Source organism: Anabrus simplex, chromosome 1 (genome assembly GCF_040414725.1).
Source record: "Anabrus simplex isolate iqAnaSimp1 chromosome 1, ASM4041472v1, whole genome shotgun sequence".
Classification (NCBI taxonomy): Eukaryota; Metazoa; Arthropoda; class Insecta; order Orthoptera; family Tettigoniidae; genus Anabrus; species Anabrus simplex.
Window position 1 is genome coordinate 648000487 of NC_090265.1, and position 144179 is coordinate 648144665.

At 39.8% G+C, this 144179-nt stretch overlaps 1 protein-coding gene across 1 annotated transcript; it reads right to left on the bottom strand.

Moving 5' to 3' along the window:
- Positions 1-3241: 3241 nt before the first annotated feature.
- Positions 3242-117392, bottom strand: LOC136871672 (uncharacterized). Its single transcript, XM_067145171.2, has 8 exons — positions 117303-117392; positions 43592-43708; positions 32578-32739; positions 26014-26022; positions 25532-25631; positions 19701-19825; positions 10187-10436; positions 3242-3457 (listed from the first exon to the last, which is right to left on the bottom strand). Exons 1-7 carry the CDS (start codon positions 117376-117378, stop codon positions 10189-10191), a joined length of 837 nt encoding a protein of 278 aa, XP_067001272.1. The 5' UTR covers positions 117379-117392; the 3' UTR covers positions 3242-3457; positions 10187-10188.
- Between the last annotated feature and the right edge of the window lie 26787 nt (positions 117393-144179).

The following is a 144179-nucleotide window of genomic DNA, read 5'->3' on the forward strand; positions in this document are numbered from 1 at the left end:
CATTGTACGTGAGCATTTTGCTGCACCTGGGTTTTATAAGATTTGTCAGTTACAAAAAATGAATGTTTGTCAATCTTCTTCTTCTTTTCCTACCACTTTTCCCACACCTGTGGGGTCACCGATGCGAACTGCGTTGCACATGTGGATTTGGCCCTGTTTTATGGCTGGATGCCCTTCCTGATGCCAACCCTATATGGAGGGATGTAATCACTATTACGTGTTTCTATGGTGGTTGGTAGCTTGGTATGTTGTCTGAAAATGAAGAGGAGAGTGTTGGGACGAATGCAAACACCCAGTCCAAGAGCCAGAAGAATTAATTAGAAGCAATTCAAATTCCTGGCCTGGCCGAGAATCGAAGCCGGGACCCTCTGAACCATTCAGCCAACGAATCGGACAATGAATGTTTGTTAATATCTTAATCATAAAATGTTTAAGCTGGAACTTACCAGTATTTTGTTCCATTTGTGCTAAATTAAGAATTGCCCTTACCAGGCTTGCTCTTTGGTTTTTTCCCATTCTATTGGAATTGGCACTTGATGTGGACTTGGCCCAGTTTTATGGCTGGATGCCTCTCCTGATGCCAGCTCCATGTGGAGGAATATAATTATTTCCTATTGCCTGTTTCTGTGGTGTGTACATGATGAAATATATTAAGATGACCACAGATACCCAGTCACCAAGCTAGAGGAAATAACCATAAGTAGTTAAAATTTCTGGCCCACCTGGGAATCAAATCCAGGACACTCTGAACTGAAGACCATTATGCCAACCATTCAGCCAAGGAATACGTAAAATAGTAATATAAATTATGCATTTGACCAATACGTTAAAGCAGGAAGATAGTTACATGATGAGGTAGGCAAATGCTCGAATGTCCACTCAACTGAAACAAGTAGCACAGCATTACGAAGACAAACAACCTTTATCTTTGAGAAAAATCCTTTTTGGCGGGTAGATGACAACACTACAAAAGTCAGGTAGAGGGAGAGACAAATTTTTTACTTTTTATCATTTCCATGAAAATGCGATTCCAAATTCATTGTGAGCAAAATTCTCATATAGCGACCAATGGCAAGTTAAGATGATCAAAGCATCATTTCACAACTTTTCTGGAGGTCCATGAAGTCCATGTTGTTGACAGCCTATTTCAACTACAAATAATCAAAACTATTTTCTGTTTTCCAATATTATCATAACCAGCAGGAGAAAAACAGTGAACAAGAAAAGTGTTGTAATATGTTTCATGTTGCAATTTGACATTGTAGCTCTCTTTCAAATACCTCATATAAATATGGCAACTGTAGTTTTAAGTTCTCAGCCATTAAATCATATAATCATCTTCCAAGAGATTTAAAATCAATTTCCAATCTGTCAGCTTCCAAGACTAAATTAAAGAAAGTAGTAGACTAATTTTGTGAGAAGAGTTTGTATAATTGTAACGTAAAGGAAATATTGGAATTTTTAGATTAAAGATCATTATAATATATTTAACATATTTGCAGCCAATTTATATGTATATATTATATAATTTGTACATGCTTACCAAATTGTACTGTACAATTCCTGTATATGAGCCTTTGGCTTGTTAGAAATAATTAATTAATAAAAAATAAAATAATTAGTGAAAATTAATTACATTTATTTCACAACAACTGAAACTTTGGTATGTTATCAAACATAATTCTTTCACTTCTGAAATAAATATTAATGTTAGCAATATTGTTCCAATATTTTTTAAAGCGACGCAAAATTATTTGTCACCAAAAATCCCAGTCCTCTTATCACACTGACACTTCCTTTCTATGAGGGCTGTTCACTGCAGACAGAGACTGATTTATCAAAGGTTAAGCAAAACCTTTTAAGGATACACAACATTTATCAACGAGCTTAAATAGCTTTCCAGGATATTAGACCCAGTAGACATTTTAAAAGTGTCAACATCTGAGCTAAACTCTATTCATTTATGCTCTCATGAATAAAGATAATGCGAGATTTAATGTTCAGTAGACCATTAGCAGGAATCTGGACTAATTGGGACTGGAGGTAGTTTGGATTATTAATCTACACCTTTGAACAAATATTTGACACAACTGCACTGTAAATAATAAAAGTGAGCAGGTATTATGTACCTTATTGAAAATAATAACTTCATTTCTGCACCTGTTCTGATTTCCTACAGTATTTTCAATATAAAATTCAAACTGCTGCCCTTGATTTTTATGTCAGTTATGACTATCTTCCCAATATCTTAAACAGTAACTAAGGATGACCCATTGTCTCCCTTTGAAAATCTTTCTAATATCTCAAACTTTGGTTCAATAGTTAACATCTTACATTTCCTCCTCAGGGATAAATAAGATGCCATAATTGTACAAGCTTTATAAAAACACTGCATAAACATTCACTATATGTACTGTATATAGCAGGGCCTCTCAAACGCCCAAAATCTCACGTGTGCAAACAGCGGCGCAGAATTCCTGTGCACAATGCATCGGCCCCGCTCGGCTCAGCTTGGACCAACGCTTCGTCTCTGGGCTACTCGGCTAAGCTCGGCTCAACTCGGCTTGAATTTGGAGCACTACGGAGCAAGTGAGGAAGAGGGAGACAGGGGAAGCGAGCGAGACAGTGCTATTGCTCCAAATCGAGACGTGGGGTCTGCACTCTTGTCAACCAAGCGAAGTCGTCTTTTGCACTGTGCACCAAGCGCATGCACCCTGAGAGGCCCTGGTATATAGTATCAACATCTTGTAAAGTCATTTTCTTTAACCAGTGGCTCTGTTCGATTCAAAGACAATGTTTGTTGCACTGTCAAGCTGATATGAGTACACAAATATTCCTGCAGTTAACAGTGCAAGCAATTAAACTTACATGGACATTCACTGTGTATTTTAAAGACCTCCAAAATTACCATATTCCATCATCAGAAGGAAAAAAGAAAAATCCCTGTTCGGATAATTGACTCTCCTCTGTACATACCTTGAAGAACATGTAACCTTTTCTTAAAGAAAATATATATGTTTATATTTTCATTTAGCATGGTAGATACTTGGCTTAAATCTACAATTTCAGTAACATCAATTGTAACTTGGCATATTTTGACATTTTGTTTCATTATTGTTCACATTACTTTTTGATTTACCTGATAGTAAATCCAATCAATTCTCGATTGAAGCTTATAGGATGCTGAGATTCCAATAGTTTGAAACTTAACAACACTGTAGCCTCCATGTATTGCATCTCGTGCAGTTGGTTAGTAGAAATCCGTTAACATCATAAAGGAGCATTTGTGACGTGCACAGTGTTGCTTACTGAGTAGCGACTCATCAGTTGTAAGTATGTAAGCAATGTCCTCCTTGAGGAATGATACTTTCAGCACCAATTTTCCACCACATGAAACTCCGGGTGCAACTCAAGTTATACTTGTAACACTGATGCATTTCAGATTGTGTCCTGTTCCCTGTAAAAAACAAAACCAAAAAGAACATGTCCTGTGAATATGAACTTTCTATCTCTAGTCTTACAAGGTGTTCTGTTTTTTATGAACATGAGTGTAAATGCATATTTTCCCATTTTTTACTGTGGACGTCATATTTTGGTCATTTTAATTTTTTAAGGTCATATTTTGCACAAAAAAGTACTGTATTTTGAATGTGATATCTGATATACAAACCCTGTTTCCTTATCTCCTAATTTTTGCCTATGATTTCTGTAAATATTAAAAAATGTACCTAGGGGAAATACACACAAAACACAGCCAACTGATTCATGCAGCGCCACAGCTAGTAGTGGAGACTCATGGAGCAGCGTGAAGAAGTGTGATTAGTATCTGATGGCACTAAACCTCAGCTGTACACTAAACAAGTTCATGTGCTGGAGCATGCCCAAGAGGGAAGGAACGCTCACTTCGCTAGTTGCCACCAAAGTGTTCTCATCGGTTCCTGGTGACTAAATTAGGGTGACAAGGTTTCATTTTTCTCCCAATAGCTCAGCAGTATTTACACCATCCACTACTTTCCTGCCCATACTTTGCCCTCCAAGTTACAGGCTTTGTGCAGGTTTGTGTCATCAGATAGTAATCTCACTTCTAGCATGAGCTGTGAGGAAGGAAAGCCAAGGTCATAGACAATGAGGTATGGATCCATTTATTGTCTTACTTTATTTATTTTTTACAATTTGTTTTACATCGCACAGATACAGATAGGTCTTATGGAGACGATGGGATAGGAGAGGCCTAGAAGTAGGAAGGAAGCGGTCGTGGCCTTAATTAAGGTACAGCCCTAGCATTAGCCTGGTGTGAAAATAGGAAACCATGGAAAACCATCTTTAGGGCAGCCGACAATGGGGTTCAAACCCACTATCTCCTGGATGCAAGTTTACAGCTGCACGCCTCTAACTGCACAGCCAACTTGCCCGGTCGTACTTTCTTAGTGTGTAGTCAGATACTAAATGACTTCTTATTGTATGATCACATCATACTTCTATTTAATTGTAATACATACCGTATGTAATTGTTCCCTTGAATAATTTTTTATTGTATAATACTGAATCAAAATCGTTATTGCAGTTAAGTTTATAAACTGTCAACTGTTACTATTCAGAGAGCGTGCCCCATACTCAGGGATGGAATAATTGTCCCGGTCAGTTCAGTAAAATTCCTATATAAAACCCTGGATATTTTATATTTAACCATTAACATTAGGTGTGTAATATAATACAGTATCAAAATAAATTAAAACTCCCACCATCAAGTGGTCACTTTCCTGCCCATCTTGAAGTATTAATTCTCATATTGTACAACAGATGGCAGTAATACCACTGTCATATCTGCTTAGAATACCACTCCGATTCTGTAAATGATGGAATATTTTTGTTGATGTATTAATCTCAAAGAGGATATACCGTAACAGGTTAATCTTACATACAGTTTTGAAACCACAACACTGACCAATGGAGATAATTCCAAACTCCAGGCAGCTGAAATGAAATTCCTATGCACTATGATCCAGAAAACCAGGAAAGACAAGATTAGGAATGAGAAAATTAGAGAAGAAGTAGGAATAGATGATTATCTCCTCAGTAAGATTCAGATATCATGACTGAAGTGGTTTGGTCACATGAAGGGGATGCCAGTTAACCGAACTGCAAGGTAGGAATTTGACAGAAAAGTAGGAGGAGGACGACCCATGGGAAGACCACGAAGGAAATTTATAGATTTAATTAAGAACGATGTACTGCTGAGAGGTCATGATTGGGACAAGTTGGTGGAGGAGGAATGGTACAAGGACAGAATGAGATGGAGGAGGCTCATATACCACACCCAGGAAACTGGAGATGGTTTAGGATGATGGTGATGATGATGATGATGATGATGTTAGCTTGAAGGTAGACTTAGCAGATCTATAAAAAACAAAATTTGTCAAATTTATGAATGTATGTAATTTTATAATGATACCGTAAGTTACTTGATGAAATTTAGTGAGTGTTTCTCAAAGCTGGGTCCTTCTAAAGGTACCACCTTATTGGGAAGTAGATTGTACTTTTAAGTGGCTACATGGAAAGGTGAGCTCAATGGAGGGCAGTTTGATCAAGTTTGATTACTGTATTATAGTGTCTTAAGTTTTGCATTCCGAGATACTGATTTTTTATTGTACCTGTTCCAAGTGATCCTATAAGCTTTCTGTAACTTGGAAATTCTTTCTTTATTTGCTTCGCAGTTTAAACCAGAGGGCTGAAAAATTTCTCCCAAATATCTGAATTGGTTCACCTGAAAGATTTTGCCGAATTTAGTTATCATAGGTTGTCCATCTAAATATCGTGAAGCTCCTTCCAGGTATTGAGTTTTCTCATACAAGATGTGAAGTCCCGTTTTGATGGCAATTTCATGTAATTTTTCAATGGAATAAATCGCTTCTTGCCTATTATTGGAAAGGATTGCTACGTCGTCCGCAAAGGCCAGACAGTGCAAGTGAATTCTATCTTAAAGCAGTCTGCCAAGGGTTATTCCTTTACTTTCCCAGGTCCTGATTACTTTCTCAAGTACAAGATTGAACAGTAACGGAGATAATCCGTCTCCTTGACGGACCACGATGTTAATGGTATAAGGATCAGATATTTCGCCTAGGAATTTAACTTTTGAACTAGTGCCAGTTAATGTTTGTCTGGTTAATGCTCTTGTTCTTTTATCCACTTGAAATTCTTCTAGAGTATTGGAAAGTATTTGACGGTCTATAGTCATTTGCTTTTTTGAAATCTACAAAAGTAATGACAGTTTGTCTGGTTTTGCATATTTGTAGGATAGTTTTAAGATGAAGGATTTGTTCTGTACAAGATCTTCCTTTTCGGAAACCTGCCTGGTATTCACCAATTAGATGGTCTGTTTGTTTCTCAAGTCCAGTGAACAGGGCTTTGGAAAAAATTTTGTAAGCAACTCGTATCAAGCTAATTCCTTTATAATTATTGATGTTGGTTTTATCCCCTTTCTAGTGTAGTGGATGGATTAACGCACATTTCCAAGCTTCAGAGATTTCTTCAGTGATCCAGATGTTTTCCAGAATCTAATGGATTTTGCGGGCTACGCTCTTGCCTCCTATCTTCAGCATTTCAGCAATTATGCCATCTTTCCCTGGGGCTTTGTTATTTTTGAGACCATGGATTATTTCTTCGACTTCTTCCAATGTTGGGGGTTCTGAATCTTGATTAGATGAAGGTGTTTCAAAGGTGAGTTGTTCTTTAGGGGATTGACAGTTTAAAAGACCCTTGAAATACACTGCTAGAAGTTTGCAGTTTTTCTTGATTATTCATTTCTAATGTTCCATTCGGGCATTTGAAGCAAAGACCAGGTGCCTGATAATTTGATAATTCTTCTCGGAAAGTTTTGTAGAAGTTACCTGTATTATTTTTTGTAAAATCTTGTTCAATTTCTGCCAATCTATAATGATCATATTTGCATTTCTTAGACCTGATGATTTTTTATGTTGGTTTTTGTATTTTGGTGAATTCCCGCCAGGTTAGTTCGTTTTTATGAGAATTCTATTTCTGCCAGGCTTTAATTATAAAGTTTATGGCTTTGTTTCAGGTTTCATTCCACCACCTATGTTTGTGTTTCCTGAGTGGTGTGCTAACATTTTGAGAAGCCTTCAAAAGTATGTCTTTGAGTTCTACCCAATTCGAAGGATTGTGAGTAGGGATAATTTCAATGAATGTACTGGTGTTCTGTTTAAGAAATTCCGGATCAACGTGCAGGGTTTTTGTAGTTCTTGGTTTGGACCTGTTTGGTTGAAATTTTACCTTAATTAAGGATAGATAGTAAGGGCTGCCTGGCCGAGGCGGTAAAGGCGTGCTCGGTTCTCCTGGAAGGACGTGGGTTTGAATCCCCATCAGGAAGTCATAAATTTAAGAAACGAGATTTCCACTTCTGGAGGTGCATATGGCCTTGAGGTTCACTCAGCCTACATAAAAAATGAGTACCAGGTTAATTCCTGGGGGCAAAGGCGGCTGGGCGTAGAGCTAACCACTCTACCTCATCACGTGCCGAGGTTAACAATGGTGGAAGCCTTTACCTTCCACTCCTCCAAGGGCCTTAATGGCCTGTACAGAGGTGACTTTGCTTTTTAAGGATAGATAGTGGTCAGAGTCAACGATTCCTTTTTTAACTTTAACATTCATAATTTTTTTTTAATTGTTCTTGGAAAAAGCCACATGATCTATTTGAAATTCTTCCAAGTGAAAATTTGGGGTTCTCCAGGTTTTTTTCCTTGTGTGGAAGTGCTGAGAAATGTGTTGACATTAATTTGAGATCAAAAATTTTGCAAAAGTCAGTTAATCTTTCTTCATTTTTACTAGTCCTATTGTGCACTGGATATAGTCCTAGAATGGTCCTGAATTTCTTTTCTCTACCAATTTGGGCATTAAAATCTTCCAATAGAATTTTTATGTGATGTTTTGGAATTGTGGCTGTAGTTTCTTCAACTCCCAGAAGTCTGCCATCATTTGTGGATCTTTTCGATTGTAGTTATTGGTGGGAGCATGCGCATTAATCAGTGTATAAGCTTTGTTTCCTTATTTAATGGATAATGTTTCTTCTTACAGCGAATCCAGTGCCAAATTGTAATGGCTTCTTATAAAGGAAGATTGCTGGCTTGCCTTTGTAAATTCTATAATTTCCTGAGTCAAAATGATTTTCATCCGTATATCTGGTTTCCTGAAGTGCTAAAATTTGGATGTTTAAGTTATCTAACTTGTCTGTTAATTGCTTTAACTTCCCAGTTTTCTGAAGTGTGTTGATGTTTAGTCTGCCAATGAAAGTCTTACGTTTTGAGCGAAAATATTTGGGAAGCTCCGATACATTCCCGCATGATGTTCGTGGTCCCCCAGAATACAATGACTGAGAAAAACTAGTATGTCTACTAGTGCCTGGGGTAGGTGCATCGTTGAAAAATGACATCATGCTAATAGGTTGAAAGTATTGGGGAGATTGATTGTGATCAACCTTAATGTTACAACTAAGTTAGTGAGCCTTAGAGGTTGCCTCAAGATGTTCTCTGGCTGTCATTTTACGGCATTGAGCCAACCCTCCTCCTTTCACCGGACTTGGGACCGGCACAGCAACTACTGAGCTACCCAATCCACTCAGTAGGTACTGCAGGCGGGATTACTATTATTATTTACTTTTTTGCTTTAAATACAGCTTTGTCGATAATCTGCCAGTTTTTGTCACGTACAGTTCCATCCTAGTTTTGTTGAAGAGAATTTTGGAAACTCTGTTTTAGTATCACCATATGTGGTGCTCATTTTCTGCGGCATCTAAGTTTCTATGATCTGTGTGTAAAAGCAAAATCATCTGCATACAGACCATGAAGGCCCTTGGAGGGATGGAAGGTAAAGGCTTCCATTATCTGTAACCTTAGCACTTGGTGGGGTAGAGTGGTTACCTCTGTACCCAGTCATCCTTGCCCCTAGGAATTAACGTGATATTCATTTTTGGTGTAGGCTGCATGAACCTCAGGGCTATGTGCACCTCCAGAAGTGGATATCTTGTTTCTTAAATTTTTTTGTTTCCTGATGGGGATAACCCAAATATTATATGTAAGTGGTCTGCCCATTCAATACATACATAATTTATTACATCTAGTACATTTAAAATAAATTATTAGCAAACTTTGTTAAAGTTGTAAGTCATATAGTCAATAAAAACTGGTTGAATTGTTCATTAAACTCTTGATGATAAAGTTCGTGGGAATTAACAGTTTTATTCATAAAATCATAATGATCATTGTTTTGAATAAAAACCTTTGATTTAAAATAATTCTTGATAAAAGATCCTTGAGATCTTTGATAGACATTCCTTAATTTGTATTCAAGATTGATCGCTACAGGATTTCAAGTCGACATGGGGCCGAAGCAGTAAAGTTATTTGTAGAACTGAATAATGTTCTGTTTCCTTCTTACTGGCCCCGATGTGTGGTAAAGGACTCACTTCTGCTGAGGTAAGTGTCTAGATAGACAAATAACTTTACTGCTTCAGCCCCATGTTGACTTGAAATCCTGAAGCGTTCAATCTTAAATACAAATTAAGGAATGTCTATCAAAGATCTCAAGGATCTTTTATCAAGAATTATTTTAAATCAAAGGTTTTTATTCACAACAACGATCATTACGATTTTATGAATACAATTGTTAAATCCCACGAACTTTATCATCAAAAGTTTAATGAACAATTCATCCAGTTTTTATTGACTATATGACTTGCAGTTTTAATAATGTTTGCTAATAATTTATTTTAAATGTCCTTGCATATAAAAGTGTTTTTACTTTGTCTTTTCAACTTAATAATGTAATTTTTGTATTCTGATATATTATTGTAATTTATTCTAGCTGATGATGTCCCTTAGGGGACAAAACATGTACTAGATGTAATAAATTATGTATGTATTGAATAGGCGGACCACTTAAATATAATATTTGAGTTATTCTTGAATATTCACTACTTGGTTTTATAGTCAGTATGGGTTTTTATCTAAAATGAAGCTGTTAAAGCTTATTATATGTAATCCTGATAGGGAATTGAACCCACTTACTCTGTGTGCAGTTAATATACATTTTCTATAAAGCTTTATTAACTACCATATTAATTCATTTCCTGTTTGATTTACTAGCTAAACAGTGATATAACTGATTTTTCTCTCACCTTCAGTTATTGGTGTTGGCACTTGATGTGGTAGGAGGGCTGTCAGGCGGGAGCACTACGGTGAGTGGGTAGCTGCTAAGGATCACCTTGTGCTTCAGCGACTCTTCGTATGATGGCGGTGAAGTAGAGGTCGCCAGAGAACCTGTGGGCAGGAACAACCCCATGCACGGCGTGGGATGTAGTGGAAATGACGAGCTAGGAGACAGCACAGGTGAAGACCGAGGTTCCACACCATTCAGTGAACTGAATACTGTATAAAGTAAAAAGAGTACATTATTTTTAGTCAAGTAGAAAGAGAATTAGGGACAATGCTTTAAAGACAAAGAAAAAGCAGATCAAAAGGCAGTAGCAATCGTCATAGGTCTTACTGTTTGTTGAGTTCTCAGCCCAAAGGGTGGTTGGATCCCCAACACCTCTACCATCATCTGCCATTGATAGCCTAGGCATCATTGAGAGGTATACGGGGAAAATGAGGAGTGGGATAGTTTCCTGATGCTTTCATCACTAAGCCAGGAGGAGAGACGTACGTCTGCCAAACCCACTGACCTTATGAGCAACACTCCACACCATTTGAAACAGGGACTGGCTGCATAAGGAATGACATTACTAACATCTCTCATACCTCAGTCACATTCATGTTGTCAAAGCCAGTGATGGGAATGAGACAGTTCTTGAAAGTAACAATTCTAGCCCATACCAGAAGACAAAGTGCTCTGTAAACAATATGTCTTGTCAGAAATGGAAAATGAGCTTAGCATACAGTGTAAGCAAATATATTTCACTTCTTTGCTAGTGGTTTCAGGTTTCACTAACAGGAAACAGCCATAGCCTTAATTCAGCAATATCTCTGACATTTGCCTTGTGTGAAAATGGGAAACTATTTTCAGGAATACCAATGGTGGCATTTAAACCCATCTTCTCCTGAATGCAAGATTACAGCTACATGACCCATACTCAGTAGGGTAGCCAGGACTGGCCGATGTGGTGGGGAGGTTATATTTAAAAAATGATGGTAGAACACAATGAGGGTGCTTGTGCTTGTATGTAGTGTGAGCATACGTACCGAGAACGCTGATACATGTGAATTATGTTATTCAGATTGCAGTACACTACAAAATTTTACATTAAAATACAGAACAAGAACAATATTATCAAGGTCAACAGTTTTACAGTGAATGGTTTGTTCAGTTTACAATCAAAAATCCAACTTTTGAGCTTGTTAGAAGATAGATTCAACAGATCTGTGGGTTCTGCAATTATTTAGTTTATTGTCAATTTCCATTTCTTTTTGTAAAAATTCCATGGTAGGGTGGTTCTAACTCCCAGTAACTGCCCCCCCCCCCGGCTATGCCGCTGCCGATACAACAATTCAATTGTCTATATATTATTAATAGGGGCTGCCTGGCCGAGGCGGTAAAGGCATGCTCGGTTCGTCCGGAAGGACGTGGGTTCGAATCCCCGTCAGGAAGTCGTAAAATTTAAGAAACAAGATTTCCATTTCCGGAGGTGCATATGGCCCTGAGGTTCACTCAGCTTACACCAAAAATGAGTACCAGGTTAATTGCTGGAGGCAAAGGTGGCTGGGCGTAGACCTAACCACTCTACCCCATCACGTGCCGAGGTTAACAATGGTGGAAGCCTTTATCTTCCACTCCTCCAAGGGGCTTCATGGCCTGTACAGAGCTGACTTCGCTTTTATATATCATTAATAGAAAAGAATGAACTTGTAATAAATCCACACAGAGCAAAACAAACGACAGTGAAATGTCATGTAATTTCGTTGGCACAGTAATGTGTTCAAAATACAAGGTGTCCGGGTTAAAGGTAAAATAATATAAAATGTAATAACTTGAGAAATAATGGAGATATTTATTGGCTGTTTGTTTCTACAACTAGGGTGTTAGCTTGTGGCGGCAGTGGTACCACATGCACATGCGCGTAACTGCATTGTTCACGAGAAGCATGCCAGTAACCATGTGGACTCCACAGCAGAGGGTGTTCTGTGTGCTTTCGCTCGCAGAGATAAAATCCGTTACACTAGTACAACGTAGATTTCGGCATGAGTATGGATGATGTTCCCACTTATGTAACAATCATGAAATGGGACAGGCGCCTTCGAGAATCTGGGACCTTGCTGTCATGTCGGGCCGCCACACCAAGCACGCAGTTTCAGAGGCTAGTGTTGATTTAATCCGTGAGTCCTTCGAGTGGAGCCGTCGTCAGTCAATTCGACAAGCAAGTAGGCAGTTACAGTTACCTCGATCGACAGTACACAATGTCGTCCACGAAACGTTGTGCCTGCGGGCGTACAAACTACAGCTTCATCAGAAAATCAAACCTCAGGACAGGCCGCTATGGAAGGCATTCGCGGAGACAATTTTGGCAAAAATTGATGGAAACGAGGCATTCCTTGATTCGGTCTGTTTCTCGGATGGGGCTACATTCCATATTTCCAGCACAGCAAACAAGCACAATTGCCGCATATGGGGATCTGAACCCCCCCACGTAGTGATACGGTTGGAACGGGACTCTGAAAGTGAATGCGTGATGTGGATTGTTGAAGGACAGGAATATTGGCCCATTCTTCTTCGTGGAGCCTACAGTTAATGGAACACGTTATCTAGACATGTTGGAGCAGTATGTTGTGCCACAACTTCCTCGTGATGTAATTTTTCAGCAAGATGGTGCACCATGCCATTATGCGGAAGTTGTGAGGGATTTGTTGAATCGTGAGTTCCCAGATCGCTGGATTGGGAGAGGTAGTCCATCGATTGCTTGGCCCCATATAAGCCCCGACATTACACCACTTACTTTTTTCATGTGGGGGTTTGTCAAGAATCAAGTGTACCAGATACCAGTTCGTGATCTACCAGATCTGCGTCATCGCATTCGTGCAGCTATCGCAAATGTTACACCTACAATGCTGCAGAACACTTGGAGAGAAGTGGAATACCAATTAGATGTCTGTTGCACCACTAAATGGTGCACATATCAAGGTTTATTAGGTATGTAAATAAACATTTTGAGTTACCCTACTTGTAGAAATAAACCACAAGTAAATATCTCCACTACTTCTCAAGTTATTAAATTTTATATTATTATACCTTTAACCCAGACACCTTCTATGTACCATCACGTGCGACTCGTTGTTCATTACATTTCTGAAGGTTATTGAAAATATTGATGATGTTATCCTCTCACGTAATTCAGGAATATTTGTAGGTGGACCATCTGTCTTGAAAACTGATCCTTTCAACATGCCCCATATGTAGGCATCTAAGACCATGATATTTAGGGAGCAGGAAGGGTACAGGAATGGAGTTTCACGAGAAATTGGGTGGTGTTCAAAGTATCGTTGCAGAAGGGTAAGCGACTCCCCTACGGTGTGGGCAATAGCTTCATCTTTCTGCATCTATTGTTGGTGGAGGGATAAATTTCTAGCACGACAAAAATCTCGCATATCCTGCATGAATGGGGTAATAATGAGGTCTCCATAGATTACCTGGTCCACTGTTTTTGGATTCTATACAGCATCCTCAACAAAATAAGGGCCCAATATTTCATGACCGGACATGGCACACCAAATCATAACCCTGTGTAGCAGTTTCTGTATAACGACATCAAGTCGTATAAAACATTAAAAATGTAGTTGTTTGGCAGTTGATTTAGCCATCTGATAACCGTATGTTGCAGAAGAAATCTGGATCTTCATACGTCATGGACAGTACTCGGCTGCTGTATTGTAATTGGGCTTGCTCATCCCTTTCTGTTAGACACTGAGAAACTTGAATGCAGTATACAAGTCCACACAGCTGTTTAAACATCCACTGAACAGACCATGTTTCAGTGATGTACATTGTGGACTGCACTTTAGAGACAGTAACACCTGCTGGAGAAGTTGTCCATGATTCTCAATTGTCGTGATGGTTCTTGGGCATCTTGCTCCCTTTCACTGACATAAGACTGATCCTATATGAAGAAACTTGTCAGCAACAGGTAATGTTGTTCTGTTATTTGATGCCTCCTTATTAAATCGCTCCTCATACTGTTCTTTAATGTGAAGCAAACTCAGCCCGTTGTGATGCCCCACTCCATACGACTGAAAAGAATGTTCCACTATAAACACCTTCTCCTCTGTTCTGAGAACCACAACGCAACACTGAATTCACTTCTTCTTATTATTATTCTTCTTCAAGTGCCATCCATATCCGGTCCCCCAGATGTTGGTGATCACCCTGGAGAATGCAATCCTTTCTTTAGCTACTTTACAAAATAAAATATTTATAAAATCCTCCTATCAATACAAGTCAAGTCATCTCTTAGATGAAAAGTCTATACATGTTTCAGCCTAATCTCAAGGCCATCTTCAGTAGTAAAACAATGATTACATAATATACAAACAAATTAAAAATCGTAATGATGTGAAGTGACAGTGATCATGATTAGTGAGTTAAAAACACATTGAGGTACAAAATCCTCTCGTCTAATAGATCTTGCTGACTGTTAAATAAAAACACTATGCTGAGGAGTGTAGTGAGACCGTCAATACTACGAATAAAACGTGTATAACATCTGTAATGAGAAAAAAGGAATATATGAGTGGATGAAGAACAAGTTAAAAATGATGTACAAAAAGAAAACTCATATGACTTACTTGTAACTAAAACTTGTCGTCTCGAATGGAGATGACCTTGTCGGTCTCAAGTCACATTGACAACTAAGCGATTTAATCATTATCATTATGTTGGCTGAATCTGAATTAGCGGTTAATAGGTTACCTACAGATGTTCAAAATGAGGTTAGATATGAAGTTAAGCGAAAGTTACTTTCATCTTTCGATCAGAAACATACTGGTTCTGGCAAACCCAATAAAGAACAAGTCACCAACATACGCAATCTCAAAAAGAAAATTAAAGATAACGATTTAATAGTAACTAAAGCAGATAAAGGTAATGCTACTGTAGTTATGGAGAAAAGTGACTACGTAAATAAAGCACAATTTTTCTTTCCTACAATAACTTTAACGCAGTAAAAAAAGATCCTACTAATAGAATACAAAGAGAGCTGAAAGCTTTTATTAAGAACTTTTATTTTTGTTTAATGACATAGAAAAATCAAAATTGATCATAATGAATCCCAAGTTACCTACGGCGAAAGCGTTACCGAAGATTCACAAGGCGGATGTCCCCATAAGGCCCGTTATTAACTTCAGAAGTAGTTCGACGTACAAAATATCCCAATTTATTCACAATTTTCTTAAAACACATTATTCCTTTCAAGCTAACACGTCAGTTAAAAATTCCCTGGAATTCTGCAATAGAATAAAAAATCTCACGTTACCGAAACATTACACCCTTCACTCCTTTGACATAGTAAATATGTACGCCAATGTACCCGTCAATAAAACCATCGAAATAGTAAAAAACAATCTTTCCAAATTCAGTAAATTGACTATGGAAGAGATAGAAGAGTTTATTCAGATCCTCAAGTTTACATTAATAATGGCTTCTTTACTTTTAATAACATCATATACCAACAGAAGGGGCTTCCTATGGGGTCACCGGCCTTGGGAATCCTCGCTGATATTTACGTAGATTTCCTCGAATACACTCACATTATAGGTAAAATTAATGGGATCAAACATTGGACTTGGTATGTGGATGATACTTTTATTATCCTGGATTCTCACATTACTGACAGCAACACCGTTCTTGAATTACTTAATAACCTGGATCCACACATAAAGTTTACGATAGAATCCGAGAACAACAATTCCCTTAATTATCTCGATTTAACTATTACTCGCAATTGGAATAAAACCATTTCTTTTAATATTTACAGGAAGCCCACTCACACAATAAACACAATCCACCAAACTTCTCTACACCCAGGGACACAGAAGAAGACAGCTTACAATAGTATGATTTTCAGAGCTCTTAATGTTCCTTTATCCCGTAAGAATTTTAGAAAGGAAATCAACACCATTTATGCAATAGCCGAAGGTAATGGTTTCAGTAAAGCTTTCGTGAATAAAATTCTCAATAAATTTAGAAATAAACCCAAGACCACCTTAGAAAAACAATCTTCCCATAAAGAGAAGTTCACCACATTTACCTTTAATAATAATAATAATAATAATAATAATAATATATATCCTATTTCAAACATCTGTAAAAAACACAAGTTAAAAGTAGCTTTCAAGACCGTTCACACCAATACAAAAATGTTTTTTAATTCTCATACTGTCAACAGCAAAAAATTTTCTAACTCTGGAATATACAAATTAAAATGCCAATCATGTCCTTCAACGTATATTGGACAAACAGGCCGCAGTTTCAATGTAGGATACTCCGAACATCTTAATGCCCTAAAGTATAATCGCTACTCAGCCATGAGCGAACATTGTAGAGAGAAAAATCATAAATACACAACAATTGATCAAGATTTAAAGATCCTGCATTACGAACAGAAAGGTCCCTTACTTAATATACTAGAGAATATATATATAGATATCAACCAATATAACAATCCCGTCTATAACTTAAATGAAATCAACGAAAAGAAAAATATATTATTGGAAACCTTTGTCCCGCTCATCTGCGAACAGTTCATTAATAAAAAAGAGTTTCACTACCGACATTCTAGAACAAGACCCGCCCTTCCATCAACACCCTCCTTCCGCGAATCACAACGTCCCTCCCTCCCTGCCCCTCCCCCTCCATTACCCCACCCAACCACATCGACACAGATACACAGTAAGCCACACACAGGCTTAGTTGTCAATGTGACTTGAGACCGACAAGGTCATCTCCATTCGAGACGACAAGTTTTAGTTACAATTAAGTCATATGAGTTTTCTTTTCGTACATCATTTTTAACTTGTTCTTCATCCACTCATATATTCCTTTTTTCTCATTACAGATGTTATACACGTTTTATTCGTAGTATTGACGGTCTCACTACACTCCTCAGCATAGTGTTTTTATTTAACAGTCAGCAAGATCTATTAGACGAGAGGATTTTGTACCTCAATGTGTTTTTAACTCACTAATCATGATCACTGTCACTTCACATCATTACGATTTTTAATTTGTTTGTATATTATGTAATCATTGTTTTACTACTGAAGATGGCCTTGAGATTAGGCTGAAACATGTATAGACTTTGCTTCATCTAACAGATGACTTGACTTGTATTGATAGGAGGATTTTATAAATATTTTATTTTGTAAAGTGATAACCGTCAATACGGAATGAGATTCATAACTTTCTTTAGCTAACTTGAAGAGTTGTTCAGTGTTGTTGATGCAAGTCCAGTCTGATGTTTTGGAGCCATAACTTCAGTGGTCTACCAGCTCCTCTCTTGCCTTCTGTCTTTCCTTGTAATATGAGGTGTAGAAGCCCGTACTTTCTACCTCATAGAACATGGCCTAAATAAGCTGTTTTCTCTGGCTTCAATGATGTTTACCACCTCACGCTATGCTCTAGCTTTCCTTAACACTTCATTATTGGTTACAAAATCTGTCCAGGCTATTTTGAGTATTCTCCTATGCAACCACCTTTCAAAGGCCTCTAATCTGTTCATGGAAGAAGCTTTGACACTCCAGGTTTCTACGCTATAAAGCAGTGTTGACCAGACGTAACATATCTAAGATAACATTCTATAAGAATTTAATTGTAGAAAGTCTACCTGTTCAATACAAGTTTGCCATTTGATAAATGGTCTAAAAAGCTACATAGGACATGTTTCTTCTCCTTGAATAAATTTTACAGATTTCATTAACTTCAATCCGTTCCAGAAGCATGACAAACAGATAACATTTGACAGCTTTCATAATTTTAAAATATTCCTCCAGCGAACCAATAGTTGTGGTAAATACAGTTGGACGCACACCTGTTACAACTAGATTCATCCAAGATTAAAGCTATGAACATTTTAAACATAGATTTTTATTGCATTTGTTGAATGTATTTTATCTCAAGTTTCTTATGTACCACTGTTTTTGTATATGTCTTTCATCTTTGTGTTATTTTAGCTGATGATGGCCTCTAGGCTAGGTTGAAACATGTCCTGTGTAGCCTTTTAGACAGACTATTTTTCAAATGGCAAACTTGTATTGAAGAGGGTGGACTTTATACAATTAAATTCTTTTATAATTTTATCTTAGATATTTAAAGTCCATACAGAATGAAGTTCATTACTTGTAACAGACATAACATCTCAACAGCTTTTTCCTGAGTTTGAGGTTTACATCATCATCATCACAAAATGACCTAAAGATTATTTTGAAAAGGAAAGAAACAACATATTACAAGTCAAAAGTGCTAATAAAGTAGCCTTCTAGAAATGTTGTTTTGTTTGTTTGTTTGTTTGTTTGTTTATTTGTTTGTTTGTTTGTTTGTTTGTTTGTTTGTTTGTTTGTTTGTTTGTTTGTTTGTTTGTTTGTTTGTTTGTTTGTTTGTTTGTTTGTTTGTTTGTTTGTTTGGTGCAGTTAGGGCTCATGGCCCTCTCTTACACTTAACCACACCATAGAGTACATAGTTACATAGTTTGAAAATTAATAAGACTGGATACTGTGCCTAGAATCTACCTAAATTAACAGAATAAAGTAGTATTGTAATAGTTATTTTTTCTAGTTATTATATCTAGAATTTCAAATGTTTTCTGATGCAGTAGAAATATGGTTGTTAACCAAAGTTCAGCAAAAGGTATCACAATTTATAATGGGTGTTTTTAGACTGGGATATAATGTAAAAAGAATTACACAGAGGTAGAGATGGGAAGAAAGACAAAAATACTAAACTTAAAAAGGTACAGCTTGTGGATTTATACAAGACAGTTAATGAAAAGAAAGGATGATTTGAAACAAACATGTAGAGGACAAGGATATCATTCAGAAGAACAGACTAATTGGGATACAAAATATCCTTTCATTATGCGAGGGCTAAGAGAATGGACTAATTTACCAGCAGAAGTCTTAAATGTAATAAGCTGAAGGAGAAGAGGAAGCAAAACAAGTATGATTCTTGTAACTCTGAGGTACCACTACCAGAACCTTCTTGACTTTCAAGATGTTGACTGAAACATAACCACCTTCTGTTTCTTCTTCGGATTGGCTCAAATCTATCAAGAAGAGATTATCTTGGCAATCAAGCCACAGAAATTGAGCCTAAGTATGACTGTCAATTGGAGTGCTCTTTGTATAAAGGGTTAGTGTTAATTTCTGTCTTCATTTATTATAATTTTTAACTACAGAGCTAACTGTATTCTCTGATCCTCAGTACCTGTTAATTTGCTAAGACTAAGCTTCCTCTTATCCATCAAAACCTTTTAAACAACTAATTTACAGGCATCATCCTATTCCATATACTGTCCTTGAATACTGATACCACATAGTTTTTAAATGGCTTTCCTCCAGATAAAAGCAAGATCAAGAATGCAGACAACTATTCCAAGTCTTACTGGTACAGTTCCATCTAGGTTCCTCTTACAAGTAGCCTGAAGTTAGATTTACCTCTGTATGATGCCACCCATGTAGCCTGTTGTGGATGTGAATCCCATGTGGACTGAGGTGGATGAGACTCTTCCACCTCACGAGGCAGATCTGGTCGCCGCCTCCTTCGTCTCCATAACTTTCCACTGAAATAATTTTTTTGTGTGTCCTGAATAATGTATCAAACTGCAGGATATGAAAGAGAGGCAACTGTCAAAAAAAAAAAAAAAAAAAAAAAAAAAAGAGGGGCAAGGTTACAGCTTGCACCTATTACTTTTTAATGAGAAACAGAACTGACTATGCATATTTAAAAAATATTAAAAAAAAGGAAATGGAAATCAGGAAAGGGAATTGCTGGTAAGGAGAGGAAATCAAAACTTTAAGATGACGAGCAGGCACAAGCTGCTATTGTTTAAATTCTTATGAAACTAGAAAGAATTCCATGCATGTAAATGTGTGAATAAACATTAGTCATACTTAAATCCAAAGAAATATCATATTGTCATATTTGTTCGATTCCCCCCCCCCGCCTAATGTTTTAGATCTGGGCTAATTCCCATTGAAATTTGTGTTTTACAAACTTAATTTGCCTCAAACTATTTAGATTCCTCTTCCTTGCTACTTCAAGTTTTAATTTTTCACTACTACTCTGTGTTAGCGCTCAAGTCTGGGCGATGATCTTATTAAAAGAAAGCACCCTGTATGTACTGACATCTCGAACTACGATGCTCCGCCTATTAACCAATTAGAGCTCTCCTCGGAAAGAATGCTTCCTTGTTGATTCTTGTTCAGCACGAGTGCGGCATTCTTGTGTTGTGAGTGGTTGAAGATGGACGCGTGCTCCATGTATCTCATGTACGAGAAGATTTCGCCCAGTGTGATGGACTACGGCTGAAGTAAACTGTGAGAGGACTCCTTCTCTCATGCCCTCAATACGTTTTTGGAGAGTTCTTCATCTTGGGAGCGTCGCAGGGTGTATATTTTTGAAATTTCACTTATATTTCTTCATCATGAGTTGTAAGTAGTAAAATGGCACTATCGCGTCATCTCCAATTATGGATTTCCTTCCGCTTCTTCGTGTATTGGAGTTTCTTTTAGTATGGAACTATTTTAAAAATTAACTGGAATATTTGTGTGTGTGGGACTCTAAATAGCATTGTACGTTCTCAACTCAGCTAAAAATCTTTATAAATATAATTAAACAAGAACATAATTCGGGTTCGTTGTAATTGAGGTGTTCATGTCTTTGAGCATGTACTGTAGTGCACTTATACTTGGAGTGAAGCTAAATTATTAAATTATTTTCTAATTACATTAAACATTTGTAAAATTATGTAATACTTTGTTTTGAAATGCTATCAAACCACCCCATGAGGTAAGGGTTGAACCTTATGGGTTCTGACCAAGAGGAAGGAAATTTTATTTAGTTTACTCTGTTCTTATTTTGATTTTCTGGGATCCTCCTTGTTTCTTTTGCATTGAATTATGCTTTTCTCCTTGTTGTTCGGGCTTGGTTTCCGTGGTTACCTTGTTTACGCTTGGATACATGGCCTTCATTGCTATGACGACGGGTAATAATTGATGGTTTAAAAAGAAAACAGAAGAGGGGATGATGATATTTTCTGATGATCTCTGAGTTTACTAACTCGTGTGGCATGTCTATTTAATTGTATTATTTCCCCTTGCTTTAATGTAATGTTGAAACTGTATTTGAGATATTTAATTTAATTTTCCATTTATTTGCTACCTGTATGAAGAGTCGTTCTAATTACTCTATCTGAACTGTGGAAAATTCTTCCTGTTGGATAGAACTCCGTGGTTAAAGTTGCATATTTTAAAGTATCATTATAAACAAATAATTATCTCAAATATCCTACTTCCTCTAGTATACTGAGGCCTCCTAGATTTTATTTAACGTTATGATTGGTCGACCATGTTTGGTAATTTAATATTAATAATAATTTAATATTAATATTAATATTAATTTAATATTAATATTTAATAATTTTATCTTAATTTATTTTTGGTCTATGATTTCACTTTCTTGCGTTGATGTTTTGCCTGTTTTTAATTTTCAATTTAATTTCTTTTGAAATAAATCACATTTATTTTCCTTTAATAAAAATACAGGTTGGTTTTCTTTTAAAAGGTAGTATCTTGATACCAGGTATTTTTAATACTTTCCACGGTTTTCTAAGACACCCTTCATCATTACAGGTAAGTCCTCTTCTTGTTCTTGTTAATGATGTTTTGTGGGTGTATGATTACGCTTCCTGTTTGTGTTATTTTAACTAGCTCATTGGTGTTCCAGCTAGTTATTTCTTATTCTCCTTGTTTATTTACTGCTGTGATCGTAGTTTGTTTTGGGTTGATCTACGTTACGGGACACTGTACATCACTTTTATGATGGCAGACTGACAGAAGCAAACATACACACGTTATCTTAAGAATTCTTCTTCTTCTCCTCCTCCTTTCATCATCCTTATCCACGGAGCTCATGAGTTGGGCAGGGGATCACTGACCTCCACCCACTCCCTTTTTTAAAATCTGCTTTACGTCGCACCGACACAGGTAGGTCTTATGGCGGCAACGATGGGATAGGAAAGGCCTAGGAGTGGAAAGGAATCAGCTGTGGCCTTAATTAAGGTATAGCCCCAGCATTTACGTGGTATGAAAATGGGAAACCACGGAAAACCATCTTCAGGGCTGCCGAAAGTGGGGTTCAAATCCACGATCTTCTGAATACAAGCACACAGCTGTGCGCCCCTAACCGCACGGCCATCTCTCCCGGTCATCCACTTCTTGCACCATTCTAGAGATGTAAGGGATGCGCATCGCTTTTAGAGTACTACTTGCTCTTTGTTCCGATGCATGCTGATATTTCATGTAGGCTCTTATAACAGTGGGTTCACTAGATCCAAAGGCATTCTATACCTGTCACATGTCATCGAGGCTGCCCCTGATCTGGAGAGCAGACTCTGCCTGTTGAATTTCATAGCTATTTCCTCCACTGGGGGACTAGCGCTCAATGAAGGGAGCTCTTCCTCCTAATCATAAGCACTGGAACCTGTGTCTACTCCCAGAAAAACACACACACTTCAGTTTCTTATGGTTAAAAACTCAGAACCATTTAACTCGGAGGGGTGATTTTGAACAGTAACAACATATTTACTTTCCTAGGTTGGTAGCCACATACTTTAGGTATATTGTTGTTCAAATAACAGGCTGCATGTGCCATGGTGTGTATCAGTTGTCGCGAACCTGATGTGCTGTTAGTAGTGATTGACATGTAAGTGAGAAAACTTGTAACGTTTTTGTAGTGTGCAAACTTTCCATTTTAAAGACTAAAGTATGTGAAATTCTTATTTGTAAATTGACTTACTTAACCTGTTAGAGTAGTTTTCAGTGTGTCATTGAGTCTGCTGCTGCTGGTGATGGTACTTGTTATACTGTTTAACCTTTCTTGAAATAGTGGGTGTGCAAGGGCATAATTTGACATGCTGCACAATTACAAATGGGTGCTTGGTATTCAGTCAAAAGGTAATTATGATAAGAAACAAAAAACTTGAGTTTGCCATTAGAGATACAGGGTCAGAGAAATAATTACATAGGAAATATTCATCAAATTAAGTCAACTCTAGAAAATAAGGTATATAGCAAACACCCTAAGAAATTTGGCAGACAGGTTTTGTCTACAGAAAAATAGGAAAATCTAGTGCATGGCATCCAATGAGCTGTACACAGGGGGGGGCTTTCCTTTTACATTGTGGGATATCAGGTACCTTATTAAAGGATACTTGTGGGAGAAATGAAAGATTTACCAAAAATCTCTTAGGTTTACATTGATCACTGTTATTTCTCAAAAGGCATTCTGAAACTCTTGGTCAGACTCAGTGAAAAACAGAAAGAGGTGTCACACCCAAGTGAGTAAAACAACTGCAATGAAATAAACAAATTTTTCATCCTATTATTGAAAATCTTCCACCATCCAACATTGCACTGTCTTATTAATTAGTATTACAGAGCTTCATTGCTTTATATTGTTTTCATTATTATTTTATATGTTCATAATATTCTTTTTTATTGATTATATTTTTACAAACATGCCTGAATTCATCCTGCGAAAGAAAAGAATTGGACATCTATTGAAAAACATAAGTATCTGAAGTCACTCCAATGTATGGGGTGAAAACGAACAGTGTTTATATGTTTTTATAAATTTTATTTTACTATTTGTTATAAAATACTATGCAATATTATGGAACTTAAATATATATCCATGGTACGCCAAAAAGGGAAAAAAATCTTGTTTTAGGTATATATATTACATTAGATATCTTCGTACAATATTTTCAGGCTGCCACAAGGACAAAGAGTATTACGGTATAACCAATCAATATTATATCACAAAAGTTTCTTCTGTTTTTGTTTTTTTAAGTTAAATGGAAACAAGGTAACTTCAAGGTGGTTGTTAAGGTTGTTATGCAGCAACATTAAAAATTCGTCAGAATTGTTTGACTTCACCCTATGATATGTTCAATGACACAGAAGAAAAGTAAAATAAAGTCCTTTGTAGACTTTTGCAAGACTTATGACAGTGTCGAGAGGGAGAATATATGGAAGATCATGATTGAGTTTGGCATTCCCACCAAGATGGTATGCATGGCCAAAATCTGCATGGAAGACTTATCCAGCAGAATGAAGAGAGACTACAACTTGTCACACCCCTTCAAGTACAGAACTGGTGTCCAACAAGATTTTCAATCTAGTCCTAGAGAAGGTAGTCAGATGTGCTTTACTGAACAAAAGTGGACTAAAACTCAATGGAGTGCACAAAATCATTCATTATGCAGACAGTTTAAATGTTATTTAAGACAAGGCTGAATACGTGGAGTAGATCACTTTGCTGATTGACAAGAATACAAAGAAAGTTGGAGACTGGATATAAACACTAAGGAGACCAAGTACCTCAAAGTTAATGAAGAAGTTGACTCTGGGATTGACAGCGTTAGAGTTGGTGACAGAATCTTTGATAAGGTTTCAGTCTTGACATACCTGGGTGCCATACTGTATCAGCAAAATCATGCCAAGGAAGATGTCCAGAGTCACATTAGATCTGCAGAAGCTACATACGTGTCTTTGTTTCAGTCGCGTGTTCTCTCTAATATCACAAAGGTTTGCCTCTACAACACTGTTATCCCTCCACTGTAGTCCCTCACAAAACATGACTGACATCGCCCTTCAGCTTTTTAAGATAAAATACTGCGGCAAATCTGAGTTTATTGGAGGAATCTGGAGACACCAAAGTAATACAGACATTGCACATTAAAGAAAACCAAATATCAGCTAAGTCATCAGGGGGAGACAAGTCCAGTGGATTAGACATATCAAGTGCATGTCAGATAAGATAGAACGGTTAAGAGGATCTGGAAGGGAAGCCTGATGGAGAAATAGCCTCTGGGGAGACCTCTGGGATGTTGTAGACATCAACTGATGGAAGACCTGACAGCTGGATGATTAATGGGAAATTGGTGCTTACTTGCACAAGATTGTAGCAGCTGGTGAGGTGTTGTGAATTCAGCCCAAAGTTACCCTGACTGATAGCACCAGGATAAGAAGAATTGTATCAGTGACTAAAATAGTAGATCTTTAAACTATCAATTTGTCAACTGTTTGTTTCATTTTAATTGAAAATTTTGGAACTCATGCAGTGAAATATTAAGTCACCGTTATCGACTATTATAGGCTTGCTTTAATGCCTTTCGTATTGAAGTATATTTTATTATGTACACAAATAAACCAAGAAGAGCAATAATTCAGAAGGGCAATTTTTATGGAGATACAGTACTCACCAATTACAGAAGAGCTTTATCCCGAGGTACACCATGGCTCCAATAGTCATCACAATGATGCCAGGGATGATGAGGTCCCGTACTGGATCAAATTTGTTGGCTATTATTCAAAAAAATAATTCCAAAATGACATGTATTATAGCTTATAACCTTGTAAGAGATCAATGCATTTAAAAAACGAAGAAGAAGAAGAAGAAGAAGAAGAAGAAGAAGAAGAAGAAAGTCTGAATGAGGGAGTCGTGGTTTCTTGCAGAGTGTCAGGTCATTAATCTACAGTTATTTTGACATATATTTTTATTTATTTATGTTATTGTATATATACACTAGTGTCCAAAAGTTAAGCATAAGTTACGCGTAAGCAGGGCAACAGGAAATAGACCGCAAATCGCACGACATATGCACCTACCAACCTTAAGTGTTCGCTCTGTATAGGAAAGGAGTGTTACCTGCTCTGACCAGCGCCGTAACCGCAAGGTAAACACAACCAGTGTCTGCGCCCCATATTCGCGCAGTCCTGTTTGCCCTGTTATAGTGTGCGGAATGTAGTCTCGTGGTGAACGTGACAACATAATGGCACAATGACGCCATTTGGACCCCGTTTTTCAGGGTAGAATACTCGGCCGCCTGGAGGCAGGCCATACACAGACTGAAGTCGCTGTATCCTTGAATGTGCCACGAAGTGTCATTTCTAGGCTTTGGAGACAATTTCGAGACACAGGAGATGTTAGTCGTAGGCCAGTACCAGGTCGACCAAGGGTAACCACCCCAGAGCAGGACCGATATCTGGCCTTAACCGCCCGACGACATCGGAGTGCACCTGCAAGACAATTGTTGGCGGAGCTTGCAGCCGTCTCAGGGGTTGCCGTTTCCCGGCAAACTGTGTACCGGAGGCTCAGAACAACAGGGCTGTTTGTCCGACGTCCAGCGGTGTGCGTCCCGCTCATTCCAGCACAGAAGCTATTTAAATCAGCTAAGGTCTGAATAATTAATCATTTAGGTAAAAGTACCTTGGTTTCATTCATGATATAATCCTAATAGTAAAATAAATAAGAATGTACTAATAATTGACCATGATATGATGTTTGAGCAACCTATAATAATAATTGGAAGAAGTAGGGCAATTTCTACATCAAAGATGAGAAAGATTACAGCGACTAAAGAAAATCGTAAAGAGAAGGGGAGGCGTGCTGAACTTTTGGGATCAAACCCACACTCAAAAAAAAAAAAAAATACACCTGCTAAAATTATAGATCCAGAGATAGGGGCTTCTCCTAAAAAATTATACAAAATAATAAACACACCCCTGCTGTAACCAATGTTGATGAGTGAACCAAAGCTGATATGGGTGTTGGAGCAGCCATGGCTGCTGGTATTCACCCATATAATGAAAATGAAAACCTACAACCTGTTTTCCAGTCATTGACCGGTTCAGGGATGTAATGAATGAAACATATATATATAGCCTGTTATTACAATGGGGTCGCCACTCCCAAGGTGATTTATTATTAATGAGTGATAAATGCTATGAAATGATAATGGAGAGTGTTGCTGGAATGAAAGACGACAGGGAAAACCGAAGTACCCGGAGAAAAACCTGTCCCTCCTCCGCTTTGTCCAGCACAAATCTCACATGGAATCACAGGGATTTGAACCACGGTATCCAGCGGTGAGAGGCCGACGCGCTGCCATCTGAGCCTCGGAGGCTCTTCACCCATATAATATGAAAGATAATCACAAAGGTAGCTCTAATGCAAGTGTTAATACTAAATGTCTAGAGCTTGTAAAAATATAAGGGAATAATACTGTGGAGCTGTTAATATCGAAACTGGACCATGAATGAATGAATGGAGGCATGTGCTCTTCACAGATGAATCCCGCTTCAGTTTGCAGAACGATTCCTGTCGCACATTAATCTGGAGAGAACCCGGTAGCCGATACAACCACAGGAACATTGTGGAACGGGACCAGTATGGTGGTGGTGGCGTCATGGTGTAGGGCGGCATCATGTTGATGGCTGCATGGATCCGCACATCTTGATGGTTGGTCCGAGGAACACTGTTAACACTCGAAGATACAGGGATGAGGTACTGAGACCAATGTTTGACTCTTCAGAGGTGCGGTTGGTCCATACTTCCTCTTAATGGACGATAATGCCCGACTGCACTGCGCTGCTCTGGTGGATGAATTTCTGGCTGGGGAAGACATTCATCGCATGGACTGGCCAGCGAGGTTTGCGGATCTGAATCCTGTAGAACATACCTGGGATGCATTGGGGAGGCGAATTGCATCCCGTCGGCCTCCACCAAGGACCCTCCAAGACCTTCACATTGCCCTTTTGGAAGAATGGGATTGACTGCCACAAGAGCTCTTGGACCATCTGATAGAGAGCATGCCATGTCGCTGCGATGCATGTGTGGTTGTTAAGGGTAACCATACACCCTATTAACAGCATATTTTGTTGTGGAAGTCATAGCCAAGTTTTGTTAGTTGTTGTCAAAGGTGTACCTTAGCTGTCAGAACCTGACACTGTTTTTTCTGGACAAGTTGTGTGACATATGGTGTGTGATTCAGCTTCCGTTCGTTAGCAATCTGTCTGACATTCCTATCAGGTGGTATGGCCTCATTTAGTGATTTATGCTTAACTTTTGGACTCTAGTGTATATACAGAGTGTACCAAAACTCGACGGCAAACCTTTAGGAATGGATTCCTCACATTGAGAGAAGAAAGAAAGGTTATGACAACATGGGTCTGGAAACATATACTTACAGATTTATTCAAACTTTGTGACACAAATTAATGATAGTAATAATTTACATGTCCTGTATGCTGCAAAAAAATTTGAGACACTGGTTACAATTGTTACATAAGTAATCATATTGTGAATGAATCTGATGTGTGTCTTAAAATACTTTAGCTCTCACACATGATATCTGATCATCTTTCAGCTCAGCCATTTCTAATAACACGTCTGTGATTAGTGATTGTGGTTTGCAGTCTGCTTACGTAAGTAAGTAAGGAAGTGAAGTTAAGTAGCCGTATGTGATTTGGTGCATGGTGTCCGTTTTTGTGGTTAACAGTAATTGTGGTTTGCAGGCCGCACCGAAGTGCTCAGGTACACAAACACAGAGCTTGTGAGCATGCATTACATGTATGGTTTGGCAGATGGTAATGCATTGAAGACACGTCGCTTGTGTCAGGAACGATACCCAAGGCGCAGACTGCTGGTCCAAAAGACATTTGAAGGAATCCATCACCACCTCTGTGAGCATGGGAGTTTCACACGTCACCAGGCGGTCAATCAGTACAACAGTCAAGGAGGAGGAAGCTGTACTCAACGCTGTGCAGAGGAATAGGCCGCACATGACGATCTGGAGACTGCTATGAGAAAACCTGTTGTATCCATATCATCTGCAGCGTGTACAAGCCTTGTCTCCTGCAGGTTATCCTGCAAGAGTATCGTTCTGCCGGTGGTTCCTACAACAATGCAGCGTGACACCTAACTTCGCAGCTTCTGTGTTGTTCACAGATGAAGCAACATTCACAAGAGATGAAATACAGAATTTCCGTAATCAATCCATGTAGAGTGATACGAATCTTCATGCAATCATCCAATCTTCTCATCAACAGAGGTTCGCCATTAATATCTGGGCAGGCATTGTAGGCGATTCCTTGTTTGGACCCTACGTTCTTCCAAATAGGCTTAGTGGACAGAACTACACAAATTTCTTGCATACTGCATTGCCTGATTACTTAGGAGACGTGCCACTTACATCCCGTCGTCAAATGTTTTTCATGCATAATGGTGCTCCCACACATTTCAGTCTGCCTGCCCGCAGGTACCTGAATACCCATTTTCCTGAGCGCTGGATAGATAGAGGAGGACCGATTGCTTGGAAACCACGCTCTACTGACTTGAACCCCCTGGACTTTTACCTGTGGGGACACGTTAAATCTGTTGTGTATGCGACTCCTGTTCCTGATGAAGCAACTTGATGTGAGCACATTGTGACAACCTGTCAGGCAGTACGCACTACACCAGGCATTTTTGATCATGTGTGTAACTCCATGCAACGATGAACGGAAGCTTGCATTCAAGCTGAAGGTCGTCACTTTGAACATTTCATCTGATACATGCTCAAAGTGTTTCAGCTGCCATTAGAGAAGTACGGTGTAAATGTACAAAAGTTTGAATAAATCTGTAAGTATATGTTTCTGGACCCATGTTGTCATAACCTTTTTTTCTTCTCTATGTGAGGAATCCATTCCTAAAATTTTACTGTCGAGTTTTGGTACATCCTGTATATATAGATTACTTTCCAATTTATGGGTTTCCGAACGTGACAGAGTATACCATACCCATTGTTGGTGGGCCTAGAGTTGGTGATGTCGCTGCCTGTTGCTTGTACCTTTTCACTGACATGTAAATTTTAAGCAGTAACCTTTACACTGAGTTTCCCAGAACCATTAGAGAACCAAAGAAAATGCATGTGACCTCTTTTTGTAGAAAACAGAATTTTAAAAAACACGTACACATTGGCCCATTATTTTGGTTTTTAGCAGATAAAATTTGTGCAAGTTCAGTAAATAGCTGCATGCTAATGACCACAATTTAGAAAAGGTTGATTAATTATTGAAAAATTAGAATAGGCCTGTATTTGAACTGAATATCTTAGGTATAAACCAAACCAAACCCCATGGTGCAACAGCCCCGAACAGCCATGGCCTACCAAGTGACTGCTGCTCAGCCTGAAGGCCTGCTGATTACGAGGTGTCATGTGGTCAGCACGACGGATCCTCTCGGCTGTTATTCTTCGTTTTCTAGGCCTTGGCCGCTATCTCACCGTCAGATAGCTCCTCAATTGTAATCATGTAGGCTGAGTGGACCTCAAACCAGCCCTCAGATGCAGGTAAAAATCCTTGACCTGGCCGGGAATCGAACTCGGGGCCTCCGGGTAAGAGGCAGGCACCCTACCCCTACATCGTGGGGCTGGCATATCTTAGGTATAACCTTACCTAATTTCAGCTTTTGATTCAGTAATTTAGGCATGATTGATAAAAAATGAAGAGACATCTGATTTAAGATTACTATTACATGAGATGAAAATCACCTTATTGGTGCGTATCGACTGTAGTTCACAATTATTGAGAAAAAACTTGGTTTATCCACGTATTCAATACTATATAAATTCAATCAATGAGGTTAATACAAGTTACATCAACATTGCAGACATGTTTAAACCCTTTTGGGTCATCATCAGTACATTACAATAAGACAATAAAATTATGAACAATTTGATTAAGATAAAAAAAATCTCCTTTGGAGAATTATGGTGTTCAGTATCTATGGTTGAGATATTAAAACATTACGGTAGATGAATTAGTAATATTTTTAATTGAGAACATTCTTCATTATAGAAGTTCTTGAGAGTTCTGTTACTAAAATACATGGTTTGTTAAAATCAGTCATTGACCTATGTTGTTAAAACTGTGAACGGAATAGTGTGTTAGGTATTGTTTAAGTCTTTCGATATATATTCTCAAATTCTAATAATGGGAGTTAATGTTCCTTGTTTGGATGTTGATCCTAATCAATGAGCTAGAATAACATAGAGAGGCGGAATCATTGCTTGGTTAATGCTAATTGAACAAACGTCCACCGTGTTTTCAGTGGTCACATAAGCAAGGGGTCGTAGCTGTCGAATGACAAAAAATATTGAAAATATGCATTATAGAATCACTGGTGCAAAATTAGAGACAGTTAGCCAAAAGTTTAGAACATCAATTATCATAGAGTCCGAATAGCACCACTTCATCCACGTTGCAGCGCGAGCCAACATTACAGTCAGCTGATTGTAGTGTAGTTCGTATAAGGAGAATCGTCATACAGTGACATACGAACAGGTCACTTAATAAGAAGGCAAGCACTGCCCTGCTTGGCTGTTATGGTTAAGCGTAAATTACAATAGAAACCGTGGACATAAATGAGTATTTATAAAGGAAGTCTGTAAGACAAAAAAGACCGACAGGTTACAACCTCATTATGAACATATTTTTAAATGTATTGCATCCCCACGAGTAGCACTATAATTGTTTAATGTATTTATTTATTTATTTATTTATTTATTTATTTATTTATTTATTTATTTATTTATTTATTTATTTATTTATTTACTGGGTGAGTTGGCCGTGCAATTAGGGCTGCGCAACTGTGAGCTTGCATCCAGGAGATAGTGGGTTTGAACCCCACTGTTGGTAGCCCTGAAGATGGTTTTCTGTGGTTTCCCATTTTTGCACCAGGCAAATGCTGGGACTGTACTTTAATTAAGGCCACGGCCGCTTCCTTCCCACTCCTAGGCCTTTCCATACCATTATCACCATAAGACTTAATCTATGTCGGTGTGAGGTTAAACAAATTATTATTTTTAAAATATTTATTCATTTATTTATTTTTGCTATTTTTTAATGTCGCATGAACTCATTAAGGGTTTTTGGTGACGGAAGGTTGGGAAGTGGCTAGTGCTGCCAAAAATTGCCAGATAGAACTGTGTTACAAGATGTAATATCTGCATATGTACAGGGAGGATTGATTTGTGTAAGTTCTGCTTCTATTTAAGCTTTTACCCATAAATTGTTGCTATCCATGTTTCTACAAACTAGTGTGCTAACCGAGGCCAACAGTGCTAACACTTTGATGAAGGTCACGTGCTGTCACTGCTACAACACCACAGAACTGGCCAAAAATGATTTCCGCATATAAACCAACTCTATGCAGGCCATGAAGTCCCCAGGAGGAGTAGAAGGTAAAGGTTTCCCTTATTTGAACCTCAACACTAAGTAGTACAAAGTTAGGTCTATGCCTGACTGCCTTTGCCCTTTAACCTGGTGTATGCTGAGTGAAGGTCCATGTGTCTCTCAGGAAGCCAGATGTCTTTGATTCTTGATGGAGAATTGAATCTATATCCTTCCAGATAAAAAGAGAATGCTTTTACTGCCTCACTTAGACAGGTTGTTTAAATCAAAGCCTGAATATCAGTATCCTACTTACCATAGAAAGTATCTTCCAGCAAGTAACACTTCCTTGTAGCTTCATCCCAAACAAGCCCTCTCTGACAGCGGCATGTTCTTGAGTCTGTTCTTGAGCATATCAGATTCTCATCTACACGGGAACAATCTTCATCCACTCGACACTTCTCTCCATACTGGCTTCCTAGAAAAGGTTGTATTCAAGATTAAGCTTATTTAAATTAGTAATTTGAATACATTGTACAGGGTTCTTCAAAGTCATTAATTTTATTTTTAATGGCCACACACTAGAAGTGTGCACCTCTGAGTGGTGAGGGATGATTTAACATCACATAAATGTAATAAAGTTGCCTTATACAGTAAACCTGTTTGTAAACTACCTTAGCAATCTGAACTAAGTGCACGATGAAAAATTGAGTGACCTGGGCAGTCACCTGCTAAGCATCACAATGAAACAAAGAAGTCTTTGTATACTCTAGCATGGTGCTCTATTCTTGAACTATTGCTACCACTAAGTGAAACTCTGGAACTGATAAGGTATATTTAAGTATATTTAAAGATAACTGTCTATGAAGATATGGGGATTGTCTTTGTTCTTTTGTGTTTATATGTTTGTCCTTGTCTCGTGTTTCTGTTCCTGGCGCTTCCCGCATTGACCTGTCTTTGTATGTGTTCATTTTTGTTCTGTGTATGACTTGATTTGTCTCTCTTTCTTTTCTGCTACAAACAACAGCTAGAGTCTACAGAGCCCACATAAAGTCTTGAGCAACTTCGGCAACCAAAGCCACATATAACATTAAAACAATCACGGAGTCACTGGGAACCGCTATGATATTATTTGATGCGAAAACAGCTTCCATCGCCACATACGGGCTGGAAATCATCTGGGAGAAGTTGACTATGGCGGACTTGAGGACACTCAAAGCAGTCAAGTCACGTTTTCTGAAAGCTACCCTGGGGATATCGAAATAAGCAAAATCTTGACTAGCATATGAACTTGCCTAGGAGACCTTCTTCATCAAGGACCTCTGGATGAAGAGACGCCTGGGAGAAACTAATGCAAGACAGAGTGAAGAAAAGAAACGAAATCTGGTTCGACTTTTATACAGTACAATGGAGGCCATGATGAATAGGACATGGAAAAACACTAACCAAGACCTGCGACACTTTGTTAACTCAATGGTGGTACGTGGATACCAGCTGTGTAATACCGAGTACTTCCATGACCCAGACGAATCCTGCGTATGTAAACAATGCAGCCAATACCATGTACTCACTTGTACAAATCGGAGATCTTCTATTGTGAACTTTGTAAAAGTGAGTGATGTCAGTAATTCTAGTTTGTTCTCAACTTTATGCACAATTTGTGTACTGTATCTTCAAATAAAAACTTGGGATCCTTTTATCCTTCTGTATTTGTTCTGTATTCCTCATCTTTTACCACCTGTATTCATATTTATCTTATGTCTCTTCCCTTTTACTGCCTTTATCTAGCTCTCTTCTTATCCTACACTTCCCACATCAAGACTGAAGATCTTTGAAGATGGTCGCTCAATAAGTGTTCATACTGGCCCTTCTGACAAAGCTGGAGAGCAGAAATGAACTTGTTGGGGCCTGAGAAGAGATGGATGTAAAAGAAGTGGAATTGTTGAGGAGAGAGCCTCTCTCTTTCAAGATGGCAGTGTACCAGGTGTATGCATGTCTTTTCCAGTTTCACTAAGAGATGGCACCAACGAACAGTATGCAGCATATGAATTTGATTCATACGTCAGTTTGTTCATCTGACATTAACGTATCAACACACACAAGTTGAGTCTGTCAAACACTAGCATCTGTGTTGTATCGCTCAATGGTCATATCAACGTTTGTGCCTGAAAAAGAACATTTGCGGCACGCATTGCTTTTCTTATTTAATCAGAAGAAAAAGGCTGTGGAAAGTCATCCTTTGGTGGTAGAAACATATGATGAATACGCTCCATGGATTAGAACATGTGAGACATGGTTTCGACAATTTAAACGTGGTGATTTCAATGTGAAAGACAGTACGCGCTCTGGTAGAGCACAAAAGTGAGAAGACGAGCAATTGCAGACAACACTGTTAATGCACAACGCTGTTGCCAACAAGTAATTAATTTAAATCACGCATTGACTGAAAGACAACCGGAATGGGCCAGAAGACATGACAAAGTAATTTTGTTACTCGTCAGTGTGCTGTCTCACCCAGCAAAACCAGTGATAGACACCTTGAAATTGCTTGCTTGGATGGGAGATCCTTCCGCACCCTCCGTACTGCCCTGACCTGGCGTCATCTGACTATCACCTCTTCGCATCAGTGGGGTACGCGCTCGTAGAACAGCACTTTGGCGATTTCGAGGAAGTTGGAAAATGGCTCAAAGAATGGTTTGCCGCAAAAGATAAGGAGTTTTTCTGGCGTGGTATGCATAACTTACCTGAAAGGTGGGCAAAGTGTATAGAAGCTGATGGCCAATATTTTGAATCATTGAATATCAATTTCCCTTGAAAATTACGTGTCACAAACTTACGCATACACCTGGTATGAAAATCTGGTGGTTGTCTTTGTCCTTTTATGTTAATCTCCTCTTTCTGTTGCATCTTCTGCCGCACTGACCTGTCATTGTATTAATCTTATTACATGCTCCTTTTCATCTCCCTGTACCGAGCTCGATAGCTGCAGTCGCTTAAGTGCGGCCAGTATCCAGTAATCGGGAGATAGTGGGTTCGAGCCCCACTGTCGGCAGCCCTGAAGATGGTTTTCCGTGGTTTCCCATTTTCACACCAGGCAAATGCCGGGGCTGTACCTTAATTAAGGCCACGGCCGCTTCCTTCCACTTCCTAGGCCTTTCCTATCCCATCGTCGCAATAAGACCTATCTGTGTCGGTGCGACGTACAGCAAATAGCAATATAATCATCTCCCTGTCTTTCTATATACATACCATAGAAAAGGTTGCATCATAGCTTAGCTTATTTAAATTAGTCATTTGAATGCATTGTACAGGTCTTTCAGAGTCATTTCATTTTATTTATAAAGGCTGAAAAATTTAAGTCTGCATCACATCAGTGGTGGGAGATAAATCCATATGACAGAAAATTTAAAAATGATAATGCCTCATAAATTTATCTTTGTAAACTATCTTAGCAAGCTGCATTATACCGGAACAAAAATCAAGTATCTGGTAAAATAATACCATATTGATGATTACATGTACCTGTACAGTTATTCATACTAAGAAAACAAGACCACAAGGAAAGCTTTTTGCACACTTTTCGTTTTCCTTGCACAGTATGACAAGAAAGCTACAGCATTAATAGCAAAATCTAGCATCATTATATAACATTTTATGAGTTTTCTTTCATAACGGTGTGTTACCCACTACTCCTGCATTGCATAATCCAAAACACAGTAATTCAAATTCATTGCATATTATCTCATAATTTATCCTTCATGATTTAAAATTAGGAAAGAAATTTTGATGAATATACAAGAGAACATTGTTTATTGGGCTCAAACAGGATCAGATTCTATGTGGATGACTGCATTTACAACATAAATAACACAGTTTATATACATCGTATATACTTTTACAACACTATTAACAGTACAAAGCAGTATTTAAATTTGACAGGAAATGTACACTGTAAATTGGATGCCAACTAGAACACTGTACATCATCATCATCATCATCATCATCATCATCATCATCATTATTATTATTATTATTTTTCCGGGGTTATCTGTGGAATGCAGAGGTGAAAGACGGTGCCGGGGTGAATGGGTCTAACTACCAAATCAAAGTTAATATAAAACTTTAACAAGGTTATATTTTTCTGAATTTTAACCAGCAAGAATAACAAAACTTTAACAACATATCACTAGGTGATACAACAACGGTATAGCAATTTAGAACCAATACTTATATGGATCCAAGATTACAACTTTTAAACACTCTTGGGGCTGTGAGCCCTAATTTTACAATTCAGAGCTCCTAGTTCGATTGTAACCAAGCAACAGTTTGTTCAAAAGGGCAGAAAACCCCTAATACATGCAGCACTTCCTCCCGATTACCATATCAGGCCTCCCAGAGGCACTTTTACCACACAAGAAAAGAGCTGACATGCTCTCAGTTTTTCAAGCCTCTTCAATGCAATAGCAGACTTTACAATTGCTTGCCATCAAGGCACAACTTACAAACATGAAACGGGGGTATCTCGTACCCAACCTACTGGGCCTTAGCAGAAAAAGAACAGGTTAAGTAAATGGCCCGAAAAACCAAAAGGAATGGAGGCAAGTATTTGCACTCCTACACATGCATTCTTAAAACCTAAAAGGCACTAGGCCGATGAAACAGGGGCTATTCCCAACCTATGGAGGTGACCCATATAAGAAGGAAATTTAAACATTACGGAAGAGAAAAATTCAGTTACCAAAACGTAGTCACCTCGAACCAAAATGAAGGGGAGCTCGAGAGGGTAAATCACTCTCTATTCCCGAATTACAGTTACAAATTTAATTAAGTTTTTACATAAGCCGGCAGAAAATTACATATTTAGGAAATTGGTTACATATTAAAGTTTCGGGCCTTTCCCGCGGGTTAAACTGCTGAGCTAGCAAGAAATAGGAAGTTAACCGGCCATTACCTTACAGAAGACCTGCTGCCTGATGAAAGAGGCGCTTCCCGCCTCATGCTTTACGTCCACACACTTAGATGTTAATCGAGTGGCCAAGAGATGTGAAAATCAGCAGTTTATAAACCCTCGGGGAAGGTTCGAGACCTTTCATGAATAATTAAGCCACACCCTCTCAATTTTATTGGATACCTTACAGTTACACACCAAATCGAAGAAGAAGCCGGTGATTGGCTGAAAATTAATTACAGAAATTCTAGGTTGGCTAAATTCGAAACTGGCGGAAAGAAAGATAAATATTGCCAACCCACAAATGAATGAACAAAATTTAGTAAAGAACAAACTTATGAATACATAATTTCTTCAAATAAGGTTCCTTCGCTTCGCACCAGGGTGCATGATCATAGTTTTTCGGCAGTGACATCTATGAGAGAATGTCCAAACTTCTTGATAAATAGTAAACAAAACAAGTCGAAATTCACACAGTGACATCTTCAGAGGAAGGGTTTAAGTAGGTCCAGTTTAAGTTCAGTGTTTCTCCAGTAGACGAGTTCCAATTGGCGCAAAATTTAAACGTGCGGTGTAGAGGTGTACCTCCTGGTACAATTATTATTAAATGAAAAGCGCACAGTGTGCAAAAACAATTTTTGTACAGATGGTCAACTATTCTAATGCCATTCTTATTATTGAGGTTGTCCTCATTTTGCAGTTTTGTGCATGGTATCTTTCACAATGATCGTTGCACAGATTACATATACAGTCTTCATTCGGCTGGTGGAAGTTTTTGGTTTGGCAGAATCTGTGGTGAAATCCATGAGTGGCGTAACGTGTGATTACGTGCCGTAGCTCGTAATTTGCTTGCTTCCACTCTTCCGTCATTATGGCGTCCGTGGAGTAGAAGTTACACCAAATAGCATTTCTTTTCTCGTTTAAAGTTTGGCGTGCATTCTTGTAGGGCTTGGTGTTTGGTAGACAAAACTGTGTTTTGATATTGTCAATGAAGTAGTCCTCTTTGGTTAGAACATATGTTAACCTTGAAGGGGCTGACTTCCCAATGCCTAGAATTCTCTTGAGATATCGGGCCTTGACTTTTTCTGTTGTCATCAGGTTGCTGAGTGTGAGTTTTTCCCAGGTGATGCTAATCCCATAGGTTGCTATTGGTGATATGGCTGTCCTGAACAGTAGCATTGCTGTACCCAATGATATTTGTTGAGGTTGTTGAATGTTGTAGATGGCTTTTATTGCTGCGGCTGCTCTTTCTTTGACGTGGATATTGTAGGATGTTAGAGTAGTTTGGAGGGTGACTCCAAGGTACTTGAATTTCGGCACTACTTCTAGAGGTTTGTTGTGCATGGTTATTGTATTTTTAGGTGCATGTTTTCCTCCTTTTTTAAAGGTCAGTTGTTTAGTTTTGTTGTGGTTTATTTGCAAACCATTTCTTTCTGCCCATGATGTACATTATTTCAACTAATAAAGAAGTCTGCAAGTTTTTTTTTTTTTTTTGTACCCTTTCAAATTGGTCTTCTAAGTATATTAACACATTTTTTAGCATAGTAGTCACTTAGTTGTGACTGAAACATTCATTTTTTGTCTCTATACCTGCACCATCATCAGAAAATAATTTCAGAATATTTAATTGTGATTCAGAATAATGGTCTTGGAATAACTTTTGTTTTGTCAGTGAAATTCCCTATTGCTTAAGAGATAACAACAACAACAACAACAACAACAACAACAACAACAACAACAACAACAACAACAACAACAGTAATAATAATAATAATAATAATAATAATAATAATAATAATAATAATAATAATAATAATAATAATAATAATAATAATAGAGCCTCCGTGGCTCGGACGGCAGCGCGTCGGCCTCTCACCGCTGGATACCGTGGTTCAAATCCCGGTCACTCCATGTGAGATTTGTGCTGGACAAAGCGGAGGCGGGACAGGTTTTTCTCCGGGTACTCCGGTTTTCCCTGTCATCTTTCATTCCAGCAACACTCTCCATTATCATTTCATAGCATTTATCACTCATTAATAAAAATCACCTTGGGAGTGGCGACCCCATTGTAATAACAGCTTATATATGTTTCGTTCATTACATCCCTGACCCAGTCAATGACTGGAAAACAGGTTGTAGGTTTTCATTTTCAATAATAATAATGATGATAATAATAATAATAATAATACCGGGCAAGTTGGCCGTGCGCGTAGAGGCGCGCGGCTGTGAGCTTGCATCCGGGAGATAGTAGGTTCGAATCCCACTATCGGCAGCCCTGAAGATGGTTTTATGTGGTTTCCCATTTTCACACCAGGCAAATGCTGGGGCTGTACCTTAATTAAGGCAACGGCCGCTTCCTTCCAACTCCTAGGCCTTTCCTATCCCATCATTGCCATAAGACCTATCTGTGTCTGTAAGACGCAAAGCCCCTAGCAAATAATAACAATAATAATAATAATAATAATAATAATAATAATAATAATAATAATAATAATAATAATAATAATAATAATAATAATAATAATTGTATGGCCTCAGTTAGCATGTGCCAGCATTTTAATTTGATGCCATCTGGCTGCTTGCTCTTCAGTTTTGACATTCTGTTTTGCTCTAGGCTTAGTAGATGGCAGAGTGGGTATCTTTTTTTTTTTTTTTTGCTAGGGGCTTTACGTCGCACCGACACAGTTAGGTCTTATGGCGACGATGGGATAGGAAAAGCCTAGGAGTTGTAAGGAAGCGGCCGTGGCCTTAAATAAGGTATAGCCCCAGCATTTGCCTGGTGTGAAAATGGGAAACCACGGAAAACCATCTTCAGGGCTGCCGATAGTGGGATTCGAACCTACTATCTCCCGGATGCAAGCTCACGGCCGCGCGCCTCTACGCGTACGGCCAACTCGCCCGGTGAGTGGGTATCTATGGCTTAGTTTAAACTAATTTTATCAGGTGAACACCAAATGTGTCACCAGAGATCTTTTACATGCCGACATTGTATGGCATGGAGTGTCGCATGACTATTTTTCACCCTTCAAACATCCGACTACATCTGCTGGTTTTGAACCTGCTATCTTGGGATCTGTAGGCTGACACTTTACCACTGATCCACAGAGGGAGTTTATTTAAGAGATCATTCAGATTTTAAACACAGCAGACCAGTTGCAGTCTATAGAAGAAATGCAAGCTCCAGATGTTGCAAATGGTAAAATAAACATTGCCAAATATGTTTAGGCATATATGAATTTGTTGCAATGGAGGTAAGCAAAGTTAGATGTATGCCACATATGCCTTTCAGATTCAGACTGATGAAGAAAATGCAAGTGCTGGAAATCTGTGTCTACCATTAAGTCCTACAAATATCTTGGACGGAGCATTAGATCAACGATTTGATTCTTGAGGGACAGGTTCTTGAATTAGATCAATCAACCCTTTCTGATAATATGGACACATTTCAAGATGAATGGGAGCTATAGAGAAGCTGGTAATAGAAGGCAAGGTGACAGGAAGAAGACTCCGCTGACCCACCAGATGGGTCAATGAGGATGCTTGTTGAAAAGTCATTGTACAAAGCTTTGCAGTGACTCAGGACTGGAGAGTAAGGCAAGAACTCAGCAACTATTCCTGATATGTCACAACAACCTGTCAAGGGCATGAAGACAGAGAGAAGGAGAAAGGAGTGATTAATAATAATGGAATTTAATGCAGCCAATGGCCAAGAAATAAATACAATATCATACATTGCTCATTCACTACAAAATGAGGTCAACGACTTTGTTCTTTCCGTACACTCTCGAAGATGGTACCAATCGCATTGTTTCTTGCACAATTTGCAAATACAGTCATTAGTAGGGTCGTGATGTCTTGTCTTGTCGCATATTTTATGATGGAATCCATGGACAGCGAAGCGCATCATGATATGTCGCAGGTCGTAATTTGGACGTTGCCAATCTCGAGTAATCATAGCATCCGTGGTGTAAAACGTGCTCCATATTTCTTTCTTCTTGTCATGTAGTTCCTTTAACACACTCTGATACACAGGTGTAGAATGTAATAGCATCTTTTCTAGATCCTCTGTAAAGAACCTTTCTCTCACCAGCTCATATACCAACCGTATATTGCCTTGATCTTTTCCAGTTCCAGAAGATTGTTCTTAGAAAGATGGTCCCATGTAATCCGTAACTCACAATAGGCGAGATCTTCACTCTGAATCCACTGAGAGGTTCCTTATGTGTAAGATGTCATGCATTGCTATTATCGCAGTTGTGACTTTGTCCTTGATGTGAAGTGTGAATGTGGTTCCTGTAGACTGTAGCGTCATTCCGAGGAGTGATTAATACTTTCTATGAGCCCTTAACATTCCTGTTATTCTAATGAGACTCTCTGAACATCCAGGGTGACAGAATTCCTGGAAGATGAACATACAGTGCAGAGATCTTAATAAATTCCAACACAAAGAAGTTTAGATTAAAATACAAAGGTTTCCTTTTAAGCAGATTCTGGCTTGTACAAAATAATTAGTACAAAAATTATAATATTTTATATACTTTTTGATTAGTTCACGTCAGACAGGTCTCCATTTTCTTTCTTTCTTTCTTTCTTTCTTTCTTTCTTTCTTTCTTTCTTCCTTCCTTCCTTCGATTTTGGCCATCTAAGGACCACGGAAAGTAACCCTGTCCATTCATCTTAATCCTTCTTTTCTTGACTATCAGTAGTTCTTCATCCTTTCACTTTGCTTTTTCCTCTCTTGTGTCCAGATGTTAATAATAATACTTTATTAACGGAAATACCATTTTACATAACAGTAGAGAAATATAGACAAGACACAGTAAAAAGAAAGTTCAATGGAGTATAAGTAGAAAAATATGTACAGATATATACACAGGTTATATTACAAGCAAGCACAGGAAAGTAATAGTCAATTCTGGAGATTATGTAAGTGAGTTCTAAATTTTGACAATGAGCAGTTAAATATATCAATATCCACTTTGTTTAGAGATCTTGACATTCGTTCAATTGGCCCATTGAATGCATAGTTAGTTCTATGCCAATTTGTAGATAATGTATTCTTGAACCTTGTGCGTCTGTCTGGTACATGTACGTTAATTTTTGCAAGGAGTTGTGGACAATTCACCAAGGAATGAAGCAATTTAAAAATGAAGAGTGTATCCAATAATTCACGGCGTTGTGACAGGCTATGCAGATTTAAGGACTGTTGTAGGGATGTATAATCAACGTTATCATATGAGAATCCCGCTCTAAAAGAATATAGACGAAGAAATTTATGGTGTACTGAATCTAATCTATGGATAGAGGTCTGATGAGAAGGGTTCCAAACAGGTGTACAGTATTCTAGTGTTGTTATTACCTTTCCTCTTTTTCTTCTCCTGGAAACCCTGGAAGTTTTGTATCAATCTTCTGAAAGTTGTTCTGTCTTGTATTATATCGTCTGTTATTCCAATCTCTATCATATCTTTTTTTACTCCTTGGATCCACTGGCTGCCATTCTTGCTCTTGTAAACATTGTTAAACACTTGTTTTGACAATCTACTGTTATTCATCTCATTATGTGACCAAAAAATTTAATTCTCCTCTTTCTGATCGTATCTAACAGCCTTTCATTTTCTTCATCCTTGTATAGATCTTTATTTCTCCTATGTCCTAACTCTCCTTCCTTTATTATCAATGGTCTCCAAATTTTCCTCAATATTTTCCTTTCTTTTTTCTCTCTCTCTTCTATTTCACCCATCTCCATTTTATTGAAATTCTTCTTGAACAAATTTAACTGATGAACATATCAAAGTCCACCTCTGTGGTGTAGTGGTTAGTGTGATTAGTTGCCACCCTGGCTATGCCATGAAATTTGAAACGTGGTACAATCAGCTTCGGAAGGTCAACTGTGTAGAGGGTGTTCGATTCCCACCTCAGCCATCCTCAAAGTGATTTTCTGTGGTTTCCCCACTTTTCCTCCAGGCAAATGCTGGGATGGCCACAGCTGCTTCCTTCCCTCTTCCTTGCCTATCTCTTCCAATCTTCCCATCCCCCCCACAAGGCCCCTGTTTAATATAGCAGGTGAAGCCGCCTGGATGAGGTACTGATCCTCTCCCCTGTTGTAATCCTGAGCCAAAGTCTCACACTCCACGACACTGCCCTTGAGGCAGTAGAGGTGGGATCCCTCAGTGAGTCTGAGGGAAAAGCCAACCCTGGACAGTAAATGGATTAAGAAAGAAAGAACATATTAAATTAATTTTTAACATCAGAACATGATAGATGTAGATTTTTCAGGCTCAGTGGTTGAAATATGCATTAAACTATACTGTATATATTTTTATGGGTGTATTTGTGAATTTTTGACATGAATTTAAAACATGTGATGGTTATGCTCACTCACCTGTTCTGCATGGAAATAATCCATTGTCACCACCTGGATCACAAACACAGCGTTCATTCTTGCATGTGTAACCAGGAAGATTGACGCAAGCCATGGAATCTTCACAGAATATCACTCCTGTAACAACATACCATTCTTGTGAGCAGGATGCAGTGTGCATAATCTCATGGAATAGATAAAGGTGAATACAAAATGCTGTCTTCAAAGACAAGGCATAATAGACTACATCAAAACATGCAGAATAAGATAAGAACTAATACTATATCTTGCAATTTTCCTGCATTTCCAATGGGGTAAGAATTATTTCCATGGGTTATGCCTCTGTTATGTATATAATATCTGAAGCCATCTGTTTTTAGTTTTGACTTAGTTATTTGAATGGGGAAAATTACAAGGTGCAGAAATAAGATAGGAACTTATAATTTTCCCCATTCAAATAGGTAAGTTTTATTTCCATGAATTACGCTCCTGGTATACCAACTATAACACCCCTGTGACCTTGTTGAACATATCACACTTTCTAATTCTGTAACGATTGTGAAAAACCGGGTAACTGGCAATGCACTTCCTAACCATTATTTTCCTTAAGACTGGTCACGCCTCTCAGCCACGTACGGATATACAGTCCATCAGAACAATTGTCGTGTTCATTTTCATATGCTGATGTGTACAGGAAAATGAACCTTACACACCTTGTAGCATAGGCCTACTACAGAAATGTATGCATGATTCCCTCCTACAGTATAATGCATGTAAGGTTCATTTTCATGTACACATAGACATAGGAATATGAACACAGGGACAATTGTTCTGATGGACTGCTTATGCATACGTGGCTGAGAGGCGTCCCCAGTTTTAAGGAACATAATGTTTAGGAAGTACATTGTCAGTTACCCGGTTTTTCACAATCGTTGCAGAATTACTCTTACATCATGCTGGTGTTTGAAGTGTGATGCATGACCCACCCGTTGTTGGCGTTCCATGCATGACAGATTTTTTTTTTTTAAATTCTTTGATTTTTTTATAGCTAAGTCAAAACTAAAAAGAGATGGCTTCAGATGTTATGTGCATTGGTTGGCTAGTTAACTATGCATGAGAAAGTTAGTGTGCTAGCAGCTGTAGTCCAGGTGTTCCTTAGTGAAGGGAATAAAGAGCCTCTTTACCTTCCTCTATAAAGTAATTTTTAAAAAATTGCTAATAATATACTCCAGCTTATATTTCCATTTGTAAGCTCATCCCCATTCTTTCTGGCTGGGCTGAGTAACTCAGACGGTTGAGGCGCTGGCCTTCTGACCCCAACTTGACAGGTTTGATCCTGGCTCAGTCTGGTGGTATTTGAAGGTACTCAAATACGTCAGCCTCATGTTGGTAGATTTACTGGCACGTAAAAGACCTCCTGCGGAACTAAATCCCAGTACCTCAGCATCTCCGAAAACCGTAAAAGTAGTTAGTGGGATGTAACAACAAATAACATTATTATTAACCATTCTTTCTCTACTTGATGACAACACCTCTGAAGTCACTGCTAGACACATGTTTGGCTTTTTGGGTAGAAAGAAACAGAGCTGTTATTTGTTTCCTTGTCCTCTTTCACTCTCACTCTATACCCGGACTCACCTGGATTGTGCATGGAAAGGGACAACCTAGTCTCTAGAAGCATCTGACCCTTATAATGATTTTAATAGTTTGTTGCTGTCGCAACCATGACATCATATTCCCTCAAGTACCTCGTCCTTGATAGATCATGGTAATCTATCGAACAGACAATATTTGCAAGCCATACGTCATTCCCTTCCCTAAAGGCCTGGTAAAATTCTAAGCTATAATTACAACATGCTGCACTTAATTTGTACACAATATGCAATAGGATCAATGATAGGAAGAGTATAAGAAAAAATTAATTGGGCTGAATTACACTTAATTGAGAAATTATTTTTTCAACAAGTAATCACTAAAATTACAATAATTTCACAGAACAGCTATCAGCAATATGGAATATATCTTAACACACTGAAAACAAAAATGATGGTCATAAGTAAGAGCTGTGACAAATATAATCCGATCTATGTCAGTGGGAAACCAACTAATTAGAGTACAGAGGATAAATTCTTTTTTTTGCCATTTGCTTTACGTCGCACCGACACAGATAGGTCTTATGGCGACGATGGGATAGGAAAGGCCTAGGAATGGGAAGAAAGCGGCCATTGCCTTAATTAAGGTACAGCTCCAGCATTTGCCTGGTGTGAAAATGGGAAACCACGGAAGAACATCTTCAGGGCTGCCGACAGTGGGGTTCGAACCCACTATCTCCCGATTGATAAATTATTTAACCTGTTCACTAAATGAGAGATGGGACCAATATCAAGAAATAAAAATCTCAATTGAGAAAGTACGGGCGGCATTCCATCAGATGAAGAGATTATTCTGTAATCTGAACTTAAACCTTCATCTTAGAACCTGAGTCCGTAAGTATTATGTCTCCCTCACTTTATATTATGGTGCAGAGGCTTGGACACTCACAGCTGTAATTAAACAGTTAAATGCCTTTGAGCTCTGGGAGTTATCGTCGTATGTTCAGAATTTCTTGGTTGTAACGGACGATAATGTTATGCCGCATATGAGAAAACAATTTGAAGTAACAAAGACCATCAAAGAATAGAAGACAGCATACTTTGGCTACATTATGTATAACGAGAAATACCACCTCCAACATCTCATACTTCAAAGAAAAGTAAACAGAAGAAGACGCCCTAGACAATGATGCATTTCCTGGTTGGGAAATCTCTGCCAATCGGCTGGCTTATTTTTTTATTTTTTGCTAGTGGCTTTACATCGCATCGACAGAGATAGGTCTTATGGCGATGAAGCTGGCTTATATAGAGCAGATGTTAGTAGGGGGGCCTGGACCAGATTGACTGCCAATGGCCATTGAGGATATGGCACTTCCAGAAGAAGGAAACATTCTTTTCTCATGGGGCACAATAGATACCAAAGTTTGCAAAGAGAAAAATATTCATTTCGCATGATTGGTTTTTTTTTAACATAAAGACAATTAGTGGCTATCATCACTAAGTGAGAGTGAGCACGATACTTTGGAATTTCCTAAATTATTTTTTCCCATAATTATTATTTGAGTTTGAGACTTCTAGTATTTCAAATCATTTGTCATTTACTTCACGAAATAATTGGTTCTTAAAAATTCTCATCGCTAAACACAAGTACATGCATTTGCTGAAAAGACACTCTACAGAGGTACTTGAAAGAATACCTGTGTTTAGTTTTAAGAATATCCTCAGCACTGGTGAAGTTATTGGTTCTACTGTAGTAGAACTGAAAAGTTATCTTCGTCATCACGTAATTGTTTTCAGTTTCTTCTTCCATTAAAATTCTATTTCAAGAAGTAAAAAATAATATTTTGTAAAAAGTAATGATTAAAAGTAAAAATTACTCAAAAGTATTCATTGCAAGTAATTCAATTACTTTTACTCAATTACTTCCCACCTCTGGATAGGAGATTATGACTTCAGTTAACAATGTAGTGTTTATTTTGCTAGAGACACTGTCTTACAGATGGAAAGCTCAGCAGATGGGTTTACTGCTCTCAAAGACTGCAGGATTGATTTAGTGCAGTGGTATTCAAAGTGTGGTACGCGTACCACTAGGGGTCGTAATCTATAATCTTCATTTCCGTATTGACGAATTACACAATTAAAAATTTTTAATTGTACCACTAGGGGTACGCTCATTTTCAAGAAAATCTTGTTTTGATTTAGTGTTTTAGTCTACCACTACACAGAGTCCCCTTTCCGAACTATTCATTCTAAAATATGTGTCAGTTTGTACCTCCCATTGGCTACTTTACAAAGGAAAATTTAAATGTATCCTCCTAATTCAGTACAAATCATAATTCCATCATTAGGTGGACCAATAAAATTCAAACATATTTCAACTCATTTGAGCCATCTTCATTTAAATAATACAAGCTAAAAATGTGCTAAAAACATAATGAAGGAAGAAAAGAAAAAAACAAAAGAGACATGACGGAAATAAAAACAATATACAATATTTACATCATTAGATGGAGCAATTAATAACTCGCTGAGACAAATTCAGTGAAGAAAAGGTTAATATAAAATATAATTGAATCCAAAAAGTGTGCTAAAACTAAGAAGAAAATAAATTATATAGATGGAATCAAACAATAAGTGCTAATGGTGAGGTTGCAGACCTCTTAGTCTAATTTAGTTTGATAAACAATTAAAAAACAAGACGAAATCACTGTTGAAAATTCAGGCTCACAGTCTGTCTTTGTAGAAACACCATCACCACGAATGGTTAGGAGGGGAGAAAAAAAGCTTGAGAAACAAAGTTTGAGAGGAGACAACGTGCCAGGTGAAATGTATGTGATAAGTGATGGAAAAATCGCCGATGAATTTAAAGTTTTAGAAGAGCAGCATTCTCAGTTTCTTCTCAATTTAGCGGTCCCATTATCGAAGATTGTTTCCAATGTTGGCTAGGTGTATTTGCCTTATTTTAAATGGTTGGGAGAGCAGCGACAGAATTGAAAAGATGTGTCAGAGAAGTAACGGGTATATCAAATCAAATCAAAATCTCTTTATTTGCAAATGAGGTGCCTACCTTGGTGGCAAATGGTACACTAAAATACATTATTGTCAAGCACTAAATATTAAATTAACAAGAGAACAAAATTTTCCTATAATACAATATTATACAATTTACGCTAACAATTTTTTTTCTATTAAACACACAGCTCATCCTTAGTAAATTTATATTGTTTACAAAATTCTACTAATAATATCTCCTGTACTACTTACAAATATAGTCAACTGATATACTTTATGTGGAATTACTTCAAATGATACTGTACAACTGGTATAAGATTAAAATTTACATTGCATTTATTTACTTTTTTCTGTTTTCCTTTACCCATTCTGGAACCTAAGTAGCATAACGACCTGCTGCGTCTTAACCAGAGCCCCTTTTGCCACCACTTTTCAGAGTTCCTGAAGGGCCTTCACAGCTACCGTAGCGGTCCCAGGGCCCTCGAAGTCCCCACTGTACTTCACCCCTACAGGCAGTCCCCTACTTTGGCTGTCCAAACTCCTTAGACTAGGGGATGGAATTAATTTATTCACACACATTTTTTTTATTTACATTAACCTGCACTGGTCGAATGCCCTCTAACATTTCATTTATTTTCTCTGTTGCTGTTTATTCTCTTCTTGAATATCTGTACAGATTTTGCAAAAGGATCAAACACTACCCCTGGTAAACTGTTCCACTCCTTTACACCCTTCCCAATGAATGAAAATTTACCCCAATCGCTTCTACTAAAATTTCTTTTAATTTTACATTTGTGGTCAGTCCTGCCGATATAATTATTTTCCAACTGAAGCCTCTCACGGATATCTCCCCATGCTGCTTCTCCTGTATAGGCTCTATATAACCCTACTAGCAAGATACCCGTGCTTCGCTACGGTATTATACTGAAATTTATAATTGAATGCTTATTGTTTTAGATATATAATCCGCCGAAATTCGCGATCTGACTCGTTTTCTGCGAGAATCCACCAAAATTCCCGATCTGACTGGTTTTCTATGATTTTACGGCACGTTTCCTCCCATTTTTAAATCTTCCTTTCCAGCAATCGATTTCGTACTTCCCGGGCTAGGCTCAGGTATTCCTCCCGGTCAGTTGGGTTCGTAAATCTTTGCCATCTTTTCCTATAATATTTTTAATATGGATAAAATCCTTCAGGAGATCCGGCGTGGTGTCATATTGGGTGCCTTGGTGGCACTGAACCCGCGGCCGGACTGCATTCTTAGTCATTACCCGTCCAGGAGCCGTTTCCAGCGCGGTCCGCGCATTTGACGACGGTCCGGAATATTATTATTATTATTATTATTATTATTATTATTATTATTATTATTATTATTATGTGTTGCTGGAATGGCTGATGACAGGGAAAACCGGAGTATCCGGAGAAAAACCTGTCCCGCCTCCGTTTTGTCCAGCACGAATGCCACATGGAGTGACCGGGATTTGAACCACGGAACCCAGCTGTGAGAGGCCGGCGCGCTACCGCCTGAGAAACGGAGGATCCTGGTAAGTACATTAATAACAGTAAAATCAATTGGTCTCACCTCCTTCTACACCCCACCCCCCACCGCCGTTAAGTTTAATTACCGCCAAACCCCACCACCAACAAATTTAAAAGAATGCTTGTTTCTTTATGTTTAAGGGAGATTCCAGACACCAATGTTCACGTCTATTACCTTCGGTTTTGAGATGTAAATATCCCCATAAAAATAATTCAATTTCTTTCACTTCCTTTCACACTCCTTCCCCCCCCCTCCCCTAAGTGAATTTTCCCGCAAAAAGTACTTGTTTCTTTAATAGTAAAGGATCTTCTAAATACCAATTATCACGACTCTGACTTCTTCAGTTTTTGATTTATGTGTCCTCATGAAAGGAATTCAACTCCTTTACACTCCCGCCCTCCAAGATGGTTTCCCCACCAAAACGCGTTCTTCTTTGTTTTTAAAGGAGGTCCAAATACGAATTTTCACGTCTGTAACAACTTTAGTTTTTATTAGATGTATGTATTCTCATACAATTAAGTCAATTAATTTTTCAATTCTTTCCCCCCCCCCCTTCTTTGGATTTTCCGAGAATACGTGTTTCTTTACTTTTAAAGCAGATTGCAAATATCAAATTTCACGTCTGTAACATCTTCATTTTTGATATATTAGTAGCCTAATTAAAAGAATTCATCACCATTTTCAGTCACTTTTACCCCCCCCCCCCCCTCCCTCCAACCAAGTGGTATTTCCGAAAACTAAAAGTACACGTTTCTTTATGTTTAATAGAGATAAAAAAATACCATTTTTCTCTTCTGTAACATGCTAAGTTTTTTTAGATATACTGTAAAAATTCTCATTTTAAAATTTCACCCCTTTTGAGTTCCCTTTAAGTGGAGTTTCCAAAAACAAATCACCTATATTTTTTTACATTTACAGGAGATTTACACCCACTCTTTACGTCTGTAACATTTTACGTTTCCAAGATATTCTGTAGATAGTCTTTCAAAATATTCACCCCAATTTGTCACTCCTGTTTAACCGCCATTAATTGGCTTTTCCAAAAACTAAAGCAAACGTGTTTCTTTATTTTTAAAGGAGATCCCATATGCAAATTATCAGTTCTGTAATATCTTTCGTTTATGAGATATGTGTATCCTCATTAAAGGCATTCAACCCATTTTTCACCCTTTTACACCGCTCCTATTAGGATTTACGGGAAACAAAAAAAATACGTGTTCCTTTATTTTTAGAGGAGATTCTAACTACCAATTTTTACATCTGTAAATTTTAAAGTTTTAAGATGTAGACACACTCATTTTAAAAAATTCACCCCCTCTTTTCACCCCCAATATTTGGATTTTCCAAAAACGAAAAAATGCGTGTTTCTTTACTTTTAAAGTAGATCCAAAATACCAATTTTCAGGTCCGTAATATCTTCAGGTTCTGAAATATAAGTAGCCTCATGAAAGGCATTCAACCCATTATTCACCCTTTTAAACACTTCCTATTGGGATTTTCCGAAAACAATGGAATACGTGTTTTTTTTATTTTTAAAGGAGATTCTAAACACCAATTTTTACATGTATAAACTTAAAAAGTTTTGAGATATAGATACACTCATTTTAAAAAATCACCCCCTTTTCAACCCCTCCCCCCAATTAATTATATTTTCCACAGACAAAAATACGTGTTTCTTTATTTTAAAAGGAGATCCCAAACACCAATTTTTAGGTCTGTAATATCTTCAGGTTGTGAAATATAAGTAGACTCATGAAATGCATTCGACCCCTTTTTCAACCTTTACCACCCTTCCTATTACGATTTTCCGAAAGCGAAATATACGTGTTTCTTTATTTTTAATGGAGATTCTAAATACCAATTTTTACATCTATAACTTTTAAAAGTTTTGAGATATAGATGCAATCATTTTAAAATATTACCCCCTTTTCACCCCCTTAATTGGGTTTTCCAGAAACAAAAAAATACGTGTTACTTTATTTTTAAAGGAGATCCCAAACACCAATTTTCAGGTCTATAATATCTTCAGTTTCTGAAATATAAGTAGCCTCATTAAAGGCATTCAACCCCTTTTTCACCCCTTTTCACTCCTCCTATTGCGATTTTCCGAAAACAAAAAATACGTGTTTCTTTATTTTTTAATGAAGATTCTAAATACCAATTTTTACATCTGCAAACTTTAAAAGTTTGGAGATATAGATTCACTCATTTTAAAAATTCACCCCCTTTTCACCCTCCCATTAACTGGATTTTACAAAAACAAAAAAATACGTGCTTCTTTATTTTTAAAAGAGATCCAAAGTACCAATTTTCAGGTCTGTAATATCTTCAGTTTCTGAGATATAAGTACCGGTATCCTGATTAAAGGCATTCAACCCATTTTCCCCCATTTTCACCCTTTTTCATCCCTCCTATTGGGATTTTCTGAAAACAAAAAAATACGTGTTTCCTTATTTTTAAAGAAGATTCTAAATACCAATTTTTACACCTGTAAACTTTTAAAGTTTTGAGATATAGATACACTCATTTTAAAATGTCACCCCCGTTTTCACCCCCTTAGCGACGGAATATCCAAAAATCCTCTCTTTGCGAGCACCTACATTTTAATATGAATATATCCCCAAAATTTCATTTCTTTATGTCCAGCAGTTTTGGCTCGGCGATGATGAATCAGTCAGTCAGTCAGTCAGTCAGTCAGTCGGGACAAGTTATTTTATACTAGCAAGATACCCGTGCTTCGCTACGGTATTATACTGAAATTTATAATTGAATGCTTATTGTTTTAGATATATAATCCGCCGAAATTCGCGATCTGACTCGTTTTCGGCGAGAATCCACCAAAATTCCCGATCTGACTCGTTTTCTATTAGATTTCGGCATGTTTCCTCCCATTTTTAAATCTTCCTTTCCAGCAATCGATTTCGTACTTCCCGGGCTAGGCTCAGGTATTCCTCCCGGTCAGTTGGGTCCCTAAATCTTTGCCATATTTTCCTATAATCATTTTTAATATGGATAAAATCCTTCAGGAGAACCGGCGTGGTGTCATATTGGGTGCCTTGGCGGCACTAAACCCGCGGCCGGACTGCATTCTTAGTCATTACCAGTCCAGGAGCCGTTTCCAGCGCAGTCCGCACAACTGACGACGGTCCGGAACATTATTATTATTATTATTATTATTATTATTATGTGTTGCTGTAATGGCTGATGACAGGGAAAACCGGAGTATCCGGAGAAAAACCTGTCCCGCCTCCGTTTTGTCCAGCACAATGACACATGTAGTGACCGGGATTTGAACCACGGAACCCAGCTGTGAGAGGCCGGCGCGCTGCCGCCTGAGCAACGGAGGATCCTTATAAGTACATTAAGAACAGTAAGATCAATAGGTTTCACCTCCTTCTACACCCCACCACCGTTAAGTTCATTTACCGCCACCCACTCCCCTCCCCCAAAAAAATTAAAAGAAGGCTTGTTTCTTTATGTTTAAAGGAGATTCCAAACACCAATGTTCACGTCTATTACCTTCAGTTTTGAGATATAAGTATCCCCATAAAAATAATTTATTTTTTCACTTCATTTCACACTACTCCCCACCCCCACTAAGTGAATATTCCCGCAAAAAATACGTGTTTCTTTAATAGTAAAGGATCTTCTAAATACCAATTATCACGACTCTAACTTCTTCAGTTTTTGATTTATCTGTCCTCATGAAAGGAATTCGACTCCTTTACACTCCCGCCCTCCAAGATGGTTTCCTCCCAGAAACGCGTTTTTCTTTGTTTTTAAAGGAGATCCAAATACGAATTTTCACGTCTGTAACAGCTTTAGTTTGTATTAGATGTATGTATTCTCATACAATTAAGTCAATTAAATTTTCAATTATTTCACACACACACACACACACACATCCTCATTGGATTTTCCGAGAATACGTGTTTCTTTACTTTTAAAGCAGATTGCAAATATCAAATTTCACGTCTGTAATTCCTTCATTTTTGAGATATCAGTAGCGTAATTAAAAGAATTCCACACCATTTTCAGTCACATTTACCTCCCCCCCTCCACCCAAGTGGTATTTCCGAAAACTAAAAATACACGTTTCTTTATGTTTAATAGAGATAAAAATACCATTTTTCTCTTCTGTAACATGCTAAGTTTTTTTAGATATACTGTAAAAATTCTCATTTTAAAATTTCTCCCCTTTTGAGTTCCCCTTAAGTGAAGTTTCCAAAAACAAATCACCTATGTTTCTTTACATTTACAGGAGATTCCAAACACCCACATTTTACGTCTGTAACATTTTACGTTTCCAAGATATTCTGTAGATATAGTCTTTCAAAAAATTCACCCCAATTTTTCACTCCTGTTTAACCGCCATTAATTGGATTTTCCAAAAAATAAAAAAAATACGTGATTCTTTATATATAAAGGAGATCCCATATACAAATTTTCAGTTCTGTAATATCATTCGTTTCTGAGATATATGTATCCTCATTAAAGTCATTCAACCCATTTTTCACCCTTTTACACCCCACCTATTGCGATTTACAGCAAACAAAAAAATACGTGTTCCTTTATTTTTAGAGGAGATTCTAACTACCAATTTTTAAATCTGTAAATTTTAAAGTTCTAAGATGTAGACCCACTCATTTTAACAAATCAACCCCCCCCCCTTTTTCATCCTCCAATATTTGGAATTTTCAAAAACGAAAAAATACGTGTTTCTTTACTTTTAAAGTAGATCTCAAATACCAATTTTCAGGTCTGTAATATCTTCAGGTTCTGAAATATAAGTAGCCTCATTTAAGACATTCAACCCATTATTCACCCTTTTACACCCTTCCTATTGGGATTTTCCGAAAACGAAAGAATACGTGTTTCTTTATTTTTGAAAGAGATTCTAAATACCAATTTTTACATCTATAAACTTTAAAAGTTTTGAGTTATAGATACACTCATTTTAAAAAATCACCCCCCTTTTCACCCCCCCCCATTAATTGGATTTTCCAAATACAAAAAATACGTTTTTCTTTATTTTCAAGGAGATCCCAAACACCAATTTTCAGATCTGTAATATATTCAGGTTCTGAAATATAAGTAGACTCATGAAAGGCGTTGGACAACTTTTTCAGACTTTTCCACCCTTCCTATTAGGATTTTCCGAAAACAAAATATACATGTTTCTTTATTTTCAAAGGAGATTCCAAATACTAATTTTCACATCTATAACCTTTAAAAGTTTTGAGATATAGATACACTCATTTTAAAATATTACCCCCTTTTCACCCCCTCTTAATTGGATTTTCCAGAAACAAAAAAATACGTGTTTCTCTATTTTTAAAGGAGATCCCAAACACCAATTTTCAGGTCTGTAATATCTTCAGTTTCTGAGATATAAGTAGCCTCATTAAAGGCATTTAACCCTTTTTTCACCCCTTTTCACTCCTCCTATTGCGATTTTCCGAAAACGAAAAAATACGTGTTTCTTTATTTTTAATGAAGATTCTAAATGCCAATTTTTACATCTGCAAACTTTAAATGTTTGGAGATATAGATTCACTCATTTTAAAAATTCACCCCCTTTTCACCCTCCCATTAATTGGATTTTCCAAAAACAAAAAATACGTGTTTCTTTATTTTTAAAAGAGATCAAAAGTACCAATTTTCAGGTCTGTATTATCTTCCGTTTCTGAGATATAAGTACCGGTATCCTGATTAAAGGCATTCAACCCATTTTTCCCCATTTTCACCCTTTTCACCCCTCCTATTGGAATTTTCTGAAAACAAAAAAATACGTGTTTCCTTATTTTTAAAGAAGATTCTAAATACCAATTTTTACATCTGTAAACCTTTAAAGTTTTGAGATATAGATACACTCATTTTAAAATTTCACCCTCCTTTTCACCCCCTTAGAGACGGAATATCCAAAAATCCTCTCTTAGCGAGCACCTACATCCTAATATGAATATATCCCCAAAATTGCATTTCTTTATGTCCAGTAGTTTTGGCTCGGCGATGATGAATCAGTCAGTCAGTCAGGACAAGTTATTTTATATATATATATAGATATATAGACTAGCAAGATACCCGTGCTTCGCTACGGTATTATACTGAAATTTATAATTGAATGCTTATTTAGATATATAATCCGCCGAAATTCGCGATCTGACTCGTTCTCTGCGAGAATCCACCAAAATTCCCGATCTATTATTTTACGGCACGTTTCCTCCCATTTTAAAATCTTTCTTTCCAGCAATCGATTTCGTACTTCCCGGGTTAGGCTCAGGTATTCCTCCATGTCAGTTGGGTCCGTAAATCTTTGCCATCTTTTAATATAATATTTTTAATACGGATATAATCCTTCAGGAGATCCGGCGTGCTGTCATACTGGGTGCCTTGGCGGCACTGAACCCGCGACCGGACTGCATTCTTAGTCATTACCCGTCCAGGAGCCGTTTCCATCGCGGTCCGCAATTTGACGACGGTCCGGAATATTATTATTATTATTATTATTATTATTATTATTATTACTACTATTATGTGTTGCTGGAATGGCTGAAGACAGGGAAAACCGGAGTATCCGGAGAAAAACCTGTCCCGCCTCCGTTTTGTCCAGCACGAATGCCACATGGAGTGACCGAGATTTGAACCACGGAACCCAGCTGTGAGAGGCCGGCGCGCTGCCGCCTGAGCAACGGAGGATCCTTATAAGTACATTAATAACAGTAAAATCAATTGGTCTCACCTCCTTCTACACCCAACCGCCGTTAAGTTTATTTACAGCCACCCCCCCCCCCCTGAAAAAGAATTAAAAGGATGCTTGTTTCTTTATGTTTAAGGGAGATTCCAAACACCAATGTTCACGTCTATTACCTTCAGTTTTGAGATATAAGTATCCACATAAAAGTAATTTACTTTTTTTCATTTCATTTCACAATAATCTCTCCTCCCCCTAAATGAATTTTCCCGCAAAAAAGTACTTGTTTCTTTAATAGCAAAGGATCTTCTAAATACAAATTATCACGACTCTAACTTCTTCAGTTTTTGATTTATGTGTCCTCATGAAAGGAATTCAACTCCTTTACACTCCCGCCCTCCAAGATGGTTTCCCCACCAAAACGCCTTTTTCTTTGTTTTTAAAGGAGAACCAAATACGAATTTTCACGTCTGTAATAACTTTAGTATTAGATTTATGTATTCTCATACAATTAAGTCAACTAATGTTTCAATTCTTTCCCCCCCCCCCCCCCTTCATTGGATTTTCCGAGAATACGTGTTTCTTTACTTTTAAAGCAGATTGCAAATATCAAATTTCACGTCTGTAACATCTTCATTTTTGAGATATCAGTAGCCTAATTAAAAGAATTCATCACCATTTTCAGTCACTTTAACCCCCCCCCCCCCCGCCCTCCACCCAAGTGGTATTTCCGAAAACTAATAATACACTTTTCTTTATGTTTAATAGAGATTAAAAAAGTGCCATTTTTCACTTCTGTAACATGTTAAGTTTTTTAGATATCCGTAAAAATTCTCATTTTAAAATTTCACCCCTTTTGGGTTCCCCTTAAGTAGAGTTTCCAAAAACAAATAACCTATATTTCTTTGCATTTACAGGAGATTTACACCCACTTTTTACGTCTGTAACATTTTACGATTCCAAGATATTCTGTAGATATAGTCTTTCAAAAAATTCACCCCAATTTGTCACTCCTGTTTAACCGCCATTAATTGGCTTTTCCAAAAACTAAAAAATACGTGTTTCTTTATTTTTAAAGGTAATCCCATATGCGAATTATCAGTTCTGTAATATCTTTCGTTTCTGAGGTATGTGTATCCTCATTAAAGGCATTCAACCCATTTTTCACCCTTTTACACCCCTCCTATTAGGACTTACTGGAAACAAAAAATACGTGTTCCTATATTTTTAGAGGAGATTCTAACCACCAATTGTTACATCTGTAAATTTTAAAGTTTTAAGATGTAGACACACTCATTTTAAAAAATTCACCCCCGTTTTCACCCCCCAATATTTGGATTTTCCAAAAACGAAAAAATACCTGTTTCTTTACTTTTAAAGTAGATCCAAAATACCAATTTTCAGGTCTGTAATATCTTCAGGTTCTGAAATATAAGTATCCTCATGAAAGGCATTCAACCCATTATTCACCCTTTTACACCCTTCCTATTGGGATTTTCCGAAAACAAAAGAATACGTGTTTCTTTATTTTTAAAGGAGATTCTAAATACCAATTTTTACATCTATAAACTTAAAAAGTTTTGAGATATAGATACACTCATTTTAAAAAAAATCACCCCCTTTTCAACCCCCCCCCCATAATTGTATTTTCTACAAACAAAAAATACGTGTTTATTTTTAAAGAAGATCCCAAACACCAATTTTCAGGTCTGTAATATCTTCAGGTTCTGAAATATAAGTAGACTTATGAAATGCATTCGACCCCTTTTTCAACCTTTTCCACCCTTCCTATTAGGATTTTCCGAAAACAAAATATACGTGTTTCTTTATCTTTAATGGAGATTCTAAATACCTATTTTTACACCTATAACCTTTAAAAGTTTTGAGATATAGATACACTCATTTTAAAATATTACCCCTTTTTTACCCCCCTTAATTGGGTTTTCCAGAAACAAAAAAATACGTGTTTCTTTATTTTTAAAGGAGATCCCAAACACCAATTTTCAGGTCTATAATATCTTCAGTTTCTGAGATATAAGTAGCCTCATTAAAGGCATTCAACCCCTTTTTCACCCCTTTTCACACCTCCTATTGCGATTTTCCGAAAACAAAAAAATACGTGTTTCTTTATTTTTAATGAAGATTCTAAATACCAATTTTTACATCTGCAAACTTTAAAAGTTTGGAGATATAGATTCACTAATTTTAAAAATTCACCCCCTTTTCACCCTCCCATTAATTAGATTTTCCAAAAACAAAAAAATACGTGTTTCTTTATTTTTAAAAGAGATCAAAAGTACCAATATTCAGGTCTGTAATATCTTCAGTTTCTTAGATATAACTACCGGTATCCTGATTAAAGGCATTGAACACATTTTCCCCCATTTTCACCCTTTTTCACCCCTCCTATTGGGATTTTCTGAAAACAAAAAAATACGTGTTTCCTTATTTTCAAAGATGATTCTAAATACCAATTTTTACATTTGTAAACTTTTAAAGTTTTGAGATATAGGTGCACTCATTTTAAAATTTCACCCCCCCTTTTCACCCCCTTAGCAAAGGAATATCCAAAAATCCTCTCTTAGCGAGCACCTACATCTTAATATGAATGTATCCCCAAAAATTCATTTCATTATGTCCAGTAGTTTTGGCTCGGCGATGATGAATCAGTCAGTCAGTCAGGACAAGCTATTTTATATATATATAGATAAGTCTAGTTTTCTCCCTTCTCTTACTTAAAGTTTCCCACCCTAGTTCCTTTAACATTTCTGATACACTACTCTTTCTCCTGAAATCCCCTGTTACAAACCTTGCTGCTTTCCTCTGCACACTGTCTATTTCTTTTATTAGGTATTCTTGGTGAGGATCCCAAACACTGTTTGCATATTCCAATAATGGACGAACCATACTTAGGTAACTTTTCTCTTTTAATTCTTTGTTGCATCCTTTAAGTAGCCTCATTATGACATGTAATGATCTGTATGCTTTCCCAACAATGTCATCAACATGACCCTTCCAGTGCAAATTACTTTCAAATTTTACACCTAAGTATTTGCACTTGCCATCTTTTGGGATAACTACCCCATCCAAAGTATATTCAAATTCAGTTTTAAAACTCCTGTTTGTAAATGTTGTAACAGTTGATTTGCCTCCATTAACCTTCATATTATTCTCTTCAACCCATTGTTGGATACTCTCAAGGTCCCTTTGTAATTCTGAACAATCCTCAATGGTATTTATTTCCCTATAAACAATTATGTCATCTGCATACAACCTTATTTTTGATGTTATATTATTCCCTAAATCATTTACGTATATTAAGAAAAGTAACGGACCGATTATACTACCCTGTGCAATTCCCTTCCAAACTTTCTCTTCCTGAGATACATTATTTCCTACTTTGACTTTCTGAACCCTTGAATTTAGAAATGTTTTCACCCAACGTGTAACCCTTACGTCCAGTCCTATTCCCTCCAATTTCTTTAATAATATTCCATGTTCCACTCTATCAAAGGCTTTGGAAAGATCTATGGCTATGCAATCTAACTGGCCTCCTGAATCCAATTGATCTGATATGTCCTGCTGAAATCCCACCAGTTGTGCCTCACAAGAAAATTTCTTTCTAAATCCATACTGGTAAAATGTAAGGGACCATAGTGGAAACCGTCAATGAAGTTCCAATCTGTAATGGAAAAAACGAGGTTGTGTGAGAAACTTGAGTTGATGAGTAAAAATGTGAAATGTGTGTAAAGATATCTTTAAACTTACGATATTTAAAAGGTGGATATTGTAATCCCATTGAACTACGTATGTAAAAATGCTTACTTTTTTGTTTCAAAATCCACTCATTCACTTTAACTTTTTCTTTCAGTAACAGTGTATATAGTAAAATAGTAAGTGTTGCATTAACAATTATATGTGTGTGTGTGTGTGCGTGCGTGCGTGCGCGCGCGCCATTGTTAGGCAATGAAAACCTCGTAATTTTGCTCACGAAAATACCATGTTTCTCCCTCTGTCTTGTGCCTGAAAAGGGAACAGAACACTCCAATGGTCGAATATAATTGGGCTAACGTTAAGCAATGAAAATGGCAGGAGCAGTTCTTCCACCATTCCTGACTGCTCAGTTTCGGGCTTCTTCTGTAAACTTTACTCCAAAATCCTGTGGTCACAGGAAGGGCATGTGACCTTAAATCACCGCTCACAACTCTTTCATGCCTCAGTGCATGCAGTGAATCTGAGGAAGCGGGATAAGCTGTGGATGTTGATCATGATTATAATTATTATAACTAATATTATTAAGCATCCAGCAACAATAATTTGTTATTTATGGTATAATCGCAAAATACTCGTACCTTGGGGGTACGAAGGAATAACAATTTGATTTTGGGGGTACGCCAACCAAAAAGTTTGAATACCACTGATTTAGTGTACAAACAATAGGTGTAGTCTGAGGGATGATTTCACTGTTTAATCGTACTGGAAAAAATGTATCAAACTGTTGAGGGCTTCAAACATAAGACATGTAGCAACTGTTGAACTGTCGCAGAGTGGGCGTCCTGTATTCGCTCAATCAGAGATGTCAGTGGCTTTTATTGAAAAGTGCTGAATAGAAGACCGGCGTTGGACTATGTAGGAATTATCCACACACATATGAGTATTTCTCCATTGACAATGTTCTGAATTTTACAACAGGACTTGGAGATTTTCAAGATTTATGTGCATAATAAAACAAGGATTTCTAGTTCCTTATCTTTCAACTGCCTCTTGCCGTTAGCTCCTGTACCCAGACCCAGTTTTGTGCTAGCATTGAGAAGCACATTCTAATGGCCTTCAGACTCATACTGTGGATTTAAATTGCTGCTGTTTTATCAGAACACAATCACCATTATTTATGCCCTTAGGCTACCTTCACATGTACCACTTTGCAACCATGCCACAACAACACAACAGTTGCTGGCTGTGCGCTCTCAAGTTTTAATGGAAATGTGATATAGCTTTCACAGTACCACACTCTGCAGTCATATTCATTCAACTGCTGTTGCAATATGTGGAAGAAATCATCCATAAAAATGTCTCTGGCAGTGGTCAAATGCATTTCACACGGGCGACAAGCCAACCACATGCCAGAGACAGCACTGCGGACCTCATATACACCTTCTCACCTCAGTTTTACCCTTTGTTTACAGCCGGTGAAATGTATTTCCGCACGAGTACTGCTGTACAAAGGCGAAGGAACAAGACGAATGAGCCACAGATAGTTCTGTTCTTCTCAAGATCAACACATTCATACAAACAAAGGCAGACACTCAGATGACAAAAATTGAGGTATATAGTGAAAATCTTGTAGTCAGAGGATGTCAAAGAAACTTGATCAGGAAAACAAATTGACCAAGTTACACGCCGCTTGTTTGATCGAATGAGCACACAAGAAATAAAGGTGGACTACACTTTGCATTTTGGGCTATTGTTATATGACAGCTTCAGAGCAATACACAGTCATCTGAGACTGGAGATTCATGCAAAGAGGCTAATCCTCAGAGGGAAAGTGATTCATTGACTGGAAGATTCATGCAAAGAGACTAATCCTCAGAGGGAAAGTGATTCATTATCATCATCTCCAGCACCACATTCCCCAGGACTCTTTTACCTCTCTGATTAATAAGGATGTTACATCATATTATCTTTTTAATTTCAACCTACTCTGTGAGTGCCTTTCACATTCTGTTAACATTTCCACATCCAGCTTGATTCACTGCCTCTATGTTGTCTTTGGTTGGTCTTCAGTCATACACAAAGCAATAATCACCACTGATATGCATTTACGGCAGTCGCACAGGTGGCAAATTCCCTATCTGTTGTTGTTTTCTTAAATAATTTCAAAGAATTTGGCAGTTTATTGAATATCTCCCTTAGTAAATTATTCCAGTCCCTAACTCCTCTGCCCATAAACAAATATTTGGCCCAATTTTTCCTCTTAATTTGAACTTTATCTTCATCACTGTATATCGAGGGGATTTTTATGCTGTAATAGGGTAGGTTGCATTCCTAAGGATTCTTAAAAGACCTGACCCTTAATGTTTATGCAACTCTTTAAACAGACATGGTATGTGGTGTCGACGTCACTTGTTACATATTGAAATTTACCCTATTACTGCATAAAAATGTGCCCCACCGGGCGAGTTGGCCGTGCGCGTAAAGGCGTGCGGCTGTGAGCTTGCATCCGGGAGATAGTAGGTTCGAATCCCACTATCGGCAGCCCTGAAAATGGTTTTCCGTGGTTTCCCATTTTCACACCAGGCAAATGCTGGGGCTGTACCTTAATTAAGGCCACGGCCGCTTCCTTCCAACTCCTAGGCCTTTCCTATCCCATCGTCGCCATAAGACCTACCTGTGTTGGTGCGACGTAAAGCCCGTAGCAAAAAAAAAATGTGCCCCATATGGGAGTGATCACTAATGCGTTACCTTTCCTTTTTTTTTTGTAAGAAATGAATTAGAACATTGTACTGATCTTCAGTTGACAAAGATATGCTATTAATAATAATAATAATAAGAAGAAGAAGAAGAACAATAATCCGGCTCCTTTGGTTAATGATCAGCATGGTTGTCTTCAGTTCTGGTTCCCCAGGATCAATTCCCAGTCGGACTGGGGATTTTAATTGCGTTGGTTAATTCCTCTAGCTCGGGAACTGGGTGTTTGTGTACGTCTTTATAGACATCTCTACATTTACACACTACAATATCAACCACTACAGAAATGTGCAATATTGAATACACCCCTCCACATGTGGCATTTGGTCCTAAAACTGGGCCGAATATAATAAGGGGTAGGCCTAATCAAAAAGTTTCCGTTCGACGGCTGCACAGTACTGAATTGGAGTGACAATCAGGCAAAATCGCCGCAAGCATTGCGGCATTCATCCCACCGACGCACCAGGTTGAAGATCCCCGTGTGGTAAAACATCGTGTCGTGCTGTGTGAAGAAGTCCGTAACCGCCTGCTGCACATCCTCTCGACAGGAAGCGGCGTGATAATCGCATAGGGAGAGACCAGGACTACAGGGCGGGTGTTCGAGTGTCTCCCACTTGAGTTCTTGTCCGTAATGGATGAGGCTGGCCTCACAGATCGACCAGCGTCTTGTGTCGAAACGCAACCCGCACGGAACTTGGTGCACCATTCCACGACAGTGGTTTTGGACAGATATGCTGCCCCATACACAGTCTTCATTCTCCGATGGATGTCCACCGATGTTTGTGCTTCGGTAGCCAAGAACGGAATAACAGCACGTTGGTCTTGTTTGGACGCATTTGGTAATAATGTCGCCATAGTTCTCTTTGCCTACATGTCCGTGCTTGTATACCCGCATCGGAGTCGCGCTACGTTGCATGTCTGCTGCAGCAACAACCTCAACCGGAAACATTTTTGTTCACGTCGATCTCAATAATTGGGGAAATTCCAGGAACAATAACAAATCTACCGACACAGGTCCCTCACATTTATGCTAACTTAAAAGTAAACCCTCTACACTGACTCGATCCCGCGACTCTGAATGTATAAACATAGTGCCTAAACAAAGCGTTTGCCGAGAGCTGTAACCTATAACCCATCTCTTCACAGAGGCAAATACGTTTAATTACGCACCCCGCAGAGAAGCTTATGTTTGCAGAAATTTCTTATGGTTCGCAAGTCGTGCGTGCCAATACCTGGTACCCACAAGGAAAGAAATATTTTCGGCGTATTGAGTTCAAGGGATGCAAACATGTAAGCAGGTAAATTCTTTTCTTATGTTCTGCTACTGAAAAAGGCAAACAGTAGATAAAGCAATTTATGTCACTTCGGCGAGTAGCAGTGGGAACCCCATGCTGTTTTACGACAGAACGATAAAGGACGCTCTTTAGGAACTTGCTGCTGCTTGGGGTTCGGTAAAGGTTTCTTCTCAAGCTTTAGCCTTGATTTTCATTTACAGTATGTGTAGAGGCATGATTTCTTTTTCGCATTCATTAATGTTCGATTTTGCGAAGGGGGAACAATTTTTCGCGTTATTTTGCGAAATAAGACTAGACCCAGCGTCAGTGGGTAGGGTCTGACACATCCCACTCTGACGAGTCTAGTGTCAGACCTAAGACGAAACGCTGGTTAATAGAGCAAACGCCTGAAAAGCCTTACATCTGATAAATAAGACTAGACTCATCGCCTGAATTTCGCTGCAATCATTTTTCTAAAATTGTTCATAAAATGTCTCGTTCATGCGATTTGTGAAATATTTACGAACAATATTGATTTATAACAATTCGTTTTTCCTTTCACCCTACACCCTATCACTCTTCATGGCCATAGTTTTCACCTATATGGCAATACCATCGAGGGATTTCCTGGAAAAATCAATATTTCCTTAATCAGAATCATATGATCAGTTAAGATATCTCAGAATCGCTTCGATTTTTTTTGCCGCGTTTATCGTTAATGCGAAAAAATAATGCCTCTAAGTATGTGAGATCACTTTTTTTAATGCTATTTGTTCGGGGGGGTCGACCCATGTGGATATTGTATGAACCTGCTTGTAATTGGAATAGCGGTAGTTTGGAATGTTGTGTGTGAGGAAAGGAATATTAAGGACGTTACAAACACCCAGTCTCCAGGCCAAGGATATTAATCATTACAATTAAAAAGCCCTGACCCGGCCAGGATTCGAACCAGGGGCCGCCGGGTGACAGGCGGACGCGTTACCCCCCACAGCGCGGGGCCAGACATGGGAAAGGCGGGCTGAGTGGCTCAGATGGTTGAGGCGCTGGCCTTCTGACCCCAACATGGCAGGTTCTATCCTGGCTCAGTCCGGTGGTATTTGAAGGTGCTCAAATACGTCAGCCTCGTGTCGGTATATTTACTGGCACGTAAAATAACTCCTGCGGGACTAAATTCCGGCACCTCAGCGTCTCCAAAAACCGTAAAAGAGTAGTTAGTGGGACGTAAAAAAATAACAAATAACATTAATTAGACATGGGAGATTACTTACAGTGCACTTTTATTAGTTATAGCAAACTCTCTCTGATTGCGCTGGAAACTTGTTATTATTATTATTATTATTATTATTATTATTATTATTATTATTATTATTATTATTATTATTATTATTATTATTATTATTATTCGCTAATCGGCCAACTAGGATCCACGATAAGTTTCGTTATAGATTTTGGCGTTTATTCAATTTTCGTTTGATTCAGTAGGTTTCCTTTAGATCGCTGTGCCGAGCAAGGCGTACATCCGACCATTTTGCACCAGTTGACCATTTCTCACCTCGGAAAGTCACATAAGTCTTGATGCTCGTTCTGAAAATGTTTCATTTGTTCGCATCTTCTGGTCTCAGACCCATTTCTTCGACGTCTTTACTGGCGTTAACGTATAAGGGAATAGTTGCTTTCGATTTTGAGTCAAAATAGTTTAAAATGCGTTTTGTCCATCGAGAGTCGTCCATCCGTCGTAGCTGACCGTAGAAGCGAGCACTGCGTTTGCGCATATGCAATGATCTTCTCTATCTTAGAGTAGATTTCTTGTGCATTTTCTTATTTAGAGCCCGTTTTTGTAGTTTGGGCCAAGTATATTGTGGAGAATCTCTCTTTTTGCTCTTGCTTAGCGAGCGCACATTTCCGAGAGAGGATAAGGCATTCTGACGCATAGAGACGCCGGCTTGACGACAGTGCTGTAATGATGAATTTTGGTATTTTTATAGAAACTCACCATATGTTGCGGGTGGTTTGGAAAGCTACCTCCATTTTTCTTTTTTTTCCCTCGCTGCTAATGCTTCTGCACCATTGGAAGTATAATGGTATTGTAGACGTTTCGATCCCCTCTGTGGGTGAATACGGTAGAATACGTCGACAGTAAACCTTGCCTGTCGTAAAAGGTGGCATACAGGGGACTTCAGGGGCTCTCATATTGAGAGCCTGGGTTGGCGGACACAGGGTCATTCAGTGTTCTTGTATCAGGTTCCTCATCTTACAGTGGATCAAAAAAGTATTGGCACACCCGGCATTTTAGGTATAACTTCAAAGAAAGACAATATTTCTATTACAAATGATACTGAGTCATAGCTTATGACCAGCAATGAACTATTACTCATTTTCAAGTCTTAAACAACAAGAATAACGAAAAGAACACAAACAAACGTGAATTCGAACGTCAAAAAAGTATTTGCACACGATCAAAACAAATAATAGAATTGTATCTTACAAAGAAACATATGCACATCAGTATTTTGTATGCATTCCATTTGCTCCAATCACGGCTTGTAATCTTCTTGGCATTAATGATACCAAAATTTGTGTGCAGTTCGATTAGATCTTGTACCATTCTTCGGACAATGCTTCCATCAATTGACGTTTACTGGAAATATGCATTTTTCTCACTTCCATGTCCAATATATGCCATAAATTTTCAATGGCGTTAATGTCCGGGGACTGCGAAGGTGTGTTGAACCTCTACGGACATTGAACAGAAGGCACATTGTATTCGAAGCAGTATGCTTGAGATCATTATCCTGTCTATACTTTAGTTATTATAAAGAGGAAAAATTTGTTTGTTTGTAACGAATAGGCTCAAAAACTACTGAACCGATTTTAAAAATTACTTCACCTATAGAAAGCTACATTGCCGGTGAGTAACATGGGCTGTATTTTATTTTCGAAACAATTCGAGGTGGGGGCACGGGGGGCGGGGAAATATAAAAAATAATGGAATTTGTCGTATAAGGATGAGACAAAGCTAAATTTAATCCTCTTGACGCAAAGAAAAAACTCGGTAAGCCCTACGGGCCCCAAAACCAAGTTTTAAGGCCCTAAAACCAACCGTTACGGAGATATTGGCACCACACTACCCCTGCTCTAGGAATCGGATAAGGTAATAAACTGTCATAACCATGGCAACGTCAGCTCCAGGATTCTACAGCAGCGAAATTATCTACAATAAATCACAAAAACCTAACATGTTACAGACATGAAAATTGATACTTGGAAACCCTTTAAAAATAAAAGAACACAAATATTCGTTTTCAGAAAATCCACTTGGGGGGGGGGACGGTGAAAAGAAGTGAGGAAGTTGAATTATTTATATGAGGATAGTGTACATGCAAGCACAGAAATGGTGTCCCGACGTAAACAATCAACACTGCCCCACTCCAGTACTGAAAAGAAGGGGAGAGAGTGAAGGGGTAGTGTTGAAGGCCAACCCAGTACAAAACAAGGGGGAAGGGAGTGAAACGGTAGTGTCGAAGGCACAATGACTCACCTTCTCGCTTAACGCATTGCTGCATGGACTGCATGCAGACAGCCCGCTACAAGACATCGTTGTGATCGAAATGGGCACAGTGGCGGATGTATTGAAGTACAGCATTAGGTTACCTACTCGTCCGGCCCCGCGGTGTAGGGGACAACGCGTCAGGCCGCCCCGGGTTCGATTCCCGGCTGGGTCAGGGGGTTTTAATGGTAAATGATTAATATCCCCGGCCTGGGGACTGCGTGCTTGTATCGTCCTTAACGTTCCTCACATTCAACACTCAACATTTCCGCAATTCCAATTACATGCAGGTTCTTATATTGTGCAAGTAGGGGCAAAAGAACTGTATATGTCGACGCCCCGAACAAATAGCATTTTAACATACAAAATTAAAAAAGTAACCTACTCTGATAATTACAGTATTAAGAGGTAAAGGAGGTTTTTAACCGAAAAGTATTTTATACTAGTTAGGAAGATTTTGTAGCTGCGTTATATCGGGTAGTAATTTGAAAATATCTTTTATTGGCTCGTAACTTTGTTCTGGACTTTACTGAAGTTATATCATCATAATTTACCACATCGGATAGAGAATTACGATAAATTCTATAAACAGAAAATTAATATGCTAAAATAAGGTATTGGTGTATAACTGTGTAAGCATTTCTTTATAAAAATAACTGAAGATACATTTTACTTCTTGAGCAATAAGAAAATACATCTGAACGTCACCCTCTAAAATGTCCACATATTCACAAGCAGTCATATGTGGAGTGATCTCTATCAACTCTCCTGGACCAGCACCCAATACGCCACATGTGATGCGACCCGACTGATTAGTTACCTGGACAAAGGGCTCTTCATAACGCTTTCCAACTGGACGCCAGCACTACAGCTGTTTACCTGGGTCGGAGCAAAATACCTTTTCATCCAACCAAATTGTAATTTCCCATTCCTGTCGTGGAGTAACACTTTCTTGTAGTGCAAAGCCTACGCGAAGTTCTCTGTGGATAGGAAGAAGTCGCTCCTTTTTCGCAGCTCGGCGATTGTAAATACCTGCCGCGTGGAGTCAGCGACTCACGGTAGTCCGGCTTACTGGCAATTCCAATGCGGCAATCGCATTATCGATAGTTGCAAACGGAGAATTGTCCATAGTTTGAATGATTCCAGCATCCTGTTCCGGAGTAGTTCTTCTAGGAGCCTTGTTATGTGTCCTATGATCTACCAATCCTTCTTCACCTCGTTCTTGCTATATTTCTATCCATCTCCAAACTGTCTTAAGACTGCATGGTATTGCTTGTGCTATTGCTTGGGGGACCATGTGAGCCTCCCACATGCCAATAATACGGCCTCGATTCACCTGTGATAGGATAGGAGACATCGTATTACAATGTTACAGTATAACGCCGGAATACACACACTGTGTATTCAGCACTACCTGTTCACTCCCTTCCCCTCCTTTTCAGTACTGGAGAGTGGCCTTCAACACTATCCCCTTACTCTCTCCCTCTTTTTCGGTACTGGAGTGGGGCAGTGTTGATTGTTTACGTCGGGACACCATTAATGTGCGTGTATGTACCAGGAAGGCATAGGCCCTGGTACATATAAATTATAAATTTTATTTTTCTAGCATACAATTCAGTTCTGATACATGAACAGCTGTGTGAGAGAATGTTCTCGTACCTACTGCACTCCACTAGGGAGAACGCAAGTCAAGCAAGGTCAAGTGACGTCACCGCCGCCCGCAGCTTACTTCCCCTACAGAAGTTTCTCGGCTATTTTTATGAACTTTTTTAATGCCTAGATCGATTAACACGAGACCAACGCTGAATTGTAGCTAATGTTCTGGAAACAAAATCCTGAGAATTTGACATCAATCCATCCAGTGGTTTCCGAAATATGATAATTTAAAGTTTGGGAGGAATACTCGCCCCTTCATCACCTGATTTCGAGCGCTGCTCGCCAGACCTGTATATATAGGCCACTGGGCCAAGGCCATAACCAGTCCTGTGTACAGAGTCCTGTGTGCACAGTGTGTGCAGAAAGTATGTTCCGTCGCTATTCGCGAGGACGTAATCGTGGCCGTAATCGAACGCTGTTGAAATAATCCAAGAACGTCGTACCGTATGTGAAGTTTCCGCCGCGCCGCGACGACGGTAAGATTCTAGACGTTTCTCAAGGTGAATTATCGTAATATAATGCTTGCGGATTTATGAACAGAGTAAAGCTATAATTTAAAGTGAGAATTGAAATGTCCAATATTTTTATACGACACCGTGAACTGTACTAATGCCACATAATTCTGAACTGTGACAATATCCTACATCATTGAGTGTGGTAAACTGAAATTATAATTTACGACAACTTCAATCAATCTAAGACACATTTCTTTTACAGTAATATATCAGTGAACTGTGTGTAACTTTATTTACTCGACATTCGTCCCATAACAGGGCAAAATTTAACCATTTTCCTTGAGCATTTTCTCAATCTTTTGATCACCACTGTGAAAAACCCAGTGAACATTAAGGACTTTTTACAATAATCTTAAATATTACAGACTAGTGTGGTGCAAATACAACCATAAAATCACCTTAATCTGCGAATAATATTTGTTTAGAGACTGTGATAGAGACTGTTACAAATCACATTTTCAAGTGCTTGTGGAGTGTGTTCATTACTTTACAATCGTATTTCAGACATAATGAGTGACAATTATGAACTGGGGGCCGATGACCTTCTATGTTAGGCCCCTTAAAACAACAAGCATCATCACGATTATGAACTGTGTTACATCTCAAACCCATGAACTGTGTATATAAGGACTGTGTTTTCTGCAGCATGGACTGTGAATGTTAATTCAACATCATAAAATCAGTGTAAGAATGGAACTGTGCTTTACGACGGTGTGTAGTATTAATATCCGTGATATTTGTGAATTCAGTCGTGCCAATTGAACTTTCTGTGTTCCGACATTACTCCAAGAACAACGGAAATATTGACAACAGTGCTACGAGATCCTGCTACATCAAACGTCGCTTCCAACGAGGGATTTACTTGGTTTCTTCAGTTATGGTACCCATCGAGGGACGTCGACGTGGGAGATAGACGTGGTATCTTCACTGAACATCGCCGGTGCTGAGTTCGAGCCTTCGTCCGCACTCCGCGGAATGTTCCAGACACCAAGTCATCAACTCCAACACTTGTAAGCAGATCTTCTCGTATTCTGAGTGAGTAACCACAAATGACTGACTTTTACAAAGCGCTTAATTCAGTACAGTGCTCTTACAAGTGCTTTGTGTGGATATCAATTCATAATTTTATCGTCATTTAAAAGAAGTTCATATTTTGCTATAAATTCATTTTCAAAGTTATTAATTAATTTAATTCACATTACCTAGATGAACTTTAGGATTTTCAAGTGCTTTACTAATTTCATTTTTTTAAATTCAAACGAACTGAGAGACATTCAGCAAGAGATTAAAGATTTTATTAATTTATCAAACTTTCCATTACAAGTGTGTGTTCATTTTTGTGGTTTAAAAATTAGAAAGACTGTATGTCAGCACCATAAATAATGAACTGATCCCAGGTGCAAAGCGATATTTTGTGTCTACATTTAAATTAGAAAGACTGTAGGTTGTTCATGATTTGTAGAAGAGCAATAATAATTATTTTGATATTCTCAAGCAGACAGACGTCAAGAAGATCACAACATAAATCTTTTATTTCACATTTTTGGCAAATATTAACTACAAATTTGAATTTTCCATTCAGATTGCAGGGTGATATATCTGTGGATATTGTTAATAAATTTTACAAAAAAAAAGGAATTACCATATATTATTCGCCCTGCGATACTATCCGTCTCTGTACCTGCTCCAAAGAAACACCGAACACTACCTGAGATCCTTCCCATGCTCAAACCCCACAACGATTTCCCGGTTAGGTTTCAGCATTTTGCGGAGTCTGTTACCTATAGTTTAAAGTATTTTATATCAAATCATGGAGTAGTAGGATCACTGATGCTATTAGTTCCGATATTTTGGCCCACTTTTACGATCATTGTAACCATGAAAACAACCTATATACTGTACACAATTGCCAAGATGGTGCGCCCATGACTTGAAAAAATTTATCAACATGTATACTTAGATTCATTATATGATGTGCGACACGAGTGACAAGTCCTGAGAATTATAATTCTCGATAATTATAGCAGTTTCTTTTATGCATCGCGTACTTCCTTGATCATTTGTAATAGTTACGAAATGTCGGACCAAACAAATACATTCAATAATATTTATATTTGTGGTCCTATCTAGCGGAAGTATACTGAACCTGCAGCTTTGTGAAGGAAGCAGGTATACCTAGGTGGGAATGAAGAAAAAACATGGTAGCATAAGATCTTAGGGATCGACGCTAATTACGAACTAATATTTAGAGGCTCCCATGAAGAAAAGAAGAAGATACACTATAATTCCTAACATGACAGATAATTTCTACGTACTTAAGTAAATACACTAGTGATATAAATATCTAATGAAGTCGCTCACACCGATAGTATGAGTATCTAAAGCCAGTTTCTGATAACCCGTACGAAGAACGGGTACTTCTGCTAGTTGGAAATAAAATGTATCACTCAGTTAATTAATTTTAACTGATCTCGCAACACCTCAATATACTTGTTGACAGTCTTTTTTTTCATCAATAAACGTCGTATGTCCAACTCCATTGTATGCCATGCATGCCCAAATCATGACGTTGCCAACATCATGTTTCACAGTAGCTCGCAGAATCTTTGAACATAGTTCAGTATTTGCTTTTCGCCACACGAAGCCCTTTCGATCATACCCGAAAAGAGTGATTTTCATCGGAGAAAGTGGAAGTTTTCCAAAACTCCATGGGCTTGTTTACATGGGTTATAGCGAATTCTAAGCGCTTCTGTCGATTAACCTCACTGATGAATGTTGTTTTTTCTTGGCGTTCTACCGCGCAATTATGCGCTGTGCAATACATTTCTTATTGTCTGTGGATTAATACGTTTACCAGATGTTGTGGCAATATGTGAAGCTAATGTCTGAGCACTTGTAACGGGTTTCTTTGTCACTTGACTTATAATTTGCCGGCGCTCCCTATTAGTAAGTGGTCGTGGACGGCCTGATCAATGCTTAGGCTGTTCACTGTGTCACCGGTTTCTTCATGTCATTTAATGACGTAACGCACTGTGGAATCGTTGATATTTACAGTTGTCCATATTTCACGATAGCTTTTGCCTTATTGACGCAACCACACAATTCTATCTCGCAGAGATCTTGAAAGCTCTCTTGTTTTGGAACTCATGGTCATGAACTTCATACTATCACCTTCGTCGTAACGTTTTGCTGAATAGAAGCTAGTGTACAAATACTTTTTTGGAATGAGATATTACGTTGTTTTGTGTTCTTTTTGTAATGTTTGTTAGTTAAAATGTGCAAATGCGTACTATTTCTTTGCTGGTCATAAGCTATGACCTAATATAATTTGTAATAGGAACCGAATATTATCTTTTCTTTGTAGTTATTTTCAGTGGGCTTGGAAGGCTGATATGTAATAGCAACTTCTGGCTCGGTGAGGAAAGCAACGAGAAACTACCTTTACGCCTCTTCAGTGATGCCTAGGCCATCTATGACAGCTGATGGCGGAGCTGTTGAGGATCCAACCAGCCTTAGGGCTGAAGACTGAACATACATACATACATACATACATAAAATGCTGGGTGTACAAATACTTTCTTGACCCACTGTAGCTATCCGGCCCCACTTGGTCAACTCTTATTCCTCTCTGACTACGGACAGTACCGTATTGTTTCAGAGGCCTAGGGAATCTTCTCTTTCTTTTATCGACACTCTCATTAATTTGATCAGTGGTTCACAAGTTGTTGGTTTTTCCCCTAAGGTATTGTTTTCTTTTGTGTGTATTTCAGTGTTTATCAATTTTCTTATGCCTTTTATTATGCCATTGTATATTATTGTGGATTTATGGCCGCATGGCTCCTTGGAGCCCAAAGCCCAAATTAAATAATTAAAAACATACTCTCATCCTTCCATTTCTCCCTAGTGGTTTACCGTCTTATTAACATATGGAAGGACTGCGAAGGTAACGACCGTGGCCTTGATGTAGGTAGGTAGGTAGGTAGGTAGGTTGATTCAATCCTCAGCCCGAAGGCTGACTGGACTCAACAGCTCCACCATTAGCTGTCAGTGCTGGTAGTGAGGTTCAAACCCACCATCTCCTGAATCTCCTGAATGCATGCGCACTGCTACATGTCCCAAACCGCGTAGCCCACTCTCTTGGTCAAATTGTGCTTCTTCTGATTAGTGTTAAGAGGGGATGTTTGCTTAGTTGTACTTCCCCTTAAGACAATAATCACCACCCACCATGGCGGCGTGATTTCTTCTTTTGACGGTTTGAAAATTCAATTCGATTTTTTTAAATGTAAAGAATTGTGTTTAAAATGCTGAGCACTCCAAAGTAGTGACTGTTGTTTTACGGCGTACAGCAACGAGGTTTCAGCAGTATGCAGTCACTGTAGTCACGATTCCTCTAGTCCAGTTACATTTATTGCATTCCATTGCCTCCTGTAAGAACACTCAAGTGTGAGATGGGATAAGACGAGTTAGCCGTGAACTCATGAGCTGACCTTGGCCACCCGTACATGAAGTATCAATGAAGAAAGGAACTCACCTTTGTAGCAAACCGTTCTAGTTTATGCTCCTTAGTACGGCCGAAAGCCGAACCGTTTGTACAGACGTTTACAGCGGCTGTTATGAAAGTTTTCTGTTCCACGTTCATCCTCACTGACTTTTGAAAATTGCTGTAAAAAACATTCCATGTTCTGAGATGTATTTTCTAATCCCAAGATCAAATAGCATAGGAGTGAACAGTAGACCAAATTATAATATTCGTATTCTTCTTATCTTTCTTTACCCTTTCCCAATTACTTGAAGTTTGCGGAGACGCCGAGGTACTAGAATTTTGCCTTGCAGGAGACCTTGTACTTGCCAGTAAATCTACCAACATGAGCTTCAGTTTCAAACACCACTGGATTGAGTCGGGACCGAACCCGCTAACTTGATCTCAGAGCCCTACTGTTTGAGCTACTTTGCCCGGCTTAGTGGAATGTAATGGCTAACCTGAATATGGCACTGTAAAAAAAAGAATTTGCCAAAACGGACTCTTCTCCTATTTAAATTATCCTTATACAACCTAATTCCCCACATAGATCCAAGTCTAGTAGTACTTCAAGAATAATGCAGAGGAGCAGCACAATTACGTTATTGATATTAAAAACACGAAGAATTTTAATTATGTTTGCCTAATTTTGAGTAAAAAATTAGTGAACATTTAAAAATGTGGAAAGTGTGTTAGCGCGTGTAATGGTTGTGTAATTTATTATTTAAAAGAGTTTATTAATTAAGAGCATCTTTCACTTGAATGATTGAATTTTCTCCCTAATTTATCAGCTAAGTCAATGTATATTATTTATTTGTTTGTTTGTTTGTTTCGACGCATAAATGACCACATAAAACAGATTATGATTTATTGTTATTTTTCTTGTTCTTCCAGAATTCTTTCATCATGTCACCATGTTTAGCTCGACGTTCGTCAGTCCATTTTTTTTTTTTTTTTGCTAGGGGCTGTACGTCGCACCGACACAGATAGGTCTTATGGCGACGATGGGATAGGAAAGGCCTAGGAGTTGGAAGGAAGCGGCCGTTGCCTTAATTAAGGTACAGCCCCAGCATTTGCCTGGTGTGAAAATGGGAAACCACGGAAAACCATCTTCAGGGCTGCCGATAGTGGGATTCGAACCTACTATCTCCCGGATGCAAGCTCACAGCCGCGCGCCTCTACGCGCACGGCCAACTCGCCCGGTCCATTTTCTTTTAGATCTGTAGATCTTATGTCTGAAAGTTTTGCGGTCTTCGATACCTGTATGTATGATTGAGCGTTATTGAGATCAGTTTGGACTTGTTTGATCCAAACCGTTGTCGTCTTTAATGTTTGCGAGTACATCAATATTTTCTTTGTTAGTCGGTTGTCCAGTGGCGGCGATGACACCGCAGACCCCGCGAGGCGGGGGTCCCATCGCTTGTGAAGGGGGCCGTGACTGTTTCTTAATTCAGTAGCTGAAGAGTGATTTTACATATTGATAAAGGTACAGTACACGACACAGTATCATTTGTATTACAGAGGGTTATTCCAAACTTAGGCCGTCGTGCAGAGCTTCTTTCGTCAATAGGAGTACGGTAATTATAGCCTATCTGAAAGAATGTGGGTTTCCCAACCTGTTTCAATAATAACCTTCCCTTGCTGCCACTCACAACAATGAACAAGGCTTTTGAAGTAATTAGCCATTTCTGAGAACCCAGTAGCCAGCGAAGATGCAATAACAAAGACATCCTCCTTATCTAAACTCCAAATACTGAAGTTTCGAGCCTGTTTATAAATCTCGGCAGTCAGTGTAGCTAAGGAGGCCGCCGAGTTCGATAGCTGCAGTCGCTTAAGTGCGGCCAGTATTCGGGAGATAGTGGGTTCGAACCCCACTGTTGGCAGCCCTGAATATGGTTTTCCGTGGTTTCTCATTTTCACACCACGAAAATGCTCGGACTGTACCTTAATTAAAGCCATGGCCGTTTCCTTCGCAGTGCTAGCACTTCCCTGTGCCATCGTCGCCATAAGACATATCTGTGTCGGTGCGACGTAAAGACAATAACAAAAAAAAAAAAAAGATTAGCTAAGTAGGCCTACGACGGACGGCTGAGTTGTAAATAGTAGTACATTATCTGGTCGTCGGAACGAGATTATTTCTTAATATTGTGACGGTCAGCGTGTTTTGGTTGCTACAGTTGGAATATGCATTTCTTGTGTGTACATATGTGTGTTCGTACCATATAAGTGCATTCCTTTAATTCCTTTGAATTTGAAAACTAAATTATTATTATTATTATTATTATTATTATTATTATTATTATTATTATTATTATTGCCGTTGCTGTTCATTGTAATAATATACAGCCTTGACTACGAAATAAATTTGTAATTTTCCTTAGCAGGAAACGAGATTCCCATTTTCAATTATTGTGGGGTGCCCCCGAGCTTTTTAGCGCCGCTACTGCGGTTGTCATTTAGCCTCATAATGTGTCAATAAAATTTCAATCGTCGTTTTCGGAAATCTGTTTCAATATTTGAGTATTTTTCTATTATCTTAGGCGACTGTAGACGATATCCTTCATCTGTACGTTTTGGGCCAAGGATTTTTCGGGTAATTTTCCTTCCAGCTTTCTCTATATTTTCGAGATCCTCTTTATAATTGAGGTTTAAGGTCTCACTGGCATAGAGTGTTTCAGGTATGCCGACCGTCGTGTAATGTCGAATTTTTGGGTTAATGCCCATGCATTTTTGTTGTAGATGTTTGCGGTTTTCCCATATGATTTCCACATTTTGAGTTCACGTGTTTTTTGGGCTATTCTTTCTGGACCTGTAGGTTCAATGATTTCACCTAAATATTTGAAATGATTAACCTTGTTTATTGCGCCGTATTTTGTTACCAACGTTTGTAGTTCAATGTGTTTTGTAGCCATGAATGCAGATTTTGTGAAGGAGATTTGTAAACAAATTTTCCCAGCAGATTCTTTGAGGACTTCAATCTGGTGAATTGCCGTCTGCTCAGCTCCAGAGAGGATTGCCAAATCATCAGTAAAGGCTAAGCAAGTAATGTTGATATTATTCTGTAATCTTCCTAACATGACAGGTTTCCAGATGTTGCGACTTTTCAATTCTTTTTCCCATTCTTTGATGACCTTATCAAGAACGATGTTGAACAGTAGCGGAGAAAGTCCGTCACCCTGCCGGACACCGGTTTTAATGGGAAAAGGTTAAGAGATCTATCCAATGAATGTGACCTTGGAAATTGTGTCGGTTAGAGTTTTTTGGATGAGTCGCCTTGTCTTCGAATAGAGATTGTTTTCTTCGAGTATATTGAAAAGAGATGGTTAGGAGGTTTCGCGTGGCTCGAAGTTTCAAGGTGGATTTCAGATTGAAGATTTGTTCGACGGCTGATCTGTTTGGTCTGAAGCCAGCTTGATATTCACCGATGAGGGGCTCGAGCTGTTCTTGTGTACGTCGTAAAAGACAGGCGAAGAGGATTTTATAAGCGACAGGCAAGATGGAAATTCCTCTGTAGTTATTTACATCAGATTTATCTCCTTTGTTGTGGAGTGGGTGGATGAGTGCGCATTTCCATTCGTCCGGTAGTTTTTTTACTTCGCCAAATTTCTTGAATGATCTGTGTGATTTCCTCTAGCGATCGTGGTCCTAAATTTTTCAAAACTTTTTCAATAGTTCTGCGATGATTCCGTCTTCTCCAGATGTCTTTCCGTTCTTCAGTTTTTGATGTGGTGATGGATTTCTTCTTACATTGGTGGTTTGGCTACGGGTCTTAGGTGTTCTGGAACTGTGTGTATGAATCTCTCAAGTGGTTCAGGGCAACTGAAGAGGTTAGAAAAACAACGTGCTAGTTCTTCACAGTTTTTTTGGTTAGTGAGTGCTAGACTTTCGTTTTGTTTCTTGAAGGACAAATTTTGCGGCACGTAATCTTTAATTCTGTTCGCGAAAGTTTCATAAAAAAACTCGACTGTTGTGATTTCTGAAGTCATCATCGATTGATTGAAGTTGCTTAGTTATATAATTACGTTTATTTGTCCTGATAGTTCTGGTTGCTTGTTTGCGGACGTCGAGAAGGTGTTGTTAGGTTTCTGGAGATTTCTATCTATTGTATTTTTGAAATGCAATTCGGCGATCAATATTAAGATCACAGTTGGAATTCCACCAGAATTTTTTTGATTTCTCTTTTAGTTTAATCAGTTCGTTGGTTTTTCTCATAATTTTGCTGCAGAAGTCCGTCCAATTGTTCACTGGTTCTTTATCCCAGTTTTCCGTGTTTGGATGCGTCAAATTTTGGGATGTATTTTTTTTCGACGAATTCTCTGCGGCGAAAAATTATTATTATTATTATTATTATTATTATTAGTAGTAGTAGTAGTAGTAGTAGTAGTAGTAGTAGTAGTAGTAGTAGTAGTATTCTTGCGTTCCGGCCTTCTAAGGACCACGTTACAATTTCAATTGTTCCTCCTTAGTTGTTCTTTCCTTTTCTTCCAGTATTCTTTCATTGTTTCACTGTGTTTCTTTTTCTTGTCTTCAGTCCACTTTGTGCCTGTTTCTGTTTTCTTTTCCTTCCTCCCTTGGAATCCTTCCATTTGTAAGATTTTCTTCCTAAAAATCTTTCTTTCCAATAATTCTTCTTCTCGTATGTTGTTCCTTTCCAGGTCTTTCTTGACTTCTTGAATCCAGGTAGTAGTTGATTTCTTTTCCCAAAGGTACTTGAAGATTCGTTTAGTTAGTTTATTGTCATCCATTCTGTAAATGTGTCCAAGAAATAGCAATCTCCTTTTTCTTATTGTTTCTGATATGTTTTCTACGTTCTGGTAAATTTCATTGTTACTTCTTAATTTCCAAAACTCTGCAATTCTTAGAGGACCTAATATTTTCCTTCTAATTCTTCTTTCTAACATTGCTAATTTATCAAGATTGTGGTTCAGTGCTAGACATTCGCTGGCATAAAGGCATTCTGGTTTCACTACTGTGTTGTAGTGCTTTATTTTAAGTTTTCTTTATAAGCACTTTTTGTTGTAAGTATTCTTAGTTATACCGTACGCTCTTTCCATCTTTTGTATCCTCTCCTCTATAGCAGATTTTTCTAAACCATTTTCTTGAATTGTCTCACCCAAATATTTGAATTTCTTTACCTTTTCTATTTGGCCAATATCCATTACTAAAAACTTTGGGGCACTTTTTATATTCGTCAAAAATTTTGTTTTCTCGGCAGAGATTCTCAAGCCTGTCATGTTGGCTGTCTTTTCAAGGAGATTGACTTGCATTGCTGCATCTGTAAGGCTTTCTGAAAGTATGGCAAAGTCATTATTCTTATTCTTATTCTTATTCTTATTCTTATTCTTATTCTTATTCTTATTATTTCCGACTCGTTGGCTGAATGGTAAGCGTACTGACTGGCCTTCGGTTCAGAGTGTCCTGAGTTTGATTCCCAGACGGGTCGGGGATTTAACCTTAATTGGTTGATTCTAGTGGCCCGAGAGCTCGGTGTTTGTGCTGTCCCCAACATCCTGCAACTCACACACCACACATAACACTAACCTCCACCACAATAACACGCAGTTACCTATACATGGCAGATTCCGTCCACCCTCATCGGAGGCCTGCACTCGGCTAGAAATAGCCACACGAAATTATTATTATTATTATTATTATTATTATTATTATTATTATTATTATTATTATTATTATTATTATTGGAAAAAATTTTCTACAATATATATCAATATGTTATTTTAAAACGTTCAAACTATTCAAGGACATAAATAGTTTTTAAGACAACATTCTCAGTAATAAATCTCACACAGGTTATTTGCGTTCGCTGAAAAATTTGCCAATTTAGATAAGGCAAATTTTTCTGTGGAACTCCTCATATAGAAGTCTGCAAAACATCCCCTCTCCTATCCCATCGTCGCCATAAGACCTATCTGTGTCAGTGTGACGTAAACAAAATGGTAAAATAATAATAAATATAATAAAACCGGAAGGATTGTACGCTTCAGATTGCCTGCTTTTAGTTTTTTTAAAAAGGGGAGCTGCAAGAACTCGAGAAGAAGGAAAGGAAGATTTTGAGGAAAATTCTGGGACCGCAGAACACTACTGATGGGACTCGGTAGAAAAGGAGAAATTAGGAGCTCTACATGTTCTCTGAAAATATCACGGGCGGTGGTTGTTTACCTCGAGTTCTTTACCCCTCATTCTTCCCATCCTATACGCACGCATTATATAGTTTCCCAGCAATCAGTTCGTCACACTGATTTCACTTACTTCTACGCATGATAAAAATGACTACGATGATGCTGACGAGGAGAAAAATTATTAATTTTTTTGTATATAAGTGTAAAATAATTTAAATAATATTCGTCCTAGAAATAAAAGACAGCTGACGATTCCAGATAAAACGTAAACAACTGGGAACTGGATACATTAGAGACACATGACTGTCGAAAATATCACTGCCTTCTGGATACATTAAAGACGGAATTACTTCCTAGAGGAATAATAGCGAGGAAAACGAGCGTCAAGAAACCGCGGTTTCAAAACCAAGGGTTAGCAATGGTGCAACAGATTAATGACAATACCACGGTAAGAGTTTTACCACGGTTTTGTAACACCTTTATTTATTGATATAGCTTATGGCAAATTACACAATATAGAAATGAAAAGATTAGCACAGGATAGGGTGGCATGGAGAGCTGCATCAAACCACTCTATGGACGAATGACTCCAACAACAACAATATATAAAATAAAATGACAGTTTGGGTTGTAACAATCTAAAAAGGAAGGGGTGAAGCTGATTCCTGCCCGTGGTGCCCCTGCTAAGGTAGTTGGAATTAAATTCCCATTATTGAACTGAACGTCGACCGAGTATCTTCCGGTATAAGAAGATCCCCTCTACCAAGTGCCAACAGTCTCCTTGAGGGTGGATGAGCGGGTGGAGGTTAGGACACTCTACTGTCCTTGGGACAGGAAATGGTCCCAAAAGGCGGAAGAACCTACAACTGGTCAACGGCATTAGGATGCGGAAGGCAACAGGAAACCACTGCATTAAAGATCCTGAAGGATATCCCTTTAAGTTCATATGGAGTAGCTCTGTTTAACATAAAATTATTATCTGGGGTTTCTGTTCCCCCATTCGGATCACTGGGGGGAGGGGAAATGTTTTGAACGCTGCAATGACTAGAAAGCCTGACAGTTTTGGAAAGATCAAAGTGTACGACAACAAAGTTCGAATTGAAAGACATCCGAAGATGGCACAACTGCATTTCAGAAGATGCTTTCCATGCTGCAACATCACGTTCGGAGCTGGCTATGTGGACCAACAATCTCCGGTAGGAGAAGGCGCCTCAAGAAGAAGAAGAAGAAGAACTGAACGTCAGCACTTGATGACCACACTATCTCTAAAGATCTCCTGGTCAATGATATACAAACAAATTTGTCATGGATACCTTTACGGGGGTTGATTTGTTTCTAATTTATATGTTTGGGTTTACATACATACATCCATCTTCATTATAGACTGTTATACCTTTCAGCGTTCAGTCTGCAAGCCTCTGTGAGTTTACTAATCGCCGCCACAATCCTCTATTTATAACTAGTTCTGTGGCCTCCTTTAGTTCTATACATCTTTTCCTTAAGTCGTTGGAAACTGAGTCTAACCATCGATGTCTTGGTCTCCCTCTGCCACTTTTACCCTCCAAAACAGAGTCTATTATTTTCCTAGGTAACCTATCCTCCTCCATTCACCTCACATGACCCCACCATCGAAGCTGGTTTATGCGTACAGCTTCATCCATTGAGTTAATTCCTCATTTAGCCTTTATATCCTCATTCCTCATTCCGAGTACGCTCCTGCCATTGTTTCCACCTGTTTGAACCAGCAATCATTCTTGCTACTTTCATATCTGTTACTTCTAACTTATGAATAAGATATCCTGAGTCCACCAAGCTTTTACTCCCGCAAAGCAGTGTTGGTCTGAAAACAGATCGATATAAAGATAGTATAGTCCGGGAGCTGACTTACAGAACACTGTTGATCGCAACTGCGAGCTCACTGCATTCACTTTACTACACCTTGATTCAATCTCACTTACTAAACTACGATCCTGGGAGAACACACATCCTAAACACTTGAAATTATCTACCTGTTCCAGCTTTGTATCACCAATCTCACATTCAATTCTCTTGGATTTCTTACCTACTGACATCAATTTAGTCGTCGAAAGGCTAATTTTCATACAATACTCATTGCACCTCTTTTCAAGTTCCAAGATATTAGATTGCAAGCTTTTGGGACAATCTGCCTTTAAGACCAGGTCATCAGCGTATGCTAGACTCCTTACTACATTTTCATCTAACAGCAGTGGCGTGCACTGAACTTTGTATTAACATTTTCTAATTATTCCTTAGAATGCTTTTTATAATGTTTAAAACATTGCGAACATCTAAGCCAAGCCAAGTACAGCTGTCTCGACAATCCGCTCGCATTACCGCACTTCAGCTTCTCCAGTGAGCTGAGTTTCCTTGCCGGCGCGATAGAGAGCTACCCTCAGCGAAATTTAAGGTGCTTGGGTGACGTATGCACTTGAAGCTTCCTCGAGGCGAAGCTGTGCCCCCTCCCAGACAGCAATTTACGGCGACAGGCCAGCTGGCTTAGGTAAGGGGTGTTAGTTTTAATACTTGACACTCGAAGACTTCAGCGCCACACACTAGATACTGCTAGAAAGATGTCAACATCTTAACAGTATAGCCACTTGACATCATCTTGCTAATAAAAATAGTCAGTATTTTAACTACTCCTACCACTACTCTTACTATTACTTTCCTTCACATAATATACTTGAAATTTGTTGAGCGTCAGTTGCTGTAATACGCAACAAAATTCGGAGAGCATGCCTCTTATCTCACTTATTCTCAAGGCGTGAGGTGATAAACTCACACATCTGGCAATATACAGGAATATGGATCAGGGCAATTGTCGATTACGGTTACATTTCCACAATTGAGGATTGTACTTGGGAATAGAATCACTTATTATTATTAAAAGAAAACTGAATTTATCACTATACTTTACGTCACAATGAACTAGCATTGCCGTACTTTAATTTAACACAAGAAAATATACCCTGTGAGGTTTGTTGTTACAAATACAGAAAATTTAATCTAAATAAAAAACTTTTGGCATGAACTTGAATTATGATATCGCCGCTGATTACATTCTTCTTCACGTTGTTTATGCATAACATGTCTGATGCTGTAATTACCTGATGTTTGCACATACCACAGTTGAACTTGAAATTCCTATAAAAACCATTGGGATGGAGTCGGAAGCCGTCTGCTGTTATCTTATCTTCTTACGTAACCTGAAGTTAACCTACATTCACGTCCGAGTGTAGTGACCTTCAATGCGGTTACGTTCACTTAATATATTGTGAGGAAATTGGAAAACTTTACTGAAAGAACCTGTAATATCCAGGCATACTATCTAGTTTCACATGTCCTGTTAGCAAATATAGAGACTGTTGAAATGCATACAACAGTTCTATGCGATGTTATTTGCATCTACATAAGATTCAATTCTCGAACACAGTTCGCGAATTGCATAGTAGAATTCAGTAAAGAATTCGAAGTACCATGACTACTGTTAACTGCATATCGTTGTTTAAATTCGATATATGAATATATATATTTCCTATACTTCTGCAAACCACGGCACTAAATCTCTGGTGAATATCCTGAATTAATCTTACATTGCGAATTTCTACCTGCTTCTTCACTATCAGCCCAGTACACGTCTCTACTCAGCTCAGACCACCACTCGTAGACCTCTTCGACGTGAACACCACTCTTCGAACACCTCTTAGCACTGCTTAACACTGCTCAATCACACTCTTGCATAGACTTTTATCAACTCGCGATGACCACTCATCTCCCTACTACCTGGTCATGCCTTCCACATCAACACACGATAGCTAGCAAATACAGACACTAGATCGAAACCACGTGACCACGCACTTTACAAAATCAGTCACGTGACTTAAAGCTTGCCAACGCGTACAAACGATGGCTATATAGCATGTATCAGCGGAAAATTTACTTGCAAAATAATATGCCAGCTCATCTGGCCACAGTTACAAGTTACAGTATGACTATTTCAAACCAACAAATCTCACTTATTAGTATACAGAATAATTACAAACAAAATTCCCTTATCCAATGATTAAATTACATAATATGCGTGATACCTAATTATATTACAGTCTAAATGATCAAAATCAGAATATAAAATGTAATGAATCGGATCAATTAATAATAATATACGCCGCATATTTGAATGTTCCGCCTTAAATTACTTCTACCGGAAAAACTCTGAACTTTAACAACTGAATTAATTCAACAGTTCCTCAGAAGATGCCACTGTGAGTATTTCGATTTGTTTTATTTGGTTGACCAAGAAGTGTGGACCTTCTTTGACAGACGTCTCTACAAAAAAACTATGATCATGCACCCTGGTGCGAAGGGAAGGAACTTTTTAAAGAAATTTTATTTTCGAAAGTTTGGCTTTACTAAATTTTGTTCTTTCATTTTTGGGTTGGCAATATTAATCTTTCTTTCCGCCAGTTTTGAACTCAGCCAATCCCGAATTTCTTAAATTAATTTTTGACCAATAGTGTCTTTCTTCTTCGATGTTGATGTATAACTTATAGCTACCCAATAAAGTTGAGTGGGTGTGTCTTAATTATTCATTAAAGGTCTCGAAGCTTCCACGAGGGTTTAAAAACTGCTGATTTTCTCGGCTCTTCGCCACTTCAATAAAATCTAGCTTAGCGTGTGGATATGTATCAGGGGGCGGGAAGCGCCTCTTTCTTCGGGCAACAGATCTTCAACAAGGTAATGGCCATTTAACATCTTTTCTTGCTAGCTGAGCAGTTTAACTCGCGGGGAAGGTTCGAACCCATCTCTTTAAAATGTAAATCCCATTTCTGTCTATGTAAAAACTACAAATCTCTTTAACTGTAAAGCGGGGACAGAGAGTGCCTTACCATCTCGAGCTCCCCTTCATTTTGAAGTTGAGGTGACTACGTTTTCATAACCGTTTCTTCTCTTCCTTAATGTGTTAAAGTTTTCTCATACGAGTCACCTCCCTAGCTTGGGATTAGCCCCTGTGTAATCGTCCGAGCGCCACTTAGGTTTTAAAATGTGTATTTAGGAGTGCAAGTTCACGCCTCCAGTCCTCACTGTACTTTGGGCCAGTAGCTTAACCTGTTGTTTTTCCTTCATGCGAAGGCCCTGTAGGTTGGGTACAAGGTACCCTGTTTCTTTGTAAGTGTGCCTTGAGGGCAGTTAGAAGTAAAGTTTATTGTGGCCTTTGATAGGCTTGTAAAATTGAGAGCGGGTCTGCTCTTTCTGGTGTTTTGAAAGGTGCCTCGGGGAGGCGTAACATTTTGATTGCTGGGAGCTAGTGCTCCATGTAATTAGGGGCGTTCTGCCCTTTGGTATTTTGTGGTTGTGAGCTGAGAGCTCAAGGATTGACGAATTTGGGCTCGTAACCCAGAATTTGTTAAGACCCCTTAACTTGTGCTTTCTTTTGTAAAGTTGCATTGTACCTGATTTTCTTTGTTATTTCACCTAGCGAAAATTGTTAAATGTTGTTATCTATTGAAAATATAACCTTTATTTAAATTTTAAATTCATCTTTAAGACTTGTAGTTAGACCCATTCCAGCCCGCACCTTCTTTCACCTCTGCCTTCCACGGATAACTCCGTAACAAGTGGTAGCAGAGCGTGGTTGAATGGGTCTCGATTTAGCCCCTTTTGACTGCTAAACATTGCTTTTGATTCGAACGCTAACAATTTTCTCCGTCGCTGGAATTTTTCGATTTTTCTAAATTTGTAAAGTGTCTGTCACCATGTCCGGCCCTCGCCATGTCCTACATCCCGGCTATTTGCGAAAGTAAGAATTGATTTATGAATTAACAATTAGAAATGTTCAATCTGGAGGCACGGTTGCGGCCGATACCACTAAACTTAAAGATTCTCTTGATTTGCCGGTTAGTATCCCCACCTTGGGGGAGAAAGATATTGACGACGCTCTCTCCACGACCACTGATAATGCTACTGAGCTAGCATCTGTAGTTAGTTTTTTTGAAGGGGGTGATCCATCACCTAATCAACTCAAACGTGTACAAGCTAGATTGTACCATTTTTCCAATAGAGTTAGTGATCTATTGTCTCTTAAGTTGAGTGACATTCAAGGGAAAGAGGCTAGTGCTCTTCTCGAAAACCTTTCTAAATTGTTCAGTAAGGTTAACCTATTGTTAACTGGGGCAGTCCCTCCCAAAACCGACCAACCCGCTACGGTAAACCTAGTTAGCGAGGAGGATTCTCCCATGGGGGAAGAAAGTAGGAAACCTGTAGGAGTCCAACAAACTTCTGCCCCATTAGAAAACGAATCTGAACGTCGTACCTCGTTGAATAATGCACCTTCAGAATCAGCTTCTCCGCCACTTAGGCCTCTACCTACTATGTCACCTGGCTTCAGCAGTTTGCCCCATCCTTTAGCAATGTTACTCAAAGGTATTTCGAAGTTCTCCGTCAATTCCACCAGTGATGTTATTGCCTTTCTAAGATTCTTCGTTGAGTTTCAGGATCATGCTCTTGTTTTTTCTCTTTCTCCGTGTCAAATCCTTCAAATTATTTACCCTTATTCCATTGGTGTCTTCTCAGACAAGATAGTGAGAGCAATTGCTGAACAATCATCCATAGAAGACTTCCATGCCCATCTGTTAGCTAATTTTATTCCGGCCCGAGCTAGGTCATCGCTAATTCAAAAGTACTACTACCGAGTACAGCGCCTGGATGAAAACCTTGCCGACTTCATTCAAGATATCAAATTCTATACTAGAGTATTTGTCCTCCATTTTCCAGAAGATCAAATTGTACAGGCTATTGTGGATGGAATTTCCCCATCTTACAGGTCATACTTGTGTTTTGCGTCGCGTCCGCATACTTTTGCCGAGTTGGAAGCTATGACTGTCTCAGCCGAAGGGGTTAGATATGCCGACACCTTACGTGTCGCGAAGGAGCCCCTTCCACCTTCGAGTAATGTTCGGCCTCCACCTCGCCGAACTCCCCCAATCCGCAAATGTTATTCTTGCGGGTCGCCTGACCATCTTCGGAACAAGTGTCCGTTGATTAAATCTAGCGGGCAAGGAATGGAGCAGGGTCATACCAAGGCTGTTTTAAATGCGGCGATTTCTCCCACATTGCCAAAAATTGCCCAAATTCGAATAGCACTCCCTCCTGCTCAACTTCTGGTGCACATTCCAACATCACCAATAATCAAAAGTGACTAGTGGCATCGGCTGAGTCGGTGCACCCACCTTCTTCAGGCTCACCCCGGTTAAATGACCAAATCTCAGGGAAAACTCAGTCCTCTAATTTATCATTTGAAGGTCCCAAGGAATGTCTTAGGATTGCGGCGGATACTCCCGCACCGGTCCCACTTCTCAAAATTGAATTGAATAATGAACCTGTAACAGCTCTATTAGATTCTGGCAGTGTGTGTTCCATTATTTCGGCCGAGTGGTACTCCAAATTGAAATCTGTTTGTAAACTTCCTTATTATTGTTCGTTTTTTGTTCAATGCGTTTCGGCAAACTCCTCTCCATTAGAAATTTTAGGTTTCCTGTATGCCAAAATTCGCATTTCTAAATTTACTTGGAAAGTAAAATTGTTGGTGGCAAAACACTGGTCTTGTCCCATTATATTGGGAGCGAATTTCATGTCTCATTCCGGTCTAGTGCTCGACCTTCAGAGCAAGTCGTGCACTTTCAAATTTGCTAGTAATTTCAAAATCTCCTTACTTAAATGTAGTTCTGTATCATGTTCATCTGTTTCGCCTACCCAGGATGAGATGTTGTTAGACCTTAGACATCTACCTGAGGAGCAGGCAGAGAGTATTCGTAAGTTGTGTCAGTCGTTTCTAGATGTTTTCTCTTATCCTCTTGGTGTTACTGACCTTATCGAATACAAGATCGAGGTTACGGATTCGATTCCTGTCCGCTTTCCACCTTATAGGCTATCTCCACCTAAAATGAAGGCTCTGAAAGAGATCATAGGTCAGATGTTGAAAGATGGTATAATTCGGCCCTCCATGTCGGCGTATTCATCACCTATTTTCCTTGTTCCGAAACCCCAAGGTGGCTTCAGGCCTGTGATTGACTATAGGGCTTTAAATCGGAAGGTGGTGTTACAATCTGTGCCCCTTCCAGACCTTCACTCTTGTTTTTCATGGTTTCGAAAGGCTAAATTCTTCACCATCTTAGACCTCAACCAGGCGTTTAATCAGATCCCTCTAGCTGAAGAATCTAAACATCTTACAGCGTTTGCCACGGATTGGAACTTGTATGAATACAACCGCGTGCCTTTCGCGCTACCCACGGGAGCAGTCGTCCTTACGAGACTGCTAGACAGGGTCTTCTCCGACATCAAATTTGAATATCTATACCATTATCTTGATTATGTCGTATTTTCTGAGACCTTTGAAGAACATCTCGATCATCTGAAAGAGGTCCTTAATCGCCTTCGTAAGGCAGGGTTAACAGTTAAGCTGTCCAAAGTCGCTTTCGCTAAACCTTCCATGTCATTTTTAGGGCATATTGTGTCGCCCGATGGTGTTGTTGTGGATCATTCTAGAACACAGGCCATCCGTGATTTCAAACCTCCTAAGAACATCAAAGGTATTGCCAGATTCATTGGCATGGTGAATTTCTTCAGGGAATTTATTCCTAACTTCGCTAATAGAGCGGCGCCCTTGAACCTTCTTCCTAGGAAAGGCGTCAAATTTGAGTGGGGGCCTTCTCAACAAGCCGCTTTCGAAGATCTCAAATTAGCTCTGTGTAATGCCCCTGTTCTTGCCATGCCGGATTTTTTGAAGAAATTCATAGTCCAAACCAACGCGTCGGCGTCGGCGATGGCTGCAGTCCTTCTTCAAGAGACTGAACTAGGGAGGCGACCCATCGCCTATTGGTCTAGGACATTATCGGCTCAAGAAGCCAAGTATTCTATATATGAACTTGAGGGTTTGGCTGTCTTATTTGCATTAGAGGAGTTCCGTCTCTATCTGGAACACGTCAAGTTCGACTTGGAAACGGATAACCACGCGTTAAGCTGGGTCTTAGCTAGGCCGCGTCGTACTGGTCGTATAGCCCGGTGGGCAATCAGAATTTCTGCCTTCCAGTTTGATGTTAGGCACATTAGAGGAACTGAAAATGTTGTGGCAGATGGACTAAGCCGAATGTTTGCCAATGATGTAGGGACCCCTGAACAGGTTGACAGTTCTTCACTGCCCGAGTCCATACTTGCTGAGGTTAATGCCATTCTAACCGATGCTCCCATGCTGTTTAGGGATATCGAAAAATATCAACGTGAAGATCCTACGCTGGCCCCTATCATGGAAACCCTTTCTTCTGGGGAACATGTTGTCCCTTATGTGTTGAGGAATGGTGTTTTATGTTGCCCGTCGAGGCATGATCAGAAGATGAAAGTTGTGGTTCCAGCGGTTCTAGTACCTATGATCTTCAAGTACTACCATGAGACCCCATTAGGGTAGCATTTAGGCATCTTCAAAACTCGAGAAAAGATCCGAGAAATGTTCATCTGGAAAGGTATGGACGGCGAAATTCGTGAATTGGTAAAAGCTTGTAAAACCTGTTGGCTGAGTAAACCTACCATGTCCACTAAGCTAGGTTTATTGTCTTCTCACCAAGCGTCGCGCCCCATGGAACGTCTTTACATCGACTACGTAGGACCCTTCCCCCAATCTAAGGGGAATGCCAATAAATTTATCTTTGTGTGTGTAGATGGTTTCACAAGATTTTCCTGGTTATTTCCGACTAAGCTGGCTACCTCTCAGTCTACTATTTCTTGTTTAAATCCCATCTTTGCTTCCTTTGGCCCGTGTCAATATATCGTTTCTGACAATGCTAAAGCTTTCACCTCCAATCTCTTCCGTAAATTCTGTTTTGATTTATCCATCTCACATGTAACAACTTCTGCGTACTATGCTCAACCATCTTTGGCTGAATGGGTCAATCGTAATCTGAGATCGGCTCTCATTGCCTAACATCATGACGATCACTCCAGGTGGGACACGTCCCTGCATTGGTTAGCTTTCGCTTTGAATTCGACGGTTCATGAATCCCATAAATTTACTCCTGCTTCTTTGATGTTTAAGTTTGTTCCCAACACGCCGCTCTCTAACCTTTGGTCTCTTAGTGATATTCTACCTGAGACAATAGATCCAGATAATATTAGAGATCTTTGGAAGAAGGCTAAGGCCAATTTAAAAATTTCTCATGAAAAAGTTAGGGAAAGATAAGATCGTGGACGGAGGCCCACCAATTTAAAGGTAGGAGACCAAGTTGTGGTCAAGAACTTTGTTCCCACGGGCAAGCTTGCCCCCAGATTTCATGGGCCGTGCATTATTTTAGATTTTCTTACGCCGGTCACATTGTTAGTGAGCAATCCAGCCACTGACAGGATCTTTAGGGTACATATATCACAAATTAAACCCCTGTAGGGTCATTGTTAACTTTGGCATCTATTTGTTGCAGCGGCGTAAAGGTTATATTTTGGTTTTTTGGCCTTCTGCTCCAATATTGTTTAATTGTTATGGTAATCAATATTTGATGTAAAACCTTACCCATGAGTTATTCTGCTGCCCTTTCCGGTAAGACCATTACCAAGCTCCCGTCTCCTGCTAAATCATACCAGTGGCATAAGAAAAAAGTCTCCACGCCGCTGGCCCCTCAGCCTCACCACCAAGATAGTACCCTAAAGCATTAGTTCCAACAACAATTCTGCCGCCAAGATTTTACTGTTTCAGCGCCCTGCAGCCGTGCGGCGCCTTACCCCCACTGTGGTGGGGTAAGGGCCCACCCCACTACCATGATGTCTTCCTGGGTACAGCGCGCCGGAGTCTTTCTCCCGGCACAGACTGATGTGCGGCGCACCATCCGCAAGCTTATCTCTGGACTGTAAACAAACCTTGCATATCCGGCGTGCTTCACCACGACTACCCCTCTCATAGTGCGGGAGAGAGGTATCTCACGGTACTTGAGGGGTCCGGGCGACCTCGACTGGACTTTGGCAGCGGCGGCTGGTCTTGCCGTTAAAAGTAGCAACATGTACCTGGTATTCCACGGCAAACAAGACACTCTAAATCTGGAGTCTAATAAGTTATCAACAAAAAAAAACTTCAATTTTTTTGCTCTTTCTTCAATTTTTCTCCTTCAATATTAAGACTGTTTCATCGATTAATGATTCTTCCATGTACTTCAACAAATCTATCACCTGGGAAGCAAAATTTTCTTCAAGTTGGGTTAAACAAAACTTGGACTTTTGTTTTGGAAAATAACTTTATTCAACATTCTTCTGTATCACCCCTTGGAAGGACTTTTGGGGGGGAGGTCTGTACCGATTGGTACACCTATACGACGCATATTTGAGTGTTCCGCCTTAAATTACTTCTACCGGAAAACTCTGAACTTTAACAACTGAATTAATTCAACAGTTCCTCAGAAGATGCCACTGTGAGTATTTCGATTTGTTTTATTTGGTTAACCAAGAAGTGTGGACCTTCTTTGACAGACGTCTCTACAAAAAAAACTATGATCATGCACCCTGGTGCGAAGGGAAGGAACTTTTTAAAGAAATTTTATTTTCGAAAGTTTGACTTTACTAAATTTTGTTCTTTCATTTTTGGGTTGGCAATATTAATCTTTCTTTCCGCCAGTTTTGAACTCAGCCAATCCCGAATTTCTTAAATTAATTTTTGACCAATAGTGTCTTTCTTCTTCGATGTTGATGTATAACTTATAGCTACCCAATAAAGTTGAGTGGGTGTGTCTTAATTATTCATTAAAGGTCTCGAAGCTTCCACGAGGGTTTAAAAACTGCTGATTTTCTCGGCTCTTCGCCACTTCAATAAAATCTAGCTTAGCGTGTGGATATGTATCAGGGGGCGGGAAGCGCCTCTTTCTTCGGGCAACAGATCTTCAACAAGGTAATGGCCATTTAACATCTTTTCTTGCTAGCTGAGCAGTTTAACTCGCGGGGAAGGTTCGAACCCATCTCTTTAAAATGTAAATCCCATTTCTGTCTATGTAAAAACTACAAATCTCTTTAACTGTAAAGCGGGGACAGAGAGTGCCTTACCATCTCGAGCTCCCCTTCATTTTGAAGTTGAGGTGACTACGTTTTCATAACCGTTTCTTCTCTTCCTTAATGTGTTAAAGTTTTCTCATACGAGTCACCTCCCTAGCTTGGGATTAGCCCCTGTGTAATCGTCCGAGCGCCACTTAGGTTTTAAACTGTGTATTTAGGAGTGCAAGTTCACGCCTCCAGTCCTCACTGTACTTTGGGCCAGTAACTTAACCTGTTGTTTTTCCTTCATGCGAAGGCCCTGTAGGTTGGGTACAAGGTACCCCTGTTTCTTTGTAAGTGTGCCTTGAGGGCAGTTAGAAGTAAAGTTTATTGTGGCCTTTGATAGGCTTGTAAAATTGAGAGCGGGTCTGCTCTTTCTGGTATTTTGAAAGGTGCCTCGGGGAGGCGTAACATTTTGATTGCTGGGAGCTAATGCTCCATGTAATTAGGGGCGTTCTGCCTTTTGGTATTTTGTGGTTGTGAGCTGAGAGCTCAAGGATTGACGAATTTGGGCTCGTAGCCCAGAATTTGTAAAGACCCCTTAACTTGTGCTTTCTTTTGTAAAGTTGCATTGTACCTGATTTTCTTTGTTATTTCACCTAGTGAAAATTGTTAAATGTTATCTATTGAAAATATAACCTTTATTTAAATTTTAAATTCATCTTTAAGACTTGTAGTTAGACCCATTCCAGCCCGTACCTTCTTTCACCTCTGCCTTCCACGGATAACTCCGTAATAATAATAATAATAATAATAATAATAATAATAATAATAATAATAATAATAATAAATGCTGAATGAAATATGTAACCCTGCTGTATGGTTACAATATATGAAATCAACATTGTAATATAGAAAAATACACTGACTGACAGTGACAATGCAAGACCAAGGAGGAGTGGTTCGAAAGGGATGAAAGTTGGGGAAAAAAACAGAGACGGCACGGACGAATAATTGATGTTTATTTCAAACCGATATGCAGGTTACACAATGCGCACGGCATCGACTCAGTAGGATGTAGGACCACCGCGAGCGGCGATGCACGCAGAAACACGTCGAGGTACAGAGTCAATAAGAGTGCGGATGGTGTCCTGAGGGATGGTTCTCCATTCTCTGTCAACCATTTGCCACAGTTGGTCGTCCGTACGAGGCTGGGGCAGAGTTTGCAAACGGCGTCCAATGAGATCCCACACGTGTTCGATTGGTGAGAGATCCGGAGAGTACGCTGGCCACGGAAGCATCTGTACACCTCGTAGAGCCTGTTGGGAGATGCGAGCAGTGTGTGGGCGGGCATTATCCTGCTGAAACAGAGCATTGGGCAGCCCCTGAAGGTACGGGAGTGCCACCGGCCGCAGCACATGCTGCACGTAGCGGTGGGCATTTAACGTGCCTTGAATACGCACTAGAGGTGACGTGGAATCATACGCAATAGCGCCCCAAACCATGATGCCGCGTTGTCTAGCGGTAGGGCGCTCCACAGTAACTGCCGGATTTGACCTTTCTCCACGCCGACGCCACACTCGTCTGCGGTGACTATCACTGACAGAACAGAAGCGTGACTCATCGGAGAACACGACGTTCCGCCATTCCCGCATCCAAGTCGCTCTAGCCCGGCACCATGCCAGGCGTGCACGTCTATGCTGTGGAGTCAATGGTAGTCTTCTGAGCGGACGCCGGGAGTGCAGGCCTCCTTCAACCAATCGACGGGAAATTGTTCTGGTCGATATTGGAACAGCCAGGGTGTCTTGCACATGCTGAAGAATGGCGGTTGACGTAGCGTGCGGGGCTGCCAACGCTTGGCGGCGGATGCGCCGATCCTCGCGTGCTGACGTCACTCGGGCTGCGCCTGGACCCCTCGCACGTGCCACATGTCCCTGCGCCAACCATCTTCGCCACAGGCGCTGCACCGTGGACACATCCCTATGGGTATCGGCTGCGATTTGACGAAGCGACCAACCTGCCCTTCTCAGCCCGATCACCATACCCCTCGTAAAGTCGTCTGTCTGCTGGAAATGCCTCCGTTGACGGCGGCCTGGCATTCTTAGCTATACACGTGTCCTGTGGCACACGACAACACGTTCTACAATGACTGTCGGCTGAGAAATCACGGTACGAAGTGGGCCATTCGCCAACGCCGTGTCCCATTTATCGTTCGCTACGTGCGCAGCACAGCGGCGCATTTCACATCATGAGCATACCTCAGTGACGTCAGTCTACCCTGCAATTGGCATAAAATTCTGACCACTCCTTCTTGGTGTTGCATTTCTCTGTCAGTCAGTGTATATTTTAGTCTTGTGTTTCAGCATGTATACAGTTTTCTTCCGAGCAATTCATTCATGGCACGTTTAGAGTATGTGTTCCGATAGCCGCAGAAAAATATTTAGGTTGCCCAGCATGAACACAGAGTTAAGCGCGAATGATTGTCTGTGATGGTGGTATATAGTGAATTGTTGTAGTGTTGCTCTTGGATTATATGTGAAGGTTTCGCGAATTCTGTGGCATTCTTCATGAATATAAGGTGTGTTATACGTCGTGAGAAATATTTTCCCTCGTTTGTCGTTGAAGTACGTATACTCAGTACGCGAGTGAAACTATAAACTTCAACGTCGGTAAAATATCAGTTAAATTTTGCTGATTAGTTTAGATTAGTCTTTTTAAGTAAAAAAAACAAATAGTCCCAGTGTATTTTTGTGAGAACCATGACTACTATCACGAAGCGTCACCGGATGAAACTAAGTACATTTTTAAAAAATCTGCTATAGATTAAGTTATGATGGTGTCGTCACTGACGTGGATATCAATTTGGAAGTATGTGCGAGCGTGTGGTTGAAAATGTTCTTGAAAGGTAATATTGACTTTAGAGAGTGTAGTGGGGCTACGATTGTTTATACTGTATTTTAAATTATTTTGCTGCTGGGGTAATGAGTATATTCACCGCACGCCACTGGCAACGATAACAATGATGCCATATTTAAGGAATCTATCGTCATATGGGTTGACTTGCTCTCAGTCGCTTTGTCTGTGTTAGCTTTGTTAGTTGTTGCTTCTTTATGCATTTACATGTTTGTTTACTGAATAACATTTTCGTTGTTAGTTTATTTTTTGTAATGAGCCCTTATTGAAGTGCTCATTTAATGAATCAGTCATTTATTCGAATGTGCAGAGAATATTTCATTTTTATTATGTACTAGTAACTGGCAGGGAACATCTGCATTCAGCAGTACATGTCGCAATGTCTAAAGGAATCTTGGAGCTCAGGTCTGTTTGCTCGTCAGCTAAGTTTAGAAGGAGGAATTTCGACATGACGTACACAAAGCGGAAGAAGGAAACAATAGAACCCCAACGGCAGACCAACGGAAAATATTTCGGAAGCCCGGCGTGAGGCTAGAGGAACTGGAAATATACGTTTGAAGTAAGCATCACGAACGCGATGTGCTGGACCAATGATATGATAGCGTCACCGTCATTTTGGCTAGGCATTGGTCTATGCAAGAAATGCCCCCGATCAAGGATACAACGGTGTCTTAGAGGACGAATTGATAAAAGTGATGAGCGCGTGGGTTAGCTACCCTATTCTTCGGCGAGATTCTGTGCAGGTAACATCTAGAGAAGTGTTATTTACGCGAGTGCGGGTCAGAACTTATGTTCCTTGATCGAGTGGGGACTCGAACTTTGGTTTAGCAAGTTCAGTCTGCATTTCAATTATTCAAGATGATAAACTTTCGAGGATAGCTTTTATTTTTCGATTTCCGGAGGGAAGACCAGCTTCCAGGTAGTCATTCAATGTTTAGTAGCTTGCCGGGGTAAACAGATTTTACGAGGACATGGAATTCAGTAATTTCCAGTCCTGCATTTAAATGGGAAATGTTTGACCTAGTTACGGGGTAGATAAGAGAGGAGTTATTCCGCGCCCGAATGGAACTGGTTTTCTCACGGTCAGTGGAAAGTACCCGGCCGTAGTATTTCTAGTATCTGCTGGTTTAATCTTGACCCAGTTTTCTACATCGTGAACGAGGGGATGTTTAAGAATAACATCCAGAAGCAGGGACGGAGACTACGAGATCACCACTTCAAGACCAGGAGGATGGAGACCCAGTTCTTTACTGAAGGCACCACTTTCGACATGGCTAGCTAAAAGGTGGGGTGCCGGCTGTCCCGAAGGCAGATGGCAACAAGTCAACGAAACAGATGAGTACAAAATTTTCAAATTAGTTATGTGAGTGTGAACGTGTTTTGATGTATAAAAGGGGGATAGGTTAGTTTGATATTTAGGGATAGGTTAGTTTGATATTTAATTTCAGTAAATTTTGCTTTTGTTTGGAAGGACTAAGTAAATGTTAGGAAGCATGTTAATGTAAATATAATTGCAACAAAATGTGGACCGATTACATAAGGTCGCAGCTTGCTTGCTTACATTTTTATTCAGATTTATTACCTGAGTGGTTAACAACTTTTTACGAGTCTGTTTCTTATTTTAGCCTCATTCATTTTGATTTATTTTGCTTTGATGTTTGAGACGCAATGTACCTCTCGGAGCTTAAATGTAAATAAGGATTCAAATTAAAGGCAGGAAGGACTAGATTAAAGTATTATTAATGGAAGCTCAAAGTGTACGGAAACATGCTGTCACGTTTTCTGGGATTTCTTGCATGATGTGTGAATGAGTATGTGTGAGATGGTGGAGTTTGGTTCCACAAACTTTGATAGCGTCATCTTCATGACTATTTGAATATCAAGATGAGTGTAAATTAGTGCTTCATTCACGAGTTCCTCGAGTGCAGTTTCGTATTTCAAGTTCCGAATATTAGAATCAATTTTCTGTAAAATGTTATTATTATTATTATTATTATTATTATTATTATTATTATTATTATTATTATTATTATTATTATTATTATTATTATTATTATTATTATTATTCATGTGAGTTTCTTATGTTGTAAGATTGAGATATTTCAGTAACTAACTTTCAGATGTTCAGTCATGATCGATTGTCTATGTGGCATTTTCTTAGTTTCAAGTTATGGTATTATTACAGAGTTGGCCAATTTATCATTCAAGTTTAGCTTTACGAACGTGAGTACTATGATTTTTGACGAGCGCGGTCTTGTTTTTTAATCGAGCGAATGTTAGACGACGTCATTTTGTCTACTTATTCAGTTTCGGCAACTTCAGGACATGTGATATGGCTTAGTGTGATTTGAGTAAGAGGACGCGTTCGTCATTTGGAAAGGCCTGCATTTTCTTGTTTGTGTGTCTTCCCTAGGATATACTGTTGAGCAGCGTGTGTATAGGGTTGGACCCTGTGTGTTTTTGATATTTGCTGTTTTATTTTGGGAGACTGAATCTCCGCTTTTGAGTCATTCCGCCGTGTGGCGAGGGTGATATGTGCGTCTACCAAGGAGAGTTTTTTTAGCGGCCTATTCGTGATTTTATTGGTTTTTGTCTATGTCACTACGGTTGCTGCACTAGACGAGATTTTTATATTGCGACGTTTAGTTTGGATTTTCTTTTATGATATAACCGCGCTGAGGAATATTTTTGTGTCATGTAATCTATTTCAGGAACCAACGTTGAATTATGTGTTGAAAGTTGATGTCTACTCTGTTATTTTTATGAATTTGTGTCATGTAATTTATTTCAGGAATCCACGCTGATTTGTGCGTGTCGTTATAAAGTCCACCAGTTGATTGATTTTGTGTCATGCAATTTATTTCTGGAAGTTACGTTGAATAGGAAGGTTGCGTAAAGTGTAAATTCATCTCCTTATACTGTATTTTCCATCGAGTCTTTGAGTGAGTGAGGATTGCGTAAATGCCGCGCGCTTTTCGTGGTGAGCCCTGGAAAATACTGTATGACATCATGTTTTTGTTTCTTTCATTGTGTGTATGTATCTTTTAAAATGTGATTTTTTTGTGTGTGGTTCCGACCCACGGTGTTTTGTTGTGCTCATGAGGTCGCTCATGATTGAGGTGTATGCATTTGAGCGTAGGATGTTTTACTACTCAGCGTGTTATATATTGTACATTGAGATTAGTTTTTCATCTCCCCTTTGCGCATTAAATCACGTCTTTTCTTAAGGTTAGAGACCCCTACTGCAATGTCAAGTGTGCAGGAAAGGGGAACGTACTCATCTACATTTCAAAGTGTTGACAAAAAGTAAGGCCAGGAGCGTGGTGAGAGCACGCAAGCCCAAGGTGAAAAATTACTGAAACTCAAGATTTGATTTGATATTTTAAGTATGTGTGTCGGCATACATTGCATATTTGTCATATATATTTTTGATTCTCAAGACGGACTTTATCAAACTGAAAGAAAAATTCTGAGTCATGTAAACATTTGGATCATTTGATACCTTTTTGCTATTTTTAAAAATATTTTTCTTGTTTATTTTAATAAACAGATTTTCCTCCAAAACTGATGTCATGCTTCGCCTTGCTTTATTTGTAGCTTTTAGTTGACTTCACCGTGTCCATATTAGCTATATGTTCCCCATCAAATCCAGGGTGTATGTAATTTTAGGGCAATTTTTTTATCATAGTTCGAACTGAGCACCCCTGGGCGCGACTGACTAGTCTGGAGAAAATTACCTTGATGGTAGAAACAGGGACAGTAAGTTAATCAGTGGCTGGTTGTACAATTCTATTCTGTGTTGAACATGTGAATTTGTTGAGGTTATGTAAGAAACTGATGGTGGTGAATATGAAATCTTATATTTATCGGTAATGATGTGTTCTTAAATACTGGAAGTATTAGCACGAGCTTAGGAACGGGTGATATGTTGCAGATGGAGGTAACTATGACAACGCAGCGTACTTCGTAGTTACTGCTTTCGCCGCTCAGACGTCAGACTCCAACTCTTGTGGGCCCAGCTTTATATGGGAGTGAAAGGTGAGTGGGCATAGGATATCGTATACATGAGTTAGAAGTAACGGACAGCGAGAATGATAACGGGTACGAACAAAAACGTGCGGAAGCGGGTACGTACTCGGAATGACAAGATAAAGGTTAAGTTAAAAGTGTACTTCATGGACGAAGTTGTCCATAGGAATAGTCTAGAGTGTTGGGTTCATGTGATGGGAATGGTAAAGGATAGACTAACTAGGAGAATAATTTATTCGGCCGTGGAGGGTAAGGGAAGTAGAGGGAGACCAAATCGATGAGGGTTAGGCTCAGTTTATGACAGGTGAGCTAAATGAGGCCAAAGGTTTATTTGCAAATATAGGATTGTGGAGGAGTTTAATTAATTCACACAGGATTCCAAATTGAATTCTGAAAGAGATAACAATTTTGTTAATCCCGTTCATTGATTGAAAGTACTTTCGTGGTTTTCTTCTAAGTCTCCATTAACTGTTAAATAACAGATTAATTCACGGTTTAAAGCAAATGGAGACAACCTAAAGATCTCGAATCAATAAAACGTAGGGTTTGGTAAATTGAAATTTCGGTTTGTAATCTCAGAGAATGTCATTTCACTGGCTGTAATAAGCAATCGCGTCTATCACGCAAGTTTTGATTAGCCAAGATTTCATAACTGTTATAATTGAATAAACTGAAACAGACTGCACTCAACTAACTACGAATCCAAGTACAGCATTCGAGATGTTTATATTTTATACATACAACTGAAGGCTATCATATGATTAATCTGAATTGGGCTCTGCTGTGAAGTACACCTGCATGTCTTAAGGTCCATTTTTATTTATTTTCTGCTACGGTATTTGATTTTTTTTCTATTTGCTTTACGTCGCACCGACACAGATGTCTTATGGCGACGATGGGATAGGAAAGGCCTAGGAAGTGGAAGGAAGCGGCCGTGGCCTTAATTAAGGCACAGACCCGGCATTTGGCTGGTATGAAAATGGGAAACCACGGAAAACCATCTTCAGGGCTGCCGACAGTGGGGCTCGAACCCACTATCTCCCACGGTATTTGTTAGTTGGTAAAACTCACCTGGCTATCCTTAAACTAAATGTTGAGCTTCAAGAAAGTCTGTTGAATCTTTTTCCCGTAATGTTGTTAAAATAGAAACCTTTTGTATGCCTACCAACATAGAAACGAAGTATGAAGCAAGAACTTAATTAATTCACACAGGCTTCCAAATTGAATTCTGAAACGGATAACAATCTTGTTAATTCCGTTCAGTGATTGAAAGTACTTTCGTTGTTTTCTTCTCTATGTCTTCATTAACTGTTAAATAACACATTATTTCTCGGTTTCTAGCAAATGGACACAACCTAAGGATCTCGAATCAATAAAACGACCTAATGATAATTTTATTTATATAGATATCTGAACAATACTCTTATTCTTCTGATTAAGAGGAGTGAAGCTTCTGTTCTCTTTGTGAGCTAGTTATCGTCCATGTTTCACTTCCATGCGATGGCACGCTCCAGACGAAAGTCTTCAAAAACATCTTTCTAATTCCTATATCAATGTTCGAAGTGAGCAAATTTCTTTTCCTAGAAAGACTTTCCTTGCTTGTGCTAGTCTGGATTTTATGTCCTCCTTACTTCTGCCATCGTAAGTTATTCTACTACCCAATTAACAATATTCAACTACTTCCTTGAAGACTTCCATTAAAACTACATTACCTACCGGTAATCTAATATCTTTTGCATCACCAGTCTTCATTCAACTGCACTCCATTACTTTTGTATTGGATTTATTTATTTTCATCTTATACTCCTTCTCCAAGACTGTGCCCACACCATTCAGCAATTTCTCCAGATCTTCTGCAGATTCAGATAAACTAACAATATAATCTACAAATCTCAGATTTCCTCTCCTTAGATTGTGATTGTGACTGTACACAGATCTTACACTATTTTGGCCGAGGAGGAGGAAGAGACATCATTTTTTTTTTTTTGCTAGGGGCTTTACGTCGCACCGACACAGATAGGTCTTATGGCGACGATGGGATAGGAAAGGCCTAGGAGTTGGAAGGAAGCGGCCGTGGCCTTAATTAAGGTACAGCCCCAGCATTTGCCTGGTGTGCCGATAGTGGGATTCGAACCTACTATCTCCTGGTTGCAAGCTCACAGCCGCGCGCCTCTACGCGCACGGCCAACTCGCCCGGTGAAGAGACATCATCGAACTCATAATGATTAGATGGCAAATTCAATTGTACGAGATCTTAAGACAGAATTCTTGACTCCAAAATGAATACGAAGTACCCCCTCCATTCTAGCTGATAACATAAACAGGCGTAACTCGTGAACGACCGATCACAGGGCATACGGAATATTTATAGGGACGCTTTGTGTTGTTGTGAGGTGTACGATACACGCTCCAATTACTTCTCACATTTTTGGGAAAATGTATAACAGTCTTTTTTATACTTTTTTTTTACAAACTGCTTTACGTCGCACCGACACAGATAGGTCTTATAGTGACGAAGGGATAGGAAATGCATAGGAGTTGGAAGCGACAGTGGCCTTAATTACGGTACAGAATCAGCATTTGCCTGGTGTGAAAATAGGAAACCACGGAAAAATATCTTCACGGCTGCCGAAAGTGGGGTTTGAACCCACTATCTCCCGGATGCAAGCTCACAGCTGCGCGCCCCTAACCGCACGGCCAACTCACCCGCTATATATAACAGTTTTTATTAAATACTGGCCCCGCGGTGTAAGGGCAGCGTGCGTGCCTCTTACCTGGAGGCCCTTGTTCGATTCCCGGCCAGGTCAGGGATTTTTACCTGCATCTGAGGGCTGGTTCGAGGTTCACTCAGCCTACGTGATTACAATTGAGGAGCTATCTGACAGTGAGGTAGCGGCCCCGGTCTAGAAAGCTAATAATAACGGCCGAGAGGATCCGTCGTGCTGACCATACGACACCTCGTAATCTATAGGCCTTCGGGTTGAGCAGCGGTCGCTCGGTAGGCCATGGTCCTTCGGGGCTGTTGCGCCATGGAGTTTGGTTTGGTTTTATTAAATACGGTACCTAAAACTGCCATGCTCTGATACCTTGCTCTGTTGTATGTACGGTAATCAGCAGAATTTGTGCAGGCAAAATGAATAACAGTGTGAAACTAAATTTCATGCCATGAATTTCACGCGTTGTCCAACCCATTTAAGTCTCAAGGTTGAGGTGCTCTGTCAGTATTATCCATCGTCTGTTATCAAGTGATGACTGAGGGATGAAATCTCATGAATAGCATTGCAAGCGAAGGACGTTTGGAATAAGAGAGCAATTCTCACTTTACGCTAACAAACAGTTTCAAGAGAACCGTCTGAGTCACCTTCTGCTGCAAATACATTGACAAACACACCAGTGTTTCCGCTTCCTCTTTGCGCTTAAATCCGAATCTAACAATAGTACTGCAGTTCCCACATGCGATGACACTTTTTAGATTCAGAGGAAAACATCAGAAGTAGGCAAATAAGCTTGCAGGTTATCACGAGTTTTAAAATATGTTTACAATAACCTACCCAATCTTCAACTTTACGCGGAATATATTTCAGAAGTTTACCTCCCTCACTGAGTGGTTTAGTCAACTCCACTATTGGATTAGGAAGATGAATTATTTGTATATTGATGTTTCGTACCTTTTTAAAGTAAAGTTGCCCCGCGGTGTAGGGGGCAACGCGTCCGCCTGTCACCCGGCGGCCCCGGGTTCGATTCTCGGCCGGGCCAGGGGTTGTTAATTGTAATGATTAATATCCCTGGCCTGGGGACTGGGTGTTTGTGACGTCTTTAATCATTTCCTCACACACAACATTCCACAGTACCGCCATTCAAATTACACGCAGGTTCATACAGTATGGTGCCAGTGGGGGCAAAGATCCACATGGGTCGACGCCCCGAACAAATAGCATTTAAAACAAAACAAAACAAAACAAAACAAAAAAGTCATTATGTAAGGCTGTGCTCTAGTCTAGGGACATCGATCCTACCATTTACTCGGTGGATACGAGCTCTATTCCCGGTCAGATCAGGGCTTTTTATCTAGATATGTGGGCTGGTTCGAGGTCCACTTAGCCTACATGAGAACAATTGAGGGTCTACGTGGCGGTGAGATAGTGGCCCAGATTTAGAAAGTCAACAATAACACCGAGAGGATTCGTTGCGCTCACGATTGTTCTTAGCGGCACGTCATTCTTGTGTATTTTTGGGAGGCCATAAATGACTGGAGGTACCGGGTCTGAATTTAGTAAGGGATAAGCGAAAAATGCATCCATGGTATCCCCTGCCTGTCGTAGAGGCGACTTAAATAGGGACCAAGGGATGATCGAATTAGAACCATTGGCTCTGCGACCCATGAGTTAGCCCGCTATATTTCATCACTGTTACAGCCAGAAACAGGGAAGACAGAACATCACGTTAAAGATTCGAAACACCTCTTTCAGAAGTTACGTGAGCTACGAGTGGACGAAGGTGACATCCTGGTATAAGATTTAATGTTACGTCACTTTTTACTAATATACCCGTAGAAGAAAAGCTTGCTTGCATCAGACAATACCTATCTGAAGACTTGACCAATCTGGCAGCAGTTAGTTTAAAATCTACTTGCTTCTACTACAAAGGGGATTATTACGAACAGACAGAAGGAGCAGCAATGGGTTCACCTCTGTCACCAGTAGCTGCTAATATTTTTACGTTGTGGGTTACTGTAGTCACGTCCTAGTTCGTGAACCATGGGCAACGGCTGAGTGGCCTAGTAAGTGGTCCTGAGAGTCGGGATACCAGTTGCTATGGAATGGGAATGGGCATCTCGGACATATTCTGAGTCATGGCCCTCCTTGTGCTCAGGCGGCTAGGACTATACAATCCACCGGTGGTCCATAACCCGTTAGAGGAGAGATCCTCACTTGGACTATGTGCAAGTAGGGCAGCATCCTGCTTCATGAATCGACCGAGCTCAGAACATTTTAAGCAAGCGTCGGACCTATGGGAGTAACGGTGTCCCACTCCCATTTTACAGGCGAGGGACTCCTTGGAAACAACTTGGCGAACGAAATGGAATTCGATGGGGAGCTATCAATATTAATGGGGCTTATGGAAGAAAGAAAGTAGAACTGGCTGAGTCAGCAAAGAGGATGCATCTGGATGTGCTAGAAGTAAGTGATATTCGGGTAAGGGGAGATAACGAGGAAGAGATAGGAGATTATAAAGTGTACTTGACGGGTGTTAGAAAGGGAAGGGCAGAGTCTGGGGTAGGGCTCTTTAACAGGAATACCATTGCACGGAACATAGTTTCTGTTAGACACGTAAATGAGCGAATGATGTGGGTAGATTTGTCAGTTGGAGGAATTAGGGAGGTACATTCAGGGAAACGTGATGGCCTAGGGAGCGGTGATAAGGGAACAGGGAACTGGAAATCAAGTAGGGATGACATAAAATTGTTAGTGTTGAACTGTAGAAGTATTGTAAGGAAAGGAATAGAATTAAGTAATTTAATAGATATATATTCACCAGATATTGTAATAGGTGTTGAATCATGGCTGAGAAATGATATAATGGATGCTGAAATTTTCCCACGGCACTGGAGTGTGTATCGTAGAGATAGGATAGGAAGGGTGGGAGGCGGAGTGTTCATTCTGGTGAAAGAAGAATTTGTAAGCTACGAAAAAGTTAAAGATGAGACACATGAAATTCTAGGTGTAAGGCTCATTTCTAAAGATAATAGGCAACTTGATATATTTGGAGTGTACAGATCGGGAAAGGGTAGCACTGACGTGGATTCAGAATTATTTGATAGGATAGTCAGCTATGTGGGAAACGACATGGAAAGAAATGTGATTGTAGCGGGAGATCTGAATTTGCCAGATGTCAATTGGGAAGGAAATGCGAACGACAGAAAGCATGACCAACAAATGGCAAATAAGTTAATATGGGAAGGACAGCTGATTCAGAAAGTGATGGAACCAACCAGAGGGAAAAATATCCTGGATGTGGTGCTGATAAAACCAGATGAGCTCTATAGGGAAACTGAAGTAATAGATGGTATTAGTGATCATGAAGCTGTTTTTGTGGTAGTTAAAAATAAATGTGATAGAAAGGAAGGTCTTAAAAGTAGGACTGTTAGGCAGTACCACATGGCTGATAAAGCAGGCATGAGGCAGTTTCTAAAAAGTAGCTATGATCGGTGGAAAACGGTAAATATAAATGTAAACAGACTCTGGGATGGGTTTAAAGAAATTGTTGAGGAATGCGAAAACAGGTTTGTACCATTAAGGGTGGTAAGGAATCGTAAAGACCCACCTTATTATAATAGAGAAGTAAAGAGACTAAGAAGGAGGTGCAGACTGGAGAGAAATAGAGTTAGAAATGGCTGTGGAAGTAAGGAGAAATTGAAGGAACTTACTAGAAAATTGAATCAAGCAAAGAAGGCAGCTAAGGATAATATGATGGCAAGCATAATTGGCAGTCATACGAATTTTAGTGAAAAATGGAAGGGTATGTATAGGTATTTTAAGGCAGAAACAGGTTCCAAGAAGGACATTCCAGAAATAATTAATGAACAAGGGGAGTGTGTATGTGAGGATCTTCAAAAGGCAGAAGTATTCAGTCAGCAGTATGTAAAGATTGTTGGTTACAAGGATAATGTCGAGATAGAAGAGGAGACTAAGGCCAAAGAAGAAATAAAATTTACATATGATAACAATGACATTTACAATAAGATACAAAAGTTAAAAACTAGAAAAGCGACTGGAATTGATCAGATTTCTGGGGATATACTAAAGACAATGGGTTGGGATATAGTACCATATCTGAAGTACTTATTTGATTATTGTTTGGTCGGAGGAGCTATACCAGATGAATGGAGAGTTGCTATAGTTGCCCCTGTGTATAGAGGAAAGGGTGATAGACATAAAGCTGAAAATTACAGGCCAGTAAGTTTGACATGCATTGTATGTAAGCTTTGGGAAGGCATTCTTTCTGATTATATTAGACATGTTTGTGAAATTAATAACTGGTTCGATAGAAGGCAATTCGGTTTTAGGAAAGGTTATTCCACTGAAGCTCAACGTGTAGGATTCCAGCAAGATATAGCAGATATCTTGGATTCAGGAGGTCAAATGGACTGTATCGCGATTGACCTGTCTAAAGCATTTGATAGGGTGGATCATGGGAGACTACTGGAAAAAATGAGTGCAATTGGACTAGACAAAAGAGTGACTGAATGGGTTGCTATATTTCTAGAAAATAGAACTCAGAGAATTAGAGTAGGTGAAGCTTTATCTGACCCTGTAATAATTAAGAGGGGAATTCCTCAAGGCAGTATTATCGGACCTTTATGTTTTCTTATATATATAAATGATATGAGTAAAGGAGTGGAATCGGAGGTAAGGCTTTTTGCGGATGATGTTATTCTCTATAGAGTGATAAATAAGTTACAAGATTGTGAGCAACTGCAACGTGACCTCGAAACTGTTGTGAGATGGACAGCAGGCAATGGTATGTTGATAAACGGGGTTAAAAGTCAGGTTGTGAGTTTTACAAGTAGGAAAAGTCCTCTCAGTTTTAATTACTGCGTTGATGGGGTGAAAGTTCCTTTTGGGGATCATTGTAAGTATCTAGGTGTTAATATAAGGAAAGATCTTCATTGGGGTAATCACATAAATGGGATTGTAAATAAAGGGTACAGATCTCTGCACATGGTTATGAGGGTGTTTAGGGGTTGTAGTAAGGATGTAAAGGAGAGGGCATATAAGTCTCTGGTAAGACCCCAACTAGAGTATGGTTCCAGTGTATGGGACCCTCACCAGGATTACCTGATTCAAGAACTGGAAAAAAACCAAAAGAAAAGCAGCTCGATTTGTTCTGGGCGATTTCCGACAAAAGAGTAGCGTTACAAAAATGTTGCAATGTTTGGGTTGGGAAGAATTGAGAGAAAGAAGAAGAGCTGCTCGACTAAGTGGTATGTTCCGGGCTGTCAGCGGAGAGATGGCGTGGAATGACATTAGTAGACGAATAAGTTTGAATGGCGTTTATAAAAGTAGGAAAGATCACAATATGAAGATAAAGTTGGAATTCAAGAGGACAAACTGGGGCAAATATTCATTTATAGGAAGGGGAGTTAGGGATTGGAATAACTTACCAAGAGGGATGTTCAATAAATTTCCAATTTCTTTGAAATCATTTAGGAAAAGGCTAGGAAAACAACAAATAGGGAATCTGCCACCTGGGCGACTGCCCTAAATGCAGATCAGTACTGATTGATTGATGATTGATAGAATTGTGTCCCTGTATTCACCATGTGAGGGTGCAGATGAGGATGAAGTTGACAAGTTTTATGAAGCATTGAGTGACATCGTAGTCAGGGTAAACAGCAAGGATAGAATAGTGCTAATGGGCGATTTCAATGCGAGAGTTGGGAATAGAACTGAAGGATACGAAAGGGAAATTGGTAAATGTGGGGAAGATGTGGAAGCTAATGGGAATGGGAAGCGTTTGCTGGACTTCTGTGCTAGTATGGGTTTAGCTGTTACGAATACATTCTTCAAGCATAAGGCTATTCACCGCTACACATGGGAGGCCAGGGGTACCAGATCCATAATAGACTATATCTTAACAGACTTCGAATTCAGGAAATCTGTTAGGAATGTACGAGTTTTCCGGGGATTTTTTGATGATAAAGACCCCTATCTGATCTGTAGTGAACTAAATATCTCTAGGCCTAAGGTAGAGAAAGTGAAATCTGTCTGCAAACGAATAAGGGTAGAAAATCTCCAGGACGAGGAAATTAGACGGAAGTACATGGATATGATTAGTGAGAAGTTTCGAACAGTAGACATTAAGCAGGTTCAGGATATAGAAAGTGAATGGGCGGCATACAGGGATGCTGTAGTAGAAACAGCCAGGGAATGCCTTGGAACAACTGTGTGTAAAGATGGGAAAAGGCGAACATCTTGGTGGAATGATGAAGTGAGAGCAGCTTGTAAGCGTAAAAAGAAGGCTTATAAGAAATGGCTCCAAACAAGGGCCGGGGCAGATAGGGAGTTGTATGTAGATGAAAGAAACAGAGCGAAACAAATAGTTGTTGAATCCAAAAAGAAGTCATGGGAAGATTTTGGTAACAACCTGGAAAGGCTAGGTCAAGCAGCAGGGAAACCTTTCTGGACAGTAATAAAGAATCTTAGGAAGGGAGGGAAAAAGGAAATGAACAGTGTTTTGAGTAATACAGGTGAACTCATAATAGATCCCAGGGAATCACTGGAGAGGTGGAGGGAATATTTTGAACATCTTCTCAATGTAAAAGGAAATCATCCTGGTGGTGTTGTGAACAGCGAAGCTCAAGGGGAGGAGGAAAATGATGTTGGTGAAATTATGCTTGAGGAAGTGGAAAGGATGGTAAATAAACTCCATTGTCATAAGGCAGCAGGAATAGATGAAATTAGACCTGAAATGGTGAAGTATAGTGGGAAGGCAGGGATGAAATGGCTTCATATAGTAAAATTAGCGTGGAGTGTTGGTAAGGTACCTTCAGATTGGGCAAAAGCAGTAATTGCCCCTATCTATAAGCAAGGGAACAGGAAGGATTGCAACAACTATCGAGGTATCTCACTGATTAGTATACCAGACAAAGTATTCACTGGCATCTTGGAAGGGAGGGTGCGATCAGTCGTTGAAAGGAAGTTGGATGAAAACCAGTGTGGTTTCAGACCACAGAGAGGCTGTCAGGATCAGATTTTCAGTATGCGCCAGGTAACTGAAAAATGCTACGAGAGGAATAGGCAGTTGTGTTTATGTTTCGTAGATCTAGAGAAAGCATATGACAGGGTACCGAGGGAAAAGATGTTCGCCATACTGGGGGACTATGGAATTAAAGGCAGATTATTAACATCAATCAAAGGCATTTATGTTGACAATTTGGCTTCAGTGAGAATTGATGGCAGAATGAGTTCTTGGTTCAGGGTACTTACAGGGGTTAGACAAGGCTGTAATCTTTCACCTTTGCTGTTTGTAGTTTACATGGATCATCTACTGAAAGGTATAAAATGGCAGGGAGGGATTCAATTAGGTGGAAATGTAGTAAGCAGTCTGGCCTATGCTGACGACTTGGTCTTAATGGCAGATTGTGCCGAAAGCCTACAGTCTAATATCGTGGAACTTGAAAATAGGTGCAATGAGTATGGTATGAAAATTAGCCTCTTGAAGACTAAATTGATGTCAGTAGGTAAGAAATTCAACAGAACTGAATGTCAGATTGGTGATACTAAGCTAGAACAGGTCGATAATTTCAAGTATTTAGGTTGTGTGTTCTCGCAGGATGGTAATATAGTAAGTGAGATTGAATCAAGGTGCCGTAAAGCTAATGCAGTGAGCTCGCAGCTGCGATCGACTGTATTCTGTACGAAGGAAGTCAGCTCCCTGACGAAACTATCTTTACATCGGTCTGTTTTCAGACCAACTTTGCTTTACGGGAGTGAAAGCTGGGTGGACTCAGGATATCTTATTCATAAGTTAGAAGTAACAGACATGAAAGTAGCAAGAATGATTGCTGGTACAAACAGGTGGGAACAATGGCAGGAGGGTACTCGGAATGAGGAAATAAAGGCTAATTTAGGAATTAACTCGATGGATGAAGCTGTACGCATAAACCGGCTTCGGTGGTGGGGTCATGTGAGGCGAATGGAGGAGGATAGGTTACCTAGGAGAATAATGGACTCTGCTATGGAGGGTAAGAGAGGTAGAGCAAGACGACGATGGTTAGACTCGGTTTCTAACGATTTAAATATAAGAGGTATAGAACTAAATGAGGCCACAACACTAGTTGCAAATCGAGGATTGTGGCGACGTTTAGTAAATTCACGGAGGCTTGCAGACTGAACGCTGAAAGGCATAACAGTCTATCATGATAATGTATGTATGTATGTACTTTGATTAAGTGCTTCTATCGTTACGTGGATGGCACATTTTCGGTCTGCCCACATGGAAGGGAAACATTACATGAATTTTTGGAGCACCTACATTCCATTAACAGTAAGATCAAATTCACAATGGAAGTAGAAAATAAGGTAAATTACCTTTTCTTGATGTGTTGGTATACAAGAAGAATGATGGTACACTAGGCCACGCAATGTACAAGAAAGCTACACATTCTGAAATATACCTTCGTAAGTCCTCACATCACCACCCCTGTCAAAAAGCAGCTCTCCTTCGAACGTTATTTACTAGGGTGACGCTGATAACCGCTCAAGTGCATGAAGAGAACTGACAACATCCACGAAGAAGAACGGCTATACGTCAGGAGACATAGCACGAGCTGTGAAGATCAAGAAACCTAACAGGGATAGTACCAACCAGGACTACAGTAAAAAGAAAAAAATCCTTCCTTTCTTGGCAGGTATAACTGACAGAATAGGGTCCATTCTTTGAAGTACAATATCATTCAGTTTTCACCACAAATCCCTTTTTCTGACCATTCAAAGAAAAACCACATCTTGAAACACCGGGCGTGTATGAAGTTAAAGTGGTTGTGGTTGCTCATATATTGGCATGACAAAAAGACTTGTTAGCACCAGGGTGAAAGAACACATCAGGTCGGTAAAGAATGTCACTCTTCAATGCTCCACGGAGAAGGACATAAGGCAGTCTGCCATAGCAGAACATTTCTACAGTACAGACCATGAAATCCTCTTTGACCAGGCGAAGATCATCGCGCCTGTAAAATACTTCTATGCTCGACTGGTAAGGGAAGCCATAGAGATAGAGCTACACCCAAATAACATCAGCAGGGAAGACGGCTTCAAGTTATCAAATACATGGAGACCTTTACTGCAGAAATACATAACACCACCATGGAACAGCGGAACGCACTCGGGAAACTGTCGACAGAGGGTGGTGAATCAGTAACTTCCTTCCCAACCAACACAGCACAGCGCGACGATCCTTGAGTCCAGTTGTGGGGTAGGCCGTGGATAGCACGGTCATGACTTCCATGTTCCTTCGAAGAATTTATTTGCTCACTGTCGGAGGCAGAACTTCACATGCACTGATTAAGGCCAATGCAATTTGGCGGAAAGTTCGGCTTTATTAAATAAATATATATAGTGGCTTTAATCCAGTTAAACATTTATTTCTTTACGTTAATACAATGAGCCACGAAAACCTACGTTCATAAAAATACTAATTACCTTACTTCAGAACCTATTATTACCTATTTATTCAACTGTTTACGCATTTATATTTACATTTGTTACCTGACTCGGAATGAAAGTAAAATCTTGTTTATTTGTGATTGCTGAAGGTTATTTTTAATATCTTATTAAGATATATATATAAAATATTTTCAAGTGAATGCACCTTAAATTTATTCATATTATTGATGTATAATCAACGTAATTTCAGTTTTTAAAAGTTTTTAAACAAGTGTATTTATACTCAAGTTCTTCTATATGTCCAGAAGAATATGAAAGTTATCTATCAATAATAAATCGGGCAAGTTGGCCATGCGGTTGGGGACGTGCAGCTGTGAACTTGCATCCGGGAGACAGTGGGTTCGAACCCCACTGTCGGCAGCCTTAAAGATGATTTTACGCGGTTTCCCATTTTCACACCATGCAAATGCTGGGGCTGTACCTTAATTAAGGCCACGGTCACTTCCTTTCCACTCTTAGGCCTTTCCTATCGCATCGTCGCCCATAAGACCTATCTGTGTCGATGCGACGAAAGAACATTGAAAATAAAAAGAAATAAGAGTTTTACTGTCACGTAAAAGAACTCATGCGGGGCAACATTCCGGCAGCTCGGTGACTCTGAAAACCATAAAAGTAGTTAGAGGGACGTGACACAAACAACATTATAATTGATAATAATACGGTCTAATTGTACAAGTTATTATGTGACATGTTTTAAAATGTAAATGAGCATATTGGTTGTTTTCTTTTTAAAATTGTACGTACAATCATTTATATTAGTGTGTTATGCCGCAGGATTTCCTTTACGTGCCAGTAAATCTGCTAACACGAGGCTGATGTATTTTCGCTTACAACAGCACAAGGTGTTCTGTTTATTGTGTAGATATGTCTGTGCGTACAGCACACTGACCCAGAGCAAAGTACGTCACCAGCGGTCGTTTGTTACGACTGGCACATTCGCCACAACCTTCTCGTAGTAGCCTGTGACCTTGAGAGGCTTGTATGAAAGGAATGGACTTTTAGAGCTCCTGTTACTTATGCAACTCTCCCTACACAACCGTAGAACGGGCTGATGACACTGCACCATTAATAAGTTAGCATTCTAATCAACACGGTATTATCGCACAAAAATTCGATTCTAAAGGAAGGAAGGAAGGAAGGAAGGAAGGAAGGAAGGAAGGAAGGAATACATCGTATCCATCTCAACATTTAATGGAATAACTATGAAGATAGGGACAACCATTTACCCCCTGTGGATGGGGGATGCAGGCGAAGAATACATCCACGGTGTCCCCTGCCTGTCGTAAGAGGCGACTAAAAGGAGGACCAAGGGATGATCGAATTAGAACCATAAGACTACTTGTAATTAGTACCACCACTCGGGGAACACCATGTGTCGCTTTTACTTGCGTGTAGTACGACTATGCTAGGTAGGACCTACACAACAGGTTTGTGATTAGTAGCGACAGTGTGTGAATCAGTGTGAGTTTTATAGTACCGGTGATTAGTACTACCCTATGAGCAACACCATGGATGAGCGACACCATGAATCTGCCTTGCCTATGATTGGTACTCACTATGTGAGGAACACCACGGGATAGTAAGAGTCCCTCTGATTAGTACACCTATGTGAAGAACATCATAGGTTTGTGTTGCCTATAAATGGCGCCGCAATGTGAGAAACACCAAAGGTCTGTGTTACAAGTGCGCATTACATTACCTGTGAGTAGTACCATAATATGTGGAATACCGCGGGTCTACGCTACTTTTGATTAGTACCGCAACATGACAAATACAATGGTTCTACACTGGTAGCGATAAGTACCATTATGAGGAGTCAATGTCCTGGATTTTGGACCCCTTTAGACTACAAGCATCATAGATTCAGAATTGTGCTTTAGAAGAAGTCCCTTGGTCAGTAATAATATTGTGTTTTCTTTTTGTTATTTGCTTTACGTCGCACCGACACAGATGTGTCTTACGGCGACGATCGGATAGGAAAGGCCTCGGAATTAGAAGGAAGCGGCCGTGGCCTTAATTAAGGTACAGCCCCGGCATTTGCCTGGTGTGAAAATGGGAAACCACGGAAAACCATCTTCAGGGCTGCCGACAGTGGGGCTCGAACCCACTATCTCCCGATTACTGGATACTGGCCGCAATTAAGCGACTGCAGCTATCGAGCTCGGTATACTATTGTTTAACGCTAGTTTCTGGGAATGTGGAGCATTGCGGGTCGGATCCACTGATTGTTTTAAATTCATATCCATCCATTCATTCTTCATCATCACGTTTTAAATTCTGGTCAGTGGATGATTTTGGACTTTTAAATTGTCATTACATTTCGTACAATTAGGGGCCGATGACCTAGATGTTAGGCCCCTTTAAACAACAAGCATCATCATCATCGGACAACCATTTCAAGGGTGACCGATGGCACGATTCGACGCAAATCCTTGACAAATATTTTAAAGACGTAGCTATACTTGATGAGTAGGAGGACCATAAAATCGTGGGAGAAACGCAATATATTTTACCTTCTGACTTAAGAGTATTAGATGATTTTTGAAATAGTTACCGTTAACGTAAATGAATTAAACTTTTATTATATTGTGTGTTATTGTTTCAGGATTTTTTGTGCTGACGTACGGATATACTTCTTTGAAGTGTGTCCCATGCTGAGCAGAGAACTTCATGGGGAACAGAAACATATCATCATAATGTGTTACTTTCTCGAAAGAAAGAGGGACTGGTTAGAAATGACTTTAAAAGCTTGAATTATTTTATGACAAGAATAAAGTCATTTGGCCAAGTGAAATACATTTCAGTTGTATAATGAAAATGATTTGTTTTAAATCATTATGCTTATAGGAAAAATTGTGATAGTAATGAAGTTTTAACAAACGTTTCAGACGCTTCACAATAAAGTAGCTTCATTTTTCATAATTTTCCTTATTTTTCTATCATATTGGTGCAGTCGACTATTTCTTCTTCCTATTGGTTAATGTTGACATAAACGATAGATTTATATTCTTTGTTAACATGTGTACAGGAGATCAAGGCCCACGTAGTAAACTCTCTGCCTCAAACGGCCTTCAGTTTGCGATCTTCCATTGAAGGAAAACATTGCGGTATTCATTCGAATAACTGGATGAACCGTCTGCAAGTTAGGGACAGTCACTACCAAAGATTGAATTTTGGTCCTTCCAGCTAAGAAGTTAATGCCTCAACCATTTAGCCAACATTAAATCTGATTATACCGAATGCCATAAAACTTGCCATACTTCATTACATGCTGATAATTTTGTTATTTGTATTCCAGGGCACTGCGTAATAGAAGGTAATGAACGAGATAACGCACTAGCATAGAAGGAGCTAAGGTTTCAGTTATTATCAGGAATGTAATAACTTACCAACCTGCCAAAATGACTGTCATTTAATAAATGTCACTATCATTCACTGGAGGGTTAATGACGTAGATTTTAGGCCCATTTAAACAACAACAACAACAACAACAAAAACCACCACCACCATCATCATCATCATGCACTGGAAGAGAGAATATCTCGGAAGGCGTGGAAAGAAAGATTCTCCAACATCCCAGAGTTCCATGGATACAAAGCGTTTCAAGGGGAGTTACCGCCACTTACGGAGTTGATTACTGAAGAAATATTGAGCAAGAAAATGTTATATGAGCTTGTGTCCTATTCTCAATACTTACAGAGTTATAATCATTTGAAACTTGTTCGTAAAACACATAGTTTTTGAGTTTCTTTCTTTGCAAACGTAAAATAAAATGTATTCACAAATAATCTCTTATTTAATTGGCTCGCATTCTGATGTTCTTATTTTTTTTGCTAGGGGCTTTACGTCGCGCCGACACAGATAGGTCTTATGGCGACGATGGGATAGGGAAGGCCTAGGAGTTGGAAGGAAGCGGCCGTGGCCTTAATTAAGGTACAGCCCCAGCATTTGCCTGGTGTGAAAATGGGAAACCACGGAAAACCATTTTCAGGGCTGCCGATAGTGGGATTCGAACCTACTATCTCCCGGATGCGATGTTCTTATTATTCTGTATATGGAAAAATTAATGTTTTCGCCTTTCTGTACGAAGCAAGTAAGGAATTCAAAACACACTTTGAGCTTCAGAACACGAGGCTATTAAATCAAAGATTTTTAATTGTGAAGAGTTTTATTGTACCATTCAGACGACAGGAACTAAAGACATTGTATCTGTTTAACAAACAAATTTCAAATTGTGGTAACTCTGTATTGATAAGAGGATGGAGCGTAATATGATATTTTTGCTCAAAATGTCTTTAGTAATCAGCTCCGTAAGTGGCAGTAACTCCTCATGAATCATTCTGTATAAAGGAACTGATCTTGTAGTTTTGAACTGAAGTTGGCTGGTTGAAAGGTGGACGCAAGTACCCAGCCACAGGTTGGTAATAACCAGAGGGAGAGGTCATTGCCACTACAATAGGAATCACACCACACCACACGTAGTAAAGGGAAGGGAGGCCCATTCTTAATTTCAAGAAGATGGATCTCCCCATCTACAACTGCGCAATGAAGTCGCGTATTAAATTATGATCATATAAAATAGGGCGAATATTTTACAGAATTATTGTGGAGTATTAGAAGAGGGAAATTTGTATGGGTTAAAACTAATTATGCAAGATTAGCTTACAACATCCCTCTTCGTTTCCTTGAAATGTACAAAATCACATTTTCATAAGTAAAGTATGGTTCCTATAATGGAATTTTGGTTGTTTTCAGAACACGTTGACAATTTAAGATCACCGAGCTCGATAGCTGCAGTCGTTTAAGTGCGGCCAGTATCCAGTAATCGGGAGATAGTGGGTTCGAGCCCCACTGTCGGCAGTCCTGAAGATGGTTTTCCGTGGTTTCCCATTTTCACACCAGGCAAATGCCGGGGCTGTACCTTAATTAAGGCCACGGCCGCTTCTTTCCACTTCCTAGGTGTTTCCTATCCCATCGTCGCCGTAAGACATATCCGTGTCGGTGCGACGTAAAGCAAATAGCAAAAAAAAAATAATAATAATAAAAAAATAAAGATCTTTCGATATTTCTTCTATTAAGTCTGTACTTTAACGTTAAAATTCATATCACCCAAATAGCTAATTGTGTTTTTATTTACACTTTCCACTATAGAAATATCATACTTTAGACATTCAGTACCTTCCTTTATTTTCGATTTAATGATTTGTAACTTTCACAAGATCATTGTCATTAAGTTCTTGAAGGTGACGGGAGGTCGAGAGAGACTGGTTGCTTCAGTCGTGTTTGACTTCCGTCTCTTGGCACAACGTCAAGCGGTCTGCATGCAAATTGCTTTCCAGCTATACGGAAATTATTGGTGTAAGAACTGCTGCAACAGCTAACCTCTCAGCAGTAAAATTCTTTCCTCAAGCATGCAATAATCTACCCAGAAAGAAACATTTTAATGTTAGAGGAAGTCACCATCCTTAAACACACCGTAGAGATGAAAAAGTGAATGGCGCCGTTCTAGTGAAAGTAACAGCCTTACTCTAATTAAGCTTATCTGGAGGAGTGTTTAGTTGAACAGGAGGCTGAATGTCATTGGCCCTTGTACTCACCTGCGCCTGCTGCCAGGTTGACGACGTGGGTAAGGTTGACGGCTAACATGATGGCAAGAGATGACCGCACACGCATAGCCGCAACCTGTGATCTCGGCCCACTGCTGCCTTACGTTCGCTCAGTGCCTGCCAGATATTGATCGTCCGACCAGAGGGGAGGGCGCCCAGATTGATTGAGCCGGCGTGGCGTAGAGTACGCGCGGGGGAAACCACCCTCACACACGGCGCGCAAATCTACGTACACAATAAGAGTAGTTCCACTCCTTCCCGACTACTTTACGAGCCCTATTATCATCTGCTTCAACGTTATCCTCTTCAGGCACTGGATAACGAGCAAAAACCTATTGATTAAGGAACCTCTTTTTTCCACAAACTCGGACCATTATAGTGCTCATTCACTATAATGTTCTACATCTCTTTTTTCCTTTACAGTTTGTTTGACATCTCACCGACATCGATAGGTCTTATGACGACGATGGGATGGGAAAGGGCTAGGAGTGGAAAGGAAGCTGTCGTGGCCTTAATCAAGGTATAGCCCCAGCATTTGTCTGGTGTAAACGAAATGGGAAACCACGGCAAACCATCTTCAGGGCTGGCGACAGTGGGGTTCGAGCGTACATCTTCCGTATGCAAGCTCATAGCTGCGCGGCCCTAACCGCACGGCCAACTCGCCCGGTTTCTGTGTAATGAATAGATTATGTTATTAGTTTTCCGTCGCACTAACTACTTTTACGGTTTTCGGAGACGCCGAGATGGCGGAAATTTGTTCAGCGGGAGTTCTTGTTCGTGCCAGTAAATCTACCAACAAGGGGCTGACGTAATGACCACCTTCAAATACAACCGGTCTGGGCCAGGATCGAACATGCCATCTTGGGCTCAGAAAGCCAGCACTATGCCGTCTGAGCCACCCAGTCTGGCTGGTAGTGCGATGTGTATTAAGACGAACACAAACACCCAGCTAGAGGAATATTTTCACGTCAGCGATGCTCGCCGTTTATGGACTCGGCAATAAAACCTGAAATTCATGAATATCTCCATTATTATAGCGTGATTAGTTCAGTGGCTTAGCTGCTGGCTTTCCATCCAGAACGCCGAGGTTCGAATCCCGTCGAGATCTTCATCTCAAGAATCACGTGACGTCAAGAAGGGCATCCGGTCTTAAACCCCGGCTAAAACCAAAATGAGCATGGGAGGCTCCAGTGACCCCAGAAATAACTTGGACAAGCTGAAGCTGTAATAATATTACGGTAAAAATATATCAGATATACAATATTGGACATTTTTCCAGTGCATCTTGTGTACTCTTTTTAGATAGTACTGATATTCCCGTAGATGTCTAAAATTTGAAAATGTAATCATCGTGAATATCTTCGCTGTTATTTTTCGTGCGGCAAAAAAAAGTATGAAATATAAAAGAATGACAAATATGTTGTCGCCTCTGTGGTGTAGTGGTTAGTGTGATTAGCTGCCACCCCCGGAGGCCCGGGTTCGATTCCCGGCTCTGCCACGAAATTTGAAAAGTGGTATGAGGGCTGGAACGGGGTCCACTCAGCCTCGGGAGGTCAACTGAGTAGAAGTGGGTTCGATTCCCACCTCAGCCATCCTAGAAGTGGTTTTCCGTGGTTTCCCACTTCTCCTCCAGGCGAATGCCGGAATGGTACCTAACATAAGGCCACGGCCGCTTCCTTCCCTCTTCCTTGTCTATCCCTTCCAATCTTCCCATCCCCCCGCAAGGCCCCTGTTCAGCATAGCAGGTGAGGCCGCCTGGGCGAGGTACTGGTCATACTCCCCAGTTGTATCCCCCGACCAAGAGTCTGAAGCTCCAGGACACTGCCCTTGAGGCGGTAGAGGTGGGATCCCTCGCTAAGTCCGAGGGAAAAACCGAACCTGGAGGGTAAACAGATGATGATGATGATGATGACAAATATGTTGCACTCCGTTTATTATAACAATTTTTTGATATAGCTAATAGCGCGTCGGCCTCTCACCGCTGGATACCGTGGTTCAAATCCCGGTCACTCCATGTGAGATTTGTGCTGGTCAAAGCGAAGGCGGGACAGGTTTTTCTCCGGGTACTCCGGTTTTCCCCGTCATCTTCCATTCTAGCAACGCTCTCCACTATCATTTCATCTGTCAGTCATTAATCATTGCCCCAGAGGTGTGCGACAGGCCTCGGCAGCCGGCACAATTCCTATCCTCGCCGCAAGTTGCGGGCTTCATTCATCCCATCCTTGACCCGGTCATTGACTGGAAAACAGTTTGTAGAAATGTTTTCTTGATATAGCTAATATTGACGGAGGACTATGGCATTTTCCTGTTTCGGCCCCCTTAATATTGTTACGCTACTGTACACTTTTAAAATACTGTAAGCTTGCATTCAAGAGATGGTGGGTTCGAACCCCTCCCTCGACAGCCTTCAAGATGGTTTTCCATAGATTCTCATTTTCACACCACTCAAATACTGAAGATGTTTTATGGTAAACGGAGTGAAAAGTCAAGTTGTAAGTTCCATCAAGAGGAAGAGTCTTCTCAGTTTTAATAATTACTGAAGAGATGGGGTGGTAGTACCTCATGGGGTTGGAACACTCGCACAGAGTGACATTTGCACGGAGCCTTTCACTCCACCTAACAGAACTTGGTGAGTCAGAAGTACAGTCGAGCTCGATAGCTGCAGTCGCTTAAGTGCGGCCAGTATCCAGTATTCGGGAGATAGTAGGTTCGAACCCCACTGTCGGCAGCCCTGAAAATGTTTTTCCGTGGTTTACCATTTTCACACCAGGCAAATGCTGGGGCTGTACCTTAATGAAGGCCACGGCCGCTTCCTTCCCACTCCTAGTCCTTTCCTGTCCCATCGTCGCCATAAGACGTATATGTGTCGGTGCGACGTAAAGCAACTAGCCAAAAAAAAAAAGTACAGTAGGATGGCGAGGCATTCGCACGGAGCCGCAATTTTCATGTACTACGGAACGTGTACACATACAGTATATAACGTTTTTCTCTGTAATCGCGGTAGTGAGTGTAGATGTAATTTATAAGTAACTGCTAATTTTGTACATGTTAAGAGACATTTAGCTGACTTCGCGCCGTTTCCAGGGAGTACCACGGGGAGGCAGTCTCTTTGCGTTCCCCACAGGTATCGTGAATATCTTGTACTACGGGTCCATCGGGTCTTTTCTAGGTCCTATTCTTTTCCGTCGGATGTGATGTAATGATTATTTACCACTCGTATCTGATGGCAGCGATGTCACAATGTTGGTCTCGACTGAAGAGATGCCTACTTCTTCGGTGTAAATTGTTGAAATCGCACCGTCTCTTTCTTTGTTTGTATGTTTAGTCATCAGCCCGAAGGCTGGTTGGATCCTCAACAGTTCCGCCATCAGCTGTCATAGATGGCCTAGGCATCACTGAAGAGGCGTACTAGGGAAATGAGGAGTGAGGTAGTTTCCCGTTGCTTTCCTCACCGAGCCAGAAGTTGCTATTACATATCAGTCTGCCAAGCCCACTGAAATGCATGCACCAACCGACCCTATGAGCAACAGTTTCACACCATTCATAGCAGGGACTGGCTGCGTAAGGAATGGCATTACTAGCATCGCTCATACCTCAGTCACTTTCATGTTGTCAAAGCCAAGGATAAGGCAGAGACAGATCTATGAAAGTAACAAAATTACTCTAGCCCATACCAGAAGACATAGTGCACTGTAAACACTAGGTCCCGCCAGCAAAGGCTCTTTTTTTTTTTTTTTTTTTTTTTGCTACACTCTTCTCACTTCATCGCTTCGTCCAGAATGGAAACATGACTTTCCTCGCCTAAAACTATGTTATTTGTTGTCATTCGTCTTTTACATTTACTTTTCTTCAAATCTACGCTATAGTCCACGATATACTGATGTCCGTGTCCGACTCGGTGGCTGAATGGTCAGCCTTCGGTTCAGAGGGTCTCGGGTTCGATTCCCGGCCGGGTCGGGGATTTTAACCTTCATTGGTTAATTCCAATGGCCCGGGGGCTGGGTGTTTGTGCTGTCCCCAATATCCCTGCAACTCACACAGCACACACAACACTATCCTCCACCACAATAACACGCAGTTACCTACACATGGTAGATGCCTTACAAGGGCTGCACTCGGCTAGAAATAGGCACACGAAATTAAAAAAAACTGATGCCCGTTGTAAATCAACAAAGGTCTCCCATTGGCGGTCTCGGTAAACTCCATAGCTGCAGAACACCAGTTCAACACGGAACACTCGTCATCAGGTATCAACTGTAGTAAAAAAGAACTATGGACTCCATTTACCGGGTGGGCCTTCCCCTCTCCTGCTTTTGCATTCTCACCCTCCATTGGCCTACGTGCAAGTGTCGCTGTTTGAAATAACCAACGAACTCGTTGGGAATAACCCATGCTTAGTAAGTTCCTGGAATGTTGGCGTTCAATGCAAATGTCAACACATTCCATCTCCGTGCAAGTGTCACAACTTCGTACCTCATCATGGGGGACACTGTTAGTGCCTAGGTGTAATTTAAGGAGAGCTATTCATTGGGGTAATCACATAAATGGGATTGTAAATAAAGGGCACAGATCTCTGCAGATGGTTATGAAGGTATTTTGGAGTTGTAGTAAGAATGTAATTAATAAATCTCTTTGGGAGTGGCGACCCCATCGTACTAACAGCCTATATCTGCTTCATTCATTACATGCCTGACCCGGTCACTGACTGGAAAACTGGTTGTAGGTTTTCATTTTCAGTAAGAATGTAAAGGAGAGGACGTATATGTCACTGGTAAGACCACAGTCAGAGTATGGTTCCAGTCACCAGGATTACTTGATTCGAGGACTGGAAAAATCCAAAGAAAAGCAACACGATTTGTTCTGGGTGATTTCCGACAAAAGAGTAATTACGAAAATGTTGCAAATTTTGGGCTGGGAAGACTTGGGAGAAAGGAGATGAGCGCTCGACTAAATGATATGTTTCGAGAGCTGTAGTGGAAGATGGCGTGGAATGACATTAGTAGACGAATAATTTTGAGTGGTGTCTCTAAAAGTAGTAAAGATCACAGTATGAAGATAAAGTTAGAATTCAAGAAGACAAATTGGAGCAAATATTCGTTTATGGGAAGAGGAATTAGATATTGGAATAATTTACCAAGGGAGATTATCAGTAAGAATGAGTTAAAATATTAAGCCTAAGTTAACAAACCCGGGTTAGAGTATATTTAACCCACGTCGATGAAACCGGGCCCTATGAGGTACGATTACACAATTCCCATAATTTTCTTAAGTTATTTCTTTCCTCTTTCGCCAGTATTCCTTCATCCGTTGGCTTACTCGCGCTCGTTCTTCTGCCGAGAATACTTCACCTCCGCAACCTTTCTTCTGAAAACTTCTCTGCTCTAATTCCACACTTTTCTAGATCCTGACGGACTTCTTTCAATTATTTACATCGGAAACTTGTTAACCTTATTGTGGTCACTCTTAAAAATACAAAATCTAAAGTTAGGTTCAGAAATGAAATCTCTGAGCCATTTGAAATTTATACTGGTCTTCGACAGGGAAATGGATTATCCCGGTTGTTGTTTAATTGTGCGCTAGAAAAAAATATGCATGAATGGAATAAGGTATGTCCACCGACTGTTAAGATTGGAATAAATATTCAACGGAACGATTAGCAGCGAAGTTTGGGTTGAACATTTCTTTTGAGAAAACAGAAATGATGCCAACTATTCAAGTTGACACTTCACATATTATGTTAAATAATACTCAAAAATAAATGCTGTAGACAAATTTAAATATCTTGGTGAGATTATGCTAACGAAAAGGCATCCGTAGATAGTAGAACTCAAAAATTGAGACGAGCATAACGAATTACCTGGCCGAATTACAAGAAACTGTCCCTTTCGATAATGCTAAATTTCGACATTACGACTCCGTCGTTAAGCCAGAAGCAACATATGCAAGTAAACCGTTATTTAAACGGAATATCCAATCAACAACAGGCAAACTGCAGAAAGTTGATAGAAGAATTCTTCAGAAAATTATTAGTAAAAAACCACCAGATTGATGGCCAGTGGAGACTTTTGCCAAATTCAGTACTTTACAAGGAAAATGAATCGATCATTGACACAATGCTAAAACAAAGGATTGCATTCTTTGGACACATATACCGCTTACCAAATATTAGGCTCCTGAAACAACTTATTGATTTCTTTTGGAATAGTAAAACAAACAAAAAACGCACGGTTTAAAGCGATACAAATTGATTTAGATGAATTGAAAATTACTGAAGATCAAATTGAAAATAGAGAAGAGAAACGGATTCTAAATAACAAGTTCACAAGACTACTGTATAACTAAAAATGTCGCAGCGTAAGCAGTATGTTATATCTGCAGAAGAACGGGCAGCAAGATCATCTAGAATGACGAAGTTTTGGGAAAGGAAAAAAGTTGTCAAGTGTTAAAAGCTGAACTTATTCTCTGAAGACTTTGTTGTATAAGATTTCATTTTGCTGCTTCAATGTGGGCGCAAACAGTGTAAACAAATAAATAAATAAATAAATAAATAAATAAATAAATAAAATGAACAATGGTGGCAATATCAGCAAATTAATGTTCAGATCTTGCATTAACTCCTCACTTAGTAAATACTTGTGTATCTCCACTTTCATTTCTGATGGGTCTTTTCTTTCAAATTCATGTTCATTGTGTTGTGTTGACAAATTATGAATCATATTGTTTATTTACTTTCTCAACAGCCAATGGTTTATAATAACCGCTAGATGTTGCTTTCTGTCATTGAGCAGGGCATCGATTGCCTGATTCCGAAAATGCATGTTTTATTTTAGTAAAATCTTTTTAATCTGTGGCGAACGCTTCGAGAAACACTGCCCTACTTCTGTTTCCTCATATACATAATACATGAGCTGGTATGACACTGCTCTCTTATACGTCATATTGCCATGGCATCAGACAGAAATGATCTCTGGAACCAGAACAGGTACCACAGCAATACACAGGGAATACACGGTAATACTGATCAAGATATCCGAAGCTTTTTGTATGAAATAAGATGGCTGATTTTCCAAATTGAAATGTGAGTGAATTTTTCTTTTCGTTCGAAGCAGACACTTATTCAGAATTCACTTCACGTTCTTAGTGGCTCTTCATTTCCTTTTGGTGACACCTTTGTTCTTCGGAGGGCCGGAACTCTTTCTTTTACTACTGCTAAAAAGTTTTCATTCCTCCCCTGAACGGGGAGGCAGGCCTCTTAGACGGTGAAGGCGTTTCTTAGGTCAGGGGAGATGCTCGGAAAAGGTGAGAGGGTTGACGGTCGTGGCCCATACTAGGAATTGTCCCGGCATTCGCCTTAGTGTAGGAGAATGGAAAACCACGGAAAACCCTTCTCAGGACAACCGACGATGGGGACCAGCCCCTCTCCGTCTCCCGAATACAGAGGCGTAGATCCGTGGTCACCCCTCCTCTGCTCAGTTGGTAGATCGGAGTGCAGAGCTATCGGACCACGGACCAGCCGTATCCACTTGTAGGCCGAAGGCTATTCTGCAACCGCCGACCCTCTTCTTTTCCCTTCTGATTAGTGTTAAGACAGGAAGATTGTCCAGTTGTACTTCCTTTTTGTTTACGTGTCTCGCCGATTCAGACAGATCATATGGCGACGATAGGATACGGCAGTGCTAGTAAGGTTAGGTTGTATTCTGCTCCAAGGCAGGTCCGAACCTCCGCAGAGGTGTGCTTCAGCCCCCCACCAACAGCGCGTGGCAACCCATCCAAATCTTGACCCGCTCAATGTTGCTTAACTCACGGGATCTGGTATTTCAACACTGCTACGGCCGTTGGCACGGTGCTAGGGGTGAACTTAATTAAGTTACAACCTGGTGTAGAAATGGGAAACTACGGAAAACCGTCTTCGGGACTGTCGACAGTGGCGTTCGAACCCACTATCTACCGAATGCAAGCTACCAGCTCCACGTCTCGAACAACGTAGCCAACTCACTTGTACTTCCTCATTAAATAGTATTCACTACAACAACAACAACAACCACCACCACCACGTATTCATAAATTAGTTTCGGAGTCGGGGTGGTCACCATGATCGTATGTCGAGGAGTTCATATTTTGTCTAAATTTCGAGGATTCGGAATAGGGCCTGAACCAGGTGTATGCATAAGTCTTTTCCGGTTTCACTAGGAGATGGCGCCAGCGAACAGTATGCAGCGTATGAATTTGACACATACGTCACTTTGTTCGTCTGACGTTAACCTACCTACACACACAAGTTGAATCCGCTAAACACTAGCGTCTGTGTTGTATCGTTCAGTTACCATGTCCACGTTTGTGCCTGAAATAAGAACATTTGCGGCACGCAGTGCTTTTCCTACTTAATTAAAAGAAAAAGGCAGTGGAAAGTCGTCGTTTGCTGGTAGAAACATATGGTGAACACGCTCCATTGATTAGAACATGTGAGACATGGTTTCGCCAAATCGCTTCGGCAAGAAGACCATGCTTTGTGTCTGGTGGGACCAGAGCGGTATTGTGTATTATGAACTCTTGAAGCCCGACGAAACTGTTTATGCACAACACTATGGCCAACAAATGATTAATTTAAATCACGCATTGATCGAAAGATGACCGGAATGGTCCAGAAGATATGGCAAAGTGATTTTATTACACGACTATGCACCGTGTCACACAGCAAAACCAGTGAAAGGCACCTTGAAATCGCTTGGATGGGACAACCTTCCTTACCCACCGTACTGCCCCGACCTGGCGCCATCTGACTATCACCTCTTCGCATCAATGGGGCACGCGCTCGCAGAGCAGCACTTCAGCAATTTCGAGGAAATTTGAAAATGGCTCGACGAATGGTTTGCCGCAAAAGACAAGCAGTTTTTCTGGCATGATATTCATAACTTACCTGAAAGGTGGGCGAAGTGTGTAGAAGCTGATGGCCAATATTTTGAATAAACAAAAATTGAATATCCCTTGAAAATTACGTGTTTTCTTTGCCACAAAAACCGGTAAATCTTATGCATACACCTGGTATACAGTAGTGCTATAATTATATCCTGCATTTGCGGGCACGTGATAGGACACACAAATCATTTCTGAATGGTCATTTTATTACTACTGTCCGGCTCCATGGCTAAATGGTTAAGGCCTGGTTACACAATATGAGTTGCTGACCTGGCAGTGGACAGCTACTGCACCTGTGTACTTGCATGACAGTAGCTCGACTCCCCTCGCCCGGTCACACAAGTTCGAGCTGCTGGCGTGAAAGTAAGACACAAAGACAGCTACTGCACGTGTACACTGGCATCCTTCCAGTAGCTTCTCGTGCAATGATGTCACAAAATACACTAGTGATCACAGTTCATACCGTAATAAAAGTGGTTACAGAAAAAATTATTTGCGCTGAAATACTTCGAGATGAAAGTGCTATACAAAAGAAGAAGGAAAAAAAAAAAAAAAGAACTATTTGGGTCAGGAATTGGATGCAAAGGAAAGGGGAAACACATGCAATATAATGAAGATCCTCGAGAATATGAAGCACTAATGAGAGTGACACGTACACAAGTGGAAATACTCTTAATTGCTCCAAAAATTCAACGTGAAGATACACACACGAGGGATGCTGTACCTGCAAGAGTGAAGAGTGGGGAATAAATTGCTACAATCTAGGCTGTCAAATGTATTCACGCTGCGAAAAATCGTAGTTTAGGGGAAGGCCTAAAATTTAATTCTCAAATATTGTTGTTATTGGTAGTCCTATCTTGATGAAAATCGGTATGCAAAGTCAGGAAATAAGGCGCTATAGTCTAGGCTGTAAATTATTTTATTCACACTGAGTGAAATGGTAGTTTAGGGGAAGGCCTAAAATTTAATTCTCAAATATTTTTTATTAGAGGTGTAATCGATGAATGCTACATAACTAAGGTTATATAGTATTAAATTTCCTATTTTCATGTCTTATACATTGTTGCCGTACTGGCTATGATCACAAAGATATTCATGAATTTGGATTTTTGTTACTAAGTCCCTATCAGCGCCGAGTAACGAGAAGATGGGTAAACAGTATTTAATAAAAATCGGTATGTAAAGTCGGAGAATAAGAAACTACAGTTTATGGTGTAAAATATTTTACAAATCACAGAGTCGAAAGAAAACTAAATGTGAAGGCCTACAATATAGAAATCTCATAACATTGATCAACAATAACAGTATATTGACCATTGTTTGTCGTGATGTGCTTTGTGGCTTCTGTTGCCCCTCATCTCCGGTAGATAGGATTACTGCTGAGTACAGAGTATTTTTTATTTGATTTACGTCGCACCGACATAGATAGGTTTTATGGCGACGATGGGATAGGAAAGGTCTAGGAGTGCCTTAGGCCTTAATTAAGGTACAGGCCCAGCATTTGACTGGTGTGAGAGTGGGAAACAACGGAATACCATCTTCAGCGCTGCCGACAATGGGGTTCGAATCCACTATCTCTCGGATGCAAGCTCACAGCTGCGCACCGCTAACCACACGGTCAACTCGCCCAGTTGGACAGAGTGTAACAGCCTGCCTGAATAATGATGGGAAGTAGCTGGGGAGTTAGATAACTTTCTTCTTTAGCATGCCATTCCCCTGGTTTATAAATTTTCTGATACTACTGGTACGTAACACACTGGTGACTAATAAGTGCGTTTTCCAAGGTGCGATTGTAGCCGCAACGGCGATTGTAGCCGCACGGCGACAGAAGTCTCCATCTCCGCGCATGCACAGTTTGAATTTTGTCTATTGACTTGCTCAACATCTCTTCCGCAAGCATTCTCCTCTGTCAATCAAGGGCCGAAACAAGCCGAGTCGTGCACAGATGTAAACAGTGTCAAGATTACTGGGTCATAATTTATAGGATTGAATATACAGTGTAATATGTAGGCCTACTTTTAAATAAAATGTAAATCCCACTCTGCGTTATCATTTTTATGCGTTTTTATTGATTCCTTCATTCCCTAGATTGAATAGTAGTACGCTAGACAACTTTGCAACTACATAAATTAAATTATATCCGCTTCCACGAAATTACACCGATGGAATGGCATGTCTAAGGCTGTACATAATTAATATATTGGTGCAATTAATGTTGTATCACTCAATTAAGTTGCGGGTTTGTTAAACTTGAAAAGTTTACCGGGCGAGTTGACCGTGCTGTTAGGAACGCGGGGCGCGAAGCTGTGAGCTTGCATGCGCGAGATAGTGGGATCGAACCCCACTATCGGCAGTCCTGAAGATAGTTTTCCGCGGTTTTCCATTCTATCCCCGGTTTATAGTTAAAGATTTTATGAGTTTTTACGTTAGCCGGAAGAAAGTTACATTTTATAAAAGTTGTTGCATACTAAATAGTTGGACATTTCCCTCGGGTTAAACTGCGGAGGTAGCAAGAAAGATTAAAGTTATAGTAGTAGTAGTAGTAGTAGTAGTCTCTTTAGTAGGCTATTATTATTTCAGATAGCAGGCGTTACAGGTACTTTGGCTGTGAGAAACTAAATTACCTTATAGATGTTCTGGTTGCAGACGAAAGAGGCCGCCCGCCTCATGCTTAAGCACACACACTCAGTAAGACGACGATCAATTGGCCAAGAAACGTGAAAAGCCGCAGTTTATAAACCCTCAGGGAAGGTTCGAGATCATTCAAGACTAAACTAGCCACACCCTCTCAATTTTATTGATAGATTTCAAAAGTAACACTCAGAATCGAACAAGAAGCCTGTGATAGGTGGAAAATTAATTACAGAAATTGGTGATTGGCTAGATTCAAAACTGGCGGAAATAAAAAGGAGATATTGCCAGCCCCAAAGTAAATGAACATCAATCAGTTACAAAAACCTAGAAATACAAAACTTCTTTAAATGATAAGTTCTTTCACTTTTCACCAGGCTGCATGATCACAGTTTTTTAGTGGTGTCATCTGTGGAAAAATGTCCAAACTTCTTGATGAATGGCAAACAAAACAAGGAAAAATTCCCTCAGGTTAGGAAACAGCACAATAACAAAATTACATAATATTTCGGTGGTGACATCTTCTGATTAAAGTTCTAAGTTCCTGTTGTAGTAGTTTCCACTTTTGTTCGATAGAGGAGAACATTTAGGCGCTAATTTTGAATGCGCGGCGTTGAGGTGTACCTCCCGGTAAAATTATTATTATTATTATTATTATTATTAGTAGTAGTAGTAGTAGTAGTAGTAGTAGTAGTAGTAGTAGTAGTAGTAGTCTCTTTAGTAGGCTATTATTATTTCAGATAGCAGGCGTTACCAGTACTTTGGCTGTGAGAAACTAAAAACGAGATTCGATTATACATTATTGTATAGCCGAGATTAGTTCAGTCCAGTGGTAAATACGCCAGCCTCATGACGTAGATTTACCGAGACATAAAAGAACTCCTGCGGGATGAAATACCAGCATCTTGGCGTCTCTGGAAACCGTAAAAGTAGATAGTGCAACGTAAAATTATTATTATTATTATTATTATTATTATTATTATTATTATTATTATTATTATTATTATTATTATTATTATTATTATTATTATTATTATTACCGGGCGACTTGGCCATGTGGTTAGGAGTGTGCAGCTGTGAGCTTGCATCCGCGAGATAGTGGGTTCGAACCCCACTCTCGGCAGCTTTGAAGGTAGATTTCCGTGGTTTCTCACTTTCACACCAGGCAAATGCCGGGGCTGTACCTTAATTAAGGCCACGGCCGCTTCCTTCCCACTCCTAGGGCTTTCATATTCCTTCGTCGCCGTAAGACCTACCTGTGTCGGTGCGACGTAAAGCAAATTGTAAACAAAAAATGTATTATTACTATTATTATTATCCGCCTCTGTGGTTTAGTGGTTAGTGTGATTAGCTGCCACCCCCGGAGGCCCGGGTTCGATTTCCGGCTCTGCCACGAAATTTGAAAAGTGGTACGAGGGCTGGAACGGGGTCCACTCAGCCTCGGGAGGTCAACTGAGTAGAGGTGGGTTCGATTCCCACCCCAGCCATCCTGGAAGTGGTTTTCCGTGGTTTCCCACTTCTCCTCCAGGCAAATGCCGGGATGGTACCTAACTTAAGGCCACGGCCGCTTCCTTCCCTCTTCCTTGTCTATCCCTTCCAGTCTTCCCATCCCTCCACAAGGCCCCTGTTCAGCATAGCAGGTGAGGTCGCCTGGGCGAGGTACTGGTCATTCTCCCCAGTTGTATCCCAGACCAAGAGTCTGAAGCTCCAGAACTCTGCCCTTGAGGTGGTAGAGGTGGGATCCCTCGCTGAGTCCGAGGAAAAAGCCGACCCTGAAGGGTAAACAGATGACGATGATGATGATGATGATGATGATGATTATTATTATTATTATTATTATTATTATTATTATTATTATTATTATTATTATTATTATTCAAGAGCGTCCGTGGTTCAGGCGGCAGCGCGCCGGCCTCTCACCGCTGGATTCCGTGGTTCAAATCCCGGTCACTCCATGTGAGATTTGTGCTGGACAAAGCGGAGGCGGGACAGGTTTTCTTCCGGGTACTCCGGTTTTCCCTGTCATATTTCATTCCAGCAACACTCTCCAATATCATTTCATTTAATCTGCCAGTCATTAATCATTGCCCCAGAGGAGTGCGACAGGCTTCGGCAGTCGGCACAATTCCCAACCTCGCTGCTAGATGTGGGCTTCATTCATTCCATTTCTGACCCGGTCGGATTACTGGAAACAGGCTGTGGATTTTCATTTCATTATTATTCAATAAAAGACAGAACTTCAAATGTCCGGGAGGAGGGGATTGTTCAAATCCCACTGCCCACTTGTGTACGCCGCCGTATCGGAGGTGAACTACACTAAGGGGAGTTCCCCAAATTATATGCATGGCGTGGAAATAATTATACAGAAATAAGATAAACAGCTATGAGGATTGGATTGCTCAAACGACCACAACACGAAACAGTTTGTGATATACTGTTGACTGTGTTGATCTATGTAACATATGACTGCAATTCTATAAATGGGGGCTGCCAAGCCGAGGTGGTAAAGGGAGACGAACATTGAGCTAACCACTGTATTCATGTAGTGCCGAGATCAAGAACAGTGGACCTTTACCTTCCACTCCTCCAAGGCCTTTCATGGCAACTTCGATGACTACTTACTTCACTAACGTTATAAATAAACAAAACTGCACGGTGTCTAAGTTAAATCAACTCACATCTTCGTTATGACCTTCGTACACATATTTTTCTACATACAGTACTGCACTTGTCTAAGCACTTCCCTCCTTGCGATGAAAACTCAGATGGTGCAGGGGTAGCGTACCTGCTATTCACCCGGAGATACTGGATTCGATTCCCTCTCACCAAGGATTTAAATCCTGGACTGCGAGTCGGATTGTTCACGCTGTTCCATGAGACCAGCTGAGGAACTGCCTGATATTAGACGCTGTGGATTCATTCTCGGGAGCTGAGCAATACGACTGAGCATGCAGTTACGTACACTCCAACATCTGCAGTCCATCTGTCTGGGTAGCAGCCGTCTATGAAGGTCAAAGGTGTTAAGACTCTTTATGGGGAATGTGTGCCACGGTTTTGTTTCGTAAATATGTCTTAAGTCCGCCTCTGTAGTGTAGTGGTTAGTGAGATTAGGGCCGCCACCCCGAGAGCGTGAGTTCGCTTAATGGGCGGGCAAAAAGTAAATTTCCATTCTAAAATCAAGTTGCCTGAAACATACGGTATATGAGCAGGCTACGTCACTGCTTGCCTAAAACACCCCTTCCAAACCGACTGAAGAACGGGCCACGTAGTCTGGGAGGACATCAAAACGGAAACGAAAACGGTCCAAAATAGAAAATGAAGAAATGCGAAGTTGAATTCGGCAACTGGAAGAATGTAGTGTCTAATCGGTCGATGTGGCGACGGTTTGTCCATGAGTCCGGAAAAAGTAATAATACAAGCAAGCGTGTAGTTTTACGTGACTGGTAATATCGTGAACATTTCAACCAAACTTCCTCGTTTACGAGGAATCCGAACCACAGGGATGTGATGTTTCAACTCAAAACTTCTGCATACAGTGGCCGGGAATTGAATCGTAGCTGCCTTGTGAGAAGCTAGTGACGATAGAGAAAAAGAGCGAGAAAGTCGCAGAAGAAATGACCACCAACTTCTGTAACAACAAGAAGCTTTGAACAGGGCGAATTGGCCGTGCGGTTAGGGGCGCGCAGCTGTGAGTTTGTATCCGGGAGTTAGTGGGTTCGAATCCCACTGTCGGCACCCATGAAGATGTTTTTCCGTGGTTTCCCGTTTTCACATCAGGCAAATGCTGGGGTTGTACATTAATTAAGCCATGGTCACTTCCTTCCCACTCCTAGCCCTTTCTTATCCCATTATCGCCATAAGATCTGTGTCGGTGCGACGTAAAGCAAATTTAAAAAATAAACTTTTGGCGGTTTTGGTTGTGCCAGCATTATGATTCTAAAATTACTCTATTTAGCACCTAAAAATCAATACGAATAAGAATGAGCCGTTTTTGCCTGTCTCCTCGTGCTTGCCCAACTCAAAGTTTTAAAAGTTCATTTATGTTCATATTGTGCGTCCTAATTTCACAGCATCCTCCGCTGTATTTCCTTTTAGTAGCTTCGTGGAACATGTTTACAACTCTGGTGGCTTCTAAAGCATCACTCTCTATTAGGATAGACTTTTCTTCTTCCTCCGCCGGGCTGAGTAGCTCAGATGACAAAGCGCTGGTCTTCTGAGCCCAACTTCGTGCTCGTAGATTCGATTCTAGCTCAGTCCGAAGATATTTGAAGGAGCTCAGGCTCGATAGACTTACTGGTACGTTAAAGAAACTCCTACAGGACAAAAGTCCGCCACCTCGACGGCTTCGGAAACTGTAATAGTAGTCGATGAGCGTAAAATCAATAACATTATTTATTCATTTATTTGTTTATTTATTTATTTATTTATTTATTTATTTTATTTATTTATTTATTTATTTATTTATTTATTTATTTATTTATTTATTTATTTATTTATTTATTTATTTATTTATTTATTTATTTACTTAATCTAATAACACTTTTACAGAGCATGTTAAATCAATTCTTCAATTCTTGCCATATTCCTTATTCCTCCCTGCTAACATTTGCTTCATCCGTTCTGATCTCTCTTTCCGTAGCTGTTCGATGTTATGTGGCTGCTTTCTTTATCTTTCTTATTCATCACTGAAGATCTTTACTTTTTGAATTTTGTCCCTAAATAACTTCGTACTATGTGTATCCTTAATGTCAATGCTTGCTTCTTTGGGGTCATTTAATGCTTATGTAAACCATGCTGGTTGTATTTTAAGCTTTATAACTTTATTAAAAATTGTTTTGTCTGTCTGTCATTATTCATTCTGTTCAAATGTCCGAAAAACGACAATCTTCTTTTGCGTATGGTGTGTACTATATTTTCCACATGCACGTAGATTTCTTTGTTACAGTAGATCGAGGCCCCTTGTATTCTGCTTCTGTTGTCCTTCGGCCAAGTATGCTTCTGACCAGTCTTCTATCTACGTTCATGATATTGTTTTTTTCACCTTTCCGCATTAGTTTTACTGTTTCGGCTCCATAAAGAATCTCAGGTCTCACCACAATGTTGTAATGTTTAATTTTGGTCTCCCATGTTAATGCCTTTCTTCTTCTTGTCCGTTTCACCCTCTTTGGGGTACGATAGATCTATCAATGGTTAGTGAGTCGTGTTTTCCTGTCCTTCCAGTACTTTTTCAATCTTTCAGATCTTGCCTTCCTCTTCTTCAGAAATTCTGTATAGTCGTTTGAGCTTCACCCTGTCCTGAAACCTCTTTATTTTATCTTTGGTTATTTTCTTTGCAGATCCATCTACAAGCATCTCTTCTGTAATTTGGAATTCTCGTAGGTCCTTCTCAGTTTCCTTAAACCAGTTCGGCTTAGTTTTCTTATTACGGAAATAGTCGAAGATTCTTTTAGTTATCCTTTTCGGATCCATTCTGAGGATGTGGCCATAGAAGTCAATTCTCCTTTTCCTTATTGTGTCGGAAATCCTTTCTGATTTCCTATACAGGGTTTCATTGCTGATGTGTGAAAGTTCGTTATTATGCCTTTATTATTATTATTATTATGATTATGATTATTATTATTATTATTATTATTATTATTATTATTATTATTATTATTATTATTATTATTATTATTATTATTATTATTATTATTATGAAATAAAGTGAAATGGCACATGGCTTTAAGTGCTGGGAGTGTCCGAAGACAAGTTCGGCTCGCCAGATGCAAATCTTTTTATTTGACTCCCGTAGGCGACCTGCGCTTCGTGATGAGGATGAAGTGATGATGAATACGACACGTACACCCAGCCTCCGTGCCAGCCGAATTAACCAATTATGGTTAAAATTCCCGATCCTGCTGGGAATCGAACCCGGGACCCCTGTGACCAAAGGTCAGAACGCTAACCATTTAGCCATGGAGCTGGAGTGAGTTTGGCGGGGGACATCCCAGCCGGCCTGAGGGCATGCGGCAGCCTTTCCATCTATTGCGATTTCGTCTGGTTACTCCGTGGACCTTCTGGAACGTGAAGCGATAATCGGGAATTCGAGATAATCTTAGAATGATATGAAATTTTCAGACGTAGAAATATTTCAACATTCGGAAGAGGGAATACCGCTGTTTATGACCGGTCGTAGACATTGCCTGCAAGCCAATTGCAGTGGCGTATACTGAGGGCTACCAAGGGTATCGGTGAAGCCCAAACCTCAATTGAGAACGATGGAATTCTAAAGCATATTATAATGTAAGCATCTGACACATTGTTCCATTTTCAAAACTTGAAAGCAGTGAGAAAAAACGTCGTACGTATTTCTGAGAGCTAAGCGTCGGAGACTGATATAGCAGCCCAGACTCTCGTCCCTCTCCCCTCTACTCTACCCATAGCGGCTTGCTGCTGCATATCGTTTAGGAGTTAGGACCGGGAGGGGAGGCTGGGAATTGGTGTGCTAGGCTTCGGTCCGTCAGATCGTCACAACTATCAACCATGCGTTAACTCATCGTATATACTTCCTCACCTCATACTTCTGACTTAATCATGTAGATAACAGAGTGCTGGTATTTCACTCCCATTTCCTTCTACATCCTTGTAGGAAGACACTGCAGGGTTGCTGTTATAGTAGCAAAATAGTTTTATTTTTATAGGTGCAACTGCTAAAATGAAATGCAATCTTTCAGGTTCTCTGGGAATTGGTGTGCTAGGCTTCGGTCCGTCAGATCGTCACAACTAACTATCAACCATGCGTTAACTCATCGTATATACTTCCTCACCTCATACTTCTGACTTAATCATGTAGATAACAGAGTGCTGGTATTTCACTCCCATTTCCTTCTACATCCTTGTAGGAAGACACTGCAGGGCTGCTGTTATAGTAGCAAAATAGTTTTATTTTTATAGGTGCAACTGCTAAAATGAAATGCAATCTTTCAGGTTCTCTTTTGCTGGTTAGAATCGAACCCGAGATCATGGCTCAGACACCACCACTAATCTCCCGAGGAAGCTAATAAACCAGTGAACGATGGGTACGACCGCTGCAATATTCAGCATTTAATAATAATAATAATAATAATAATAATAATAATAATAATAGTGCATGGCATCTGTGTAGGGTTGGTGGTGTTCTAATGAGGATAAAATGAATGGCGAGGACGCCATAAGTATCCAGTCCCCAAGCCAGGGGAATTAGCAGTATGAAGAGGTTGATTCTGAAAATTGATCCGGGGCCATCGGACCAAAGGCAAGCATTCTATCCATTTAGCCACAAAGCCGGACTTTGATTTACTAAACCTTCGTCTATCATCTCCACTGATCAGGAGTTGCGCATTGGCAGCAGCAGAGGCCAGGGCAGTAGCTTGTGAAGCAGATTTCACAACACAGCAGGCTTCCGTTGGCTATTGGTTGCAGCTCAAAACACTGAAGGCTTGGCGTTCACTAAACCTACCATCGAAAAGGCGTAACCTAAATCTACTGGTAACTCACGTCTTGATCCCAGCATAAGCCAATGACCAATCAATCAATCAATTGATCGATCTCCTGGGAGGGTGCAGTAGAATATCAATCAATCACCACTGATTTGCATTTAGGGTAGTCGTCCAGGTGGCACATCCTCTAGTCTTTTCTTAAATAAGTGCAAAAAATTTATAAATTTATTGAATATCTCCCTTGGTAAATTATTCCAATCCCTAACTCCTCCTCCTATAAACGAATATTTGCCCCAATTTCCTCTTGAATCCAACTTTATCTTCATACTTCTTTCCTACTTTTAAAAACACCACTCAAGCTTATTCGTCTACTTGTTGTATAATTCCACGCGAACTCTCCACTGACAGTTCGAAACCTACTACATAGTCGAGCATCTCATCCCCTTCCTTCCAGTCTTCCCAGCCCAAAGTTTGTGACATTTTCGTAATACTACTCCTTTGTCGGAAAACACCCAGAACAAATCGTGCTGCTTTCCTTTGAATCATTTCCAGTTTGCGTATCAAGTAGTCCTGGTGAGAATCCCATACACTGGAACCATACTTTAGTTGGGGTCTTGCCAGAGACTTACACACCCTCTCCTTACATCCTTACTACACCCCTAAATACTCTCATAACCATGTGGAGAGATCTGCAACCTTTCTTGACAACCTCCTTAATATGATTTCCGCAATATGCCTTGCCCTGTACTATTCGTTAGTTTCTAGTCAAACAACCAGTAGTAACAACGTTAATATTACGGGAAATTACCTCCAGATGACCAGAGATGAATGCTAGTCGAGATGTGATGCTCGCCATGCCAGTTATTTCTCTTCTACCAGACGTAAAGTTTGTGGGAGAGCTTTAACCTGCTTTGTGAGTGGGGGCAGTAGAATAACATCGTCTCCTGCCTGTCGTAAGAGGCGACAAAAAGGGGCTCCAGGGACTCTTAACTTGGGAGCGTGGGTTGGTGACCACGGGGTCTTTAGCTGAGCCCTGGCATTGCTTGTGCCAGGCTCCTCACTTTCATCTGTCATACCCGAAATCAGTTGATCAACTCTTGTTCATTTCAGACCCCGACATTATTAGGTCACGAGGCCTAGGGAGTCTTTCATTTTTATGCCCGTAGTGGACTTTAACTTTCTTCGGCTGATGCCTTTATTTTTCTAATTGTCGGATCCCCTCTACTCCCCCCCCCCCCACCCGCCCCTCTCATTAATGTTATCGGAGAATGATTGCTCAGTTGTACTTACACTTACAACTTACAACAATATTCACCACCACCGCTATGACAACAATGGTGCCGCACCACATTCTCTATGCGGTCCGTCCTTAATGTTATAAGTGGTGGCTGCAATAATATCCTAATTTGAAGGGGGTATGCGAAGTAGCTCCTTTGGGAAGAGCTTTTGCATTACTGGCCATCCGCATGGTCGTTTGCAAGTCTACACTTTATTTATTTATTCTCTCTCGACCGCGCGTCAAAATTTCTTTTTTATTTTATTATCTTCTCCATTTTCTACCTTGAAAGCCTTGCAGGCGGCCATGGACCGGGGGTGACAGTGGCTCTTGAGCGGCAGTGGTCTAGCGCCGGGAATGTCTTGGTATGACCGCGACAGGGTAACCAGTGCCGAAAGGAGATATGGGATTGCCTGGTGGGTTTAGGGAGGTTTCTCATAACTTCTCCTTTACGGAGGGGTGGAAGTAGCTGGCAGAAGACTAGCCTTTGCACCTCAAGTTATTCTGTACTCTTGTACTAGGCTATGTTCCTGCGTTAGTACTCGCTTGTCGGTCATTTGTCCAAACAGGTAGGTCACCACGGGCTGTGAGGCGGGGCGGAGCCTCACGGCACCCCCCCCCCCCCAGAAAAAAGACACAAACTAACACAGGCAAAGGCAAACCTTGTCGAGCTGGGCTGAGCTATGACCGTCCGACCAGGCCTCCAGTGATTTCTATCTCTTCGAATCGTTGATGAAGCACGAGGATGAACGCCATGACGTGGCTTCAGAAACTGGAAGCAGATTTCTGTCTTGCCAACATCGATGTCTTGATGCAGAGGAACAAGAGCTTGGATAAGAATTGTATGTTGAATAGCAACGTGTACTACTATGTATTCTTTTACGTGCCTGTAAAATAAAGTTTCTCCGTGAAAGATCTTGTTTCCTTATTTTTTTTAAAGGTACATTGCCCTTATAACACATGGTGCCCGTCATCCTTGAAGGGTCTGCCTTACAAAGGCTGCACCGCTCTTAGTAATAAGCCATACAAAATACACTCTGGGGTGTACAAAATTCCCAGTACTTGCGGCAAGGTATACATTGGCCAAACATTCCGGTTCCATTGGTACTCGTATCTATCAAGGAACACCAACGTAATATCCGTCTCAACCTGCCAGACAAATCAGCAATAGCTGACCACGCCCTATCTATGTCGCGTTCTAAGATGTGCGACTTCTACTAACATGTTTTCACTCCTTCCTTGAAGAAGGAGGTGAGCCTCTTAGACGGTTACGCCGTCCCTCAGACCAGAAAATGATTGGAGAAAGTGAGGGGGTGGGCGTTCGTTGCCTATACGAGGAAATGTCTCGGCATTCACCTTAGTGCGGGAGAATGGAAAACCACGGAAAACAATTTTCAAAACAGCCGAAGGTGGGGATCAGTCCCTGTCCGTCTCCCGAATACAGGGGTTTAGAGCCACGGTAGACCCGTGGCCATCCCTCCTCTGCTCGGTTGGCCGGTCAGAGTGCAGAGTTGTCGGACCACGGACCAGCGGTGGCCACGTGTGGGCCCAGACTCACTCTGCATCCGCCGACCAGATGTTCGAGCTCTTAGGCGCCGTTCACACTAAGGCGATATAAGATAAGTGATGTATAGTAAGGAATATATTGCGACGATATATTGCTAGGAAGGTTCATGATACTGGGCGATAAAAATTTAGCGGGAACACAATTCTCACTACATGAGTTACAAATATGAGTTCAAACGTTCTAGTGGCTTAATGGTTCAGGCGTAGGATGAGAACAAAACGGAAATACAATCTTACCAATCTGTACCATACCTCGGCTGTTGTTTCTGGAAAGCTATCTCAACATGAATCAAAATTCAGGGATTTTTATCGAATGAATCCTGAAAACTTTCATTTTCTGAAAAGCCTAGTCTCACGAACCCTTGAAAAATAAGATACACCCTTCAGGAAGGCCATTTCTTCAGATAAAAAACTTCTGATTACTATAAGGTAAGTAGATATGAATATAAAAAGCAGTATTAATAAAATTTAGCAGTTTAATTTGATATTTTTTACATTTTTTTTTACAAATTGTAAAAATCAGTTCCACTAAATTAATGAAAGGTATTACAGAATTGTCTTCTCTTCTTCCCGTCATGTTCACAGCTCGAAATATCGTACGATACTAATCGCTGAAGAGACTAGCAAGCTGCACTTCGAGAGATATGTCACTTGCGATATGTTGTGCAATCGCGCAGCTGTGAACTTTTTTTATCGCCTCCCTTTAGATTTCAAGTATCTGTCTGTGCGTGTCGCGTATCGTATATCGCTTACGATATATCACTTATCTTATATCGCCTTAGTGTGAACGCGGCCTTACACTAAACACTGCAGGTCTGGGATTACATGGGAAGCTGTGGAAATACGTATTTCAACAGGGACACTCTCTGTCACTTACGTAATAGGCCTACGTGGTTGCCAGCCATTAAGGATTTTTGTAGGTGTCCTTTCACTATTACTATTTCCGATTTTTTACAAATTCATATTCTCCTCATCATGAGATGGTTCACGCTGCGCACAGGGAGCCATCTAGTGGCGAACGAGAGTACCACTTACTACAGACCACGGCCGACTTGATGCGTCGCTTTAGCTAGCTCCTTACCGGCCTTGACAATCGGGTCCACACACTGTAATCAGAGTAGTTATACAGCTCGACACGTGGCGCTGGCGGCCGACCTATTTGCGGTAGAAATGCATACTTCTTTATGGAAAATCACGGCCGACTGGATTCCTCGCTACGCTCCTTATACCGGCCTTGACAATCGCTTGTGAAGCCCAGCATAGAGCTGTAATTGGAAAGTTTGACCGTAATGCCGCCGGAGCGCTGGCCTACTACCCACAGACAGGAAGCTGTATACCGCAAATTGCCGCATTTCCAGTTTTATTTATATGGTTTTGCTGTCGTAAATGTTGGCAATGTGTTCGCAATGAGGTGCTTGTTGGCTTGATATTGAGATCTGATAGTTATGCGCTAGTGAGTTTATTTTTTATTGTGTAGTGTGGTGAATATATTTTTTAAATTGTGTTTACAAATATTGGAATTTGTGACATTCTTGTGCACCTTTTCGTACTTCGAGCAGAAATTTTATGGAAACAAGAACAAAGTGATTTTTCGCTGTAACTTCGTCCTGAACAAGGATTTTAATTTATGCGCTAATTCGTTTTTTAATGGTGTGGTGATTTGCTTTTCTTTAACTGTGATAGGAAATATTCGAATATATATTGCTGTGTGCCTTTTTTGTATTCCGAACAGGAAAAAAAGAGCAAAGGGACACTATCATTTCACGAATTCTCTGTAGACCAGGACAAAACTACGGAGTGGCTAAAAGCAGGTAGCACTCTCATCTTAGTTTTCTGTTTCTATTTCGGGTATTTACCTTCATTCTTTCTTTCTTTCTTTCTTTCTTTCTTTCTTTCTTACTCTGTTTACCCTTCCAGCGTTGGCTTATCTCTCGGACTCAGTGAGGGATCCCACCTCTACCACCTCAAGGGAAGTGTCCTGAAGCGTGAGACTGCGGGTCGGGAATACAACTGGGAAGGATGACCAGTACCTCGCCCAGGCGGCCGCAACTTCTATGCTGAACAGGGGCCTTTTGTTGGGAATGGGAAGATTGGAAGGCATAGACAAGGAAGAGGGAAGGAAGCAGCCGTGGCCTTAAGTTAGTTACCATCCCGGCATTTGCTTGGAGGAGAAGTGGGAAACTATGGAAAACCACTTCGAGGATGTCTGAGGTGGGAATCGATATCCCCCTCTACACAGTTGATCTCCCAAGGCTGAGTGGACCCCGTTCCAGCCTTCGTACCACTTTTGAAATTTCGTGCCAGGGCCAGGAATCGGACCCGGGCCTCCGGGAGTAGCAGCTAATCACGCTAATCAGGTATTTTTACCCATGAATTTTCTTTCATAGAATAATCCTTTAGGCGGTGTCGTATTTGCCATATGACAGCAAGACAACACATTATTATCCAAGATAATCTGAACTTCATTTAAACATTGACAAGTAAGAATCATTTAAAGTTAAAAACTTCATGATTGTTCCGTATTGAATAGAGAAATAAGAAGATGCACACTTTTATAGGGAAGGATCCACCTTTCAATACTCCGTAGTAAAAAGTAGTTACAACCTGTTTATTGGGACCGGTTTCAACACATTTCAAGTGTCATCATCAGCCAATTAGCGAAGATCTTAAAACAACTAATATATTGAACACAGGCAAAATATTAACATTGTATCATATTGTAGCAATTCAGTTAATGTTCAAAACACAATAATCAGTAAGAATCACTACTGCTATGATGGTAAGGCCAACATATGAAGTGTTGTTACCTGAGCAATGGGGCCGATGACCTAGATGTTAGGCCCGTTTAGACAACAAGCATCATCATAATCGAGCAGAGAACAGTTTACAATTTATTTACTCAAAATACTTTTCTCTCACTGAATTTTGTTAAATTCTTCTTTTTCTTCTTCTTCCTCCGCTATTTGTTTTACGTCCACAGACACAGATAGGTCGTATGACGCCGGTGGAATAGGAAAGGGCTAGCAGTGGGAAGGAACCGGCCGTGGCATTAAGGTACAGCCTGATGTGAAAATGGGAAACCAGGGAAAACCATCTCCAGGGCTGCCGACGGTGGGGTTCGAACCCACTATCTCCCGGATGCAAGCTCACAGCTCACAGCTGCACGCCGCGCGGACAACTTGTTCCGCCCTACTGCATTTCAAGTAAAAATTATTGTCTGAATTTAGCACGGCCAACTTGCCCGGTATTTAATATTCTAGTGAAAGGTATGAATGAAATGTAATCTGAAACTATATATATTGAATTAAAATTTAAACATGTTTGAGTCAAAATATTTATGTTATGCATACAACGAATATGGAAAAAGTAAGACTTTTATGTTTTGTCCAGCCCCCTTCCTGAGAGCAGCGCTTGAAGAATTTTAAAACTCTAATTGAACAATGACTCTTAATCTCAATATTAACATCAGAAGACAAAAGAATTGTGGTAAGTTCTGCTATGTATCAAAATGCCATAATAATAAAAACGATTACTATTATTCCTCACAATTAAGGAACGTCAGTTGGACTACTCCATCCTCCGCAGTTTCATTTCACGACGTTGTTTTGGCAAATATCAACGAAAGTAACCTTTAGGATTAATTATTTTAACAGTATTAACCTATGTAACATTCTCCATAACTCTAAATTACGATAAATCGGCAATCAGAGTCAATATATTTTCCACACGGCCGACTTGATGCGTCGCGTTAGCTAGCTCTATAAGGAGCGTAGCGAAGAATCCAGTCGGCCGTGTACAGACAACGGTAAAGCATTCTTAAGTTCGATTGATTCAAACCTTAATTCATTTTTATAGAAGTCTTGCTCGTGAACAGACGAGATTATCTTTTCAAGACGCAGAGCAAAGTTCTCTGTGGTAAAAAAGAAAAAAAGCCCAAAAGCTTATTATCGTATCTATATACAAACTACTACAGTATTATCTATATATGTAATATCATCATCATCATTCATTGTGCAAAATTTGAATCACCAGTATACTTTATTTGAAGGAAAGTGTGTGTGGCGGTTACTTACACTAATGCGTGTATTTCATGTACATCACCCTTTTTTTTTAAGTCGCACCGACACAGATAGGTCTTATGGCGACGATGGGATAGGAAATGCCTAGGAATGGGAAGGAAGCGGCCTTGGCCTTAATTAAGGTACAGCCCCAGCATTTGCCTGGTGTGAAAATGGGAAACCACGGAAAACCATCTTCAGGGCTGCCGACAGCGGGATTCGAACCCACTATCTCCCGGATGCAAGCTCACAGCTGCGCGCTCCTAACCGCACGGCTATCTAGTTTCTACTGACTAAAGGAAAAGCATAACTGGGCAACCATCCTAAGCAAAATATGAAAAGTTCCAACAATGCCTAGAATAAATATATTGGCCAAAGAAATACAAGCGCCGGGCTGAGTGGCTCAGACGGTTAAGGCGCTGGCCTTCTGACCCCAACTTGGCAGGTTCGATTCTGGCTCAGTCCGGTGGTATTTGAAGGTGCTCAAATACGTCAGCCCCGTGTCGGTAGATTTACTGGCACGTAAAATAACTCCTGCGGGACTAAATTCTGGCACCTCGGCGGCTCCGAAAACCGTAAAACAGTAGTTAGTGGGACGTAAAATAAATAACATTATTATTATTATTATTAAAGAAATACAAGCACCATAAAGGGCTTGAAAATGAAAGATTCTCCAGGCCTCGTAAACCTAATACCGTCGGGACGGAAAAAGAACACCAATTGGCCAAGGGAGGTCGGATAAGAAATATGAAAGCGAGTAGCCTGACACAAATAACTGGAAGCAATGTCAGACTCAAAAATGCTACAAAAATGAAAGCCTCTGGGACCCCTTTTAGTCGCTTTTACGGCAGGCTAGAGATACCGTGAGTGTATTCTATCGGCCCCACCCACAGGGGGAAAGTAACATTATTATTGCTATTATTATTCCTGTTCTATTACTAAATTCATTAGTCAGCCCGTACCG

Bases quoted from the DNA above. Each gene is read 5' to 3' on its own strand.
- LOC136871672 (XM_067145171.2), bottom strand. From the start codon at position 117,378: ATGCGTGTGCGGTCATCTCTTGCCATCATGTTAGCCGTCAACCTTACC. The intron at 43,709-117,302 runs GTGAGTACAAGG...ATGTTGTTACAG, and splicing joins CAACCTGGCAGCAGGCGCAG to GAGTGATATTCTGTGAAGAT. The intron at 10,437-19,700 runs GTAAATCTAACT...TACTTTATACAG, and splicing joins ATGGGTGGCATCATACAGAG to TATTCAGTTCACTGAATGGT.